This window comes from Cutaneotrichosporon oleaginosum, assembly GCF_008065305.1.
Source record: "Cutaneotrichosporon oleaginosum strain ATCC 20508 chromosome Unknown ATCC20508_contig04, whole genome shotgun sequence".
In the NCBI taxonomy this organism is placed as follows: domain Eukaryota; kingdom Fungi; phylum Basidiomycota; class Tremellomycetes; order Trichosporonales; family Trichosporonaceae; genus Cutaneotrichosporon; species Cutaneotrichosporon oleaginosum.
In genome coordinates this window covers 493339-624053 of record NW_027072173.1, presented here as the reverse complement: position 1 = coordinate 624053, position 130715 = coordinate 493339, and the positions used below count along the sequence as shown (strand labels likewise).

General features: G+C 60.2%; 42 protein-coding genes across 42 annotated transcripts in view; 20 read left to right on the top strand and 22 right to left on the bottom strand.

Annotated features, from left to right (window-relative positions):
- COLE_04693 (uncharacterized protein) overlaps positions 1-1617 on the top strand; it is a gene marked incomplete at both ends in the record, with an annotated part of 1797 nt that extends 180 nt beyond the window's left edge. Inside the window, 4 exons of the mRNA XM_018423102.2 lie at positions 1-14; positions 89-677; positions 713-1059; positions 1096-1617. The exon at positions 1-14 is cut by the window's left edge and continues 79 nt beyond it. Of these exons, the coding sequence (XP_018278987.1) occupies positions 1-14; positions 89-677; positions 713-1059; positions 1096-1617 (1472 nt within the window). The remainder of the gene's footprint in view (positions 15-88; positions 678-712; positions 1060-1095) is intronic.
- A 245-nt stretch (positions 1618-1862) lies between these two features.
- On the top strand, positions 1863-3557 carry COLE_04692 (uncharacterized protein; the record flags this gene model as incomplete). The annotated part of the gene is made up of 2 exons (XM_018420821.2): positions 1863-2646; positions 2680-3557. The coding sequence occupies 2 exons, from the start codon at positions 1863-1865 to the stop codon at positions 3555-3557; spliced, it is 1662 nt and encodes a 553-aa protein (XP_018278986.1).
- Positions 3558-3743: 186 nt separating this feature from the next.
- On the bottom strand, positions 3744-5810 carry COLE_04691 (uncharacterized protein; the record flags this gene model as incomplete). Its single annotated transcript, XM_018421356.2, has 5 exons — positions 3744-3784; positions 3818-4485; positions 4523-4685; positions 4784-5027; positions 5064-5810. 5 exons carry the CDS (start codon positions 5808-5810, stop codon positions 3744-3746), a joined length of 1863 nt encoding a protein of 620 aa, XP_018278985.1.
- A 922-nt stretch (positions 5811-6732) lies between these two features.
- COLE_04690 (uncharacterized protein) lies at positions 6733-7077 on the bottom strand (the record flags this gene model as incomplete). The annotated part of the gene is made up of 1 exon (XM_018427444.2): positions 6733-7077. The coding sequence occupies one exon, from the start codon at positions 7075-7077 to the stop codon at positions 6733-6735; it is 345 nt and encodes a 114-aa protein (XP_018278984.1).
- Positions 7078-8452: 1375 nt separating this feature from the next.
- On the top strand, positions 8453-9247 carry COLE_04689 (uncharacterized protein; the record flags this gene model as incomplete). The annotated part of the gene is made up of 1 exon (XM_018421355.2): positions 8453-9247. The coding sequence occupies one exon, from the start codon at positions 8453-8455 to the stop codon at positions 9245-9247; it is 795 nt and encodes a 264-aa protein (XP_018278983.1).
- Positions 9248-9951: 704 nt separating this feature from the next.
- COLE_04688 (uncharacterized protein) lies at positions 9952-10980 on the bottom strand (the record flags this gene model as incomplete). The annotated part of the gene is made up of 2 exons (XM_018420820.2): positions 9952-10723; positions 10847-10980. 2 exons carry the CDS (start codon positions 10978-10980, stop codon positions 9952-9954), a joined length of 906 nt encoding a protein of 301 aa, XP_018278982.1.
- A 632-nt stretch (positions 10981-11612) lies between these two features.
- Positions 11613-14478, top strand: COLE_04687 (uncharacterized protein; the record flags this gene model as incomplete). Its single annotated transcript, XM_018424794.2, has 4 exons — positions 11613-12102; positions 12138-12250; positions 12291-12420; positions 12461-14478. 4 exons carry the CDS (start codon positions 11613-11615, stop codon positions 14476-14478), a joined length of 2751 nt encoding a protein of 916 aa, XP_018278981.2.
- A 186-nt stretch (positions 14479-14664) lies between these two features.
- On the bottom strand, positions 14665-17170 carry COLE_04686 (uncharacterized protein; the record flags this gene model as incomplete). The annotated part of the gene is made up of 4 exons (XM_018421205.2): positions 14665-15345; positions 15377-16051; positions 16085-16655; positions 16689-17170. 4 exons carry the CDS (start codon positions 17168-17170, stop codon positions 14665-14667), a joined length of 2409 nt encoding a protein of 802 aa, XP_018281268.1.
- A 1440-nt stretch (positions 17171-18610) lies between these two features.
- COLE_04685 (uncharacterized protein) lies at positions 18611-23798 on the bottom strand (the record flags this gene model as incomplete). The annotated part of the gene is made up of 6 exons (XM_018420236.1): positions 18611-19659; positions 19696-19822; positions 19859-20373; positions 20415-20538; positions 20573-22467; positions 22502-23798. The coding sequence occupies 6 exons, from the start codon at positions 23796-23798 to the stop codon at positions 18611-18613; spliced, it is 5007 nt and encodes a 1668-aa protein (XP_018281267.1).
- Positions 23799-26632: 2834 nt separating this feature from the next.
- Positions 26633-29493, top strand: COLE_04684 (uncharacterized protein; the record flags this gene model as incomplete). The annotated part of the gene is made up of 3 exons (XM_018419916.2): positions 26633-26724; positions 26758-27823; positions 27856-29493. The coding sequence occupies 3 exons, from the start codon at positions 26633-26635 to the stop codon at positions 29491-29493; spliced, it is 2796 nt and encodes a 931-aa protein (XP_018281266.1).
- A 125-nt stretch (positions 29494-29618) lies between these two features.
- COLE_04683 (uncharacterized protein) lies at positions 29619-31269 on the bottom strand (the record flags this gene model as incomplete). The annotated part of the gene is made up of 3 exons (XM_018421204.2): positions 29619-29658; positions 29694-31138; positions 31177-31269. 3 exons carry the CDS (start codon positions 31267-31269, stop codon positions 29619-29621), a joined length of 1578 nt encoding a protein of 525 aa, XP_018281265.1.
- A 713-nt stretch (positions 31270-31982) lies between these two features.
- Positions 31983-33451, bottom strand: COLE_04682 (uncharacterized protein; the record flags this gene model as incomplete). The annotated part of the gene is made up of 5 exons (XM_018425190.1): positions 31983-32028; positions 32062-32159; positions 32201-32793; positions 32830-32971; positions 33008-33451. The coding sequence occupies 5 exons, from the start codon at positions 33449-33451 to the stop codon at positions 31983-31985; spliced, it is 1323 nt and encodes a 440-aa protein (XP_018281264.1).
- A 558-nt stretch (positions 33452-34009) lies between these two features.
- Positions 34010-35111, bottom strand: COLE_04681 (uncharacterized protein; the record flags this gene model as incomplete). Its single annotated transcript, XM_018425189.1, has 4 exons — positions 34010-34365; positions 34406-34435; positions 34490-34670; positions 34713-35111. 4 exons carry the CDS (start codon positions 35109-35111, stop codon positions 34010-34012), a joined length of 966 nt encoding a protein of 321 aa, XP_018281263.1.
- A 3234-nt stretch (positions 35112-38345) lies between these two features.
- On the top strand, positions 38346-40303 carry COLE_04680 (uncharacterized protein; the record flags this gene model as incomplete). Its single annotated transcript, XM_018424939.1, has 6 exons — positions 38346-38545; positions 38581-38868; positions 38900-39016; positions 39068-39332; positions 39368-39999; positions 40078-40303. The coding sequence occupies 6 exons, from the start codon at positions 38346-38348 to the stop codon at positions 40301-40303; spliced, it is 1728 nt and encodes a 575-aa protein (XP_018281262.1).
- A 182-nt stretch (positions 40304-40485) lies between these two features.
- On the top strand, positions 40486-41552 carry COLE_04679 (uncharacterized protein; the record flags this gene model as incomplete). The annotated part of the gene is made up of 4 exons (XM_065626366.1): positions 40486-40600; positions 40631-40782; positions 40828-41173; positions 41215-41552. The coding sequence occupies 4 exons, from the start codon at positions 40486-40488 to the stop codon at positions 41550-41552; spliced, it is 951 nt and encodes a 316-aa protein (XP_065482307.1).
- Positions 41553-45125: 3573 nt separating this feature from the next.
- COLE_04678 (uncharacterized protein) lies at positions 45126-46676 on the top strand (the record flags this gene model as incomplete). Its single annotated transcript, XM_065626365.1, has 7 exons — positions 45126-45293; positions 45329-45649; positions 45684-45821; positions 45854-45988; positions 46023-46124; positions 46159-46428; positions 46533-46676. 7 exons carry the CDS (start codon positions 45126-45128, stop codon positions 46674-46676), a joined length of 1278 nt encoding a protein of 425 aa, XP_065482306.1.
- Positions 46677-46975: 299 nt separating this feature from the next.
- On the bottom strand, positions 46976-50830 carry COLE_04677 (uncharacterized protein; the record flags this gene model as incomplete). The annotated part of the gene is made up of 5 exons (XM_018425187.2): positions 46976-49084; positions 49160-49410; positions 49754-49893; positions 50116-50249; positions 50378-50830. The coding sequence occupies 5 exons, from the start codon at positions 50828-50830 to the stop codon at positions 46976-46978; spliced, it is 3087 nt and encodes a 1028-aa protein (XP_018281258.2).
- Positions 50831-53860: 3030 nt separating this feature from the next.
- On the top strand, positions 53861-55495 carry COLE_04676 (uncharacterized protein; the record flags this gene model as incomplete). Its single annotated transcript, XM_018420716.2, has 2 exons — positions 53861-54772; positions 54812-55495. 2 exons carry the CDS (start codon positions 53861-53863, stop codon positions 55493-55495), a joined length of 1596 nt encoding a protein of 531 aa, XP_018281257.1.
- A 21-nt stretch (positions 55496-55516) lies between these two features.
- On the bottom strand, positions 55517-56631 carry COLE_04675 (uncharacterized protein; the record flags this gene model as incomplete). The annotated part of the gene is made up of 2 exons (XM_018421203.2): positions 55517-56187; positions 56226-56631. 2 exons carry the CDS (start codon positions 56629-56631, stop codon positions 55517-55519), a joined length of 1077 nt encoding a protein of 358 aa, XP_018281256.1.
- Positions 56632-57294: 663 nt separating this feature from the next.
- On the top strand, positions 57295-58024 carry COLE_04674 (60S ribosomal protein uL16; the record flags this gene model as incomplete). The annotated part of the gene is made up of 2 exons (XM_018425186.1): positions 57295-57686; positions 57766-58024. The coding sequence occupies 2 exons, from the start codon at positions 57295-57297 to the stop codon at positions 58022-58024; spliced, it is 651 nt and encodes a 216-aa protein (XP_018281255.1).
- A 708-nt stretch (positions 58025-58732) lies between these two features.
- On the top strand, positions 58733-60308 carry COLE_04673 (uncharacterized protein; the record flags this gene model as incomplete). Its single annotated transcript, XM_018422337.2, has 6 exons — positions 58733-58890; positions 59113-59246; positions 59606-59779; positions 59868-59981; positions 60165-60229; positions 60264-60308. The coding sequence occupies 6 exons, from the start codon at positions 58733-58735 to the stop codon at positions 60306-60308; spliced, it is 690 nt and encodes a 229-aa protein (XP_018281254.1).
- A 1146-nt stretch (positions 60309-61454) lies between these two features.
- On the bottom strand, positions 61455-63878 carry COLE_04672 (uncharacterized protein; the record flags this gene model as incomplete). Its single annotated transcript, XM_018419915.2, has 2 exons — positions 61455-62635; positions 62669-63878. 2 exons carry the CDS (start codon positions 63876-63878, stop codon positions 61455-61457), a joined length of 2391 nt encoding a protein of 796 aa, XP_018281253.1.
- Positions 63879-65065: 1187 nt separating this feature from the next.
- Positions 65066-66261, top strand: COLE_04671 (uncharacterized protein; the record flags this gene model as incomplete). The annotated part of the gene is made up of 4 exons (XM_018421202.2): positions 65066-65121; positions 65155-65383; positions 65491-65722; positions 65777-66261. The coding sequence occupies 4 exons, from the start codon at positions 65066-65068 to the stop codon at positions 66259-66261; spliced, it is 1002 nt and encodes a 333-aa protein (XP_018281252.1).
- Positions 66262-66295: 34 nt separating this feature from the next.
- On the bottom strand, positions 66296-68155 carry COLE_04670 (uncharacterized protein; the record flags this gene model as incomplete). Its single annotated transcript, XM_018422336.2, has 1 exon — positions 66296-68155. One exon carries the CDS (start codon positions 68153-68155, stop codon positions 66296-66298), a length of 1860 nt encoding a protein of 619 aa, XP_018281251.1.
- A 417-nt stretch (positions 68156-68572) lies between these two features.
- COLE_04669 (uncharacterized protein) lies at positions 68573-69782 on the top strand (the record flags this gene model as incomplete). Its single annotated transcript, XM_018426443.2, has 2 exons — positions 68573-69072; positions 69131-69782. 2 exons carry the CDS (start codon positions 68573-68575, stop codon positions 69780-69782), a joined length of 1152 nt encoding a protein of 383 aa, XP_018281250.1.
- A 724-nt stretch (positions 69783-70506) lies between these two features.
- COLE_04668 (60S ribosomal protein uL15) lies at positions 70507-71183 on the bottom strand (the record flags this gene model as incomplete). Its single annotated transcript, XM_018420238.1, has 4 exons — positions 70507-70742; positions 70922-70997; positions 71032-71123; positions 71159-71183. The coding sequence occupies 4 exons, from the start codon at positions 71181-71183 to the stop codon at positions 70507-70509; spliced, it is 429 nt and encodes a 142-aa protein (XP_018281249.1).
- Positions 71184-71606: 423 nt separating this feature from the next.
- Positions 71607-79633, top strand: COLE_04667 (uncharacterized protein; the record flags this gene model as incomplete). The annotated part of the gene is made up of 6 exons (XM_018426442.2): positions 71607-71949; positions 71982-72192; positions 72227-72614; positions 72653-72721; positions 72757-72868; positions 72909-79633. 6 exons carry the CDS (start codon positions 71607-71609, stop codon positions 79631-79633), a joined length of 7848 nt encoding a protein of 2615 aa, XP_018281248.1.
- Positions 79634-80566: 933 nt separating this feature from the next.
- COLE_04666 (uncharacterized protein) lies at positions 80567-82399 on the bottom strand (the record flags this gene model as incomplete). The annotated part of the gene is made up of 5 exons (XM_018424938.1): positions 80567-80834; positions 80929-81615; positions 81647-81966; positions 82000-82276; positions 82308-82399. 5 exons carry the CDS (start codon positions 82397-82399, stop codon positions 80567-80569), a joined length of 1644 nt encoding a protein of 547 aa, XP_018281247.1.
- Positions 82400-84944: 2545 nt separating this feature from the next.
- COLE_04665 (uncharacterized protein) lies at positions 84945-86224 on the top strand (the record flags this gene model as incomplete). The annotated part of the gene is made up of 2 exons (XM_018419914.2): positions 84945-85364; positions 85397-86224. The coding sequence occupies 2 exons, from the start codon at positions 84945-84947 to the stop codon at positions 86222-86224; spliced, it is 1248 nt and encodes a 415-aa protein (XP_018281246.1).
- Positions 86225-88802: 2578 nt separating this feature from the next.
- On the bottom strand, positions 88803-90590 carry COLE_04664 (uncharacterized protein; the record flags this gene model as incomplete). Its single annotated transcript, XM_018422335.2, has 4 exons — positions 88803-88892; positions 88926-89203; positions 89236-89425; positions 89457-90590. The coding sequence occupies 4 exons, from the start codon at positions 90588-90590 to the stop codon at positions 88803-88805; spliced, it is 1692 nt and encodes a 563-aa protein (XP_018281245.1).
- A 574-nt stretch (positions 90591-91164) lies between these two features.
- Positions 91165-92646, top strand: COLE_04663 (uncharacterized protein; the record flags this gene model as incomplete). Its single annotated transcript, XM_018420715.2, has 2 exons — positions 91165-91194; positions 91231-92646. 2 exons carry the CDS (start codon positions 91165-91167, stop codon positions 92644-92646), a joined length of 1446 nt encoding a protein of 481 aa, XP_018281244.1.
- Positions 92647-97499: 4853 nt separating this feature from the next.
- On the bottom strand, positions 97500-98591 carry COLE_04662 (uncharacterized protein; the record flags this gene model as incomplete). Its single annotated transcript, XM_018425185.1, has 1 exon — positions 97500-98591. The coding sequence occupies one exon, from the start codon at positions 98589-98591 to the stop codon at positions 97500-97502; it is 1092 nt and encodes a 363-aa protein (XP_018281243.1).
- Positions 98592-100345: 1754 nt separating this feature from the next.
- COLE_04661 (uncharacterized protein) lies at positions 100346-101232 on the top strand (the record flags this gene model as incomplete). Its single annotated transcript, XM_018425184.1, has 2 exons — positions 100346-101099; positions 101198-101232. The coding sequence occupies 2 exons, from the start codon at positions 100346-100348 to the stop codon at positions 101230-101232; spliced, it is 789 nt and encodes a 262-aa protein (XP_018281242.1).
- A 575-nt stretch (positions 101233-101807) lies between these two features.
- On the bottom strand, positions 101808-103623 carry COLE_04660 (uncharacterized protein; the record flags this gene model as incomplete). The annotated part of the gene is made up of 4 exons (XM_018424760.1): positions 101808-102038; positions 102079-103090; positions 103182-103414; positions 103513-103623. 4 exons carry the CDS (start codon positions 103621-103623, stop codon positions 101808-101810), a joined length of 1587 nt encoding a protein of 528 aa, XP_018281241.1.
- Positions 103624-106792: 3169 nt separating this feature from the next.
- On the bottom strand, positions 106793-108467 carry COLE_04659 (uncharacterized protein; the record flags this gene model as incomplete). The annotated part of the gene is made up of 3 exons (XM_018426241.2): positions 106793-107858; positions 107904-107977; positions 108126-108467. 3 exons carry the CDS (start codon positions 108465-108467, stop codon positions 106793-106795), a joined length of 1482 nt encoding a protein of 493 aa, XP_018281240.1.
- Positions 108468-112428: 3961 nt separating this feature from the next.
- On the top strand, positions 112429-114202 carry COLE_04658 (uncharacterized protein; the record flags this gene model as incomplete). The annotated part of the gene is made up of 2 exons (XM_018420714.2): positions 112429-112745; positions 112786-114202. 2 exons carry the CDS (start codon positions 112429-112431, stop codon positions 114200-114202), a joined length of 1734 nt encoding a protein of 577 aa, XP_018281239.1.
- Positions 114203-115288: 1086 nt separating this feature from the next.
- On the top strand, positions 115289-116193 carry COLE_04657 (uncharacterized protein; the record flags this gene model as incomplete). The annotated part of the gene is made up of 4 exons (XM_018425183.1): positions 115289-115511; positions 115544-115614; positions 115651-115705; positions 115901-116193. 4 exons carry the CDS (start codon positions 115289-115291, stop codon positions 116191-116193), a joined length of 642 nt encoding a protein of 213 aa, XP_018281238.1.
- Positions 116194-116455: 262 nt separating this feature from the next.
- COLE_04656 (uncharacterized protein) lies at positions 116456-118143 on the bottom strand (the record flags this gene model as incomplete). Its single annotated transcript, XM_018424759.1, has 4 exons — positions 116456-116765; positions 116807-117128; positions 117163-117470; positions 117506-118143. 4 exons carry the CDS (start codon positions 118141-118143, stop codon positions 116456-116458), a joined length of 1578 nt encoding a protein of 525 aa, XP_018281237.1.
- Positions 118144-120437: 2294 nt separating this feature from the next.
- COLE_04655 (uncharacterized protein) lies at positions 120438-121086 on the top strand (the record flags this gene model as incomplete). Its single annotated transcript, XM_018424758.1, has 2 exons — positions 120438-120495; positions 120527-121086. The coding sequence occupies 2 exons, from the start codon at positions 120438-120440 to the stop codon at positions 121084-121086; spliced, it is 618 nt and encodes a 205-aa protein (XP_018281236.1).
- Positions 121087-121719: 633 nt separating this feature from the next.
- Positions 121720-121926, bottom strand: COLE_04654 (uncharacterized protein; the record flags this gene model as incomplete). Its single annotated transcript, XM_018419912.2, has 1 exon — positions 121720-121926. One exon carries the CDS (start codon positions 121924-121926, stop codon positions 121720-121722), a length of 207 nt encoding a protein of 68 aa, XP_018281235.1.
- A 1499-nt stretch (positions 121927-123425) lies between these two features.
- On the bottom strand, positions 123426-125035 carry COLE_04653 (uncharacterized protein; the record flags this gene model as incomplete). Its single annotated transcript, XM_018419911.2, has 4 exons — positions 123426-123812; positions 123847-123898; positions 123930-124421; positions 124455-125035. The coding sequence occupies 4 exons, from the start codon at positions 125033-125035 to the stop codon at positions 123426-123428; spliced, it is 1512 nt and encodes a 503-aa protein (XP_018281234.1).
- A 2896-nt stretch (positions 125036-127931) lies between these two features.
- On the bottom strand, positions 127932-129249 carry COLE_04652 (uncharacterized protein; the record flags this gene model as incomplete). The annotated part of the gene is made up of 5 exons (XM_065626364.1): positions 127932-128129; positions 128178-128450; positions 128491-128855; positions 128944-129102; positions 129135-129249. The coding sequence occupies 5 exons, from the start codon at positions 129247-129249 to the stop codon at positions 127932-127934; spliced, it is 1110 nt and encodes a 369-aa protein (XP_065482305.1).
- Positions 129250-130715: the final 1466 nt, after the last annotated feature.

Here is a 130715-nt window from a genome sequence, read left to right as displayed (position 1 = left end):
CGCTTGGGCCCAAGGTGCGCTTCCTCTCCAGCGCCGTATACGCCGCCCTGCAGGACGACGCGCGCGCGCGAGCTAGACTGACTTCCAGGGCATGAACAAGATTCTCCAGTCGACGCACGACGGGAGCATCACGGTGACGAACGACGGTGCGACCATTCTCAAGGCGATCACGCTCGACAACCCCGCCGCCAAGATCCTCGTCAACATCTCCAAGGTGCAGGATGACGAGGTCGGCGACGGAACGACCAGCGTGTGTGTCCTCGCGTCCGAGCTGCTGCGCGAGGCTGAGAAGCTCGTTACGGTCTCCAAGATCCACCCCCAGACCGTGGTTGAGGGATACCGTATTGCCTCGCGCGCCGCGCTCGACGCGCTCGCCAAGAGCGCCGTCGACAACAAGGACGATGCGATGCAGTTCCGCGAGGACCTGTTCAACATTGCCCGCACTACGCTCTCGTCCAAGGTTCTCAGCCAGGACAAGGACTACTTTGCCAACCTGGCCGTCGACGCCGTGCTCCGCCTCAAGGGCAGCATTGACCTTGAGCACATCCAGATCATCAAGAAGGTTGGCGGCAAGCTCACTGACTCGTACCTCGACGAGGGCTTCATCCTCGACAAGCAGATCGCTGTCAACTCGCCAAAGCGGATAGAGAACGCTAAGATTCTGATCGCCAACACTTGTAAGCTACCAGTAGGCCTTCCTTGCTCACACCAGCCATGGACACGGACAAGATCAAGATCTTCGGCGCACGTGTGCGCGTCGATGGTACCGGCAAGCTCGCCGAGCTCGAGCGTGCCGAGCGCGACAAGATGAAGGCCAAGGTGCAGTCCATTGCGGCACACGGCATTACTTGCTTCGTCAACCGCCAGCTCATCTACAACTACCCCGAGTCGCTGCTTGCCGAGCAGGGGATTATGTCGATTGAGCACGCCGACTTTGAGGGCGTTGAGCGCCTCGCACTCGTCACTGGCGGTGAGATTGCGTCCACGTTTGACGCCCCGGACAAGGTCAAGATTGGCCGCTGCGACGTCATCGAGGAGATTATGATTGGCGAGGACAAGGTAGGGGAGATTGGAGAAAGCTGAGCTGACGGTCAGCTTATCAAGTTCTCGGGCGTGGCGGCCGGCGAGGCGTGCACGGTTGTGCTGCGCGGCGCAACGAGTCAGATGGTGGACGAGGCTGAGCGGTCGCTGCACGATGCGCTTTCGGTGCTCTCGCAGACGGTCAAGGAGACGCGTGTGACTCTCGGCGGCGGATGCGCCGAGATGCTGATGTCGTGCGCGGTTGACGAGGCGGCACGCACGGTCAGCGGCAAGCGTGCGCTCGCTGTGGAGGGCTTTGCGCGCGCTCTGCGCCAGATGCCGACCATCCTCGCGGACAACGGCGGGTATGACTCGTCGGACCTTGTCGCCAAGCTGCGTGCGGCGCACTACGAGGGCCGCAGCGACGCGGGTCTCGACATGGACAAGGGCGCGATTGCAAGCATGAAGGAGCTTGGCGTTACCGAGAGCTACAAGCTCAAGCGCCAGGTCGTTGTCAGCGCGAGCGAGGCGAGCGAGATGATCCTGCGTGTCGACAACATCTTGAGGGCGGCCCCTCGGCGGCGCGAGGCGCACTAGTCGCGCGTAGTCTCGGTTTGCGTAGTGGTAGATTGCATGCATGTAGATCTGGCTGAGCGCGATGCTGCCTGTTCTCGATGACCGCTCAGAAGGCGGAGTTATGTAACAACTCGCACGCGCGTGGATTTTCAGGGACGGGATCGACGTTTCGTGGGCACCGAATTCTGGGGGCGGCACAAATGATCCGGGCCAGCTTCAGGCAACAATCGTGTTCCGCGCTCTCTCTTGTTCCATCGCTCATCACAATGGCGAACGGTACAGCTCCGGCACTGGCGACACCCAAGGCCAACGGCGTCCCGAAGGGAGCGGCATCAGCAACGAAGCGCGTCCTCCCGACGTGGACGCGCGCCGACATCGCCCAGCGCATCTGCGCAGGCGCACAGCTCGTGCTGCGCGGCGACACGGTGCTGAACGTATCCTCGTGGGCGGCGTACCACCCCGGCGGGGCGCTGGCGCTCGCGCACTTCGTGGGCCGCGACGCGGTAGACGAGATCGCGGCCTACCACTCGCACGGCACGCTGGCGGGTATGGGACGGTACGCGGTTGCGCGCGTCCATGCCGCCGACTACACGGCGGAGGCGGGGTGGGCGCCGCTCACGCCGCCGATTGCGCTCGGCCTCGTCCCGCACCCCGACGGGACGCGCGGCCACTGGGCGCGCGAAGGCCAGATCCGGCTCGCGATGGAGGTGCTGGACGGCGTGGGCGCGGAGGGCATTCGCGAAGTCAATGCGCGCCCGATGGGCCTCGAGGTCGTCCGGCTTACGCCGCAGATGATGGAGCCGGTGCCGGTGCCGCAGGTCGACCGCGTGCGGGAGCACGCGCGCTCGAAGGCGTACCAGCGCCTCAAGGCGCGGTTGGAGGACGCGGGATACTTTAAGCGTCCTGGCGCGCTCAGCGGGTACAGCAGCGACATTGCGCGCTACCTCCTCCTTGCGGCTGCGTCGGCGTATCTCTTCATGCATGCTGGAGGGTGGGCGGCGATGATGGGGAGTGCGGCGCTCCTCGGCTTCTTCTGGCAGCAGTTGACTTGTGAGTTGTCTGGAGGAAGGGAGCTGACAACAGTCTTGGCTCACGACGCCGGCCACTCGGGCATCACGGGCGACTGGTGGTGGGACCGCGTGACGTGCATGCTTGTTGCGGACTGGATTGGCGGGCTGAGCGCCGGGTGGTGGTGCAACAACCACGACATCCACCACCTCGTGACCAACCATCCCGAGCACGACCCGGATATCCAGCACATGCCCTTCTTCGCGATCACTCCCCAGTTCTTCCGCAATCTCTGGAGCACATACTACAAGCGTGTGGTGGCGTTCGACGCGCCCGCCCGCTTCCTCCTCGCCTTCCAACACCGGGTGTACTACCTCGTGCTCTCGCTCGCGCGCTTCAACCTGTACGCGCTGAGCTACGGCTTCCTCGCGACCAAGGCGCCGCGCGACGCCTTCTTCGCGTTCGAGGTCGCCGGCCTCGTCTTCTACTGGACATGGTACGGCGCGCTGCTGCGCGCCGTCGCGGCCTTCGGCGGCGCCCGCATGGCCCTCGCCTACGTCGCCGTGTCGCACATCTGCGCGTCGCCCGTACACGTCCAGATCGTGCTGAGCCACTTCGCGTGTAGCACCGAAGACTTGGGGCCAAGCGAGTCGTTCGTGTCCCGCCAGCTCCGGACGACCATGGACGTCGTGTGCGGCGAAAACATCGAGTGGATCCACGGCGGCCTGCACCAGCAGGTCACGCACCACCTCTTCCCCCGCCTCCCGCGGCACCACCAGCGCAAGGCGAGTCTGGTGGTCAAGGAGTTTTGCGAGGAGCAGGGGCTTACGTTTATCGAGTACGGCTGGATCCGCGGGAACGCCATGGTCCTCGATACGCTGCGCGACGTCGCGAACCAGCTGGCCATCCTCAAGCGCGTCGCGGATAAGGAGGTCGCGGAGAAGATGCAGTAGTCGGAGACGGGAGAGGCCAGAGGGGGAGGAATCTCGTGGCCATCTTGCAGCAGCACTGATAGACCACTTAGATATGTGTAGACGGAATGTATTCTTGTTTGTGTTCCCTGCAGCTCGAATCAAGTCTATGTCTCACCAGATTAGGATGCATACATTATTGACTGTCCGTCCGATGCGCTGATGCAGTTAGATTTTGGCCAAGAGCTTGGGACATGTGCGGAAGCGTGCTGCTGTCAGTCGTGAGCACAAGCACAACCCACCCCAGCAACAGATGAGCCCGCCGAGGATCTGGATCGAGCCCATACAGATGATCATCCACTTCCACGTCGTGCGTCCCGAGACGTCGAAGAGCGCGCCACCGAGCGGCCCAGCAATGAGGTTTCCGGGGCCGTTGAACAGCAGCAATATACCCGTGTTGGACGCGAGCGAGTTCGGGCCGAAGATGGTGACGACGATCTGGGGCATGAGGCCGAGATACCCCGGCGCAATGAGGCCGTAGAGGCACGCAAAGACGCACGCGAGCGCAAAGCTCGAGACGTTGAGCCAGAGCGCGAACTGGATGATGCCCGAGACGACGAAGACGCCGATGTACGTGTTCATGGCGCCGATGGCGTCGCTGCAGAAGCCGACGAGGCCGCGGCCGACGGCGACGGAGAACGCGAGGATCGTCAGCGGCACCGTGAGCTTCATCGGGTCGGTGATGGACGGGAACGTCGTGGCCATGTACTGGTTCATGAAGAAGTAGGGGGCGGGGTAGCCGATGACGCCGATGAGGAGGGAGATGGCGACGCTCCAGAACTCGGAGTGCGCGAAGATCGCCGTGTTGATCAGCTTGCCCCGCTGCCGCTGTGCTTCGGGCGAGCCGGGGCGCGTACGGATCAGGGAGACGGCAATGACCATGGCTGCGAGGTTGACGAAGGACATGATGCTGGTGTTAGAGCGCCAGGCCTCTGGGAGATACGTACAGGAGCGTTTTGCTTGCGCCGACCTGCGTGATGAGGCGCCGTACAATGATGACGGACAAGCCGCCGCCGATGCCGGCGCCGCCCATCGTGATGCCCGACGCAAGGCCACGATACTTGTAGAACCACTGGGACGGGAGGGAGAGGAAGAGGGGGACGGCGAGGCCTGTGTGTAAGCGATCCGCGGTCGTGGCAGTGCCACTTAATCAATGGTAGGAAACCTCGCTGGGCTCGCCTGCAGCTCGCTGAGCTCGGCGCACTCACCCTGCCCAATCCCCGTAATCACGCCCTGGCACAATATCGTGCTCCACAACGAAGTGCTCCAGCTCGCGCCGAACAGCCCGATCCAGCACACGACACAGCTGGCAATCAGCATGGGCCGGAAGCCAAACTTGTCGCCGAGGACGCCGCTGAAAAACGCGCAGACGGAATACATGAATCCCTGCGTGGTGCCCGCGAGCGAGAGCACGGCCGTGGGCGCGCCCGGAAACGTGTTCTTTGCATAGTACTGCATCAGCGCGGCCACGGCTCACGGCGCACGCACCTCCTGGAATACGCCGTAGCTCATGCCCCACCCGTTCGTGAGCGCGCACAGCGTCATGCAGCAGCCCACGACGACCCAGCCGTACCCGCCGTCGGGGTAGATGTATGGCTCTGTGGGCTCGGGGGTGTCTTTTTCGGGGTCGCGCGCGCTGGCGTCGCCGACGGAGGCGCTGCGCCTGCGCGCCACGCTGTGCTCGTCGTCGTCGAAGACCGGCTCGATGGCGGGGCGGGAGAGCGCGAAGGGTGTCGGCTTATGGCCTGTGGCGCTGCGCGAGCGCTCGCGCGCCAGCTCGCGCTGCGAATGGGCCGTCGCGATGCGCACGAGCGGCCCGCCGCCGCCCACGGCTGCTGGGTCGAAGACGGAGACGACGTCGGCGGTGGACGGCGGCGCGGGGGAGGGTGTGCGCTGTGCGGGGACCGGGGCGGGGGCGAGCGTGGGGCGGGTGTAGAGCGTTGTTGTTGATGAGAGGTCGGTGGGGGTGCGTGTTAAAGCGGGGGTGGGGGCTGGGGGAGGGGCTGGGGAGGGAGAGATGATGGAAGGGGCTGGGCCGTCTTCCGGGATGGAAGGGGGGAGGGAGGTGGCTGAGGGGAAAAGTTGGGGTTGGGATGGAGGCGAAGAGACGTCTGCGTCGGTTGCAGGTGGTTCTGGCGCTGGCGTAGGCGAGGCTATCCTCTGCGGCGAAGGGGGAGTCGTTGGTGCGTCGGACATGGTGTCGGCGGTGGGGGATGTCGGTTGAGGAGCGGCCATATTAGCTCAACACCTTTGATCAAATGCTCGCCACAGCGCAAACGTCAGATACAGGATGAGTAAGTGCACAAGATGCAGATGCAAACCTGCTCAACTGGCTACAGCGTTGGGAGTGTGAAACGCGAGATTACAGCTCTGACTCGTCTCTCGCATATGCCCGAAGCGCACATTGCCAGGGACGGGCCGCGGTTTGCCGGCAACATTTTGGGCTGTTACACCGCTCGTGTGAGTCGGCGTGAGGCGCGTCAATGCTTCAGATAGACTGCTGGGTGGCAGGTTTATGCCTGGCCTGCAGCCGCCCACTGTGACACTCCGCCGCCCGACCGCTTGAACGCAATCGCACCGCGCGGAGTCGCCGTCTCGCACCGTTGCAGACGCGGCTTTTTCCACGGCATCGCAGCTCGCAGATGGGCACTCGTCCGGAAATGTGGCCCGATCGGTCAATTCCGGCTGGGTGAGCTGCGTCAGGTTGTCAGGTTGAGTGTGGGCTCGGGAGAGTTCTAGGCGTCATGGGAGTATGACGGCGAGGCTGGGCAGAGCTAAACTCGAGGCAGAAAATCAAGGCGAGTCAGAATACCGATGGCTACGCCCAGATTCCGCGCGACATCCGCGCGACATCCACGGCTGGTCTTATCTTGCGCTGCACGCTGATGAGCGTTGTTGCGTCTGGCAGCGTCCTATTTGATAGCACACAAAGCGCGAGATATTTGTCGGCATTCCTCGACGGAAGGTGATAGGAGGGTACAGGCGGTGTTGAGGAGCGAGAGGGACTACTGTAGACTTTCGTAGCGCCAGGACGTTTCGCGCACGCAGCACCCAGGTTCCAGCGGCTCAAAGAGACCTATGCTGAGCAGATTGCGCAGAGCATCGAGGTCTGGGCGGCGGGAGTGAGATTCCCGGATCCGATCACGCATGGGCTAGTTCAAGGAGAGCTGCTTGATCGTTTCGTGAGATCCGACGGATTGCACGGATAGCTCGGGTTCATCTGCAAGACGTGGCTTGTGCTCTGACGAGCAGACGAGCACGAGAGTGATTCAAGCAAGGCGGTTGTCTGCATCCTGTGAGAGCGAGCGCGGAGCGAGAGCTTATGCGCTCTCAGAGAGAGTACTCGAGTGCACTCATACTGAGGTAATGGCGACTCTCCTACCAGCACCAGCAGGCTCTGCCAGTAACTCTCACACGGTGAAGCCCACGTCGTGCCGTCTTGCAGTGTGCACAATTGAAGGGCAGCGACAACGGCTAACTCGGGAGCAATGACGGGTGCCATTTATTAGCTCGCGTGCTCGCCATGTTCGTGTTCGCATTCCTCTGCCTTCTGGTCCACTCGTTGCAACATTTGCATTCCACCAGCTCCAGCTGGCAGCGGCATTCCGAAGCCGCCGAACATTGCTCGCACGAAACGCCGCTTGTTGCGTCCACGCGCCACGCGTCTGCGACTGCTCGGCGCTGCTCAGCTTGTTCAGGTGCCTTGAATTGAATTCATGCCGCCCACTCGACGAAACTGCCGGATGTAGAGCACCCCAAAAAACTCTCCGCGAATGGGACTAGCCCTGTGGCTGGGGCCAGAATCTTCTGCATCCCGGACATGCGGCATGTTGAGGAGGAGCTCGTCTGAGTAAGTAGCGACACGCGAGAGAGTGAGGAGAGGCGAGTTTTTGAGAGTTTTTGAGAATAATGTCGAGTTTTGATGGATTTGGAGGGAGGATCGACGAGGCACAAAGGTGTCCGCCAAGAACATTCTCTGACGGCACAAACACGTCCATTGGATTGCTATCACTACTCTGCCCGACGCACGCTGTCTCAGTCTCAGTGCAGTCGACATCGACAATCTCACCGCATGCTGTACTCAATTGCATTGCATGCAAAGATGTTTTCGGGGCAAAGTGGGGTCGGACCCCGTTCTGATGGATGTGCCTGGACCGCCGCCCCCGGCCCATTGTACTCCTGATACACCCTGGAAAGGCCTGAGCCGACCGACCGGATCCCCCGGATCAGCGCGACGCTCCCTGGCCAGGCACCCGCGCTGTGCAGCAGACGATCCAAGGATTGACGCGCAACAAGGTTAAGGATAACAGGGACTCCCTTCTTACCCTGATGCCTACCGCGCGCAAACACGCAAAGGCACAGACGACCCTCCAAAGGACCCCCCTCCTCCTCTTTCTCCTCTCTCTCTCTCCTCATCATCATCATCATCATCATCGACACCCCCAAACTCTTCATCCCAGCAGCCATCAGCCACTCGAGGCTCCTCGGCTACTTCCTCTCTCTCTCTTTGACATCCTCGTCATTCTTTATCTCCCACTCTCTCTCTCTCTCTCTCTTTACCTAGTCACCTCGACGCTCGCCCCTCCTCCCATCCTCTCGCACGCTCTCTCGCACGCTCTCTCGAGACCCGTCACTGCGACTAGCACAGACCTTGCTCTTTCTCTCTCCCTGCTCTTCTCTCCTTGCTCTCGCTACCTCGTCGTCCTCTGTAACTACAGGGGCTCATCTATCACCTTGTAAGTCCCACTCCTCTCTCTCTCTCTCTCTCTCTCTCTCTCTATCGCTCTCCTCATCCCTCCTTACCTCCAACTCCCGCTCACTCCTTAGCTCTCCCTCTCCCTCTCTCTCTCTTTCTTTACTCGAAAAACAACAACAGCATGCTCGCCCTCCTCGTTCTCCTCGTCTCGCTCTTCGCCCTCGTTGCCGCCGCCCCGATCCCTCACGCCAAGCGCTTTGAGGGCAAGGCCACGTACTACGTCGCCGGTCTCGGCGCTTGCGGCAACTACAACACTGGCGCCGACATGATCGTTGCCCTCAACCAAGCCCAGTGGGACGGCGGTGCCCACTGTGGCAAGAGCATTACCATCACCGAGGGCGGCAAGACGGCGCAAGCGACTATCGTCGACCTCTGCCCCGGATGCCCCTACGGCGCCCTCGACCTTTCCGAGAGCCTCTTCTCCGTCTTCCACGACCATGGCAAGGGTGTGTTCCAGCTGAGCTGGAACTTTAACGACGGTTCGGGCGGCGGTGGCGGTGGCAACGGTGGCCAGCAGCAGCAGCAGCCCTCTGAGACGCCTGCTCCCGCTCCCAACTCGCCCTCGCCGCAGCCTCAGCCCCAGCCGACCCCAACCCCGACCCCGACGCCTTCGCCCGAAGCCCAGACGCCGTCGAGCTCGCAAAGCACCCCCTCGTCATCGAGCATTTCTTCGGGCTCGTCCTCGTCCTCGGCTCCCGTCAGCTCGAGCTCGGTCCTCTCCCTTTCCAACTCGACGATTACGTCGTCCACCCTTTCGTCCAACTCGACTTGGAGCACTTCTTCTCTCCCCGCATCCGCCAGCGCGACCAACGACGCCATCCTCGCCGACTCGCCGAGCCCAGACGGCGCCCTCGCCGACCTCGGCGAGCTTGTCGCCTCCCTCGGCCGCATCGTCGTCGTCGGCGCCACGGCGTAACCGTCTCTCATCTACGTCCTGGGCGCAGGACGGCGTTGTACTACCACTCCACTCCCGGACACTGGCGCATGGGTCCCGGCACAGGTGCCGGTTCATACCTGTATCGACTATGGGTTTATAATGCCGCAGCGCGGCGTACATCTGGTCAGCGGCTAGTCCGCGACCGTGCCCTGTGGGCGATGTTACCTTTTTTTTCTTTTATGGGGCGTGGGTGTGGGTGTGGGTGTGGGTGCATGCTGGGTCGAGGTGGGTCGTGGAGGCTGATTCTGAGGGTAGCCGAGTTCCCGGAGGGGCGCGAGCGGCGGCGGAGCGCGAGCGGAGAGAAGCGGAGGATCGGCATCGAGCAGCAATCAGTGAAGTGGGTGAGCGGCAAATTGTGATGGTCCGATATGCCTGTTTGATCGTGAATGGAGCGAGGCCGAGGGGAGCGTGTCAGTGGCACTCTGCTGGAGGCAGCGGGCCGTCAACTTGGGATGTGATGCCCTGCTGCCGCATTGGCATGTTAGAGGCCCCGCTGATCCGCCGAGTCCAGCTTGAGATGTGTGGGACTTGTGTTGAAAGCTCACGTCCCACTCTTCATCCGAGAAGCATGCTACTGTGTACCGATGGCTCTTACACCTTTCTGTCACCCCCAAATTCCAAGATGATATAGTGATACATGTAAGCGATGCGAACCCAAGATGCCATGTCGATATGTCTAAAAGCTATGTGTCTGTCGCAGAGACGGCGCGATCCCCCCGCCCCCCATTCCCACCATACTCGACCCGCTCCTCGCGCTCCAAGAGCGACTCGTCGTCCGACTTGCCGTCGTGCGGCTGCGCCGTGAGCGTGACCGTGCGTGGATACGAGTCGGATCGGTCCAGCGCGCGCGCCATCGACTCGACCTCCGGGCTCCCACTATCCTCTACGCCTGCCGAGTTCTCCGCGTCCGCGAGCGCCGCCTCTCTCGCGCGCCGCCTCTTCGCGAGCGGATTCAACACGCACGCAAGCAGCACCACCACGCCGTCGAGCACAACCACAAGAAAGTACTGCACGAACGCGGTGCTGTCAAAGTGCGCCCGGAAGAAGAGGGACACGCCCGAAAACACGCCCCCGCCAATATCCACGAGCATGAACGCGATCGAGATGCCCAACACCTCGCGGTGGCGCCAGATCTCCCAGTACTGCGGGAGCAGGCCGAGCACGAGCAGCGCGCTCGTGATCCACCCATACATCTGCATGGGCCAGGTGATGCCGCGGCGCTCGCCGGCCCAGAGCGCGTACACGGAGCCGACTTCGAAGCCGACGAAGACGGCGTAAAATGTGCCGACGCACGCGAGCGTGCGGCGCAGAGTGTACTTTTTGCCGTAGTACAAGCACTGGCCCCAGGAGACCACGCCGAGGCCGCCGAACGCTTGCGGCTGGATCTGCAGCGGGATCGAGGAGCGCATCGAGACGAGGTACGAGCCTTGGAAGATGGTTGCGCATGCCCAGATGCTGGCGTGAGCGGCTGAGCGGGGCTTGGGCGAGGGCCACGGGCTATGAGCAAGAGGGCGAGAGCGCAAGGCTTGGCACGCGAGCGCTCATCTCACCACCAGTGACTACCCCCCGTCCACTCACAACATGAGCGCGGGGCTCAGCCCCTCGGTGCTCTTCGTGCGGTAGCTCTTGACGATCTGCGGGATGACCTGGATCGACCAGAGCACTGCGCCGATCGTGGCGAGCGTCTTGTCGGCAGCCGGGATCTCTTTCATGCGTCGGCGGTGGTTGGGAGGTGGGGTGGGGCGGGGCCGAGTGATGATGCGAAGAGGAGTGACGGAGATGGCCAGCTCCTGTACTTGGCAGACGGTTTTAGCGATTAGCGGAATTTGCCATGTGCCCGTGGTGGATACGCGCTTGATATCGGGCTCATCCCTCCTTCTCCGCTCCAAAAGGGCTTATCTTTAGCACGCCGAGTGGCAACTGTTCATTGGATGCGGCGGAGTTCAGACAGCTCTCCGACCCTAACGGTTGCAACGTGGTCTTCACGCGACCTCTCCAAATTACGTGGCTATCTGCCTGATACCGCAGACATGACGCTCCTCAGGAGGAGAGGGCCGCAGTGCACCACCAAACAATTATCATCTCCATATCACCTCCATATCCATTGTTCCGTTCCACATCTCAGCCCTGCTGATGGATAGCCTGTGCATAAGCCTGACAGACACCAGCTGCACACCCACTCTCCCCCTCCTTTACTCGACACACGCTGCACCCACCACCTGCTATGACTGAGCCAGAGCCGGCGCCAGCCGCTGATCTGACGCCCACAGGTGCGGGCTATGACCCCTCGCTGCCCGCCGACGCCGCCGAGGCTGCCGAAGCGGCCGAGACGTATGACCCCTCGATGCCCGCCGATGGCGAGTACGTGCCCGCCGATGACGCAGAGACACACGACGCGCCCGGCCCCGAGAGCTACGACCCTTCCGTCCCCGCTCCCGGTGACTATGATGGGGAAGGGGACTACGACCCATCGCGTCCCGCCGAAGGAGACTACGCGCCAGAAGACCCGGCGTACGACCCCTCCCGGCCTGCGGACGGAGAGTACGAGCAGCCTGAAGAAGGGCCGTACGACCCCTCGGGCCCCGCTGGCGGGGACTATGCTTCAGCGCCTGCCGAGGAGGAAGGCGTGGTCGAGGGAGGGTACGATGCGACCGCGCCAGAGGAGGGATACGACGCGCCGCGCGAAGATTCCGCACCGGCCAACGGCACGCCTGCGCCCGACGAGATTCCCGCCGACACGGGCGCCGAGCCCAAAGTCCCCCTGCCCGAGGGCCTCACGGACGACTCGCCCAGTGTGGCACACAACTACGACCTTGTGCGGCAGTGGCGCCACGGTGAGACAATGACGCTGTCCACAAACTTACATCAGACCCCTCTGATCAGGCACTCTTGTTGTGGCTGTTCAACTGGGCCGTCGACAGATCAGAGGCTGCGGATGCGCGTGCATGGTACGCCGCGCTCGCTGTTGACAATCCCACGGCCGTATGTCCATACTCTGGGTCGCATGTATCGCTGACCTCAGTCTGGGCCCATGCTTGCGCTCATAAATCTCGAGCTGTCCTTGTCCAACTTCAAGGAAGTCGAGGATCTCTTTTCAAAGGCCCTGAGCAGTGCAGACACACTCAAGGCTGCAGCTGACATCAACATATGGAGTGCGTCCTTCCTACTTCTGGGACTTGCGCTGACATCCAGAGGCTTACCTCCACTACATCCGGCGGCAGAACCCGACCGACGGGGCCGACGCCGAGGCTGCACGCACGACTGTTACGCAGGCGTACGAGTATGCGCTCAAAGAGTGTGGGGTGGACCGCGAGAGCGGCGAGATTTGGCAGGAGTACATCACGTATTTGGGCGAGAATAAGACGCGCAATCCCTGGGAGCAGCAGCAGATTTCAGACAACATCCGCAAGATCTACCAGCGCGCGGTCGCGATCCCGCTCAACAACGTCGAGGCATTGTGGAAGAACTATGACGCGTTCGAGAGCGCGCAGAGCAAGGTCGCTGCCAAGAAGTACCTTGCCGACCGCTCGCCCGCATACATGACGGCACGTACCGCGCTGCGCGAGTGCCGGCAGCACACCGACTCGCTGCCGCGGCCTGAGCTCCCCCCGTTCCCCAACTTTAGTGACGGCGAGCGCCGCGTCGTCGGTGCCTGGCGTAACTACATCAAGTGGGAGGAGGGCAACCCGCTGCAGAGCGACGACGCGAGCCTCGTCGTGCAGCGCACCGATTATGCGCTGCACAAGTGCATGGCACAGATGCGCCACTTCCCCGAGCTGTGGCACTATGCCGCGACATACCACCTGAACGCCGGGCGGGCGGACGAGGGTGCGGCGTACCTCCGGGCCGGCGTCGCCGCGTGCCCCAAGAGCTTCCTCCTCTCCTTTGCCCTCGCTGAGCTTGAGGAAGACCGCAAGAACCATGCCGAGTGCCACAAGATCTTCGAGGCGCTCATCTCGAGCGTCAACGCCGAGGTTGATGAGCTGCAGGCGAGCGTTGCGGCCGAGGTGGAGCGCGCGCGTGGACCCGAGATTCCAGCGCAGCCAGGGGAGATGGACGGCGAGGAGAGCGACATTGCGCGTATGGTGCGCGAGCGCGACGAGCGCGGCAAGCGTGTCCAGGAACGGCGTGGGCGCGACATTGACGCGGCCCGGACCGCCGCGGGCACCGCATGGGTCATGTACATGCGTTTCGCGCGGCGCTCCGAGGGCCTCAAGGCTGCGCGTCTAGTCTTCGGCAAGGCGCGCAAGTCGCCCCACATCACGTGGCACGTGTTCCAGGCTAGCGCACTCATGGAGTACTACAGCAACAAGGACTCGTCTGTCGCCGTGCGCATCTTCGAGCTCGGCGTGCGCCAGTTCTCCGACGAAGTCCCCTTCGTCATCGGCTACCTCGAGTTCCTGCTGAGCATCAACGATGACACGAACGCGCGCGCGCTCTTCGAGCGCTCCGCACTCAAAATCCCGCCCGCGCAAGCCCGCCCGCTCTGGGAGACCTGGGCCCGCTTCGAATACATGCACGGCGACCTGGCGGCCGTGCACAAGCTCGAGGCGCGCTGGGCGACCGCCTTCCCCTCCGACTCGCCGCTCAAGCGCTTCGCGCAGCGCCACACCTATGCGGGCGTCGACGAGATCGCGCTGCGCGACCTGGGCCTGCGCGCGCGCCAAGCCGGAGCGCCCGCCCTGGCTGCGCCAGCACGCACCGCCGCCCCCGTCCCGCCCGCTGCGCCCCGCCGCCCCCTGCCCCCACACATGGCCCGCCCCCCCGTCCCCCCCTTCCCGCCACGCACCGCCTCCCCCCTCCCCTCGTCGCCGGCGAAGCGCGACCGCTCCCCGCCCCGCTCGCCGCGCGCAGACGCCAAGCGCGCCCGCCCCGCCTCCCCGCCCCGTCGTTTCGGCCCGCCCGCCCCCGTCGCGGGCGGCCGCTCGCCCGTGCCCCCGCCGCGCGGCCGCGGCCCCCATCCCCCACCAGGCAGCGAGCGCGACCGCTCCGGCCTCCCCAAGGCTGTGTCGTGGTTCGTCGGGACGCTGCCGCCCGCCCGGTCGTTTGACGGGCCCGTCTTCCGCCCCGACGACATCATGGGCCTCTTCAGCAACATATCTCCCGCTGGCCTCGGCGTCGGCATCGGTGTCGGTGGCCCCGTGCCGCCGCGTCCGCCCATGCCGCCTGCGCGTCCGCCCGCGCGTTTCGCCCCGGGGCGTCGGTACTAGGCGATCATCTGTATTGCTGCATGCATCTGACTGGTATTGAGTGAGAGACATTGTAAGGTGACGAGTGTCGGCATCAAGACGCACGACCTCTGACCCAACACCATAGATCTAGGTGCCATGGAATGCTCGTGTTTGAGACCTAGACGTGTCCTGCTGCACCTGCATCATGCAATACATCACCTACTACTATCGCCAGCACTCGACGCGCCGCTGCAGCAGCCCTTGCATTTCCTCGGCGCCCATCTCGACGCCGATGCGCCGTGTGAGATTCTCCAGGGCGGCCGGCGCGCCCCACGCCGCCGCCATAGCCTGTGCGAAGCTCGCGCTCTCTCCGCCCCCGCCAGATGGGAGGGAGAGCACCGCCGCCATCTCCGCAAGCTTGGACCACGCCGCATCCGTCTTCGTGCCCGGAAGCGCGAGGCGCGCCGCCGCGCGCCAATCGCCCACCTCGGACGCGAGCGCGCGCCCGCCCGCCGCGGTAAACTTCGACCAGCCGGCATACACTGCGCGCTGGGCGATGTGGTTGACGAGATGCGACGTGATGCGGCGGTACACGCGCGCGAGCGCAGGGCGGGGCAGCGCGCCCGCGCACAGACGCAGCAGCGAGGTGTAGCTCGTCAGCGCGGAGACGAGGGAGCTCGAGGACTCGGTGTCGGGGTCGGGAGCGTCCGGCCCGTCTTCGAGCCCCACGTCCCACCGCCGCGTGAGGTGGTCGCGCAGGTCCGTCTCGACTTCGCTGCTGGCGAGCCGCACGACCATGTCTTCGGCGCGCGCGCGCAGCGCCGTGTATTTCTGCACGGTGCCTTCCCAGACGCTGGGCGGGGCGGGGTTGTCGGGCGCGAGGTCGGCGGACATTGCGACAAAGAGCTGGTGTAAGTAGCATCCGGGATGGACTCACGATGTCGTCGCTCCACGCTCGCAAGGCGGCCAGGACGTAGTCCGCGCTCACGTAGGCTTTGAGCAGGCGCTCAAGGCCCGCGGTGCCGGTCAAGCGCGAGTCGGGGGCTCTTTGTCCCAAGGCGCCTGGTACGGCGCGGACGAATGCGCTGGAGAGCGTCTCGAACGCCTCGAGAGAGCCCGCTACACGCGCGTGGTATGCTGCCAGGAGTGGGAGCTGGACGATTCTGACAAACGCGACGCGGCTCTCAAGGGATGGCAGCGGCGAGTAGCGATCTGTAATGCTTTCGAGCAGGGCGCGGACTTGTCGTGCCGACTCTGTGGCGGGGACAGTGAGGTCGTCTTCGTCGTCTCGTGTGTCGCTGATGATCCAGGCGGTGGGCGACGAGATGATCTCGTGGAGCTGTGTCTCGGCGAAGCGCTTTTCGCCAGCGAGCCACTGGTTGAACCAGTCGCCCTCGCCCAGGATCACGCTCGCGAGCCCGTCCCACTCCGCCTCGAGACCGCAGTATATTGAGGTGCGGGACAGGTCGAAGCCACCCTCTCGGACAGCGTCATCGAAGAGTACCGTTTGGTACACTGTGTGTGCGAGGAGTGCGGGATGGGAGACTAGGTGGGGCATGCGAGTGCGCAGGAACGTGAGGAGTATAGGGAAGAGTAGCATCGTGAGCTCAGCCTGGCGTCAGGTTTTGCTCCAGGCTTGGCTTACCGTGACGTCGACGCTGCCATACCCGCCCCGGGCTGTGAGGGGCTGGAGGTAGTCGGCAATGAAGCCTGCGTGCTCAAACACCATATCGGTAATGCTCGCAAACGCCCACTCAGGCTTATCGACACGGTTCGTGTTCCGTTTTCCCATGAAGTGGTACCGGAAGCGCAACTCTATGGGGCGTACCAGCGCCTGGATGGGGTACAGGCCGGCACCGCTGGCCCAAGCCGGCTCGCTCTGTGGTGTTGTGAGGCCGAGACGCTCGCCCTCGGCTTGCAGCGCCAAGAGGTCAGCGTAGGCGCGCTCAAACGCGCGCCTCTCGGCTGCTGGAACGGACGCGTATTCAACACGGAGCGGCCATTTGAGCGGCTCAGACGCGGATACGAGCGTGGCCGACATGAGATCCTTGAGCTGCGCCCAAGTATCGTCACGCACGGTGCGGAGCACGCGCCCGAGCGCCATGCCGCTGGGGAGTGTAGATTCGAGCTCGGCAACGCTCGAGTTAAGCCGGCGGAAGAGCGGGATGGCAGCGAGAGCAGAAGGCTTGTGGCCCGCCGGATCGAGGACTGTGTCGCTGTCATTAGTGGGTTGAGAGGCAGGAGCTCACCGCTGCACCAAGACACGCTCCAGCACGCTCGCCCAAGCGAGCGCGGCGCGGCTGCGCGCTATCACAGCGTGTATAGCCTCTACGCGTTCAAGAAGCGTGGGACCCCGCCGTTCCGTCTCCTCGTCATCGATGATCACCGAGCTGTCGAGCTCGGACATGAGCCGCCCCACCTCGTCCGAGAGGCTGTAGCGCTCGAGCGTGAGCGCCTGTGCGCGCTCAAGGACGCGGTTGAGTGCATCTTTTGCAGCGTCAATGGCGCCGGGCAGCGCGGCCTCGGCGGCCTCGAGTTTCGCTGTCGCATCGGCCTCCTGCGCGCGCCAATACTCCACGTCCTGGCTGAGTGTGCGACCGAGCTTGCTCGGCCCGGCGAGAGAGGAAAGGTTAGAATAGGTGCGGTCGAGGTAGGCGCGGACCTCGGTGTCGACCGCAGCTTTGGAGGGGCGGGTGGCCGCGCCACGGATCGCGGCGGCGAGGTCTGCCATGGTGTGTGGATGTGCTCGGTGCAGAGGCAGCCAGGAGCGTCATGACATCGATCGGGTGGAGGAAGGCCACGTGGTGTCCACCCTCCACTTGATTTTGAACCAGCCACGTCATTGTTGCCCAGCGTATCAATGTGTTGATCCCGCGCGACTGACTTGTAAACAACCCTCCACTCTCGGTGTCAACACTACCACATCCGCCCCAACAATCCCCCCAACAATCCCAAACAACCATGTCGCGCCTATCCGGGGGCGTCACGCCCGCCCATGCAGAGCTGTACGAGTCCACAGCGGAGTAAGTCACCCCTGCGCCTCATCTTATCCAGATTCCTGAAAGCCGCCGCGATCCCCACCTCGCTCTCGCTGCACGCCGTTGCGTTCCGCAAGCGCGCGATCGACGGCGCCGGCAAGACGGTCGACCTCGAGACACTCCTCGACCCGACACTTGTACAGAAGCGGCATGCAGAGCAGAAGGTGCGCCCTCCCGCGTCGGCGCTGACTGCAGCGCATCTTCCGCGACGTCAAGCACAAGTACATTGAGCAGGAGGCGAAGCGGGCGTTCCTGCACGCGATCACGGGCGACTCGCCCGAAGTCGTGCGCGACGGCGAGCAGGAGGAGCTGGGTGCGTTTCCGGTGGGCCCGCTGACGCCAGCGACACAGAACAAGGTCAAGAAGGCCAAGCTAAAGGCGACGAAGGAGGAAATCGCCGCGATGCGCGCCGAGGCGCTCACGCTGAGCCGCGCGAATGCTACTGGTGCGTCCATCCCATCTTCTGGCGGATTGCTATAAGCAATGCTAATCATAGAACACGCCCGCCTTACAGAAGAGACGGCTGAAATAGAGGCCTTGCACAAGAGCATCACGGACATGGAGCTCGAGCTCGCGCGGCTCAAGAGCACGTATCCGCCGGAGAAGGTATGTGCCCCTCTGAATTCGCTGACTCCAGCGCTTGACGACGGCCGAGGCGGACGCGCGCCTCGAGGCGCAGCAGGAGGAGCTGGAGAAGCTCACGGCGGACATTGCGGGCGCGGACGCGCGCGGCGCCGAGCTCCGCTCGGACCTCGGCCGGCGGAGCAAGGAGGTCGCGCGGCTGCAGCGCGAGCGTGAACGCGAGGAGGCGCGCGCGGCCGAGGTCCGCCGTCAGAGAGAGGCGGGCGGGGCGGGCGTGCGTGCCCACGAACTGGGGCGGTGGTACTCTGCCCGGCTGGCGGCCTATCGCAGCCTTATGGGGATCAAAGGAGCACGCGCCGTGTCCAAGACCGAGCTCGAGATCGAGTACGACGACGGCGCCACGCTGCAGCTCTACTTCGATGTCTTGGGGCGATTCGAGGATGCCGCTCTCAAGGGGCACGCCATGGAGCTTGCGGACCTTGTCGACGACGCCCGTGAACGCAACGACCCCGCGCGTCTCGTGTCCGCCGTCCTCGCCAACCTCCGGCCGCTCAAGGCCTGACCGGCCGACCTAATACTACCTGTAATCCCCTGTTGTTTTGATATCGGTGCATGCAAGAGTACAGTAACAGCCTCGATACTAATACAATCATAATCTGGTCATCTAGGAGGCGTAGAACTCTGCTCATTAGCTGGATTCTTTGCGATTGCAGCAACTCACTCTTGTTAATTTGGTGGATTAGTGTGGTAAGGTTAAATGCGGCCATGCCGTCAAACAGGTCGAGGCGGACGTTGTTGTCGAACTGCGCCTGTAGGAGATCCTCCATGCGCAGCTCCTCTCGTGGCAGGTCTTCTCCACCCGTGGGCAAGCGCATCTCGAGGCTGAACACGCCAACAGCGTTGGACGAGATGACAATGTCGATCTGGTCGAACTGGCGCGGGCTGAATTGGTTGACACTCAGCAGAATGCCGCGCTCGTATAGCACCTTGGCTGTGTACGCGTATGAGCCAAACTTCTCCTTCTTGTGCTTCCGCTGGTGCCAGTACTGCCGTGACATGAACGGCGTCTTCTTCTTCTGCTGTAGGTTGGCCATCGAGGTGTCGATGTAGTCGTGGTAGCTCTGGATCTGTTCCTCGAACTTTTGCCGCTTGTCTGAGAGGTTGGCGTGCGCGTCTGACATGGCACGTAGATCGACCTTGCGTTTCTGACGCAAGCGGTGCTTTTCGCGGATGTCACCGGCGATCGACACCAGCAGGCCCTGGAAATGGTCATCACGCGACAACCTGCCAGCGTCCGCGAGCGCCATACAGAACTCGACCGCGCGCGCCTTGACCTCATGGAATGGGAGCGAGCGGATGCTCTCGAGCTGGTACTCTGCCTCCACTGGGGTGGGCGGGAGGTCATGACGAGCAAGACGCGCCTTCTCCAGTGCAATGTCGCGATGGACCTCTTCAATCCACCGCTGCTCGTCCGCGGCATTGGGGTGTGTGATGAGCACCTCGAAGAGGTTCTTGCCCGTTTGGATGCGAAGGACGGCGAGAACATGCCGCTTAGCCTGGACCTCGAGCTCGCGTAACCGCGCAGCCTCGGGGTCTGTTGCTGGGCGTCAGTTCGACGAAATTCATCTGAACTCACGTTGCAACTGCGCAAGACGGTTGGTAAGGTGCACGCGCACCGTCTTGTTACTCTTATCATAGTCCAAGGGAGGTCCCTCAAGCTCGTCAAGAACACTCCGAATTGGGTCGTTCTTGTTGTTGGCCGTCTGCCATCAGAACATTGTCATATCGGAGTGACTTACCAGACTGGCAGAGTTGCGGATCAGAATACCCAGAAGACCATAGATGTCGTTGCGTGTGATGGAGATCGGCGTTGCCTCGGTCGTCGACTCGAGCAAGTCCTGCACCTGGAAGTCGACCTCGGCGACATCGAGTATCCAATCGCCCATGTTGTAGCCCTCAGCTCGGATGTACTCGTTGAGCGGGACCTGCACGAGGCGATCGCGCTTGGCATAGTCTTGGCCGGCCACATAGCCAAGTAGCGTCGCGATGTGCGACAGGTTGCGTCGCTGCACTGGGTTGACGCTTTCTACAATGTCGTACGTCTCCGGTGCCACGAGGGCAGGAAGGACGAACGGCATGATGACGGCCTTCGCGACGATGGGCCACAGCTCCGAGTCGTTGTGGTCGCTGTAACGCACACGGAGCGCGAAGAGTGCCTCGCGAGCGAGCAAGCGGATGGTGTACGGCATGGCAGCGGTCGACGCCATGATCTCCTTCGCAATGAAGTCGGTGAGCGCACGAAGCTCCTGGAGGTCTATTCGTTAGCGGCGCATTTGATATCCATCAATTACTCACGGTGAATGTAGATGGTGCGCGTCTCCGCATGGGTCTGGAGAATCTGGTCCGCCGTGAGGTCGCGAGGAAGTGGGCTCCGTATGCCCGTCAACGCCTCGTCGGCATTGATGAGCCGGTTGTACAGCTGCTGTCAGCTCCTTCGTCCCCGACCAACTTACATCAACAGGGTCCGTGGACAGATCAAGCTCATCTGACGAAATAATGCGGTTGATGTGCGCAGCCAGGGCGTTGTGCAGGAACGGCTTGAGAGCGGGCTTGGTATACTGCATCACGACCGGTGTGATCGTGAAGCGCGTGTTGGCGAGATCCTCAAGCGAGCGCGAGCGGAGGACCTGCTCGTGCATGCTGATCTGGCACAGCTTGTGGAAGAGGTACTCCTCGCGCCTGTCGTGCCCGAACCCAAAGAGAATGAGCGTGACGGCCTCGACGAGTCGGCAGTCCTTCTCGAGTGACTCGTCTCCCCCAAGCGTCCAGAGCAACCGGGAGATGTACTGTGGCTGGGTCTGGAGCGTAAAGAAAAGGTGCTCATACAGCTCGAGCTTGCGCTGACTCGCGCGGTCGAGGTGCACGCTGACAAAGGGGTCGCCGCCGCTGGGGTTGTGGAATACCTCCTCTTCGCCGCCACGCCTGCGTTTCGCGCGGGCCAAATCCTCAAACGACATCTTGTTCTTGAGAATAAGCGCAATCTTCGTGTCCAGCTCCTTGACTTCGGTGTCGAGCGTCTGGTTTGTGCGGACGAGCTCAATGACCTCCTTGCGCAAGGTGTCGATGCGGAGCTGGTCGCGGAAGTCGTTCTCAGTGTCGTCGAGCAGGTGCATGTAGTGCTGGATCGTAGGGACGTCCACGCCACCGCCGGTAATAAGGCGCTGGTACATCTGCCGCTGCGTGCGGCCGCGCCACATGGCCTGTACCTTGGTGATCTTGTCCTGGTTTTGGTAAAGATACAGGTGGCGCATCCAGAACCTGCGACGGCAGAGGTAGCCGCGGATGAGCGACTGCAGGAAGACTAGGGCTCCTTGCGTGTAGGGCTCGACCAGGTAGTCGCGCCACTCGCGGTACTCGCGGCGGGCGAGGAACCCGCGAGCGACAGCCTGGAAGCCAATGACGTCGGGCTGCACAAACTCGAGCTTCTTCTTCTGCTCCACCGTCTTGTGCTTTGCGAGCTTGGTGCGGAGGAAGGCCTGGAGGCCACCGACCGAGCCCGCCACCTCCACCTTCGCAAGCGCCTTCTGCATATTGTCATGCTGGCGCTTGGCAAGGCGGCCGCGTGCGAGGGCCTGCAAAGACGAGATGGAAGTGGTGAGCTTGACCGCCTCCTTGGTGAACACCTGCTTGCGCCGACGGGCGATCACGCCACGGGCAGTGGCCTGAATGGCGACGATGTAGTCGGTGGCGTCGTCCATCTTCTTCTCGCGAGCGCGCTGCTGTCGGCGAACGAGGGCACCGCGCAGGTGGCTCTGTAGCGATACGAAGGTGGAAGTGTGAGCCAGCACCACCTTCTGCTCTTTGGCAATCTTCGCGCGGGAAAGACGTCCACGCAGTAGAGCCTGAATGGCAGTGGCCATCTTGACGGTGCTTGGATGATGGACAGCCGCCTTGTTCTGTTTGAACCCGCGGCGGACAAGCTGGCCACGACCGTGGGACTGCAACGCTTCAAAGGCGTGGCGTCGGCGCGCGAGCTCCTTTTTGAAGTTGGCGCGACGCATGCGTGCGAGCTTTCCCCGTGCAGCCGCCTGCACGCGGATTATCGGGAGCTCGCAGCGCTTCACTTGCGCCACATAGGCAGTCCAGCTCCGCTGCGCCATGTGAGCCCGAGCGACAGCCTGCAGCTTTGTAGCCCAGACGCCGAGCTGGCGGTGAGTCCGATTCTGCGAGGCAGCAGCCTTGCGGGACATCTGACCACGAGCTTGCGCCTGAATACGAGCAATGATCGGGGCGGCGAGCTTGAGCTGAGCCTTCTTACGCGAGTCACGCTGACGCGCGAGGACACCGCGGAGGTGGCACTGCAGCTTGCGAATCGAGCCTTCACACTCGAGCAGCTCACGGTCGCGTTCTATCTTCAGCACAGACCAGACGAAACAACTCACTCTCATCCTCAGTCTCCTCCTCCTCCTCTGGTTCAGGCTCCTCCCAGCTCGCCTCTTGAGCGAGACTCTGGCCGACCTGTCCGAAATTTGGCATGGCGATGCCCTTGATACCCTTCTCGGTAGCCGCCAGCTGCTCGTCGGTAAACTGGAACTGGCCCACGAGGTTATTCATGCGCTCGGCTCGACCCAGGCGCGCGAGCAGGTGGCTGAGCACGTGAATGCTGAAGATGACCTTGGGGATGTTCTTGGCATTGTATAGGTCAGTAAGCTCGAACACGAACGTGTCCGGCATGCCGACAGTGCGCAGGAAGTTGATGAAGTAGTTGATGTTGTCGCTCTGGCGGAAGCGATGCTTGGCCTCCGTCCAAATACGCTTCACAATCTCCTCGCCCTGGAACACGCGCGCGAGCTTGGCCAGCACGACGCCGTCGCGTAGGCCTTGCTCCATTTCGGTGACGCCGAAGCCAAGCTCCTCGTCGAGGCAGCCTTCAATCCACTGCTGTGCCTCACCGACGTGGCAGAGATACTCGTATGCGGCGAGCTCGTGGCGTGTTCTATCCATCCAGTTGTTGTTCTGGAGAGCCAGGCGGCGCGAAGGCAGCGGAGCAGGCGCCATGGCCGCAGACGAGGCGGCGAGCGGCAGACGAGAAGACAGGCGCAGGCGGTTCGGCATTCCAGTTGCAGCGTCCTTGGAGGATGTGTCGGCGGCGCGAGCAGATGCCGCCCCGACGGCGCTCATGAGGCCCTTCATCTCCACACCTTGAACCTCAGCGCGCGGCGTAATGAAATTGAGCCCGGTCTTCGATGACTGCTTTCGTGGCGTCGTTGGGGGCCGCCCAGCGCGCTCCTGGTTCTGCAAGGCAGGCGACAGAGGTTGGCGCTCCTCGGACGTGGCGTAGCTGATAGCACGTTCAGAAGGCGCGTACGTGCTCGGTGCACGCTCTGAGGGAGCGTACGAGGAGGGCGGCGATGGGTACTCGACCACGGTGGAAGTGGAGAGCGTCCTGCTCCGAGGCGGCGTGTTCTCCTCGACCGACTCGGTGGTGGGTGCCATTGAGTTCATCGAGGTTCTTCGACTGCGAGATGATGAAGGAACGCGAGACATGCTCGGTCTGCGGTCGTCGCCATCCCAGCCCTGGTCTCCCGATACGATGCGGGGCAGGTGCTTGCCGAGCCGTCGCCTGTCACTTCCGAGTGATGGGATGCGGTTGCTCCGAGAAGGAACGATTCCCGCGGCAGCTCCCGCCGTCCAGCGGTTGGCTGTAGACGACACGGAGCCAGGCTTGGGAGGCCCCATCGGGGCACGGAAACCCAAGCCCAAAACCTTGGGCTTGCCGCCGGCAGGCGAGTCGGCCGCGCTGCGTTTAGACGGCGAATCTAGCGCTGCTGCCTTTGCGACGGAGAAGACATCGCCGCCCGTCGGGACGGGGCGTGGGTTCGACGGCGTCATGGCAGATTTGGGGAACGCGGTCCGCGCCGGCTCGGACCGCGGCGGATCCCTCAGACCTTGGTCCAGGCTGCGCACCTTGTGCAACACGGCGCTGCTGCGAGCGGGGGCTGGTGCCGGCTCAGGCCTGTTGAGTTGAGGCGCCGGCTGATCGATGCTCTGGACTCGCTTGAGTATGCTCCTGGCCTCGGAGCCTGGGATGACAACGGGTTTGGAGGTTTGCGGGGCGCTTGGTAGCTCGTTGATGCTCTTGACTTTGCGCAGGACCGCCGATTCCTTCTCAGATGATGAAACGCGGAAGGTGTCCTTCAGCTTGGGCTCCGTAGGCGTCTGGTCGATGCTCTGGATGCGCTTGTGTATGTGGCCCGTTTCCCGACCGGGGATGACGACCGGCTTGGAGGTCTGAACCGTTGCGGGCAGCTGATCGATGCTCTGGATCCTCTTGTGTATGTGGCCAGATTCTCGGCCCGGGATGACGACAGGCTTGGACGTTTGCACGACCTTGGGAGCGGTGTCGATGCTCTGCACGCGTCGGTGAATGTCGCCGGCATCGCGGCCTGGGATGACCACCGCCTTCGATGTCTGCGCGGACGTTTTGTGCAGGGAGTCCAGCCGGCGCAAGACTAACTTGTCATCCTTCGAGGGGATACGCGGGGTCTCTGCGACGGTTGAGGTCGCCGGCTGGTTGAGGGCCTGGATGCGGCTGAGCACGGAACCCTTCCGTCGCAAGGTAGGCTCCGTTGCGGCGGCTGGTGCAGAGCCCGGCTCAGCAGCAACCAGAGCGATGGGCGGCTCGTCTCGTGCAGGCCTGCTTTGTAGCGGTACCGGAGCGGCCTTGGGTGACGACTTCGGCGAGGACGACTCGATCATGGACACTGGTCGCAGGCGCCTCTCCGCGAACGACGGCGTCTTCGAGCTAGGAGACGATGTAGTCTCTACCGGAGCGCGAGGTGTTGACCTCAGTCGGTCGCGATGAGACAGCGTCGAGGTCGCTGGGGCCTCGGAAAGCTTCGATGGCAAAGTCCGTTCTGCAGTTGAAGTCTCGATCATCGACACCGGGCGCAGCTTGCGCTCGGCGAACGACGGAGGCCGAGCCTCAATCTGCGCAGGAGCGTCGACGGGAGGACGGGGGACAGACTTGAGCCGCTGGCGAGAGAAGGCGTCGGCGGGTGCACTTGTCGTTACGGGCTCTTCGGCGGGCTGGACGCGCTCGCGCGAGGGTGTGGTGGTCTCGGGGGCAAGGGTGGTCTCGGCTGTCGGCGTCTTGGGTGCCTGAGCGCGCTTGATGGATCGGAGCCGCTGGCGGGGAGGTGTCGCGACAGTCTGTTCCTCTTTGTCCTTGATCTCGAGCTTTGGCGTCGAGACATTGTTGGGAGGGGGCACGAGCTCGGGCTCGGACTTCTTGGGCAGGAGCCTGGACAGGCGCGGCGTCGACTTCATCATGCCCGACGAGTCGAGAATAGGCAGGGGCGGAAGGTCCAGCTCCTGTGCGACCGGAAGAGGCGGCAGCTCGATGTGTGGCTCGGGCACGGGAATGCCGGCTGCCAACTTGGCTTCGCGGCGGCGGAGGGCGTTGGCACGCGCCTCGGCGAGCGTCTCGGCCTGCGAGCGGTTGCTGCGCATCGTGGACGTACCGGTGTAGTCGTACGACAAGCCAGAGAATGAGGAGAGAGGCAGACGTGGCGGCAGGCCAAACTCGTCCAGCTCGGGCTTGGTCGCGGGCTCATCTGCGCCGGGGAAGTCGGTCGCGGCCGCCGGTGCGGCTGGAGCGGGCTCGTTGGTCGGGAGGGGCTTGAGCGGCGACGGCGCGGGCTTGAGAGGAGACGCAGGCGCCAGGCGCACTGGTGCTTCTCCGCCGCGGGAGAGCGGCGATGACGCGTGTGGCGCGTTCGGCGCGGCCTTGGGCTCGAGGAAGCTCCGCGGGCGGCGGGATACGGTCGGCGCATCCTCCGGCGCAGCGGCAGCCTCTATCTTGGCCTCCCACCGGCCGCGGACGTCGTTTATGGAGCTGCCGCGCGTGTTGTGGCTGAATCGGGCTCCGGACCCGGAGCGCCGCAAGCCTGTGACGCTGGGGTCTTCGCGGACGTTGTTGATGCGGGACATGGCGGAGGCGGGTGAGGAGTCGTTTGAGCTGCGCGGGAGGCGCGTATTATATGAGTAGATGGAGCTCGAGCCCTCTGGCGGAGGAGAGGGCGTGTTGTGTCGCTCCATGGTGGGTGCGATGTGATGGGGCGGGTGCGATGGAGGATGTGACGGCGCGTGTGTCGGATGTCGAGGAGTTGTCGAGAAGCTATGCTCTGATCATCTGAGACAGATGACTGGATGGGGACGGCGAGCGAGAGGCGATGTCGAGGTGTTGACGCCGGAGAGAGAGAGAGAGTCGAGTCGAGTTGGCGATATGAGACAACAAGGAAAAGAGGAGCGGGAAGGAAGGTGTCGACGGCGTGGGAGACAAACCGTGGCTTGTTTGTTGACGCTGTCCAAATGACAGTCGCGTTCTTCCCCTTGGACACGTGACAGACCCTGAATACCCGGCTTATTCTCTCCTCCCGTTTTACACTCCACGTGGGAATAATTTGCCACCCAGCGGAACTGAATTTCCAGAGGAGATTTTGAGCGGCGGCGTCCTGCCAGGCAGAGGCATCGCACGACCTTGTTGTTGCTCCTCATCCACCCCACTCAAGATGGGAAAACACGACAAGAAGTCAGGCAAGGGCCGTCTGGACAAGTTCTACCGGCTCGCGAAGGAGCAGGGCTACCGTGCGCGTTCGGCCTTGTGAGTCCTCCCGGTGGGCGCGCTGACAGATAGCAAGCTCATCCACTTGAACCGCAAGTATGACCTGCTGTCCAAGTCGCGGTGTGTGATCGACTTGTGTGCGGCGCCCGGCGGATGGCTGCAAGTGGCGGAGAAGTACATGCCGAAGGGGAGCTTGATTATCGGTGTCGACCTCGTGCCCATCAAGCCGCTGCCGCACACGATCACGTTCACGGCGGACATCACGACGCCGGCGTGCCGCAACGAGCTGCGCACGCACATGCACGACTGGAAGGCGGATTTGGTGCTGCACGACGGCGCGCCCAACGTCGGTGCTGCGTGGGTGCAGGACGCGTTCACGCAGAACGAGCTCGTGCTGCAGTCGCTCAAGCTGGCGTGCGAGTTCCTCAAGAAGGGCGGCAACTTTGTCACCAAAGTGTTCCGCTCGCAGGACTACAACTCGCTCCTGTGGGTCTTCTCCCAGCTCTTCCGGCACGTCGAGGCCACCAAGCCACCGTCGTCGCGTAATGTCTCGGCGGAGATTTTCGTCGTGTGCCGCGACTTCATTGCGCCCAAGCACATCGACCCCAAGTTCCTCGATCCGAAGCACGTGTTCAAGGACGTTGCGCCGCTCCCTGCGTCCATCACGGAGCCGGAGCAGGCGGGCGCGGCGACGGGCCAGTCGACTACACAGGCTGTCAACGCCGTCACCCGCCTCGTGAACAACCCGCACGCCGAGGCCAACGTCTACAACCCCGAGAAGAAGCGGCGCCAGCGCCAAGGATACGCCGACGGCGACTACACACTGTTCCACAAGGCGTCGGCGCACGACTACGTCTACGGAACGGATCCCATCCAGATCCTCGGCACGATGAACCAGATCGAGTTCTCGACGGACGAGGAGAAGGCGTGGCTCAAGAGCCGCCACACGACATCGGACGTGGTCGCCAACTGCGCCGACCTCAAGGTGCTCGGCAAGCGCGACTTTAAGGAGCTTATGAAGTGGCGTCTGGCGATCCGTCTCGAGATCGGCTTGGACGTCAAAGCCAAGGCGGCGGACGAGGCGACCGAGGAGGTCGACGTGCAGCCGATAGACGAGGAAGAGCAGATCACCGAGGAGGTGGGTTGTGGACCGAGCCCGCTGACATCCAGATCAAGCGCCTGCACGAGGAGAGGCTGTCGAAGCAGAAGCGCGACAAGCGGCGCAAGAACGAGATCAAGGCCAAGACGATGCAGAAGCTCAAGCTGGGCATGACGGCGCCCACCGATTTGGACATGGACGACCGCGAGCTGGCCGGTGAAGAGATGTTCGACTTGGGCGAGGGCGAGCGCGAGCTTGCGCGCGCCGGCGGGCGCAACCTGCGCGAGGTAGTGCAGGACGCGGACGGCATGTCCGAGTCGGAGGAGGAGGCTGCGGTCGAGGACGACGCGGACGACGAGGTGCTCTCGTCCGACGAGGAGCGGGAGCGGCGCACGGCCGCGCTCGAGGCCGGCCTCGACAGCATGTACGACGACTACCGCGAGCGCATGGCGGAGCGGGACGCAAAGTACAAGGTGAAGCAGCAGCGGCTGAAGGACCGGAACTTTGACGCGTGGCACGGCATCCGTGACGGGAGCGACAGCGAGGACGACGGCGTCGACAAGGGATACCGCGACCAGATGGTGCGCGTGCCCCGGCGCGGCGACAACGAGGAGGACGAGGAGTACGTGAGCGAGGACGGGGGGTGGGATGTAGTTGCGGCGCAGAAGGCGACGCTGGGCGAGGCGGACAGCGACGAGTCGAGCGACGATGACGACGACGACGCCAAGCCAAAGCGCAAGGTCAAGGCCAAGGTGACGATTCCCGCCGATGCGCGCCCCCTCGCCCCACGGCCGAAGGGGTTGATGACGACGTTGGCACCGGACGAGTCGCGCGCCAAGATGAGCCGCCAGGCGCAGGTGTGGTTCGACCAGGGCGTGTTCAAGGACGTGGGGGATCTGGCGGCGCTGGACGGCGACGACGAAGACTCTGACGAGGACGACGGCGACGGCGAAGACTCTGATGTGGAGATGGAGTCCGAGTCCGGGTCTGAAGCGGACTCCGAGTCCGAGACCGAGAGTCTCGAGTCGACGCTCGACGACGTCGACGCCGATGACGACGAGTTCGAAATCGTGCCGCAGGAAGTGGACGACGCGCCCGAATGGGACGTGGACGACGAAGACCAAGACGCGACGCTGCAAGCGCAGATCCAGCGCAAGGGCCTGCTGACGGCGGAGGCGCAGACGCTCGCCTCCAAGCTCGTGAACCGGGAGATCACGGCGTCGCAGCTCGTCGACCAAGGCTTCAACCGCCTGTCGACGTACAACAAAGACGGGCTGCCGGCGTGGTTCTTGGACGACGAGGCGAAGCACTACCGCCCCAACATCCCCGTGACGAAGGAGGCGATCGCGGCGCTGCGGGAGCGGCAGCGGGCGCTGGACGCGCGGCCGATCAAGAAGGTCGCCGAGGCCAAGATGCGCAAGAAGCGTGTGGCCGCGACGAGGATGGAGCGCGCGAAGAAGAAGGCTGCGGGCGTCATGGAGACCGAGGATCTCAACGACGGCGAAAAGGCGCGCGCCGTGTCCCGCCTCCTCCGCCGCGCGGCGAATACCAAGCGGCCGGAGAAGAAGGTTGTCGTGGCCCGCGGGTCGAATCGCGGCATCAAGGGCAGGCCGAAGGGCGTCAAGGGGAAATACAAGATTGTGGACGCGCGCATGCGCAAGGAGACGCGCGCACTCAAGCGCATCGCAAAGGAAAAGAAGAGGAGGTAGCGGTAGATGTAGAGATAGAGATTGCATGGATACCACTGGAGATGGCGAGCAAGACTACAACATGGGATATGATACAATGCTGGAGAGAGCTGGGAGACCGAGAGCCCGAGGCCGAGATGAACAGTCTAGAAACCAAAGGTGAGCTGGGAACGCGTAAAGACAGGCCTGAGGTCAGCTGTGTTCACACACGTCGCACTCACGGCTTCCACTTCAACGCCTCCGGGTCGATCGTGTACTTTGTCTTGGCGCGCGTCTTCTGGTACTGCTCGAGCACGGCGTCGGTGAGATGGATGATGTGCTGCCCCTTGTAGTACTTTATCATCTGGAGCGCCTGGCACGTGTGCATGATGTCGCCGTGCGTGATGGCTGTGCGGTGTGCGATTTCGTCGAGGCTGATCTCGTCCTCGCTCTCAAGGAGCAGCTCGACAATCTTCTCCTGCCAGTACGCGCGATAACTGAGCAATCCCAAATCTGAGAGCGGCTTCTCGGGCGAGCCGAGCTTGCCCTCGACCTTGGAGAGCTCGTACGAAAACTCGATGAGCACTTTGCCGTATCCCTTGCGCTGGTGCTGCGGCAGCGTGAGGATACACGCGACGTTGTAGCCCTCGGCGCTCTCCTTCTCTTTCGAAAAGTAGCCGATCAGGTGGTCGCCATACTCGTCTTTCACTGTCATGCAGTAGTAGAGGAAGGGGTCGACGTCGTAGTACAACGTCTTGTGGTCCAAGAAGCACTTGCTGAGCAAACACAGGTTGCGGCACCATGTGCGCTGCCGGCGTCCGTCGATCTCGAAGAATGATATGTTGCCGCTGCGGTAAATCTCGTTGCCCGGGGGGTGCTGCAGCGTGCACTTTGTGCGGTGACGCGTGAGCTGCGTGAGGCTCGGATAGAACTGGAGGCAGAACTCGCAAATGAACAGCTTGGGCAGGTGGGCGTACTCGGCTGGATAAGGCGAGAAATACCACGCCTCGACCTCGTTCTTGCCAATCTGGAGCTTGTTGAGGTTCTTGACGCGCGAGATTTCGCTGTGGCTCTGCGTCATTGAGCCCGACGTGCGCAGCTTCTCAATCTCCTGCTTCTTGGAGAAGACGGCCGGTCCCGCGGTCGGATCGGATGCTGCTACCGCCTCGCCGTCTTCCATAATCACGTCGCCGTCAGCGTCCTCGTCCTCGCCGTCCGCGTCCGCGTCGTCCGTGTCCGTCCCCGGCTCCTCGACCTTGCTCTTGCGCCCCTTGGTCGGCGCCTTGCCGACCTGGCTCGCGGCCTTGGTCGCAGCCTTCTTCAGCAGGCTCTTGGGCGTCGCTCCTCCCATCTTTGTGCCCCGCGGGCTCGCTGCGCCGCTCTTGCTCGGCGTCTTGCCCGTCTTCTGCTTCTTCGGCTCCTCCTTTGGCCGTGGCCACTCCATCTCCTTGTCCGTGATCAGGCGCGACCCGCCCACCCACTCGTCGAGACGCTTGTTGAACTCGACATAGTGGATGTAGTACTCTGTGTCGTCGCGCGGATCGGCTTGGGGGTCGTTCGGACCCGGCTTGGGCGCAAACGCCGACACGGGCTTGGGCCGCGTAGACAGCACCTCGGCCTTGCGGTGCTCCATGCCACCTCCGGGGAGGGGCTTGGCGACAAAGATCTTGACGCCGGGTATGACATCCTGGTGGTTAGCACGGCCGGAGGGAGCAAAGAACGCACAGCAAGGGAGTAGGATCCAGGAGGAGCGACCTGTGGTGCGGGGGACTCGCTCCCGGACCGCGCCGTCTTGGAGGGAGCCGGCGAGGCGCCCATGTTGTCTCGATTGGCCTCGAGTGTAGTGTGGGCGAAACGCGAGATCGGCACGGAATGGAACCAAATCGGGGGGGGGGGGGGGGGGGGGGCAGGGGCCGTATGGTGGGGCCTAAATTGCCACCCAGCGTCACTCGGCGTAGAGACCTCGATTCGGCGTCGTTCGACCTGCGGGATGTAGAGCTGAGCCGTGGGTATTCAATGCGCGCAATGTGAAAGCGGATTGATGCTGTGCGTTGACGTGAGAAAAGGTGTGAATGGGGAAGATGAGTGATGTTTGGGAGGTGAAAAGCTGCCTGCAGGAACGGACATCTGGCACATTCTCCGGTTGTTAGGGCGGAGGCATTTCTGAATGTGGCACGCCGCCCCATGAACTGGCTCGACTTGTCATGCTTTGATCTTTGATGCGGGGGCGCGGGGTGAGCAATTGCTCAAGGCCACGCGAGTACACAGTGCTAAGAGACCGGGACAAGGACTGTCGGGGAACGAGTGATGGAACAACTCTTTGTAATGGACTGCGAGTCACGGCAATGCTTCATGTCATGTGCACCACCACACCCGTTCATGGTAAACCTTGCGCGCGCCATCGTACTTTTGCATCCTCAACTCGGCTACTCCAACAAATCACTCGCTTCCCACTGTTACAATCTCTCTATAAAATCTCTCCAAGGGCAAAAACAAAAATAAAGGTTCGTGTGAAAGGCAGTGTACCCGCTCTAGTCCTTGAGGGCCATCGCAATGATGAGCTTGTGATAAGGAAGGCTAAAGTCAGTGTTAATGGATGCGATCGCTCACAGCTTGACAAAGTCCCACTCTTCTGTTTCACTCAGACTGTTGACAAAGGCTCGAATGCTCATGGTAATATCGCTGCGCTTCTTGCCGTGATACCGTGGCTACCGTCAGCGTGATTGTCCCTTTCCGCAAAACAACTCACGGGTGCGACCTTGTTAACGTATCGAATCACGTCCAGTCGCTGTGGATTCTTGTCACCCCAGAATGAGGGCAGAAGCTGGGGCTCACACTTTGCCAGGTCGAGGCGGTGGATGAGCGCACCATCATCAGAGGTCAGGATCTGCAAGACGCGAGAGGGTGCCATCCCGGACAGCCTCTCGAAGGTGAGCTCGCCAAGGTTAACACTGGCAAGAAGATCCGAAACCTCCTCAATCTTGTTCGAGGTTGTCGCCTTTGTGTTTTTGCCCTTGTCGGGCTTGCTCGACGACTTGGTCGGGCCCACCTTGACATGCGCCTGCTTAGACTCAACCTTGGTAGTCAAAGTACTTGGTCCAGCGTCTGCAGTCTCTGCGATGGCAGGGACAATCGACTTGTTGGTCGTAACAGCGAGCTTCAGTGGCTTGCTCTCGCCAGTAGCGCTGGCACCGGTGTTTTCACGAGTAAGATTAGAGGCTTGAGCAGCTGGCGAAAGGCCCGTCCCCTGCTCGCGACGTGGGTTGAGAGGCCGGTGGTGGGAAACCTTGATCCACTTGTCTCCAAGCTTGGTTCCGTCCATCGTTCTCTGGGCGTTATTGGCTGTAAGTTAGTTTACTGTCTTCAGCTGCAACCCACCGTCCTCAATGCAAGTGAAGTTGACGAAACCGAATCCGCGCGAGCGACCAGCAGCGTCACGCATGACCCTTGTTGACTTGATAGGACCGAAAAGTTCAAACACATGAACCAGGTAGGCCGAGTTGATATCCGAATCAAGGCCCTGCTGTTGAGCCACAACCAAAAAACATCAACTCACCCGAACAATGAGGTTGCACCGATCAATAAAGCCGGAAGTCGACGACGGGTCCTGGTGCGTTTCTTGGCGGGCTTTGTCACGAACATGTTGGACTACCTGGCCATCGTTGGTGATGAGACCTCCATCAACCTTGAACCACTGGGACTTTGAAGTGTTTCCATTGTTGTTCTTGAAGCCGCGCCCGTTGTTGCGGCGTAGGGGAACCGTCTCCCATGGAGGGGAGGGCAAGGGAAAACCACGGCTGAACGCACGATGCTGTGACCAAGGGGCGGGCTCAAACTCAGTAGGAGAGGTGTGGTCGTTGAGGTTGTTGTATGAGGGCACACAAATGTCCAGACAAGGGCGGCCAGCGTTTGCGCGATGCCACACACCGTCGTTCTGGGGAGGGGACTGTCCGTTCGGGAAATTGTTTATCTGTGGGCGCCCAAGGTTGAAGGGCGGCATATCGGGTTGGAAAAGCAAAGGCCGCTTGCCGGGAGACGGGGGCGTGAGAGGCAAAGCTTTTCCAATTGGTTGGCGAACCATACGAGGCATGGAGCTCGACGGGTGGCCTGCAAAAGACCAGCTCAACGGCGGCAAGTGGTGCAATGGACCGTCCTCCATGCGCTGCGGCGGAACATTGATTTGGGCAAGGTGGGGGGGAGTAATCGGAGGATGGGGAGGTGGGGCCATGTTTCCTTCAGGACCAGGTCCGGGTGGCCCAGTAATGTGGGTCTGTATATGAGCAGAAACTCCCTCGGGAACAGGCAAGAGGTGCGGAGGCGGAAGTCCAGTTGGCGCGGGGGTCGGGGGATGCCAGCCATCTCCCGGAATCTCCATCGGCGGCGGTGACCAGGGGGGATGGCCATGGGAAATAGGCTGCTGCCAAGAAGGTGGAGGGAGGTCCCATGGCCTTGGTGGCCAGACTGTTCCCTGTGGAATAAACGTTGGGTCTTTGACGACAGAGCTGGAGCAAGTCAGTTATTTTGTTCTTTTTACTCGTCATGGCACGCGGTGTCCTACTCACACATTAATTCCACACAAGAGGCCAGTAGCGTTCGTGTCACTTTCAAACTTGGCCGCCTCGTCCTCGTGCCAAAAGTGGATGACGGCCTTCCAGGGTATCACGGGCTTGATAGGGCCGTCCTTGTCGTAGCTGACTACGATCTTCTTGATGGAGCCCCAGGAACGCGCACTGTCCCAGACCTGGCCTTCAGTGAGGAGTTTGAGGACGGCGGTGTCGTCTACAGGGCGGATGATGCGGGGTGCCACATTAGTGCACGGCATGGGTGCACGGGGGTCCGTAAAGGGCGACATCTTCATGTGGAGCTGGCCTAGAAGATAAGGATGAACTTGGAGGATGGATAGAGCCTTCTCGGCTGAAAGGTTGTTAGCATGTGTCAACGAGCCTAAACCCACCCTGCATGCGCCCTTCAAAGGTGATGTGACCTTTCAAGTCAGTTTTATGCCAAGCAAGACGGGCGGCATCAAGTTGGCACTCACCATGTTTGGGCATCCAAGAGTAGTGGTCGTCTGGATAAATGCGGTCCAGTGGGTGAACTGCCGGCATGAGCGTAATCGAAAGGGGCCTGATGTTCTGCCGCTCGAGAATTTCGGCAATCTTGTTCTCGGTTTCGTTTTGTCCGTCATCATCGATGCAATGGATAAACAGAGTCGTCTGAGACTGAGGGTGAGTGAGGAGCGAGAGATATGGCTGCAGACTTACGACGAAGGGGTGAGGGCGAGGTGATGCTGAGGAGGAGCAAAGCTCATCAAGGGGTGGGGGTGGAACGCATGAAAGGTGAACAGGGGGCGGACCCATGGGAGAAGAGGGGGGCATCTCAATGCTGGAGGTGGTCATGGGCAGAGGGGCCATGGGCTCGAAACCGAGGGCCGAAGGCGGGGGGCCAGCTGGACTGTAGGAACCGCCACCAAGGGGGTGGTATGGCTTGAAGGGAGGTCCATGAATGCCGGGGGGGTACATGTGGCCGTCCCAGGGGGGAAAGGAGAGGGGGACAGTACCGGGCATAGACGAGGAAGCAGCATGGGGCATAGGAAGGGGAGGAGAGATGGGGTCCATAAATCCAGGCGGAGGTGGCGGTGGAAGAGGGTAGCGCAAGCGCATGGCTGGGTGGTGATCGTGGAACATGGGGGGGAGAAGATGAGGAGGAGGAGGAGGAGGAGGCGGAGGATTGTCAATGTGCATAAGATGGGGGGGCGGGGGGTGCATCATGTTGTGGTCGTTGAGGCCGCTGGGTTGGTTCATGGGGGTAAAGTTGTGGTTGAGGGGAGTCTGAGGGGGAGCAACAGACTCGATGCTAGCTAAAGAGTCTCTACGGTCACTGCCACTTCCACCACCACCACCGCCAAGGCCAAGGCCAGTCTGAATTTCGTGAGGGGGAGGGGGAGGGGGAGGAGGAGGAGGGGGTGGGAAGAAGGAATTGAATTGAGTGTAGAACATGTTGATGATTGATGAATTGATGTGTTGGGCGTCAAAGGGGGAGGGGAGGGGCGGGGAGGGGTATCGCAGTGATGGGTTGATGTCGTATGTGGCTGAGGATGAGCGATGGGGAGGGAGATGGGGAGGAGCGTACCGTTAGAGTGGATAGAGGGAACGATTGATAGCGAGGAGAGTGTGCAAGGGAGAGAGAGAGAGAGAGGGGTGGATTTGAATACAAGTGCGATGTGAGAGAGGAGTGTCACGGTGCAATCGTCTTTGGGGGGGAAAGTGAAGGAAAGAAGAGAGGAGAGCGAGGAGGAGAGAGAGAGAAAGAGAGAGTATATATAAGAGGAGGAGGAGGAGGCTAAGAGAGGAGGAGAGTGGACGATGTTGATCTTTGAATGTTTGTCGAGGGAGGGATTGAATCAACTGAATTGAGTGTTGCAAGCTGTGGGGCGATAGAGTGGTCAACCTTCCAATCCCCTTCCCCCTCCTCCTCGTGGCCTCGTGCTCCTTATACGCGAGGGAGCGAGTGGGTGGGACAGGTGTGTGGTGGCTGGAGGCAGGCCTGGAGAGAGGAGGAGGGAGAGAGGCCAGAGGTGAATGAGGAGAGGACGAGGATGAAGAAGAAGACGAGTAGTTCGAGTTCAAGATGGAGGTGCGATGTGGAGGCATCGATGTGGCTTCCCTCCTCTTCCCCGTCTGTATCAAGTTGCGCACAGACCTTTTCCCCTCGACCCCCTCGCCCCTCCCCCCCTCGTGCTCTCTGCTTCGAGCAGTGGCGCAGTGAGCAAAGGGCGTTGTTTTGATCGCGTGGCCGCACGAGCCTTGTTTCCCCTCGATCCCCTCGTCATTCCTCCTCCTCCTCCTCCTCCTCCTCCTCCATCCCGCCTTCACCCCCACCACCCCTTTTCTCATTCATGTCGGTCCCACCATCCACCATCCACCACCACCGTCGTCGTGCACGTCGTGTTGACTCACCCATCTCAATCTAGCTTCCCTCGACAAACCCACATGGTCAGACATGCCCGCCCCCCCCGCCCCCCCCGCCCATGCCGCCGCGGCCGCTGGTAATCTACAGTGCGCCTCCGCTGATCAGCTGGTCCAGTTGATTTGTAGACAGGCGCTAGCCGTGAGCCATGTCAGATGTCAGCTGTCAGCTGTCAGCTGTTAGCCCCTTCACACTAGTCCATGGCAATGCCGTCAAGCGTACTGTCAGCGTCTCACCACGAAACCAACATCAGCGCGCCCAGAGCAATACCACCTCTCCACCATCGGCTCCTTCTTGGCCATCAACTTCTTGCTATGGGTCACGATGCAGAAACGAGGGAGGGTCCTCCCTAAGCATCCGCATCGACTCTTCAGTACTTATATCCCCACAGCGCTGCAACGCGGCTCAAGATGAGCCAGCTGACGCAGTCATCTGACGCAGAGTCATCTGACAGCTGACATTGCTCTCCGCCTGGATCGCCGCACGACACCGTCATATGCCGCCCGCTGCCGCCGCCGCCGCCGCCGCCAGGCCGCCACTTGCCACCTGCCGCCATCGACCACGTGATCCGGGATCCCACGTGTCCGGGAATGACGGAATATCCGCGCTCCCGTATATCCAGCCATATCCATATCCATGACAAGGCATAGAGTTTCCAGCTGCTTGCACAAATGTCCATTAAAGTTTCCAGCTTTCCAGCGCCGCTGCTCGCGCAAACTGTTTGGGCGGCGGTTCTATGGAGGCTCAAAGCTAGCGCTTCACGGGTCACGACAGTAGTCCGCAATACGCGGCATGGCAGCCCGCCTCGCCCGGCTGATGGCTGATGGCATCATCGCTTGTCTCAGCTCTCCTCGAATACTGCCGTACAACAGGACGGCTTTCCGCTCATGCATGTCGGTATGGTTACCCCGTCGTTCCTGTCCTCCCGTCGCTGCCCCGCCGCCTCGCCGCCCCGCCGCCCCGCCCCGCCCGCCGCACAGCATCCACTTGCGCGTCGCTTCCTATCGCCGCTGCACGAACACTCGGTTAAGCTCGATCTCGCGATCGCGGTGGATTCCCCCCAACCCAAAGCCCTGTGGCTTCCATTGTGCCTTTCGTGGAGGCACAAGCCGTAGGTGGTCGATGGCGGCTGGCAGCTGGCAGCTGGCAATGCAGTCGCGGGATAGACGGGCGTTGTGGGACTAGGACGAGACCCATCCCGCATGCCCGGGCCCTTAGAGTTGATGTCGGCGCTGGATGCTGCGGCCCGGGTTGGGCGGCTGCTCGACGTACAGTAGGGCTCGACGTAGAGGACGCGAACAGGCAGGCAAGTACAGTGCAGTAGGAGCAGAGGAGGCGACACCAAAGTTGCAGAGGATGCCAACTCTACGCTAGCTCGAGGTGGCCGAAGAGTGAATGCAAAACGCGCAGGACGTCTGTGCGCCACCCAACTCTGCCGAATACACAGATCGACACTTTCCCCATTTGTACCCTATCCTCCCCTGAACCATCCCTGAGATTTACAGTGGCTCGGCCGGGGACCTAATTGACATAACAATTTCTATTCCAGGGAAGGTCAGTCAGACTCGTCTCTCCTCGTCACCACCATCCTCGGCGCCATCATCCTCTTCACATCCACTACTTTTTCTCCATCGGATCTCTCATCCCAACCACGGCCGCGGCCGACTCCCACCATGCCCCCACTGAACCGCTACCTCGGCCTCGTCCTCATCATCGCCATCGTCCTCGCCCTCCACTTCCTCTTCTTCAGCCCCTCCGCCCCCGACCTCAGCGTCATCATCCCCGCCACCACACGCCGGCCAGCGAGCTATGAACCAGGCTTCCCCCCCGGCGGCGGCCCGCCACAAGCCGTCAGCCTAGGTCCCCCCGTGCCCCCCGCCACGCACCACCCCATGGCGACGTTGAACGATGCCTCCCTCGCCCCCGACATGGACTATGACGAGCGCGGCTTCCTGAGCTACGATGCGGCAAAGCACACAAAACACCCCGTCGAGCTCCTCATCGAGCGCGGCAAGCGCACAGTCGCCGCCATCGAGGCCCGCCTCGCCGCCGTCAACTCCCTCCAAGCCGCTGTGGCCGACTACAAGGCCGCATACGGCATGGCGCCCCCGCGCGGCTTCGACGCATGGTGCGCGCTGTTTCGTATCGCCACGCTCACTCCAGGTTCAAGTACACGCAAAGCGCCAAAACAGTCGGCGCCGCGTCCATGCTTTCCATGGCCCAGAAGCCGTTTGTGCAATACCTCTCTATCCCGGCGCCCGAGCTGCGCCGGCGCATCGAAAACGAGCGCGACAAGGAGCCCATGTTCGCCCTCGAGTTTGTGCCAAACGGCGAGGGCGACTACGGCACCGAGTGCGATGGCGAGCCAGACTGGTTCCCAGAGGATTATCATAAACGCGGCCGCGGCCGCGTCAAGGTCCGCGGGCCGTTGGCGTGGAAGTTCCGCTGCAAGTGAGCTCTCCGCAGGCATCGCTGACGACAGCAACACGCTCTCCCTTTTGCTTCCTGTACTCAAGCACCTCCCAGACGAGTTCTTTACCATGTCGCCGCCCGTCACGATCGTGTTCAACACGGACGACGGGCCACGAGGGCAAGTCCAGTGAGTGACCCAAAGGAACGAGGGATGCCACAGCCAGCACTAACGCTTCAGCCACGACTTCCAGACCCGCGCGGAAAGTATGGGCAAAGTACTCAAGACGTGGTCGCCGCAACAGCTCGAGGCGGCGGAGAACGCTATGCGCTGGACAACCGGGTGGCAGTGGGCATGTCCGGAAGACAGCCCGCTGAAGCGCGCCGAAGTGGACATTGTGCTCAACGACGCGCCGCTGCACCAGACCTCGGTCAATCGCAAAGACTTTGTCGCCGACTACAACATGGCCATGGACGTGTGCTACAACCCGGAGCTGCGGGAACTTGTGCGTGTCCCAACCCACGCCGTCGCTGACATCAGCAATCCGCCGCGCTTCTGGACATCCGCTTCGCAAACGTCCCGCTCACGCCGTACGTCTCGCAGTGCCGCACACTACGCAACTCGGACATTGTCGGCGTGCCGCTCGACGGCGCATGGGACGAAACGCAGTTCATCCCATGGACGGAGAAGAAGCCGATGGTGTTCTGGCGCGGCACGGCAACGGGGGTGTTCCACGACCTGCGGCACCCGTGGCACAAGTCGCAGCGCGAGCGGCTGCACGTGTTCGCGAACAACATGTCGGACGCGCAAGTGCCTGTGCTCGTGGACGCGGGCACGGGGGTGAAGACGGCGCACTTTCGCGTCAAGGACATGACCGCGCGCTGGTTCGACATCGGGCTCGCGGGCGGGCCGGTGCAGTGCGACGAAGCGGACGGGTCGTGTGCGCGTCTCGCGCAGGCGTTCAAGTGGCGCGAGTATGTCAACAAGGAGGAAAGCGTCGCGAACAAGTTTGTCATCGACGTAGATGGGAACGCGTGGAGCTCGCGCTTCCGCCGCCTCCTCAGCTCGAACAACGTGGTCCTCAAGGCGTCAATGTATCCCGAGTGGCTCAGCCACCTCCTTGTGCCGTGGTACCACTACGTGCCGATCCGTGCGGACTATGCGGATATCTAGTGAGTGCGGGGCCGTGGGTTTTTGCGTCACGTCACAGCCCAGGCCTCGGCCTGCGGTCTCGGCCTTGCTGACCCCAGCGACATTATGGCCTTTTTCGAAGGCGCGCCCGACGGATCTAGCAAAGGCCGCGACGACCTCGCACAAGACATCGCCGCACAAGCGCTGCACCTCACGAAAACGCGCTGGCGCGACGAAGACATGGCGTCGTTCATGCTCCTCATGATGCTCGAGTACTGGCGCATGGTGCACGACGACCGCGAGGCCGGCTCGTTCCGCCTCGGCCGCATGCCCGCGGACGTGTAGACTGATTTGGGCTCGTTGTTCTATTATTGTATGCATTATTGTTGGCCACGCGCCAGATCGCCAAGCGGCGACGGCGGTGGGGGTGGGGGTGGTGAGTGGCCGGTGCCTGATCGCCCGGCCACCCAGCGGCCACCAGAGGGAAGTGGTACACGACCAGCTCGACACTGCCCATCCCATCACTCATGGCCGTCCGCATCTCGTACAACGCCCTCCGCGCGGACCCCGCGTCGCTCAAAGACGCGCTCCAAGCCGGCCTCGGCAGCCAGCCCGGCGCCCTCGGCATCGTGCTCATCGAGGGTGCGTCCTCGTCTTCCCCGCTGACACCAGACCTCCCGGACTCGTACCCGGCGCTGCGCACCCGCCTGCTGCGGCACGCGGCGGCGCTCGCGGCGCTCCCCGAGCCCGCGAAACGACGCCTCGAGTCGCCCGAGACGACCTACTCGTTCGGCTGGAGCCACGGGAAAGAGGTGATGAACGGGGTGGGTCTCCTGTCTCCTCCCCACTTCCTCCCCGACTGACACCAGCGCCCCGACACGGCCAAAGGCAGCTTCTACGCCAACCCCCTCACGGACCGCGCGTGCGTGAGCGCGCCCAAGCGCGCGCGCTACCCCGAGTACTTTGCGGACAACATCTGGCCGGACGCGGCCTTCGCCGCGGCGTTCAAAGCGCTGGGCGCGCTCGTCGCGCACGTCGGCATCGCGCTCGCGGACGCGTGCGACGCCACGGGCTTGGCCCCCCGCCCCATCGCGCCGCTGATCAAGGCGAGCCAGTGCCACAAAGCCCGGCTGCTGCACTACTTCCCCGCGCCGGCGCGCGGGGGCGACGACGCGTGCGGCACGCACATCGACCATTCGCTCCTCACCGCGCTGTGTATGTCGCGTGCCGCGCCGCGCCGCCGCAGCTGACCCCAGGCTCCGCGCTGTACCTCCAGCCCCGGGGGGGAGAACTCGTCCCTGTCCCCCCGCCGTCGGCGGACGCCGGGCTGTGGATATATCCCCGCGGCAGCGCGCACGCCGTCAAGGTCCAGATCCCCGCGGACTGTCTTGGTGAGTTTGCGCGAGCCGCACTGACCCAGCCTTCCAGACGGGCGAGGCGTTACAGGTCCTCTCGGAAGGCAGGCTCGCGGCTACCCCGCACTACGTGTCGGGCGGGACGGGGAGCACCGACGTCAGCCGCGAGACGTTCGCCTTCTTCCTCCAGTACGTCGCCTGTCTGCTCCGCTGACCCAGACCCGACGTCGACGACGTGATCAGCGCGCAGGGCGAGACATTTGGCCAGTTCACCAAACGCGTCCTCGCGCGCCACTACAGCGCACCTGCGTAATACGTAGCGTGACTGATGCATATGGGTTGTATTTTGTGTCCTTGATCTTCGCTCGTCCCACCTCCTCTGTCCCTCTCGTCTCCTCCGCTCCCTAGTCTCACTCAGTCCTCGCTCACGTCGCCCAGCTCAAACATGCCCAACCGGTCCACCTTGGCGCCCTCGCTCGCCTGCTGGATCTTCTTCACCACCTGGGGATACGCGCCGAGGTATCTAAGCCCCTTGTCGAGCGTCGCGAGCCCCTCGCGCACCATATCCGCGTTGAGGCACGCGAGCGGGTCCTCGGCCGCATGCGGGTCCGCGGGATCGATGAGGCGGAGGTGCGCGAGATTGCCCTCGCGCTGGTCGACGTTGGCGACGAGCTTGCGCCCGATCGTGAGGTCGCCGAAGCGGCGCCACGCTTCGGCGCCGTACTCGCTCTCCCGCGGCGGGAGCTTGACGAACGACAGGCGCGCCTCCTTCGCCTGTCCCGGCAGCGCCTTGAACTTTGGGTCGAGCGGGCGGATGCGCGCGAACGGCATCGTCTCCTCGTTCCCGTAGTCGATGAAGTGGACATGCGCGTCCTTCTTGATCCCCGACGCGCGCTTCACGCGCGCGCGGTACCATGTGTTGTCTTCCGAGAACTTGGCGGATACGAGCTCGCCCGTCTTCGGCGTCCAGCCGGCCGGCGCAGCGTTCGCCTGGTTCCGGTGGAACAGACTAAAGTCGGACATGAGGCGCTCGAGCGCGGCAGAGTTCGCCTCGTCCAGCTCCTGGTACGAGAACGCGAAGGGGTCCGACTCGCGCACGCTCGACACGCACACGTCGAGGTACTGCGGCGGGAGGGCGGCGTCGTTGGCCGCAGGCGCGACCTCCTCTTCGCCGTCAAAGTCGGCCCAGAGCTGGCGTCAGAGGAGCACACTCAGCCACTCACGTTCTTGCGCTCCTTCTTCGCCGCCTCTTCCGCCGCGAGCAGGTCGGCGCCGTACGGCAGGTTGCGCGCGCTCGGCTCGTGCACGCTCGCGAGGCCGTTGCGCACCAGGTCCACCGCGACGTTGTTGTTCCCGATAAACATGCCGCCGATGAACCCGCCCTGCTTGTCCGTGCTGTCAAACGTCACCTCGACGTCGCGCTGCATCGTGCGCGACACAAACCGGTGCGCCTCGTTGCCGTACGGCTCGCTCTTCTCGTTCGGGTTGCGCGCCGTCCGCGGCGCCCGGATTCCAGCAAGCACAAACGTGATCTTGGCGTTCTCCTTGGGGAGGAGCAGCTTGAAGCGCGAGCCCGCAGAGACAAAGTCAACCACGGCCGCGTGCTTCCCGTGCCGCTTCCACGAGGGGAGGTACTGCGAGGCGCGGGAGTGGTTCTCGCTCGCATCCACAATGCGTGGGAGCGACACCTCCTTCGGCGAGTGCAGCCCCTTGGTCTCGCCGGCCGCGGTCTGCTCAGCCAGCACGAGCTTGTCAAACTCCATGCTGCGGTCCTCGTCGTCGCGGCGGTGGCGCAGCACAGTCGCAAGGCCCTTCTCTATGAGCTGCTCCGCGACGTTGTTCTGGTTCCCGCCGTACTTGATCGTGACGCACTCGCGCTCGTCGTACTCGCCGTCTTTGGGCTTGACGTAGTCGACGTGCACGTTCACGACCTTGCCGACGAGGCGCTTGCGAAGGAACTCCTTGGCTTCGGCCGCATAGTAAGCGTTCTTGGCGTCGGCGCCACGAGGTCCGCGCACCGAGGCGAGCTGCACGCGCCGGTCTTTGGTCGGCGAGTCACCCTTTGCGACAATCGACAGCTGGTCAGGACCCCAGATCCGGACGACGGTGGCCTCAAACGACTGGCCCTTTGTCGTGCTGGCCGGAGCGGCGGCACCACCAGCACCGTTCGCTGCCTTGGTGGCACCATAGCCTTCCCACAACCCCACGCGGCGCTCCTTGGCAGACTTCTCAGCCGCGCGGAGCTTTTCAAGGCCGCCGTGTGCGGCGAGGATTCCAGCGTGCCACTTTTGTTAGCTACGAAGAGCGCCTTCTGACTCACGTCAATGACCTTGGCAAGGCCAGCAGAGGTAAGGAACTCGGCAATGTTGCCGTTGGGGTGGATTCTGCTGTCAGTCTGCGTTTGACCGACATACTCACGCCTGGCCGATTATGAAGCTCGCGCCCTGGGAGAGAGAAGGGAGCCCGCTGCTCTCGGTCTGGAAGGGAGCCGAGTTGAGCGACACGGGCGCGGACAGCAGGCGGACCTTGATGCGGCGCTGGAGCAGGCGTGCCTCGGTGAAGAACTTGGCCTCCTCGCCCCACGGCTCAGCGGCCTGCGTCTCACCGTCGCGCGTGACGCTAGCGCGCGGGCTCTTGGCGCCGGCAGTAACGAGGTTGATGAGCTGGTGGTTGTTGTCGTCAAGGAGCAAACGCACACGCAGCTGCGTGCCGTCGCGGACCTGCTCAACAATAGCGTCGATCTCGCCAGAGTGCTCGGCAATGAAGGCGTGCGGGTCGGCCGGCATGGCGAACGCGACAGTGAGCTGGTCGGGCTGAGCACCCCACAGACCGCGCGTCTCAGCCTGCGCGCGCCCTTCTGCCTCCTTCAGTGCCTCGGGCGCGTTGTCGCGCGCCTTTGCCCAACCATTCTCGACGACAAGTGTCGCGACATCCTGGGGCCGCTTGCCCGGTCCGGGCGGGGCTGAGAGGACAGTTGCGAACTCGCCCCCGTTAGGGAGCGTGTGCGTCACAGTGTACGCAACCTCCTTGCCGACGAGGTGGGAGCGGAGGAACTCGCGCGCCTGAAAGGCGAAGGGCTCATCGTCGCGGGACGCAGTGCCGATGCGCGGGGCCGATGTGCCAGCGAGGTGGAGAACGCTGGCTTCAGCTCATGCCAAATGGGCTGCTTACCGCTCCTTGGCGGGCTGACCACGAGCGGGCGCCTCTTTGGGACGCACGATCACCGTGTCGCCAGAGAGCACGGCTGGAGGTTAGCATGGTACGAGGGGAAGACAGTTAGGGCCGGGGTTGGACGTGGAGGCTGGAGGCAGGCCACCCCCGCTCAGCACTCACACTTAACGATCTGTCTGTCAGCTCGGTCGCTGCGCTCTAGCTAGCCACTAGACTCACCGCGCGGGTAGACATGATGATGAGAATGGAGTGGGAGGGAGTGAAGAGAGACGAGTTGGAAGGTGCTGGCAGATGGTCGAGTGACACGCGTGCTGCCCTCATTCTCAGGCACCCGTCGATGCCGGCGGGTGGTGTCGATGGAGTATTAGCATTGAGTATTAGAACAGATTAAACAAATAGGATGAGCCAAATAGTCCTGATCGCCCAAAAGTGGAGGTGGAGGTGGAGGCGATCGAGTCGTGTGCAGCACGCCATTGACGCTCCGTCCATCATCTTTGTCGTCTCCATCATCTCTTTCATCTCCTTCGATATCGCCACTTCTCTTTGTATCTCATCAAGCCTCATCCGTGTCTTAAAATCAACTCCTGGTTCTCTCTAAATCTCATCATTGAGCCTTGAATCGCTTTCGCCACCACGCCGACATGTGCCGCTTCGTAAGTTGCGCCCAACGGTCGCCCCAACTCATACAGATCGTGTACAAGGGCGCCGAGCCGATCCAAGTCTCGCATCTGGTTACGCGCCCCCGGCACAGCATCACCAACCAGGCATTTGAGAGCAAGCTGCGCTTCCCTTCTTCCCGGCCCATGAACGTAAGCTAATCACACTACTCTCACACTGACCGAAGGCGGATGGCTTTGGGATCGGGTGGTACGACCCCATCCTTGCGGAGGTGCCCGTGCACAGCGATAGCGCGCCTGCAGTAACGCCGGCGTCAGTGTCACCGCCCCCGGCTGTTCCGGGCCCTTCTCTCCCTTCCATGCTGCGGACTGGTACGCCTGCTCCCGCCTCCCCGCTTGTCCCGATAGACGGTGCCGTAATTCCGCCAGAAAGCGAAACGGAGGAGATTGCAGAGGAGTCTACACGGGCGCGTGAAGTTGCAAAGCTGCGCGAGGAGGAGCGGGAGCACGAAATCGAGAAGCCGTGCATATTCAAGAGTATCTCTCCGGTGAGCTTTGACGGATTGAGAGAGCTGACGACAGGCGTGGAGTAATGCCAACCTCACTCGTCTAGCGGAGAAGCTGCGGAGCCATCTCGTGTTCGCCCACGTACGCGCGTCCACTATGGCTGGCGCGCCAAGTGAGGACAACTGCCACCCGTGGATTTTTGACAGGTTGATGGTGCGTTTTTCTGCCGAGCCCGCTGACATCAGTGGATGCACAACGGCGAGATTAGCGATTTCCCAAAGATTAAGCGCGCACTGCAGGCCAGTCTGCCTGAGGAGCTCTTCCTCTATCCCTCAGGCTACACCGACTCGGAGTGGGCCTTCATGGTGTTCCTTTCAATGGTGAGCTACCCCATTGCTTGTGGTCTGACGCCAGCTCAAGGACCCGCACGCGCGCAGTTTTACGCATGTGGAGCTCCGCGAGGCAATGATGAAGACGATTCAGTTTATCAACAAGCTCTGCAAGGACGCAGGTGTCGTGAGTGTCTAGTTGGTCCTGGGGTTGACAGCAGTCGGGGCCAAGCCTTATGAACTACGTCGTAACGGACGGACACACGGTCGTGGCGACGCGTTACATCAGCAGCCGGACGCAGGAGGCATCGTCCCTCTTCTTCTCGAGCGGAACCAGCTTTGACGAGTACGAGCCCAACGCGGGCTTGTATCGCATGACCAAGGCGGACAAGCGCGAGCGCATCATCATGATCGCGAGCGAGCCGCTCACGTTCGAGCGAGCCGACTGGGTCGAGGTCAAGACCAACATGATGATTGTCATCACGCCAAAGGTAGGATTGAGCGGGAGTTGGGAGTGGTGAGGTGGTTGCTCAGCAGGCTTTGGCTTACCCACCGCATCCACAAACAACTCGTGACTGTTCAGCACTGACCGCAGATGAACCTCCTCCAGATCCCCATCATTGACGAATACTGGGTCGCACCGCAGGACCCGGCGAGCCACGCTCGCTCACCCGATCTCGCAATCCAGCTCGGCTTCGGGCACGGCTTCGCATACCACAACGTGGCAGCGACAGCCTAGTTATCACACCTATCATCTTTCTCTGTACCACTTGTCCATCTGTATGCATGTTCCTACTACCCCAGCTGAAATCACGCTACATCCTAGCGGGGGGAATCAACTTTGCCAGCTCGGCGGGAATCAGGGCCGGCGCGCGGAACGACTAACGTTACTGTCGATCACCCACCCTGCAGAAAGCATGTTCCGGTGTTCCAGTGAAGCCCTGCAACATTGAGAACTCGCCGCTCGTGACGTGGTCATACCAAGTACCTAGACAGCCGTACGGCATGCATAATACACTCTACTCTGACACTACACGCCTACGCGGCCATCAAGACGCGCGTAGCGGCCGGCTTCCACTCCTCCTCGACGCGCTCCTCGTCGGGCACCGTGCCGTGCCCATTCGCGTCCCCATTAGGCCTCACCTTGCCGTCCTCGCTCGTGAGATCCCACACCTCGCCGTCTCCCTTCTCCCCATCCTTTCCCTTCTCCGCCTTCGCCTTCTCCCTCCGAGGCTCCGGCAGCGCCGGCAGGCTCTTGTTCGTCGCCTCGGCGCTGAGCTTCTTGCGCCGGCTGGAGCGCGACGCGCTCGACCCCTCGCTCGGCGGCGGCGGGGCGCGGCGCGCAACCTTGTCGCTCCACCGGCCCATCGGCGCGCCGCCGAGGAGCCACGCGGCGACGCGGTCCGTGTCCTCTGACCGGGGGACGCCGAGCTGGCTCAGAATCGCGTCGAGGAGGAGCTGGCACTCGCGCGCCGTCGTCGCGTGGTCGAGCAGGTGGCGCAGCGGCGTGAGGTCCGCGAGCGCGACGTAGCCCTCGGGCAGGCGTTGGTCGGCCTGGTCCGAGTCGAGGGAGCGCACGGAAGCCTTGGGCGAGTTCGAGGGCAGCGGGAGGGGGAGGGCGCGCGGCGAGCCGCGAGGGGAGGAGGCGGGCGAGCGCGGGGGCAGGGAGCGGCGCTCAAGTACCGGCGAGGCGGAGTGGCGCGTGCCGAGCGAGTGCACGGAGGGCGCACCGTTCGATACCGCGTCCCCCTGGAGTTCCGCGACGCGCTCGTGACGCAGCTGCCGCGCGGGCGCGGTCACGCTGCGAGGCTTCTCGGGGCGCAGAGGCTGCGCCGAAGCTTGCGAGTAGATCGTCGAGGGCCGGGAGCGGATTGAGCCATTCAGCGTCGCAAGGGCCGCCTCAGGCGTGCCCTCTCGTGCGGATGTGAACTCGTCCTCTGTCATCAAGCCGTCGCTGTGCGCTATGCTCGGCAGGGCGCCCATTCCAAGACCTAGGCCGACACCGGGTGAGCGCAAGCTGTCCGCGTCCGACTGCTTCTCGCTTCCCTCGTCGTTCTCCGGCAGCGGCGAGCTCACGCTCAAAGGCGTGCTCTTGCGTCTCGTCAACTTCTGTTCGCCGTGCCCGACCTGCGCCGCCCACTTGCGCACGATCGACGCCCTCCGCAGCATTTCGCGCGGCGTGGCGGTCGGGGCTAGCGGGGGCTCGACGTTGCGCGCGCTCTGCGCCCGAGGCTGGCCGCCCGGTGTTTGCCCGTGCAGGGTTGACACTGATCCAACCGACGAGTGGCTCTTCTGTGATCGCAGCCCCGTGGAGCCGTCGCGCGTGTGCGATGGCGGAAGGAGTGTGGGCGACTGCAACGAGCTGTTGTCTGGGTAAGACCGGAGGGTCTGGACAGACGGCGACGGCAGCAGGGTGCGCTCTGCCCACGACTTGAAAGAGGTATCCTCATCCTTTGGCTCCTTGCGTCGTGTCGAGCTCATCCGCGACATGATGTTCTTGAAGCGGCCCGAGCGCGACGACGGTTGCGGTGGAGAGATGGGCCTCGTAAAGTCGGGCGCAGTGGTGATTGGGGGCGGTGCTGTTGTGGAAAGAAAGTGGGCGAGTTCACGCGTCTCCGGTCGCATCGTCAGGCGATCAGACTTGGACCGCTGACCGCTGAACATCTCGCCGTTGACGTTGACCTCGGTCTCGACGATACCACCCTCGCTGGCACTACGCTGTGTCCGCTGCGATGGCGCCGACTCGGACACTAGAGTGGGCGAGGCGTCAGTTTCTGAATCAACATGTTCAGCCTGTGGGATGGGCGAGCCAAGAATAACTGCGGGCACGGTGCGCGCCTGAGTCCGTGGGGACAGAACGCGCGGTTCTGACTTGAGGAGCTCGACGACGGACGGCCGATGGAAATCGAGGGCATCGTCCTCGTCCTTCTCCTCTATTGTCGGCCCTCTCGGCATGAGCTTGGTCTGCTGTGAAGACCAGCTACGGCCCGCTGCTGCTCGGTAGCCGCTGACGCGCGAGTCGGTAGTGCTGGCCTGGGTGGACATGGAAAGCAGCGACGACTCGCTCGACGACATGGGAGCCACAGACAAGTGATCACTTGCCCTTCCGCTGTCCTTCCGTTGCGGCGACGTGTTGGGCGACGTCTTCTGGCGTAAGCGGTGCGAAAGACAAATCCTTGTATGCAGGTGCAGGTCCTTTTGCACCTCGCCTCTGCTACGTACCTCGAAAGTACTGAAGCGGCTTGGCGTGAGGCTCACGCGCATTGTTTCTCCAGAGCGCAGGATGGCGTCAAAGTCGTCTTCAGCGGATTTTTCCGCTGCTGTTGATGCTGCTGGTGAATGCTTGACGGTGTGTTCGTCTTCTGTTGAAGGTTGCCAAGCGCTGAGGATGGACGAGGCTCTCTTGTGGTGGTTGGCAGCCGCGGGAACAGCTTTGGCGGCGTTGATGACGCTCTTGTAGAACTGCTCACTTGCTGGCCGTTGAGAGTGGTTACTGGGGAGTCGTGGGTGGTGTAGAGAGGGAGGTTGTTCAACGTTGGAGGAGACAAGAGACGACTGAGAGACGTATGGTGACTCGTGGGGTGACGAACGCGTGACACCCATACTGGATGCAGAGCGCGGGCCGCCACGCTTGGGCCTCGTAGAACTTCGTGCGTCGTTTTCAATCTGCGCTCTCGCTGCACCATGTCAGCACCACCACTCTTCAGCACTTTGGTCCGAGCGCAGAGGGAGGTGGGCGAGGTGGGCGCGAATAGCCTCCTCGCACCTCTGCACTCGCACTCCTTACTCGACTGATCGATTGCTAACACCACTCACCGTCCATGCGCTTGAAGAAGCCATACACGGCGTCGTCCTCGCACAGCGCCGTGTACAGATCTTGGACAGCCGCCGTTACAATCGACGAGTCTCGCGCCACAACCTGTGACAACTTTGACAAGATGTGCTCGCAGATATGTCTGTCGTCAGCGCAAGGCTACGGCTATGCCGGCCTAGCCGGCAGCACCGAGTCTCTGGGCCGCCGCATCGACCCCAACATGCCATTGGAGCCATGAAAGCCTGACATCCGAGCAATCGAAGGAATTGCAGGGGTGTTCTCGACGCCAACTTTGCCCTCGCGTTCACGCACCGCGCAAGTTGGGCAATGTCGGGTGGCATTCCCGCGCTCAGACCGCACTCACTCCAGGACAGCCGTAAGCCACAATCCGGCGGGCGCCACAGTCTCCTCCGACCCGTCGCCGCCTGCGCTTTCCCATGCCGCGATCGCTGCGTCGCTCCTCGACAGTGGTATTGAGTCCTGTGCGTCGGCAAACGTCTGGTAGGTCAGCTCGGATATTTCGTCGGATCAATCTCATCGCGCGCCAGGTCCAGTGCCTCAGTGGCAAGTGTGAGCTTGTGGAAGGGAGAGGTTTGGCTGCGCGCGACGGGTGGAGTAATACGCACGCTCAGACTGGCAACCTTGACGCGCATGAGCTCCACGGCTTCGCTCGTGGGGAAGCGCTCGCGCGCTTCCTCAGCATTCGCGACGAGCCCGCGCCCCTTGCCTGATGGTGGGAAGCCCGACACATCCTTCTGCGCAGTGGGGTGACCGTCGTACCAGGATCGTATTTCGACCTCAGCCTCGCCGACAGCTGCGCGGCCAAGAGCGCCGAGCGCAGCGGGGTTGCGAAAGCCACGCTCACCCTCGCTCAGCGCGGATGGCACTCCGCGAGTACGCAAGTCGGTGAGATTCAGGCTCTCGGCGGCCGTGACGATCCCGACGAGCAGCTCATCGAGCATCAAGTTGATGTACTCGAGAGCCTGTGGAGCTAGTGTTGTTGGCCGCAAGTCTGAGAGGAGGGCATTTGCGCTCGTCGCGGACACAATCGGCAGCGCGCCGCGCGCTGAAGTCAGCATTCACCCGGGGTAGGCAACATCAGGCGAGGGCGCCGAGGGAGGGAAGTCGCCATGCATGGTGACAACACCGAAGGCGATGGCGATGCAAGAACGCACCTGGCATGGCTGCGCGCCGCTCCAGCGGACTGTTTCAGGGGATGGATAGCCGGGGGACGCGCCCCGAGGACGTGTGGACGGCGGGCGGCTGGCGGGCAACAAGGTGAAGCGCAGAAGTCGAGTATTGTTCCGGGTGGATTGGAACGAAGGACGAAGGAGGGGGGTGGTCGTCAAGAACAATGGGAATGGAATGAATGGGTGTGGTGAGCAGGTCGCTGCGGAAAAGATGAGGTGACGATCTGTCCACAGCAGGACACTGTTCGGGCCGTTTGCGGGGGAGCTTTGGCCAGACCACAGCGGGTCAGATCGAGGCAAGGCGTGGCGAGGGCGGTGAGAGGGATGGGTTGTCGTCGACGTTCGGGAGGGAACTGGTGGCTGCGAGTAGCCAGGTGGCCCGGATGAGAGGAGGATAAAGGCGGACGGAGGGGAGGCGGAAAGAAGAATCGGGGGAGGGGGGCAAGGAAAGGGAGGGAAGCAAACGAGCGTGCGAGGGTCGTAGTGGTTGAACTGGTTCTTGTTTCGCGTATGAAGCAGGCAAAGCTCCATTCAACGTCCCTGGGCGAAACAGTGCCGTGGCGCTCTACCTGAGACGAGGATGGAATGCAACCCGCGTGCGGGCGGGTGGCTGTTGGCAGGTGGTCGGTTCGGTCCTCGGACGAGGTTGTTGATAGATGATGACAGACGGAGGATGTTGTGGATTCAGTGGGGTTGGGATGTTGCACGAGGATGCCGTGGCGATGAGGACGACTAGTCTTACGGCGGCAAAGGCCAAGCATAGACTCTTGGCTGCCTTTGGCTGAAAGACCCAGAGAATTAGAGGACTCACTGGGCCTCGTTACGGCTGGTTACGTTGCTGCGACCAAGTTAGTCAGGCCCCTGGGCACCGGGCGCGGCACGCTCTGTGCGGGGCGGGAGGGTCGAAGCGACAGCGACCTGCTCCAGTTACTCGGCACTACGGCACAAGGGCACGGGGGTGAGCGTTTGGCTTGGGCTTGGTTGCCAGTTCCAGTTCGCCAACTCCAGTCATACAGACATCAAGCCATGCAAGCCAAACGCCAGAACGCAGCAGGCACCTCAAGTCGCGCGGATACTACTGAGCGCCACACGCGCCAGACCCGGTTGCTGCCACCACAGACGACGCTGTGCGTTGGCACACCCCACGCCCGTGCATGTTCGCTCTGATAATGGGCCTCTGTCAATCGGCTCAAGCCAGCCAGACCTTGCACAACATCCAGCAGCAAGCGGCGGCCGTTGCAGGGATTTAATAGGATACCGGCTACAACCTGTGGCTGCAGATCCTTGCTGACGACACCCTGGAGGAATTCCCCCTCCCTCTCACCTCATCCCTTTCTGTCCCCCTCGGCGTTCACCGCTTGTACTGCTGATGCCGCCAGACCAAGTCGTACTCCGCGCACGCCGCTAGGCCCAGGGAATATTCTGCCAATGCTTTGCCCCAGGTGGAATTGCCCGAGCACCGCGTGGCTCCGCTACTCGTAGAGTAGCCGACGCCGAGACACCACTCAACCCAGGTCAACGGACCAAACTCACCCGGCTCAACTTTCCAACTATCCACTCCCCTCTCATGCCGCAGTCAACTACCCCTGGACTCTGAGCCACAGCCAGACTTGACGGTGCCTGGGGAACATGCCCCCCTTACACTCTGGGTCGTTTGCCTCGACCCGCCTCGAAACAAATCAGCACCCGCAGAAAGCGGCGCAGTAATCTGAGCTTGATTCCACTTGGAACACTTACCATCAGGCATTCGCACGTCCAGACTCAATTCATTCTCCGCCCAATTCTCGCCCCCGGTGAGTACCCCAGCCGGCTTCCGCGACGCCTTCAAAAATCGGGCGAACGGCGTCTGCACAGGTCGTTCGTTGTTCCTGGTTGTTACATCCTCCCCGTTCTGCGCACTCTGATACACCTCTTGCACGTCCGCATGTTCATAGGCACAAATCACCTACACGTGTTGCAATACCCAGCATTCCTGCGACACGCGGGGCCGGGTATGGTATGGCGTACAACTTCTTACGCGAGACAACAATAGCTGCTGATCACCCCTCCCCCAAGCGGGAGGCCCCGCGGGAGATCGGCAAGATGGATACGTCAGGAGGCGCGGGACCGCGTGGCGGTTGTGTAACTTCTGCTACTCGACGTCCATACCTCGCGGACGGCACTACGACGTGTTTTCCGAACGCGAACGCGTACACAAATATTCACAGTCACGCTCTTCGATCCCCTTCTCCTTCCCATGTACAGTAGAGCGGCGTATGCGTTGAGAGGTGCCGGTGCCTCGCTGCAAGTCCCGCATGCTGGCGTCGTTGCCCAATGCTGGGTGGGGCATCCCTGACACACGGGGAAGTTACTCACGCTTCATCTCGAACCTTATATCGGCAAGCGACACGGGGCAGACCGCACCTCATCCGTGCAGTCCGATGTTGTGGTGGTGCCGATGAGGACCGTGCCCCCGCCGCAGTGGAGTTCTTTAACCTCCGAGCGAGGTTGGTCTGGACAGTCCAGCAGTACCAGCACCCCTGCGGGAGTGGCGCACGGGATGCACACTGGCGCAGTGTGATGCGTTCTTGACAAGCTTGACAGAGTGTGGTGACATATCGCACTGGCAGTGGAAAGATGTACCATACTGATGACACTGGATGAGTCCCAAGGGAACAAGCTCAAAGAGACACTCAGTCCCGCGCAGCGTCGACTGTCTTGCTGTGATCAGCACGCCTGGATAGGTAGCTAGCATCTTGGCATCTGGGAGGCGCGTTGCTCCATATTGAATCTCAGGTTGCAGCAAGTTCGTTAGGTGAATGAAAATCACGTGGCTGACGGCCAATTTGATTCCGTCGACCTCCACCTCGAGACCTCCACTCGGTCCAGAAACTTCGGACCTGGGTGTGGCCGACATCCATCTCCTTTCCACCACGTCGAATGCCTCGTCTTCGCCTGCCTCCATTACCTAGCCCATCACAATGGAGCAAATATATTCCACGCACAGGGCGCTATTCCAACGAGGGAGCGGGAGCTCGTGAGCTTCTCCGGCGCACGGTTGTCGCCAGCAAGAAGCTCACGGACTCTTACGTCCGCGCCCTCGGCATCAGGAAAGACGAGGTCATTCTCGAGGCCTACCCGTCGCTTGGGCAGTTGACGCGGTCCCTCCTTGCTGGAGGAGTCGACACAACATCTGCCGCCGACTGGGAGCAGGTCACACGTGAACAGGAGATCGTAGGGCCACGCGCGGGCAAAGTCAAGCGGCGCAACATCGACCAGTTCGACTACCCGGAGTGGGACGTGAGCAGTGTACCAGCCAACCCTGTTCCGAAGGGCGTGAATGAGAAACACGCTGTCGTTCCGAAAGCAGTGGTTGCTATCGAGCCACTCATCACGCAGCTCAGCCGCGGGCTCGGATTCGACCCAGACCTCGCGCCGTCGTCGTACTGGGACTACAATGATGCTAAGACGGAGGAGGAGCTCAAGAAGATTGCGGAGATGCGGGGGACTACGCCTGTTTACCCTTCTATCCTGCAGAAGAACCTCTTGCTTTGTCCCGACTCTGTGTTCGAGTGGCACACCATTCCGCGCGTCTTGGACAACCCGCTAGTCTGGGAGAAGCTTCCTGTGTACGACGAGAGCAAGGAGGGTGTCGAGTCGAGGATGCGGCCGTGGGACGCCCCTCCCCCGCCGTTGTCGGTTGTTGCCACCATGCCTGAGACTGTATTGGGCGACCAGCTTATCGCGCAGTGGGTGTCAAGCGCGATCGGGGAACCAGGCAAGGAGAGGGGCTGGTTGTGGGCATTCGGGCGAGTCCGCCTCGCCATGTTCGTCCCAAAGACGCAGTACGACGTGAGTAGTGCCGCATCCTGCGTCCAGCGCTGACAATAGCGCCTGATGGCATCCCCTGGCGAGACGATCCACTGCAAGCTCAGCGTCATGGCGAACGCCCTCTTCCAAGTCCGCCCGCTCCCCCCGTACCACCATGTGCCCGACGTCGACAAGCAATCGACGAGGACGAACACTGACTATGAAACGGCTCTGCGGGAAAGCGCGGGTGCCCGAGTCGGAAAGGGCGGCGTGAGGATACGACATGCGACACCCGCGCCTCCGCCCATCGACGAGGTGACGGAGACACATGTGGGCGACTTTTGGCCGCAGAACGGCCGACTCGTTGGCAGGTCGGCGAACGTCAAGGTGCCCGAGGACACGAAGCTGCCGCGCCCGCCCATGCTCGGAGTCGAGCTTATCCCACGCCTCGACTCGCCCATCCGCCTCGACCAGCGCGAGGAGTGGGAATTTGTCCTGCGGCACTGCTTCGTGCAGGAGGCCAGGCCGCTCTCGTTGGCCATGCCCAAGCTCGGGTTCGGGGCAGAGAACCTCATCCCCAAGATCCGCGAAAGCGAGACAACCAGCAAATATGCTGGCCTGCCGTGCAACCCCGAGACGACGGTGCGGCACCTCACCATCGAGCAGTGGCAGCGCATCGTCGACGTCTTCGCCAAGTGGCCGTTCAAGCCCGAACTGCTGATGCTCGACTCCCTCGACGACAACCGCCAAATCGGCACCACTTAGCATACTGTACATGTAACCACTCTATTGTTGGCTCTGCTGCTGCCGCGCGATGAAGTCGCGGATGCCTGTGCTGCCCATTTTGGCGTCCTTGAGGAGCGCTTCCTCGACCGCACTGAGGTCGCGCGTGCTTCTCTTGTCGTGCGCAAACTCCGAGCTGATCACATCGATCGCGAGCATGTCGAGCACGCTCAGCCCCTTCTCCCCGCGCACGCGGTTGACCATGTTGCCTCCGCTGAGCGTCTCCTTGCTGACGACGAGGAGGGAGATTTCCGGGTCCCACGCAGTCGGGCCGAGGGCGTCCTGGATTTCAACGACGTCGAGAACAATGCCACGCGCTTCACCGCCACAGCGGCGCAGGAACGCTGTCGCAGCTCCGAGACGCGTGTCGAGGTTGTCAAGTACTGCAGCGTGGCTCTTGGTCGCGAGCAATCGGTGGGCCATGACGCCGACGATGAGGCGCTGCTCCGTCGCGAACAGCGCCATGTGCAAGAGCAGCTTGTGCGCCGCATGCAGGTGGTCGAATGTCCCGCCCATCGCAGAGACCTTGTATCCTAGTTCCGAGGCGGTGGGAAGTTCTCCAGCATTCTGGACGAGCTGGTCGAGCTCGGGCTCGATCTGAACGAGGCGGCGCTCATTGCTTGTCAGATCCGGAGCGGCTTGGGCAAGGATGTCCGCCGCCAATCCCTCGAAGCCTGGCGTCAGCATTCTCTCGGTCTCGGGACAAACCCACCCTCGAAGCCGATAACGAAGCTGAGCGAGCCAAGCTTGAGTGCCCAGTCGCCCTCCTCGCCGTCGAAGCGCACCTCGACGTCAGTGAGCGGCCGCCCGGCCTCCCATTGGCCTGCGGCGAGGACCGAGTACACCTGCGCGAGGAAGCGGCTGAGCGCAGCGAAGTGCTGCTTCGGCGCCGCCCGGAGAGCAGGATACAGCTGCGGCCCTGTCGGCGTCGAGAACAGCACGATGCATCTTTCCGTCGCCTGGCTCGCGGCGTACCCCAGCGCGTGCAGGAGCGGGGAGGGGTTGGCGAGGATGGCGGGCGTGAAGGGGCATACGAAGAGTGCGCGCTTGTGGTGGTTGGCGTCCTCCGCCGTCACGGGGTAGACCTTTGGCGGCCAGTAGAGCTCTGCGGCAGACATGGCGGGCGCAGGCAGTGTGTAGAGCGTGGGGGAGATGGATGAGGTTGTGGGCAGCATCAACCCGGATCGACCGGATCCCGGGTATCGGACAACGGCGATCTCCGTGCCTGGCGTGGAGACCCCACGCCGCCAAAGTGCCACACTCCAACTCGGTGGAGCGCCGAAACGCCGGTCGACCAAATTGATTTGTAAGCAGGTGGCGAAAATAAGAAACCGGCGGATGCTCGCCAGAGGTGGTCACTCTGTCGGCACTGCTCGTGCTCTCTCTAACCCTCAACCACTCGAAAAAAGGTGAGCATTTTATCGACATTGAGGCTCGCGCGGACTCGTCGACGACGCGCACCGGCGCCCGCGGTATCGGCAGTACGCGCGGCGAGCGCGGAGACGCTCTCCGAGACGATTTATGGGCGCGGAGGGATGATTGCTCAGCAGGTGGTGGTGGGGACGAGGTTCCCAGCAGGGGCCGGGATGTGTAAGCACTTGGCCCCCCGCCGCCTGCGCGCGAGTATAAGAGCCTGGCGGCGTCGTTCTTGCCTCTCTTCTTCCCCCCATTGCCCAGCAATCCGCGTTTCGTGTGATTGCTAAGCCAACCTCTGTTTCCGCCGACTCCGCGCGCTCCTCTCCCCCCCTCTTCCTTCCACACTCGCTTACCCTCCAGTCAAGATGGGTCGCCGTCCCGCTCGCTGCTACCGCTACTGCAAGAACAAGCCGTTCCCCAAGTCGCGCTACAACCGTGGTGTGCCCGACCCGAAGATCCGCATCTTCGACCTCGGCCGCAAGAGGGCGTCGGTTGACGACTTCCCCTTCTGCTGCCACCTCGTTTCCGACGAGTACGAGCAGCTCTCGTCCGAGGCTCTCGAGGCCGCCCGTATTTGCGCCAACAAGTACATTGTGAAGAACGCCGGTAAGGAGGCCTTCCACCTCCGTGTCCGCGCCCACCCCTTCCACGTTATCCGTATCAACAAGATGCTTTCGTGCGCCGGTGCCGATCGTCTGCAGCAGGGTATGCGTGGCGCTTGGGGCAAGCCTTACGGCAAGGTCGCCCGTGTCAACATGTGAGTGGCGGAACCGTACTGTGGAGTCGCGCGCAGGCGGACTCGACAGGAAGCTCAAGTGACAACTGCTGACATCCAGTGGCCAGGTTATCATGTCGATCCGTTGCCGTGACCAGAACAAGGCCATCATCATCGAGGCCCTCCGTCGCGCTCGTTACAAGTTCCCCGGTCGCCAGAAGATCATCATCTCGAAGAAGTGGGGCTTCACCTCGCTTGACCGCCCCGACTACGAGGCCCTCAAGGCCAAGAAGCTCGTCGTCAACGACGGTGCCTACGTCCAGTTCCTCAAGCCCAAGGGCAACCTCGAGGCCAACCTCCGCATGGCCCAGCGCGCTTAAGCGCTCCTCGGGATTTGGGGATTGTAGGATACGTGGTCGCATAGCATGCATGGCTAGCGGTTGAGGAGCGCGTCACGGGAAATCTGAGTGGCGTGTGTGATGGCGAGTTCGCGCGAGCTACGCGGCATGCGGAGACGGCGTGGAATCTGGAGCGATGCGTAGAGGAGGTGACTGTTGGAGGCGGCCTTGTGGGATAAGCCAGAGCTGGCGGCATGAGCTAGGCGAGTCCAGTCTGCATGCTCGACGCCACGAGTGACAGCGAATGCGATCGATTTGGGCGTCATGAACAGGATGCACATGAAGCCATGTTCTTTTGATCTCGCTTTTGCCGCGTCGCGCGTGCGTGCGCCCGCGAGAGCATTGTCGCACCGTCATGCTCAACGCCATGACTCAGAGTATCACAACCGCACCATCCGAGCGCCTGAACGCGCTAACGCGCCTGTACGCGCCCCCCGCTTCCGAGATGTGCAACGGCGCGCGCTAAGACCAGGCCCGAGGTCCAGCGATCCAGCACTTGTGGATGGGTGAGAGTGGCATGCGTGGTGGGTGGCGAGGTATTTGACGTCACGTAACATTCCTCAACTGGCCACCACTTCAGCCTATATACAACTCGGTCTCACGGGGTCGCACGCCAGCAACACTCGGCATCCCACTTCTCATCCCCCCGCCACCACGCCGTTCAGAACCCTCTTCCGCGCTGGCCCGGCCATGGCCTGGCTATCTAGTGGACGCACAAACACCGAGCTCGTCGACCGCATGGTGGCCAACGGGCTCATTGGTTCCGACCGCGTCGCCGAGGCCATGAAGGCTGTCGACCGCGGCCATTATGTCAACTCTGCTGCAGGCGCGTACGACGACTCGCCCCAGTGAGTGTTTTCTGGGCAGGGAGGCGGCTATATGGGACGAGGAGATCCCAAGGTGGCCAGGCCGCAAGACAGGAGGCAGATAGTGAGGCATGCTGGTAGGGTGGAAGGCAAGTAATGCTTCGCGTCCACCTCCTGCCCTCGATGATGCCCAGTCCGCTCGTGAAAGGAGATCATGGGTGGTGCCGTGCAGCCGCCATGCTCGCTCGGATTAGCTTACACCAGGCGCATCGGCTTTAACGCCACCATCTCCGCCCCCCACATGCACGCGCACGCTTGCGAGATGCTCCTCCCTTTCCTCGACGAGGCGGACGCCAAGCACGGCGCCATCCTCGACGTCGGCAGCGGGAGCGGATATCGTAAGTCCACCGTCTATGCAGTGAGAAGGGTGCTGATGCTTCGCGACGCTCCGCGATCCGTACCGCCTTGCCTGCGCCTTGCACTTGTGCGATCCCCGTTCCCACGTCGTCCTGCCACTGCCCCCCCGCCCGTTTCCGCCGCGCCCGCCGCCCTCACCTCCGCCCTACTCCGCCCTCACCGCCCTCACCGCGCCCGCCCCTCGTCGCCCTTTGTCCCTCCCTGCGCTCCACCCCCCCCGCCCCTCACTCTCCTGCCTTCTCCCGCTTTCGCACACGGGCCCAACGCTTCTTGATCCGGCTTGGTTCACCCTGCCGTTGCTCACTGCGGTCCGGCTCGCCGCAATCCCCTTACTCCGCAGTGACTGCCGTGTTCCACCGCCTCGCCCCAGGTGCCACGGTCATCGGGATCGACCACCTCGACGGCCTGGCGCAGCTTGCCCGCGACAATCTCGCCAAGGACGGGATCCAGACTGGTACCTCTCCTGGCATCGACATTGTCTGCGGCGACGGGCGGGCTGGTTGGCCTGCGAACGGTGTGTGCTAACACCCCACCTTCGAGTCTGCGCTCCAGTCTAGCGGAGGTGGTACACTCTGGCTTGGGGAAGACAAAGCTGACGACAGCGCCGTACCAAGTTATCCACGTTGGCGCGGCGGCGCCCACTGTCCCCACTGCGCTTGTGGAGCAGCTCGCATCGCCGGGTCGCATGTTCATCCCCGTTGGCACCGATAGACAGGGTGAGTCAACAGAGGGCGCGACGCGGGGGAGCAAATGGCGCCCTCAGCGTGATTGAGGCGGTGTGAGGGGCGCCAAGTTGGTTGGTCCGAGCGTAGCAACTGTGTTGGGGCCAGCAGATGCTCCAGCTTTGCGTCCGTGTTTCGATCAAATGGGCGCATTGGACATGTTGGGGCTAACTTCAGCTATCTGGCAAATCGACAAGGACGCCGATGGCAACGTCACCCAGAAGCACCTTTTCGGCGTCATGGTGAGTTTTCGGTTAGACATTGAGCTCACGTCAGTATGTGCCCCTTACGGACCGCGCCAAGCAGTGGTCCGGCAACTAAATTGTGTATAGCCTGTCCCTAGGTGGGCGGCTGAGAGGAATCGAGGAGATCTGGGTGGGTGAGGAGGCGTCAAGAAGATGGCCGGCTTAGGAGTGGGAACGATGCCAGTGCGGGGGGTCCAAGCAAGACTGCGGAAGCTGCATGTTGGAGGCAGTGCCCCGAGAAAGTAGTGTGTATCTCCATTCTCCCCTCATCCCATTAGTGCAAACTGCCGTGTACAAAACACCTGTATGCATACGAAGGTCGTGGACTGTTGTTCGTGCCAGCTTCAGCGGGGCAAGAACGTGAGATTGCAATTGCGCACAGCACGAATCCAGCCTCACGCTTCGCGCTTCGCGCTTCGCATGTCTCCCTCCAGCATGCCCAAACAACCACGTCTGCGCCGCGCGCCGTCTGCGCCGCAGCCCATCTCCTCCTCTCCTCGGTGCAACGCGTCCTCGCCACGTGCAACAGCAAGACAAAATCCATAATGTCCACCCGTCATGAAACTCTATCACTCGGATTCGAGAGCGTAAAGCGATTATCGGGCGGTAGTAAGGCTCGCTCTCCACCAAGCCCAGCGCCAATGGTAGCGGGTGCCGCACCTCTGATGGTGCGGCCGGCGCGTGGGCAGGTGTTGGTGAAGAGACCAAGACCGCCGCCCAACTTTTATGCCTGGGGGAGGGGGGGGGGGCGAGGCGGGAATACGGCAGAGGGCCGGAGTTTGACGGGTGGCGGCCAAAAGTTGGCCTTCGCACCAGTTCAGCGAACAACTTGTCTTTGTCTCTTTCTCTGTCGATCTCTCGCTCCAAAGTGACGGCTCGATAGCTTGGTGCACTGGTAAGTCTTCTCCCAAGCCCGCCACCATGGCTTCATGGCGGCGTGCTCAACATGACGAAACCATCTGTGTAAAATAGGAAGTGCCATCTGTATTAGCCCACAGGCTATGCTGTTTCCAGGTTCTCTGATATCCCTCCCACCAACCGTTGGGCAGTCGCTGACCCCAGATATCCCCTGTCTGTATGCTCTCACATGCATACACTGTGTTGCCGTGTCCGTGTCCGTGTCCGTGTCCGTGTCCGTGTCCGTTAATACATAGTGTACAGCTCTACGTCTTCTACTCAAAGTATCCTTCCTTCGCTTACAGTCTGTTCATCTGCCATACCGTCACACCGTAAACACGCTCGGGCGGACCACGAACGCCGTGTTCCCCGCCAACACTTGCACAGGTACCTCGCACTCGACCGTCTCGGCGCGGGCCTCGGCCCACCCCTCGCGCGTTGATATGAAGGGCACCAGCCCCGGCGAGGCGTTGTGCGGCGCGTTGTCGGCGTCAGCCTCGACCGGCACGAGATGGAGGCATTCAGCTGCCTTGGCTTTCTCCTCGCTCTGGCGCTCCCCGCTCCTCCGCCGCGGCGGCGAGGCGACGAGGAACGCCAATCGCACGCGCCATTGCAGGCCGCCGCGCGCGCCCTCGCCCGCAGCGAGGGAGAACGCCGGCGTCGCGTCGCTAGGTATGTCCAGGCTGAACGCTGTGCGTGCCGTGAACTGCGCGTAGGATGAGCGTTGCTCGGCATGCAGCCGCCGCAGCTCGGGGTGGCGTTTCCCGCCCGGCGGGAGGAGGGGCTCGGGAATCACCTCGTGCGTTTCGAGGTACGCCGAGAGCTTGAGGACGCGCCTGTCGGGACGCGTGTTGAACGTCACCACGCCTGTGACCGTCTCGCCGAGGCGGTACGTCGTCTTCACCAGCGTCAGGACGGCCACGACCTCCCCATCCTGTCGGATGTCGTAGGACGCCTTGGGGCTGTGGCGGGAGAGGATCTCGACCGCCTCGCCGCATCGCTGCTCCTCTTCAACTAGCTCATCGTCTCCTGGCGCCGTGGTTGCACTCATTGACCTGGGACGGGGCTCGAGCAAAAAGCTGCTACGGCGGGGTGGCTTGGCCGGACTCAATGGGCGCAAGCTCTTGGACGGCGATGGCGGGGCGCGGTGCGAGTCCACGCTGTCGACCAGCTTGCGCGCATACGCCGCAAGACTGTCGATGCTCTGCGGCGGCTCGATCATGTGTTGTGGTCGCCTGGGTGACGTCCCCGTCGCACTTCGCTCCTCCACCGACCCTGTCTCAGCCGTCTGGATCACGGGCTGCAGCACGTCGTAGGTACGCAGCATGTGATGCAATGAGACATTGGGCCACACGCGGACGGGGAGGACAATCTCCTTGGCGCGTTGCCGCTTCCCACCGCCGGGCAGAGCGACGCTCAGACTCAATACGAGCTCGTATGAGAATCGCAGCGCGCGGCCCTTGAACGCCGGTGGCAAGGTCGCAGGCAACTGCAGCGTGTACACGACTGCTGTCAGCTCCATCAGCGTTCTCAACTCACACTCTCGTGTCTCGCCCTCCTGTAGCTTGATGTCCACGCCCATGAGGCTGCGAGTCGTCTCAAGCACGGGCAAGTCCTGCGTCGTCCACACGCGTTTACGCTCCTCCTCCAGACTGCCCCCTGTGCCACCATACACGAGGCCCTTGGCAAGGCCAAACAAGCTGCCCGTGAGGCTGGGCTGCGTGGACTCGCCTAATGTGCCGGTACCAAAAGAAATGGCCCAGCGGCTCGGCTTGTCCGGCCCCTGTGTGCCCAGACTTCCGCTCCCGATCGGCTGGTGCAGCAATTTCGCACGGAGAGGCAACAAGGGATCTGGCGGTATGTACGCGTGACTTGGGGCAAACTTGGCCACAAGCCGCGTATGTCCCCATAGCACGGTCGTAACGCCGGTCTGGATCGCGGGGCGACGGAGCGGGTGTGATGGCGGAGGGGTGAGGAGGGAGGCGCCGTAGCTGTTCTGGTAAGAAGGTGCTCGGCGATGCCCGGGGCGCACGGGGGACCGCCGCGGTGAGTCGGGTGACGCGGATAGAGGGGAGGAAATGGGTGGGGAGATGGGGGATGGTGTCCGCAGGGAACCAGAGGATCGGCGCGAGTCGAACGGCATCTGCTCCTCGGTCACGTCGGCGAGAGAAGGCGACGCGCGGGGCGTCGCTCGGCTCGAGGGGCGCGAGTCGAACTGCCCGTCATCGGTTATGGGTGATTCTTCGGGGAGGGAGATTGGTGGGACGGGGGGAGGGGTGAACGCCGCTGTGCTCGCGATGGAGATCTTGCGGGCGTGCGGATGTGCGGAGGGGATGTGAGGAGCGCGCCGCGCCGGCAGCGGAGGTGGTCCGATCTGGGGCGTCTCAGAGCGCTCCTCGCCTAGCGCCCACACAATCTCCTGGGGACTTATTCCCTTCCCAAGCGCGAGTGACTGACTCCGCCGTCCACCAGAAGGCCTACGCACATGTCCGCGCCAGTCGTCATACTTTGTAGGCGTGGCAGGACTCTGCGCCGGACTGGACGGCGCCCCTTCACGCCCCAGCAGAAAGTGTTGTGGATTTGGACTGGACGGCTGCGAGTGCGACGCGCGTACTGGCGTGCGCGTGTTGCGGAGTGTGATGACGGCGGAGAAGAGCTCCCCGGCGTAGAATGCGCTCTGGGCCGGCGTGACCGTCACCTCGAGGTGGGGGTCGTCGACGTCGAGCGCCGGCGACGTGCGGCCGAACATACGTGTGAGTGTGAGGTATGCACAAGTGACTTGATGCGATGTAGGAAGTTGAGATGTCTGTAGAGTTCAACGTCATGCGATCATCGTCCAAGATGCTCACAGGCGGGCCAGCGACGCGTGAGGAAATGGTTACGTAAATGAACGTGCAGTGGCGACAGGTGAGTGGCAGTTCGTGCATGGTACTTTCGTCTCTCGACAAGTCCGTGGGTTCCAATGCTTTGCGTCTTGGGCAGTGCTAGGAGTGTCAATCATGTACGCCTTGCAAACGCTGTCCGGCAGATGGATTGAGAGTCGCTCAAACTACTGCACTTGTGGTCAAGCCACAGCAAGTTCACTATGTGCGAGCGTTCCCCCTCGCCGCTTGATGACAATCATCCTAACAAGGCTCAGATATTCACTCTGTTAGATGCTTTGACCACGAATATCTCAGTCTTTGGAGCTCAAAAGAATGGACACACCCAAAGAAACAATCATATCGCTGAGGGCACACTTCAATGAGGTAGGCTCGTTCTTAAAGACACCTTAGCCCCCCTCACTTGCCCCCCTCCTCTGACCAAACTCAGCTCCCAGTGAGTTACTAAATTGATCAGTGCATAGCGAACCACGATCACCAGCTGGGACCACCTAGGGGCTCCACTTTGCGCACTGCCTTGTTTATCAATGAGGTGTTGCTTATTAGCGTTCGGTGTAGTAAACACGCAGGTAGAAGCCCCTCTTTCATCCAGCAATAAACGGCACAGCAACTGGGCACCTCTATATCCGCAGCGTAAGTACCAAGATTGATTGCCCTTCATATACAATGCCACTCTCTCCTCCACTGTCGTCCACCATCTACACCCCAGGTGCCCTGCGCCTCCCTTCTTTCTCGGCAGACCACCACATACTCGACATGACTCCCCTCTGATCACTCGATGAAGAGCAGTGCGAGTGATGGTTCCGGCTTTCAGCGTGACACCATCGCAGGCTCACCCTCGGACCAGTCCCTTTCCTCGCACTTTGAGCGTGGATGAAGAGGTGCACGTGACCCTGCCCGTCGGCCTCATCGGCGTCTTCTATCTCGGCCATCTCGCGGTCAGACGTCATAGCCGGCCGTCGGGCTTGCGGTTATCAGATGGCCGAGCTGACCATGATTCTTAAGCTCCCACGCCGACGTTCAACCGCTCACCACATCACACACCCTCATCGAAATGGGCAAGACGATCACCTTTGCGCCTGGCCTCGACGTGCCCACACCTGGGCTTGGGTGAGTCTCTCTCTCGCCGCCCGCTGAGACCAGCACCATGTCCCTCTCTCCCGGCGTATACGGGAGCGTGGATGACAATGAGTCGCTTCGCGCCCTCAAGACAGCTCTTGATATCGGTTGCACGTTCTGGGACAGTGCTGTTCTGTACGGTGCAGGGCAGAACGAGACTCTCCTCGGCCGCTTCTTCAAGGAGAACCCGGGCTCTCGGGAGCGCGTCACGCTCGCGAGCAAGTGCGCCTTCGACATCCACGCGCCTCCCGACGTGAGTCTTCCATTCTCCCCCCTCATTTACCCCTCTTCGTCTCACGGGAGCATTCTGGGGTTCTGGCTACTGCGCATCACTCAGGTCGCTCACAGAACTGACCCCAGCCCGTGTCCCGCTTCAAGATCACCAACGCCCCAGCCCATATCGCGCAGTTCATCGAGGAGAGCAAGGAACGCCTCGGCTCGTACCCCGACATCTACTATCTCCACCGCATCGACCCGGACACGCCTCTCGAGCAGAGCATTCCCGCGCTACAGAAACTCAAGAACGACGGCAAGGTCAAGTATATCGGCTTGAGCGAGTGCAGTGCGGACACGCTGCGCAAGGCGTGCAAGAGTGAGTAGGCGAGGTTAGACGGACACAGGGAGGTAAGCACTCCACTGACTTCAGTCGCGCACATCGACGTCTTGCAGATCGAGTACGGGCCGTTCGACCAGAGCTCCGAAAACAACGGCCTGATGGCTGCGGCGCGTGAGCTCGGTGTCGCGGTCGTCGGCTACTCCCCGCTTGGACGCGGCATGTTGGCGGGTAACATCCGCAGCCGTGACGACCTTGAGGAGGGCGACTTCCGCCGTTTCATGCCCCAGTACTCGGAGGAGAACATTGCGCACAACGTCGCGCTGGCTGACCGCTTCAACGAGATCGCCAAGAAGAAGGGTGTCACCGCCTCTCAACTCGTGCTGGCTTGGGTGGCCGAGAAGGGCGTTATCCCCATCTTCGGCACGCGCCAGGCTGCACGCGTCAAGGACAACTTCGCCGCCAACAGCATCACGTTTACGCCCGAGGAAAAGAAGGAAATCGACGACCTTGTCGCGCAGAACACACCCAAGGGTGAGCGCTACCCCACCCAAATGATGAGCACCGTAGGCCGCTAGAAGTATGATACATGCTATACTACAAAGTCTATGTCTAAAGGCCGTTGCACCACCTATTACCATACACATCAGTCGCGGCCCAGCCGGTGTGGGCCGACCCGTCGCCGCGGTTGTTACTGTCAGACACGTAAGCGTAGCTCTCATTGGCGTTGAAATGTCGTCGGGGGCAGTTCCACTGCAGCGAGGACGGGCAGCGTTGGTCCACGCGCGTGCACGTGTTGATGCACGGCATGAGCTCGACGTAGTCGATTGGGTAGGTTGGTGGACCCGTCTCACTCGAGAGGTTGCTGTTGCGCGGCGTCTCAAGTGTGCGATCGAGGCGGAACGGCGCTTGCGGGCCGCGCGGGTCGACGTCCACAAATGGCACTTCGTCTCCCGCGCACTGCGGGAGCACGAGGCGGCACAACCATTCGCGGTACGCGGCGTAACAGTCTGCGCAGCTCGAGATGAACGAGTACCGATCCCGCCCACAGGCGCCGGAGAGCACAGACACTTCAAATGCTCGGAGGCTCGCAGCGATGAAGTCTGCGTACGGCTGCGGAACGGAAGTCAGAGTGGCGGGGTTGTCGGAGAGAGGCGACGCGTACGCAACGCCGGGACACATTGAGGTAGGGAGGAGGAGAGGGCAGTTGAAGCTCGCCTGTTTTGTTGTGAACCATGCCGGCTGGGACATTGTGATCCCGTCCGCGCCAACAGCCCACACTGTGTAGTTGGTGCTGGGCTTGAGGTTGCCAAAGACGGCGTAGTCACGGAAACCTGCCGTGCCGCCCACCGTCGTCCAGGCGCTGCCATTCACATTCAAAGTGGGCATGTCCTCCGAAGGCAGTCTTTCAACCTGCTCTTGAATCGCGGCCGCACTATTACTCAGCGCCGACGGTGTCGACGATGTGGGGAGCACGACGAATGTCACCGCTTGGGCGCGCCCGCCAAACAGGAACGTGTTATTTCGTGTCGACTCGCTGCCATTCAAGATTGCTTGGAAGTCGGGGAGCGGGAGCTCGGCGCCGGGAAGTGTGTAGTTCGGGTATGTGGGTTCTGGTGGTTTGTCCACCAGGCGAAGAGGCGAAAAGACGAGCGCTTCCGTGGCGCTCGAGTCACCGAAGTACGGGTGGGTGGCATCGATGCCCCCGACCTTGGTGTAGTCGAAGTGCTCACCGGGCGGCGTGTCCAGCACAGTGTACCCGAGGTAGACGGTGACGTTGCCTGCACCGACGAGGGTGGGATCGAGGACAATGTCGTCGTTGATCCCGCGCCCGATGAGGATAGCAGGCGCGACAGCGCTGTACCTTGCGACGTTCCACGAGCGATCAACGCCGTACGTCCAGTTCCCGAAGCCGTTATCCCACACGATCTGCCATGAATTGTCCTGGCCAATGTTGTAGCCCGTGCGTGCGCTGCCGCCGGACGTGCGCGATCGCCGCCCGTCGCGAGGCAGGTAGTTCTCCTCGGTGGTGACGATGACCTTGGGAAGTGGCTCGGAGTCGTTCGCTCCCAGTTGCCCGATATTGAGAATGACTCCAAGCGCACGATCTGTTATGTTGTTCGCAAAGCGTGCAAGGAAAGCCGGTGCAGTTCTGTTCAGCGTGAAGTTGTACGTCAGACCTGGGTCGGTAAGCAGCACCGTTGGCGCCACCTCATGTGCTGATCGGGTGGTTGTGGAGGAGGTGGATGTAGCACGATACGAAGAGGAGGAGGAGGATCGTGGGAGGGAGGTCGCAGATGAGCGAAGGGAGGTAGCAGATGCGGACGAGGCGGCGGACGTTGGCACAGTCCAGGTGTTGGTGTTGATGTCGGTCTCAACTCGGTCCTGTGCCAGAACGAGGGGCGCGAGGAGGACGAGCACCAGGACAGCAGAGAGCAGAAATCGCAGTCGCAATCGCCCCCTGCGAGGCATAGCCGCCTCAGAACGCCATCGGAGCATGCGTAGTCGAGTAGAGGTAGAGTAGTGATGGACAAGCGTCGACGAAGTTGACGACAGAGTGGGAAGTGGGACATGGACCAGATGCACGTGGTGTCAACGTGACACAGCCTCGACGTCGTGTCAGGGTGATGCCTCAACCAGGTCCGGACCGACCACCTTGACAACTAACTACTCACCCAACATCAATCAACAACAATCCATCCGCAATCCCCCTTCATCACTTCTCGCCCAGCTCCCCAGCGCTCCATCCCACGCCGCCTCTCGCACCGTGCGAGTCATCTCCTGCCTCTCCCGTTCTCGCGTGCCGCGATCCCGCGCCCCGCGGCCCGTGCGGAGCATCACACGCGCCTCTCTTCCCTCCCTTCCGTGCCCCTCACCCTCTCCCTGCTCATGCCGCGCAAACACCGTCCACGAACGACCACTCTCTACCTCCCACCTCCGGAGCAGGTCGAGCCTGCCGCCCCGCCGAGCCTCGAGGTGTTATTGGCGGCGCAGCAAATTGCGCACGACCGAGGGCACGCCTTCGACATCGAGAGCTTCCTACTCCCTGCGCAGCGGGAAGAGTACCTCGCCTACCTGGAAAGCGAGAGTGAGCGGAGTAGTGAGAAGCGTGGCACGGGGGAAGCGGAGACACCCACCGAGGATGAGCCAGCGCCCAAGCGTCCGCGCCCTTTGAGCGCTGGGCCAGCGGCGTCACATTGGCGGAGTCGGCTACTCACCGGGCGACGGACGCGATCCGCCACGCCGCGCATCAAGTCCGACCCAGATGCCAACCTCGGGAGCATGCCCGGCACACCGACAAATCACAGCTTGCGCGACCGCGAAAAGTCCAAACAGGAGATCGTGTTGCCCGCCGATCGGCCTGAGATTCAGGCGTCGGCGTCATACTGGTAAGTGCGCTCTCAGCTCATCTGCACATCTGCACTCCATTATTCTGGCTAACATCAGGAACCACCTTCTTGTGCAGGCACGAGAAGCGCGCGGCCCGCAGTGGGACTACAACACGCAGATGCTCATGTTCGACCAGCACTCGGACAAGTACTACTCGCAAGGGCTGCCGGCGCCGCCAACTCCCCCGCGACCACCACCTAAGAAACTGGAGGAAGTGCCGAACGGAGAACCCAACGGCGAGGGGAAGGGCAAGGCGCCAGAGATTGCGCCAGCTCGCCAACAACCACCACCACCACCACCAAGCGGCATGCTTCCCCGCTTCTCCAACGCTGCGGGCGGGTCAGGCGGTAGCGCGAGTGGGAGCGTCAGCGGGAGCGTAAGTGGGCCCTCGCCGTCAGCCGGGCCCGCCCAGAGTCCGCAGAACCCGAGCCAAAGCCCGAGCCAGAATCAGCTTCCACCCCACCTTCGCATGCAGGCCGCCGCGCAGGCGAATGTGCAGGCGCAGGCGCTCGCGCTGGGCCAAAGCGGCGGATTCAACCTCAACCCCATGGTCATGCAGGGCCGGCCGGGGATCAATCCCATGAGCTTGATGGGGGGCATGGGGGGAATGCAGATGGGGCAGATGGGGCAGTTCCAAGGCGGCCCGCAGGGGCAGGGGCCTATGGTGGGCGGTGGGTGGGGAGGGGAGCAGTTCCAGCAGAACGGGTAGATGCTTCATATGCAGAGATGGTGCTGTAGCAATGCATGGTATTACTACTTCCTCAGCTACGCGGAAATCGTGATGGCATGCAGCGGCGCCAGGCATGGTCTTTGGCACAAGTCTGATCGACCGATGTGCTCCTTGAGATTTCAATACATGTGGATCGTGGAATGTCTCGAGTGGGATGGAGAACGAGTAGAACTCCGCTGCAATCGGGGAGTCTGAAGGATCAGCGGTCATCTCCAACAATCGCAGTTCCATTTGCATGGTCTACGCGAGGCGTGTCTACCGCTTGCGGCCGACTTCTCGAGTCGGAGAACAAGGGCCAGCATCCTGACACACATGCGCTGAGGAAAAGCATCCGAGCAACAAAGGATGCAAGGGCGTGAAAAACATTGTCGTCCTCGTATGCTCGTCTGACCACGTTCGGCTTGTGAGTCCCAGCGACATCACAGAACAGGTATACAGGAATCGAAGGAGAGCAGGCTCCCCGACCCAGAGATCGATAACACCTCCTTTCAGATCTCGACAACACCCGCTGCAGATTCAATCTCCTGTAGCCTGCTTGCGCCTCTCTCTCCTGTCTCACCCCGCCCTCAGATCCCGCTCCATCATTCTCCCGACACCCCACCTGAACCCAACGCCGCCTCCTGAAACCAACGCCGGATTGTACACGGTTGCATATCCGATGCAGCCGAACCCCTCATGCCGAAGTCTACTCGTCGTCATGCGCTTAGGCAACGAGCTTGACGACACCACCGGCCTCCTTGATCTTCTGCTCGGCCTGCTTCGAGACGAAGCGGGTCTTGACGATGAAGGGGCGGTCGAGCTTGCCCTTGCCGAGAAGCTTGAACTTGCCGAGGTTGACAAGGTCAATCACGGGAACCGACCCGGAGGGAACCTCAGCCTGGGCCTCGGGAAGCGAGATAAGCTTGTCGATGTTGATGGTGGGGCAGTGGTAGTGGTTCTCTGCGTCGTCAGCCGCTGTTCCCCCAATACTGCGCGCGCAACGCCGAACGAAGCTGTCCCAGCCCCGTGCTGTCCGCATCCCTCCTCATCCCCCGAAGATTCCTCTCCTCCTTCCTCGAACCTCCAAACTGCCCGTTCCTATGCGATGCGCGCGCAGCTCCTTCCAGCTCGATACTCACTCAGGAGGTGGTAGTGGCGCATACCAACCTTGCCGAAGTAACCAGGGTGGTACTTGTCGAAGTTGGTGCGGTGGTGCTGTTGTCAGTGCAACTTTGGCGCACAAACTCACGTGCTGACCACCGGCGAGACCACGACCACCCGGGTGCTTGCGGTGCTTGCCAACACGGCCGTGACCGGCACTGACGTGGCCTCGGTGCGCGCCTGAACATCAGCACAATCGGCGGCACGGCGCTCACGAGTCTTCGAGAAACGGGTAGGCATGGCTTTTGGGTGTTGAGGGATGGAGAACAGACGTTGGCGGCGACAACCAAATTCAGTGGCCCGGCGCTGCGCCATGGATTTGATTCCGCTCAGGTGTGGTTTTTGACGCCAATCCCGGAGTTTTCACAAAATCCCGGGGCACGTGGATGTGATAAGGAGATTAGCGATATCCACTTCATTGTTGGGTGCCTGACGCAACGACTGGGACGTTTCGATCTCGTCGTCGGCGTCTCTGGAAATCGATCAGCGACAGTTCCAAGACAATCCGTCTTGCGCTACTCCCTCCCCAACCTCTTACTCTCTCTTCTAAAAGAGGGGTGAACACACCCACCACCCCTCCATCCCCCCTCCGCCCATTCTTCTTTCGCTTCCCTGCCCACCATTCCGCCCAAACCTCTCAAGAAGCTTCAAGCCGAGCCCCAGATGGCCCCGAAGGACAAGGTTGGCTCGTGGCTCGGCAAGGGCAAGGAGCCCTCCAGCAAAGAGGCATATGATTCGGACTCAGCAGAGTCGGATATCACAGAGCCCGATGTTCCGACCAAGAAGGCCGCCTCGTCCTCGTCCTCTTCCAGCAGCTCGGACAGTGACAGTGACAGTGACAGTGACAGCTCGAGCAACTCGGATAGCGAGGACGAGGCAAAGGAGGGCCGCGAGCGCAATGTCGACTGGGTGACTGTGATGCCCAAGGTTCGACCGGCACTCCTTGACCGCAGCGCGAAGCGCCGCGCCGCGTTCATCGCGCGCTTCCTTTACGTCACTGACGAATGTAGGTTGGTGCGATGGCGACGCTGACACCAGTGCCCGCGCCGACACAGGTGCCTGCGCTGCTGCAAGCGCTCCTCTCGTCTCTGGTCCTTCTCCAGGATCTGCGCGCCGTGGAGGACGTTGTACGAGTGCTCGCCGAGCTCGTAGAGCGCGACGAGAGGCAACAACAGCCTCAGAAGCTTGGTGATAAGCTTGTCAAGTGGTCGCGTGCGGAGGTCGACAAGGCTGTCGCCTCACCCTCGTCGTAGGCATCCCATTAGGTATCAAACTAATGCCAGCTCGACGCCCACTTCGCTCCAGCCGCAACTGATGTTGCTCCTTACGCTGATCGCGACGCTGCGCAAGTCTAGAGGAGACGCTTTTGCGACTTCGGCGCAGTGCGCGGACCTCTTCATCGCCCTCGCGACCGTGCTTGACGCGATCAGCGAGCGCGCCGCCCTCATGAAGCGCCGCCCAGATCGCCTCCTGCGGAAGCTCAATGTGCGCGTGTGGCGCGTACTTCGGCCGATGCGCGCAGCCTTCCCCGCCCTCATTTCGCTCCTCACCACGAAGGTGCCCGTTCCAACGCGCGCTGCCGTGCTGCTCGGTCACATCGTAAGCGTCGCGCTCCGAGCAAAGCCTGTCAAGGGGCAGCCCGAGGGCCGCACGGTCATCGAAGGCCAAAAGGTGAGTCGCATTACCACCCGGATCCGTGCTGACGTCAGGATCCCTTGCTCAACTACTACTCGACTAACATCCTCAGCACTAAGACCGCGTTGCCTCAGCATGTTCCTGTGAGTGGCAAGACGAGAACGGTGCTGACATGCAGCTGGCACTGCGCGAGTTCCTCGCCAACTTTGTTACTGAGTCCGATCTGTCGGGCAAGCTTATTCCCACTGCGGAGCGCATGATGCTGCGGTCCCCAGAGATTGCATTGACGCGTGAGTGGAGGCAGCTCTGAAGAGGCTGTGCTAACCGTAGTTGTTGCCGACCTCCTTAACTGCTGCGAGATTGACATCTCAACTATCATCCCGGCCAAGCTTGTCCCTTCCATCATTTCCGCGTCCAAGTCGTCGAACGCCGAGACGCGTGCTAAGTCAATTCTGCTGCTCAAGGCGGTCGTGAAGCGCACCTCGAACCCTGACTCGCTGCTGAAACTCGCGACGGAGCTCCTTGCCCTCCCCAAGGCAGGCAAGTCGGCGAGCGCCGAGCAGCGTGTTGCGCTCTACCAGATGGTTGCTGCCATTCCCTCGTCCGCGTCGTCCGTCGTCGTGGACACCATCCCATTGCTTGTGGCCAAGGAGGCTAACGAACACGCTCTGAACGCGATGGCTGTCGCGCTTGGCGCCCATCTCTCCACAGCGCTTACTTCCGACAAGGCTGTCGCCCCAGCAGCCGCGACCGCGTTGGCTAAGGAGCTCGCTTCGCCTAAGCTGCCAGCAAGAAGATCCCTTTCCAGTGCCGTCGGCACGGCGGCATGGTCTGTCCATGCTGGCGACAAGTTTTCTGCGGAGGGTGAGCGGATACTTGGCTCTCTGGTGCCTGCTCTAGAGGGCAACCTCAAGACGGCAAGCGCGTGTGCGCCTGCCAACGCTGCTGGCTTCCTCGAGGGGTATGTCGCTGTTGCACTTGCTCTTGGTCCCCTCAAAACGCTTCCTGCTGCGGCCAAACTTGCCACTGGCGCGCCCATGCAGGGTGTCCTCACCCTCACCCCCAAGCCTTCGTTCATCCTCAACGATAAGGCGTACACCAAACTGTCAACCCTGGAGGACGACACATGGTTCCTGCGAGCGCTTAAGGTCCTTATCATTCGCGGCGAGGGTCTCGCAGATGAGGCAGTGCGTATTGCATTGGGTTTGGGTCTCATCCACCTCGCTTTCGACTCGAAGCACCCGACGGTCCGCCGCGACACCCTCGCCACCGTCACGGAGCTGGCCAAAGAGCAGCCGCAGGTTACGGCGCAGGTGGTGCGTGAGTCGCTCACCGTTTGGCTCCGCATGCATGACGAGGCACGCGCCGCTGCGCTCAAGAAGCGCGAGCCAGGCCAGGACGCCGAGGTAATCCCCTCTCGCTCTCGACAGATTGGCGCTCTCCTCGCCGCATCGGTTGCCAAGTCGGACAAGGCCGACCAGGGCATACTAGAGGAGATTACGGCCAACCTTGTCGTGCTCGCTCACCACCCCGAAATCGGTGAGGGGTCGACTGTGTCGTGGATCTCGCTTGTGCAATCGTTGGGCCTGGACCCGGCGACCCTCGTGCAGCTGAAGCACGCAAACATCCTCACTCAACTCTGGGAGGCCGCCTCTGCGCCCCCGAAGGACAGTCGCTTCGCTGAGGCCGCGTACCGCGCCATTGCGACGCTGGCGTTCATCGACCCAGTTGAGTTTGTCGCTGACGTACTCGAGAAAGCAAGAGAGGACCTCGACCCCCACAACCTGGACTTCATCGGGCTCGAGGAGCGTGGTATCTGGGCCACGCCCTCAGATAAGCTATTCGTGGACGTTCTTTCGCCCAAGAAGGAACAAGTGGAAAACAAGAACCGCAAGAATTACGACATTGAGAAGTGGGAGCAAGAGGTCCGCGAACAGCTCGCCAAGAAGAAGGCGACCAAGATTGCCACCAATCTGTCGAAGCAGGACAAGGCGCTCGTCGCGCAGCAGCATAGCAAGGAGAACGCCGTGCGCCAGCAGATTGCGAGCACCCAAGCCCGTCTCCGTCGCGGCCTTGAGCTCGTCGCGGCCCTTACCGACTCGCCTGTATCGGCGGTCGAGGCCAAGGTGGGGACCATTGCCGATCTTCTTCTCAGCAGCGTGTTTGGCCCTGGCGCGTTCCTTGTCGACCGCCGCGCATTTGACGTCTTCATCAAACTGTCCACCCTCTCGGCTCCCCGCCTAGGCGAATATCGCCGCATGGTCGCCGCTGTCCTACTACGCGCTTTCGGCGCACCCTTCATTCCCGAGGACTACCAGGAGAAGAGTGTGGGGGAGCAGGTTACGCGCGTGCTGCATCAGATTCACTTCGCAGCGTCACAAAGCCCTATCGATAGCACAACGTACGCGCTCGTGAGTATGCTGATGTCGCGCGTTGTCGCCCTCGGTGGCGTTGGCTGCGACTCTCCCCAGAGTGAGCAGGCACAGGAGCAGCTCACGCTTGTCGTGGGTATCATCGGCTCATGTGTTGGCGAGTTCCACGACTCTCGGTACCCTCGCCTGCACACCATCAAGGACCTCATTCAGATCATCGGCACCTATACTCGTCTGGCCAAGGATGCGTCGGCTGTCCTTGCTGATCTTGGCGCTGCCATCCAGGACGTCGCCACGCCCGAGGAGATTACAGCGCTCATCGGCGGCACCCTTTCGCCTGACTCGGGTGTACGTAACTCGGTGCTTCAAGCGCTCCACCCCGTTGACCTCACCGACCTCAACTACTCTGAGGAGCTTTTCATCGCAACGCACGATACGGATGAAACGAACGCTGGTCTTGCTGAGAACATCTGGGAGGAAAACGGACTGGACGTTCCCGAGACGTACCTCGACTCTCTCCTCAAGTACCTCGCGCACTCCAGCGGTGCGGTTCGCACTGGTGCCTCGGCCGCCCTCGCCGATGCTGTGCAACAGTACCCCACGCAAATTGATGCGACGGTCGCTGGCCTCCAGAACCTCTACGCAGAGAAGGCTAAGCTTCTCGAGCCAGAGTACGACCGGTTCGGTATGGTCATCCCCGAGACTGTCAACCGCCCCGATCCATGGGAGGCGCGCGTTGCTATTGCCTCGACACTCGAGAAGGTGGCTGCAATGGTGCCTGACTCACAGGTCACGTCTCTCCTGGATTTCCTCATCCAGAAAGAGGCCCTCGGTGACCGCCATGAGGAGGTGCGCAGGACTATGCTGAGCGCTGCGACTGCCCTCGTCGATATCCACGGCGGAAAGGACGTTGCCGGTCTTATGGCCATGTTCGAGAAGGAGCTCGCCAAGAGCTCAAAGTCGCAGGCGTCGGACTATATCAAGGAGGCAGTGGTCATTCTCTTCGGTCGACTCGCTGGCCACCTCGACCCCTCCGACGAGCGCATTCCCAAGGTTGTTGAGCGTCTAGTTGAGGCGCTCAACACGCCGTCGGAGCTCGTTCAGTCTGCCGTCGCCGACTGTCTCCCCGCCCTTGTGCAAGGCATGTCGTCCGAGGAGACGGAGTATCTCGTCGACCGCCTGTTCTCGACGCTCACTACCGGTTCCAAGTACGCGGCCCGACGTGGTGCCGCTTATGGCGTCGCTGGTGTTGTCAAGGGTCGCGGTCTGCGCTCTCTTAAGGAGTACGACCTCATGGACAAGCTCAAGGAAGCTGCCGAGGACAAGGACGCCTTTGAGTCCCGCGAGGGTGCACTTCTGGCCTTTGAGACGCTCTCGGCCACACTCGGCCGCATCTTCGAGCCCTACATCGTTCAGATCATCCCTCTTATGCTCACGCTGTTCGGAGACACCAACAAGTATGTGCGAGAGGCGACGCAGTACGCCGCCAAGGTAATCATGTCCCGCATCTCAGGCCACTGTGTCAAGCTCATCCTTCCCACTCTGCTTGAGGGTCTCGAGGAGAAGCAGTGGCGTACCAAGAAGGGCTCGATCGAATTGCTCGGCTCCATGGCCTTCTGTGCTCCCCGCCAGCTTTCGCTGTCGCTCCCTACCATCATCCCCCACCTCACCGGTGTCATCAATGACTCGCACGCGCAGGTCAAGTCGGCTGCCAACGCGGCACTCAACGGCTTCGGTGAGGTTCTTCAGAACCCCGAAATCAAGGGCATTCAGAAGAAGCTCATGAACGCCCTTGCCGACCCCACGGCCAAGACGAACAGCGCGCTCGGCTACCTACTCAAGACGACGTTTGAGCATTACCTCGATGCACCGTCTCTTGCTCTTGTGATGCCCATCATCGACCGTGGTCTCAAGCAGCGCAGCTCGGAGACCAAGCGCAAGTCGGTCCAAATTGTCGGCAACATGGCCTCCCTCACCGAGGTGCGCGATCTCGTTCCATACTTGGCCGAGCTCATGCCTCTGGTTCACGATGTTCTGGTTGACCCCGTCCCCGAGGCGCGTGCCACGGCCGCCAAGTCGCTCGGCACCCTCGTCGAGCGTCTCGGTGAGGCCAACTTCCCCGATCTCGTCGATCGCCTCCTAGGCATGCTCCGCACAGATTCAAGCGGTGTCGACCGCCAGGGTGCTGCGCAGGGCCTCTCCGAGGTTCTGTCCGGTCTCGGCATGGACCGCCTTGAAGCTCTCCTCCCAGAGATCATAGCGAGCACTGCCAGCCCGCGCGCATATGTGCGTGAAGGTTTCATCTCGCTGCTCATTTACCTCCCAGCGACATTCGGCCACCGCTTCTCGCCCCACCTTGGACGCGTCATCCAGCCAATCCTTAACGGTCTCGCAGATGACTCCGAGTATGTGCGCGAGGCTTCGATGCGCGCTGGTAAGATGATCATCTCAAACTACTCCAACAAGGCCGTCGAGCTCCTGCTCCCCGAGCTCGAGAAGGGTATGCTCGACAGCTCATGGCGCATCCGCCAGTCATCTATCTCGCTCACCGGCGAGCTGCTCTACCGCGTCACCGGTATCAGCGGCAAGGTCGAGCTGGAGGAGGACGAGACTGCTGCGCGTGCCGCCGACCAAACCCGCACCGCACTCACCGAGGCTCTCGGCCAAGAGCGCCGTGACCGGGTCCTCGCTACCCTTTACATTGTGCGCCAAGACAACGTCAGCAGCGTCCGTCAGTCATCGATCCACATCTGGAAGGCGCTTGTTCACAACACCCCTCGCACTACGCGCGAGATTTTGCCCGTCCTCATGCAGCTTCTCGTATCGCTCCTCGGTTCCGAGACCGTCGAGCAGCAGGAGACCGCGTCGCGCACCATCGGCGAGCTGTGCCGCAAGAACGGCGAGCGCATTGTCGGTGAGATCGTGCCGATTCTCAAGAAGGCCATCACCTCGACTGACCCGCGCACCAAGGAGGGCGCGTGTCTCGCGTTCTCAGACGTCATGGTGTCAGCCTCCAAGGATGCCATCGAGACTCACGAGGAGGTCATTATCGCCTCCGTCCGCGACGCCCTTGTGGATCCCTCGCCTGACGTCCGAGCCGCCGCTGCCCGCACTTTCGACACTATGCAGCACTTCATGGGCGCTAAGGCCGTCGACCAGACCATTCCTACGCTTCTCGAGGCCATGCGCAACCCGGGCGAGAGCTCCGAGACTGCGCTTCAGGCGCTCCAGGAGGTCATGAGCGTGCGCGCCAACAGCGTGTTCCCTGTGCTCCTGCCCACCCTTACGGCCCAGCCCATCTCTGCTTTCAACGCTCGCGCCATCAGTGCGCTTGTGCGTGTTGCCGGCACCGCTCTCAACCGCCGCATCGACTCGCTCCTGGGTTCGTTGGTCAAGTCGCTCGAAGCCAACCCTGAGGAGGATGTGCGCGAAGAACTTAACGAGGCCGTTGAGTCACTCGTTTCCTCGGTCACCGATGCGGACGGCGTGCACCTCCTCGAGATGCTACTCATCGGCTGGGCCAAGGACGCCAACGCTGTTCGCCGCGCCACAGCCTGCAACATCTTTGGCACCATGTGTCAGGTCAGCGACGCCGACACCGAGGAATACCGCGTCGACTGGGTGCGCATCCTCGTGTCATTGTTCGATGATCCTGTGGAGGAGGTCGTTACCGCGGCATGGGAGGCGCTCGAGCACTTCGTTAAGACAATTGACAAGAGCGAGCTCGAGGACCTCGTGGTCCCTCTTCGGCGCGCCATCGAGGGCACTGGCGCGCCTGGACGCACCGTTCCCGGCTTCTCGCGTCCCAAGGGTGCGCAGTCGATCGTGCCTATCCTCCTGGCAGGTGTGCTCAGTGGCACGCAGGAGCAGCGCGAGCAGGCCGCATTTGGTATTGGAGACCTTGTGCAGCGTACGACCGAGGCGGCTATCAAGCCCTATATCATTCAGCTCACTGGTCCCCTTATTCGTGTCATCTCCGGGCAGTCGATTGCACCACAGATCAAGGGGGCCATCCTGCAAACTCTTACTGTTCTGCTCGAGGAGGTGCCGCAGCTTGTGCGCCCCTTCCATCCGCAGCTCACGCGCACGTTCGTCAAATCCGCATCCGACCCCGTCTCATTGGCGGTGCGCAACCGCGCGGCGACGGGTCTCGGCGAGCTGATGAAGCACCAGCCGCGCGTGGACCCCTTGATCACCGAGCTTATTGGCGGTGTTCGCGGGGCGGAGAAGGAGATCGCGCCATCTGTGATGCTGGCGCTCGGTGCTGTGTGTGCTAGTGCTGGCAAAAACATCAGCGCCCCTGCTAAGAGCTCGATTATCGAGCTCGTGGAGGAGGCATTTGCCGACTCCCGCGGCGAGTCGTTCAACAAGGCGGTCGGGTCGGTCATCGCTGGTCTGGCGGTGCACGATGTTGAGTCGATTCGACCGTTGGTGGACGCTTTCCTCGCCGCACCCACGCCACCAACGCCGCTGATGAGCGTCGCGATTCTCGCTGTCCTCGAGCGCGCGCCTGAAGCCTTCCTCGAGCTCGGTGGCGAGGTTCCCGAGGACATTGTGCGCAAGATCAATGCTAGTATTGGTGGCGACGGCGCGATTGCACGACCAGCGCGCGAGGCGCGCGAGATCATCCGAGGCAACGAGGGGTGGATGAGCGAGCCAGAGGTTGCTGCGCTGCTCAAGTAGGCATAGTGTTGTAGATTGCATGCATGGGATCTAATTTGTGGGGCGCGAGGCGTGGGTGCGAAGCAGCAAAGGCAAACCCGAAAATCACTCGAAGCACCAACGGATCAGGCCAGTGGTGTGCGACCCCCGGCATGCAATCAAACGTAGTGCTTTCAAAGCAATGCCCCAAGGCCTCGCACCATCCGGCGAAGAATGCCAATAGACATGCACCCATCAGGAAGACGCACTAGAGGTGGATATAACGACCTACTATCAACCGCCCTGCAACCGATGACCCAGCACCATAACCTATTTCAGTGACCTACCTCAGTGAGTGATCACTGCCACCTCAGTGAGTGATCACTGCCACCCCTCGTCTTATAAAGCCGTCCAGCACTACTCCAATGGACCACGCAGCTCTCCCCTCCAACCGCGACCACCTCGGTCAGCAGGCGGGACCCGGCCCCCCGCTGACGGAGGAGAACGTCCTGGCCTCGCTTGAGGCAGCCCGCGCCGCGCGCCGCTCTGCCGTTGAGACCGGCCGACGCGCCAGCGAGATTCAGGAGCACGAGCACGCTGCTTTCAACCCTACCACGCTCGCGGCCAGAGCCGAAGCCGCCGTTGATTTAATGGTGGAGAGTTTTAAGGCGCGCACGGCCGCCATGCTCGCCGAGTGTGGCGCCCTCAGCACGGAGCTCTGGGCGTTGAGTGGGGTCATCGAGCTCATCCTTGTGCAGGAGGTGAGCGAGGAGACCAAAGAGGCGCTCTGGGCCTACCTCGCCCCGGGTGGGCGTATGTGATTTGTACAATATGGCTAGGGTTCATGTGATTCTAATTGCTTTAGCGGTCATGGCCTGGTTTCAGCGTATGGTGCTCATGTCATGAAAGACACGTCGGGCATATTTCTCATCTTCTAGTACTTGTGCACAGTTCCTTCTCGCTCTCAATTATGGATTAGCAGATATACGCCGCCTTCTTCCCCTTATCGCCCTGTCCAGTCTGCTCCTTCATCGCGTGGCGCGCGCGACCGGGGCGGGCTCTGATTGCCTTGTCGATACAGTCCATAGTGCTCATGCTCGGGCTCGGGCCCGCATCGGCCAGCAGCATCTCGGTGACGGCAACGATGTCATGAATGAGCTTGTGGAGCAGATCACCGGAGAGTGACTCGCGTACGACGACGCGCAGAATCTCGGTCTTGTCTTCGGCCGGAGGCAAGGCATAGCTGAGGTCAGTATGACGGCTTACTCCGCACGGCACGCGCATCCCAGACAACAAAGCTGTCGTCGCACACGTCGCCACCCCACCGAGGCACTCACTTAGGCACAATCCAGCCGATGCCGCGCAGCTGCGACTGGACCCACGCCTGCTTGAGGTTGGGATACTTCTTCTTGATCTCATCGGTGAAGCGGAACGAGACGACAGGCAGGCCGGGAACGTAATACTCAGGCTGGTCGTCCTCAATCTTGAGATTTTGTGCCGCCTTGCCGAGAAGCGTCTCCGGCTTCACCGGCTTGTGGATATTGGACAGACACACAAAGTATCCGGAGCGCTCCAGGGCACGGCTTAGTACGCGTGCCTTGACGAGGTCAGCCGCGATGACGCGCTGGTATCCCTCCATTCCCAGGTTGATGAAGTTGAACATCTGTCCCAGAATGGGGTGGGTGGGGCGCGAGAAGTTGAGGTTGAAGCTGAAGTCGGTCTCGCCCAGATAGTGGAGCTCGAACACCATATCCTTGGGGAGGTAGTTTGGGGAGCGCCACACAATCCAGCCGACGCCGACGAGGGAGGCCCCATACTTGTGTCCACTGGCGTTGATGCTGCACACACGCGGGAGGCGGAAGTCCCACTCGAGCTTCGGGTAAGCGAAAGGCGCGACAAAGCCGCCCGACGCCGCATCGACGTGGATGGGCACATGGTTGCCTGTCTTCTCCTCGTACGCGTCCAGCAGGTCCGACATCTCCTTCACGTTCTCGAAGGCGCCGGTGTACGTCGACCCAAGAATCCTAAAGTCAGCGCTGACGTCAGGGGACTAACACAAAAACGCCAATCGTGTTCTCATCGACATGCTTCATCGCTTCCTTGGGGTCCATGACGAAGTCGCTCTCACGTGTGACCGGCACTAGACGGGTCTCCACCTCAAAGTACGATGCGAACTTTTCGAGCGCGACCTGCGCCTCGGCACCCATGACAATGTTAGGGCCCGGTCTGTAGATGTCCTTTCCGGCCGCCTTCATCTTGGCCTGCCAGCGACGCTTCATCGCTAGGCCGCCGAGCATGATGGCCTCAGAGGAGCCGGTGCACGCTGTGCCCTTGACATCACCTGGGGGCGCGTTCCACAGGCCGGCAATCATGGCCTACAGTCAGCGGAGCCGCAGGTGCCCTCTCACAATGCAACGGTTGTGAATCTCAGTCGCGGCGGGGTACTCGTCCTGGTCAGCCAGGTTCTTGGAGAGGTTCTCGTTCATGAGCTTCCTGCACTCGTCTGGGACCCAGGTGTGGACAAACGATGCGAGGTTCATGTTCGGATTGCCGTCGAGCTCAAGCTCGTCGTGGAGCAGCTGGTACGCAACCTTGGCTTCAATGCCTATCTCAGGAAGGTTGTGCTGCGGCATAGTCATGTCTATGTCGTAGCGCGACGCGTAGGGGATGTCATACTTGCCCCAGCTGCTGTCAGGACAGCCGTCATACTACCCACCAGTCGGACAGACGGTCGAGGTTGGTGTTGTCACGAGAGTCATTGATGATCTGATCAACGTCGACCTTGGTGAATCCACGAGTTTCGGACATGATGAAGGAGGCGGGATAGACTTCTGGAAGTGCGAGAGCCGCGGTATAGCGGCTATGAAGAGGCTAAGTGGGAACGGTGATGGCTTTGGTGATGGCTTGGGGTATTTATGATGGGAGCCCACTCACGCAGGCCTGTGACGCCGCCCAGGGGAGCTTTGAGAGTGGGCTAAATGCATCGACGAGGGCTGTGGCATGGCGGAAACCATCATGGAAACGTGGGTGGGCTACGACGTTTTGGCAGGTGTGGTGACTGCATTGACTGCGAAGTTCCCAGATTATCTCTGTTGGTGATCAGCCAGTGACATCATCCCCGCGTCACAGGGTACAACGTCGCCTCCGCATTGATGTAGATTCAGCAGAACGGCAGTACAATAGAGAGGCAGCGCCGTGTCAGGGAGAGGCTTAGAAAGACTACACGGGTGTGATCGTTGTACATAGCTTGGCTTGATGATAAGTCGGAGAGCTGCGAGAGAAGGGGATCGTATGCTTGGCTCCTGTCCTACTTACCTATGTAGTCGTGAATTTCACCAAGAGGGATGATAAGGGTGTAGCGATGCAGTTTTCAGGGCACATTCCTCCAGCCTAATTACCACCCGTGGCTGCTCATCTCCGATCTCAGAGTTATGTCTCGCCCTCCCAACAATAGTAAGCCCGGCACCGTTGCAAGCCATGGTAGTCTCATAGGATGATTTGAAGCATCCGTCTCCCTCAAGGATGTGCGTGCCTCGCCCCACAAAGCGTCGGAGACAGGCCTGCTCAACATATAGGCGGCTCAACAGCCTTTGCCTGCTCAGATGCAAAATGGGGGCTGGGGAATTGAATCCCCTGTTGACGAGAGTGGGATTCGAACCCACGTCCGAAGACTGCGGAATTACTATTCAAGTAACCTTAACACAGCGCCTTAGACCGCTCGGCCATCTCGCCGATCAGAAACGGATAATCCTCGGCTGAATGTGAATATGATCGCCTCATATCTTGGCAGTTGTGGGCTCTAGAGGATGGTGTGGAGGGATGCGGATAGCGTACTCCAGCCGGTAAGCCGCGAAGGGCTCAGTCGCGGGCGCTTTCCCTTGGTCAATGTGTGAGGACGTCGATTGATGGACAGTCCCAGCCCCAGCTCCTATTCCGGTAATATATAGAGTTGAATTGTCAACGACGTGGATACTCTTGGCGCTCCAGTCCGTCGTCCATTCAGATGGGGGTCATGGCCGTCTGTCCTAAGAGCTTTCAGACAAGAGTGCGAGGTTGGTCCGACAGCGAGCGGCGCTGGCAGCTTCACCCCCAGATTCTTAACCTGCTGTATCGTGCTCAGGACAGTCATCCTTCCGGCCTCTCTGAAGGCAAACCCCGCCGCGCTGCACCAAAGTCGCCCTCATGCCCCTGGCTTAACTCCTGAAGGTACAACCCACACCCTATAGAACGAACGAGAGCTGCGCTGCCGTTCGGGCTATTGCCGACTTTCTGAACGGTGCATGCAGAGTGTGAACAGCACCAATGCTAGGAGTGCGTGAAGGCCGCTTGAGAAGAAGAGCGCTGACACGAAAGGCTCGCCCTCTTACCCGTCCCAGGGCTTTGAGTCCAGCATTTCCCCTCGTTTTTTCCCTTCTCCAACGGTTCCCGTGCCCAAACCCGTGAGCGTCACCGTGCCAGCTCTAACAACCTTCGACAGATCTGGGTTTGGTTCCGTGGGAGTCTTCTCTGCCCCCGATTCCGCGACGAACAAGACGGGTCCGACAAACCAGGAATATCACAGGCTGAGAGGCGCTCACAAGCCCGTCCTTTGGCAAGTGAGGTGAAGCGAACAGCAATGGCTCCCAGGCAGTCTGTGCCCCTCGGAAAGGCGGTGCAGCATTCTCATCGTGGGCGGGTGCTGTATTGGATGCGCGGAGTTGCACACCTCATCCATTCGAATGCCTTGTATGCTTAAAGGCAGTAGATCTCCGGATCAATCGGAAGGCTCATATGCCTGTAGTTGCCATGGTGTTTCAGCCTCACTCCCTTGAGAAGTGCAAGTTCCGACAACTCTCATGCCGTAGCAATTATGCGGGTGCGAATGGAGGTTCGGAGCGCATGGGATAGTCTTCTTCTCACGCCACGGCGTAGGTGTGTGTTTCCACCATCGAGGCCCTCCCTGTCGCTTGCAGAAGTAAAGCAGTCCCTAACTGCACCGACGTCCAGCGTTTGATTAGTGTGGCCGCAGCTTCAAACCTGGCGATATCGTTGTGGTATCATTACCAGAATGTTTATAGTTGCTATGCTCACCTAACGGACATGTCACAGGCCTATGTCAATCAGCTCTCCTGTAACTGGACGTGACGGGCTTTTCCGTTGCCTCTAACCGCTGTTTCCTGTGAAACATGCCTCCACGTCAGGCTTTCGCCTCCTTTCGCCGTGTTTGTCTCGCCCCGGACGTGGCTGGTGCGAGGTATCGGTAAGCAGTCGCTCTCTGAGCGGCTGGCATAGCGACTGTTCGCACATAGATAAGTTGACACCATCAGAGAGACATGGTCTTGCAACTGCAAGATCGTGAAATCGTTGTAAGAGCATGACCGAGCCTGTTAGCAAGTCACCCCGCCAAGGACCAGTGCGACCCCCGCCTTCTGGGCCGTTACCGCTTCTCCCATCGCAGAAACACAGGACCAAAACGCTACGCCGAGCCCCTCCCGCCCCCATCGTCCCTCCACCTCGTGAACCCTATCTGGGAAGAATTCAGCTGTCACCCAACCCCCTGTCTTCAATCATACAAGGGGACATCTACGTCAACTTGCTAGGACACGAGGCTATTCTCGTGCTTGGCGACGGCCATGGCTTTCCCGGTGCTCCCGAGAGCTACTTTCCCACTCGCCAGTGCCGTATCACATTATACGGGGCGCGATTGATTCCGCTTGAGCACGAAAGCTTTCGCAAACCAGAGGGCCACCTGATCACCACAGGTGTGGGGGCAGGAGGAGGGGTTCAGACCTCTGTGCGTGCTTGGCTCTCTATTGCTCACAACAGAAGTCAGTCGCAATTCCGCCACGCGCAGATCAGGGGAAGGAGACTCGCTCCCCCGTCGCGTCACTGCAATCGAATTCTGGAAGCTGGGACTGGTTACAAGTTGACCCTGGCGCGAACACATACCGGCGCAAGACTCGCACACCGCGTACCCCGATGCGCAGCACGCCCAACTCCCCCGCTACTCGTTCATGTCATGCTGTGAGGGCCAGCGAGATAGGGCCGCCTGACACCCACTCGGTATTTGTCACTCCGGAGATGTTCATACCCTCTCGACCTCCGCCTCTGCCGCCACAGTGGAGTCAGTACTCGTCTGCAATCCCTGTTCTCGATTCCACCTCGCCTCCCATGGCCCCCAACCCCGACCTATTGCCGACACTATCCTCTCCGACAACCTTTACCCTCCCACTCAGAGCGCTTTGCAAGCCTCCCGACGCGTCGCCTGGGTATGTCGCAACTCCTGGCCGCGCGACAGGTCTGCGCACCTCCAAGTCGCTTCACAACCTCACTCAAACACTTGCTACAGGCATGTCTCCCGCGGCGAGGGCCTACCTCGCCACTCCTGTCGGTCCGCTCGCCTCATCGGAGTCAATTTCGCGACAGATCCCTCTTACCGGCTATGATCATGAAGCTGACACCTTCCGTCTTCACCCTTGGTCACAGGAGGCCTTACCGCTAGGTGGTCCATCGCAATCGAGATATCGCACCCCCTCCGACTCATCGCAATCGTCCTACTCTCCGAGCCCTGAAATCGAGCAGAGATCAGTTGCAGCATATGAAGAGCTGACCGCACCGTCAATCCTCAGACAACCAGGAGCCGCCAGCCACTGAGACCGCAGTGACCGCCATCATCCGTAATTGTAAACAAGGGAGTGGCACGGCGTATGCAGGATGGCCTCTGAAATTGTTTCCGGCAATACCCCGTTACAATATGACCGGGGCGTCCTCCAGAACGTGCTACTAGGTACAGTCCAAAAACGTAGAAGTTTGTGGACGAGTTAGGAATCGAACCAAAGACCTTGTCAAGATCATTGTGGTGTGCTGCTCGCACACCGACTGCTAATGACACGCTCTACCAACTGAGCTACACGCCCGACGCTTTCCACGAATGGCATTCCTCGCACTGCTCTTGTGGCCTCGATCCAAGCTTCACTCGAGGATTTAGCACCACTGGACTTGCGGACAAACCATACTGATACTCCAACCCCCTAAACCGGTCTTCCGACTGGAGCACTAAAAGTTTGGAATTACATCGCACCACCGTGGCTCTGAGATTCGTGATCGTTCGGTGCTCAGTGGCGATGTTGTTAATCGGCAATATTCAGTAAATTCTGGAGTGTGGTCCAAGCGGGTACCTCTCAGCTGACTGTCTTGGCATTCCAAGTGCTAGCATTCCTCCCGTCCCCGGATGGAGATCATCCATTCCTGCAGTCCTCAAAAGATCATGATGGTTGGCACAGGACGTTTCGCGCACTCCGGAATATCGGCTGCTAACAAGCTCAAGTGACGAGTGAGGTCGCATATCACCAATCAGGGCCACTCGCAGCCAACTGCCGATGGGCGACGTGACACTGCACAGGCCGCATAGGTTTCTGCGTGACGGGTCGCGACAGACCAGACGGATGGCCACCGGGCGCCGACAGGGCGAGTCTGTGCTGCTGGTCACCCGAACATGATGGCGTCGACGGTGACTCTTCTTGCACACGCCACCGTGATCGAAGCGTGAGCTGGTCTGTGCAGTGGCGCCGTAACTTTGTCGGAGGAAACCGATGTGCAGGAGAAAATGAGTGTTGGCGGAGAGGTCTCGCACTGACCTCAACACCGAGCATGTGGTGCCCAAGAGCCTATGGATGGAATTCCCTTGGGTCGCCCTTGGACTGCCCTTGTCGCCCTCCTCGCATATGGTATTTCGGCAATGTCGTTGCGTGGACGAAGATCTAACCGAATGGGCCTGTGAGCAAGATGTTTTCCACGGCGGCGGTGTGTGGCTAATACAGTGCCGCGCGGCGTGAGGTCGTCAGCAAACGATCGCTCGCTTCAAATCTTGCGACAGCAGACACGACCACTGGGATCTGCCTCTACCGGACCCCCATGCCTCCGCGACCATCACACCTCCACGCCGAAGAGAGGCTGTGATGCAGGAGGATTCGACGAGGCGCTCAACCCAGCGGCTTAGTGGTGTTGCTTCTGACCCAACCTTGATCATGACCTCCGATATGTCACCGTCACACCCTCCCGACTGGTCGCCCCCTCACCAGAGGTCATAACGCCACACCACGGACTTGGGATGTGGCGCCGTGCCTCTTGAGGTACGAAACCAAACTGTGTCCGCGGCATACTTTGGGGGAGGAACAAAGAGAACAGCCAGGCTTCGATGAGATGAGTTTTTGCGGAGCGCCATGGCTGAACGCCAGGATCTGCCATTCTGAAGAGGCCACCGCCGGCCTTGGTATGCCGATTTGGCCGACGAGGCCGCACAGTAGAAGGTTATTGGCTGATGTGTGCAGCCAAGTGAGGATAAACTCGGTTTTACTGGGTCTGACGTTTGCTTAAGATGCCGATGATCATCCACTCATTCATCGTCACTGCCACACTCGTAAGTCTGTGTGGCAAGGCTGCTCCCAACACCATAAGATCTGAGGACGACCTGCCTGTCCCCTTGTATCAGCACCATTCACCCAGTCTACTTCGCCGCCCGCCAGGCCTCCAAACAAGCCGACTATGCCATTGCGTTCCGCCCCCACCCTTCCAGAGCTCCGCGCCCACGTCTTTCGCCTGAATCAGCAGATATGCAAGAATGAGGAGAAGATGGACGACCTCGAGCGCTCCACCGCTTGCCCAATGGCGCGCGAGTACACGCGAGAAGCCATTGCGCACGCCAACAGCGTCAACCGCCTTCTCATCACGGAACTTCAGGCTGCCATGTGGCAGATCACCGAGTCATGGCGTACGCACTCCAGCAGCTCGGACTCCGGAAGCTCCGACAGCGGCTCGGATTGCGACGACACCCGCCCGAAAGTCAGCAAACATGTACGCTGGGCTGACACTGACGAGAGCCAATTATAGTGAGTTCACCGCAGAGGCAACACTTACTAAAGGTGGTACGAAGGAGGATGGAAGAGGTCGGAGAGATGCATGGCCCACGGAAGGACCAGACCGGACGACCAAGCTGGACCTCCGCGGTGATTTGTGACGGTTAGTGTTGTACATGGGTTGTAGACGACAGGAAGCTCCGGTTCATCTGTATGAGTAACCACCTGTCCACAACCTTCACATGCGACAGGTAGGGATGGAGCGCAAACTGTCCCAGTGGAACAGACAACGAGTGTGCGGAAGTGGGGTGGAACCACGGGTTGCGATCTTGTGAGGGTGCCATCGCCGCCTGCACTACAGTTACATGGGCTTCACTCTAGGTGTGGTCTGGGCCCTCCTCGCGCCGCATGTCATCGCCGCCTAACATACGTGCCTTCTTCTCAAGGAGAGTGAAATGCTCGAATGCCTTTCGTCAGTAGAGTTCCAGACACAAACTCACCTTGTTCTGATACTCGCGCGTCTCCATCCACTCAAGAACGGCGTTGACATCATTCTCGTCGGGAAGCTGCGTGCCACGGAGTTCGGCGAGACGTTCCTCCGCAGACATGATCTCGTCCTCATCCACGAAGTCTTCATTTCCGCTGTCGTCCGATTCTTCGACCTCGACGTCCTTGGCTCGTAGGAGTTCACGATACAGGCCGCGAATGTGACGGAAGAGACGATGCTCCCAGTGCGAGAGGGAGTGGTACAGACGCGCTGTGTAAAGACAGTGGGGGCCTGGCGTCAGCGTGCTACGTATGTTGGCTAACCCATGTCGAGAGAGCTTGGTAGCGGCTCATATTGGTCGTCCTCGTCGTCCTCATCATCTTCTCCATCCTCGATATCCTCATGCGACTGTGGGTTATAGCGTTTTCCTGAGAGATAAACCGTCCGCCAACAGTGCTGGTTGCGGCGATTGCATGCGTGGCAATAGTGGGACATCTCGGGGAGGCCCATATCCTGGTGTTAGCGTTCCTCTGCTGAAGCTCACTGAGAAGTAAGGGTACGTGTCGAGGGCGTGCACGAGGTTAGCGCGCCAGATCTGCGAGCGAACGCGCAAATCCCGAATGCTGCGAGCGTATGCGCGCAGCTCCCCCACAGGTGCCATGTATTCCTTCTGCGGGCCGCGGAGAGGCAACACTTCCGGCCCATGAATGACAAGCAGCAAGAGGTATTGAAACATGATCTTGAACTTGTACTCCTGGCTCTGGGCGTACCCCAGCGAAAACTCGGAGGGCATTAATCGCTCGTCGAACCCATCGTCCTCGGAAATGAAGCCGTCGTCGTCATCCTGCACGTACTTCCAAGCCCCTTCCTCGCTCTCGCCCCCGGTCCCCTCGCCCTCATCTACCTCATCTTCAGACGAGGGAAGGTTGAGGCGTCGATTCTTGAGCTTGCGCAACATGCGTTGCTGCTGCGTCTCAGCGCGCGCCCGTAGGCGTGTGGTCGTGACAAAGCGCTCAGGCTCATCAAGCTCGATTTCATTTGGATCCTCGTCTTCGGTCGCCGCTTCCTGACTCTCGTCGTCTGGATCAAGGTGCGCACGCTTGGAACTTCTCCGTCCGCCCAAATTCACGGGGCGCTCGCTTGCAGAGTCACTATTCGGATCTTTTAGTGGGCGCTGGGCTCGCAAACGGCGCCTCGGTGGCGCGGGCGAGTCCTGGCTCGACCCTCCAGAGTCTGGGTGGCGAGCTCGTGCGCGCGAGCGTGTCTTGATGCCGGGGCGCACACTTGACTCGCCATCCGAGCTGCTTGCGGCCTTACGCTTGAGGCGCACCGGCGGGCCCTCATCGTCATCGCTTATGACTCTCCGCGAGGTGGGATGCCATGCTTTTCGCTCCGGACTGAGCTGGATACCTCGAATGTCTGAATCACTGCCGCCGCCGCTCGCTTCAGCAAAGTTGAGTCTCGTGTGCTTCCGCGAGGATGAGGCGCGCGCTGGACGTGGAGCTGTACGCGGGGGGCTGGTCAACGCGACGATGTCGTCATCGGAGTCGTCGATGAGCTTGGAGACAGGTGGCGGGGATGAGCGAGAGGGACGCGCTGATGGCCGTAGCTTCTGTCTTGAGCGTGACGGGTCTGCGCCGAAGAAGTTGTCGATATCCGCCTGACTCAGCGGACTCATCTGGATGGGCGCGTCACTATCTCGAAGGAGAAAGAGAGAGGTGTGGTGAGTGAGAGGGGCAGAGGTGAAATGTGAGAGTTGAGTGGACCTCCACCGCACGGCCTGTCCGGATATTACTGCTTATTTAGGATCAACGGGTATGAGCGACCACGTTGTTGAACGCCGATCCACCGAGGACCGAGTGACCGAACTACAACAGGCACCAGATAAGGCAGCACGCGCAACTACGTCGAGTTCGATGACAACACGTGCTCACCAACACGGAATGGGTGTTGCGAAGGCTATATCGGTTTCTTCGGCGAGGACGAGTAAGCGGCTTATCCTGTGAGGAGGTAGTCAGCATGTCTATTTGGGTGGTTGCCCCTCCGGCTTTCATTTGACCGATCTCCGGCATGTACAGCCTAAATCACCTGACTTGTGCAGCACAGCGCCACGGATACAGGTGGGCAGTCGAAGTAACCGGGTGAAGCGGCCGAACTCTTGTCGCGAGATCGCTAGCGATATTCCCAGGTACAAGAAGCGATTGCCTCTTCCACGTCTGCACATTTCTTCTCCTACATCACATCTCACCAATATGACTGCTTCTGGCACTCTCGACTGGACTGTGAGTGCCCTTGCTGCTGATTGAGTGCTCATCAAGTCCTACCACAACACCGTCAACGGCCAGGCGGCCAAGACGGCCAAGACCCGCCATGGCATCAACCCCGCTACCGAAGAGGCGCTCCCTGAGGTGCCCGTCGCAACGCAGGAGGACGTCGATGCCGCTGTTGACGCGGCCCGTGCTGCGTTCCCAGCGTGGAGCAAGACGTCGTGGGACGAGCGCCAGGCGCTGGTCAACAAGCTCGTCGATGCGGTCGAGGCCAACCAGGCCGGCTTCGTTGACATGCTCGTCAAGGAGACTGGCAAGGCCGTCTCGACATCGGGCATGGAATTCGGCAGCACTCTGAAGTTTGGCCGCGCGCTCGCTGCCCTCCGCGTTGAGGACAAAATACTCGTCGACAGCGCTGAGATGACCGGCACTCTGCGCTACACACCCCTTGGAATCGGTGCTGCCATCGTGCCATGGAACTGGCCCCTCCTCCTAGCGACCATCAAACTTGTGAGCGGCCTCATCACTGGCAACTGTGTCATTGTCAAGCCCTCGCCCTTCACCCCTTACACGAACCTGAAGCTCGTTGAGCTCGCTTCCGGCATCTTCCCACCTGGCGTCGCTCAGGCCCTCAGCGGTGGTGACGACCTCGGCCCAATGCTCACTGAGCACCCCGGCATTGACAAGGTGTCGTTTACCGGCTCCTCGTTCACGGGCAAGAAGGTCATGGCCTCATGCGCCCGCACGCTCAAGCGCGTGACCCTTGAGCTTGGCGGCAACGACGTTGCGATTATTTGCGACGATGCGGATCTCGCCAAGGCCGTCCCTACTGTGGCGACGATGGCGTTCCTCGGCTCTGGCCAGATCTGCATGGATGTCAAGCGCATCTACGTCCACGAGAAGGTGTACGAGCCCTTCAAGACTGCCCTTATCGACTTCGCCAAGGCGATCAAGATGGGCAATCCAGAAGACCCTACCACGCTCGTGGGTCCTATCCAGAACGCCATGCAATACGGCAAGGTACAGGAGATGTTCAGCCAGATCAAGAAGGAGGGCTGGAACGCCATCGTCGGCGGCGCCCCCGACGCCCGCGACGTCCAGCCCAAGGGGTACTTCATGCACCCCACCATCATCGACAACCCACCTGAGGACTCGCGCATTGTGCAGGAGGAGCCCTTCGGCCCCATCGTCCCCCTCCTCAAGTGGAGCGATGAGGAGGACGTGCTTGCCCGTGCTAACTCGTCGAAGATGGGCCTCGGCGGCTCCGTCTGGAGCAAGGACACGGAGCGCGGCACTCGCCTGGCCAAGCGTCTTGAGTGCGGTTCATCTTGGGTCAACACCCACTTCCACCTTGACCCCAACGTCCCCTTCGGCGGCGCCAAGTGGAGTGGTCTTGGCCGCGAGCTCGGTGTCACTGGTCTTGAGGGCTGGATGGAGCCCCAGAGCCTCTGGGTTAGCAAGGCGTGAGATAGAGACATCGCCCCTGTTTCATAGGTGTAGGTCAGAAGCTGAGAGATGCAGAGTCTGGATGTGTTTCGAGAGCCGCCGGCCGGCGTGGCGAGCCAGTCAGCGTTGTACAGAGTATGGCATCACCCTCACTCGGACACCAAGCGCGGACGATCAGGCGGTTGGTGTGCTGCATGTGTCCCAATCTAGGTCAATCATGTTCTCCGTCCAAGACTGCACAGACTCTCTCTCGCGCAGACAAAAATTACATCGTGAGGGAGTCGAACCCCCGCCGCGTCGAATCCGTGAATGTACATGGCAACGACGCATGATACCGTTTCACCAACGATGTTTCCGTTGAGGCGGCAGTTGCCGATTCTGCCGACGAATGGCACCTCACTTGCGGCGCCAACCATACGAGGAGTGTTGTTCAGCGCTTATGCTGAAGAAACATGTGTCACGAAAGGACGAAACAGAGTAGCTTCGTCTCAGATTTGCCATGGACCAAACGCTTACGCCCCATTTCAGCATGACGTTATCGAGCTTGGGTAGGATTGGCGTTCAACGAACACGTAATTCACTCTGACCGTCGAGGTCGACACTCCCAACTGGACGACACAGACGAACCTTTTGTTTCGCAGGGGTCACTCAAGCCAACTTCATCTCACGTGAACAACATGCATACAAATATCTGGAGCGGCTAATACACAAGGGTGAAGTCATTGTAAACAAGATCAAACGTATCCCGATCGACAGTCGGAAGCTCCACGGAGCTCCCCTGACTGTTAGTAACGTCTACTTACCATGCTTACTATGGTGGAGTGAGGAGTCACAGCGCGGCTCCTTGGCAGGTACTGAAGTGGAGCACACCTATAGCCCCTTTCGTTGAGTCATCTTGGACGGCCACGGTAGACTGGACCCCGGACCTCAATGCTGAGGTCAGCTTAGCCTGGAGAGTGACTTACTATGGCGTAAAATGGAGTCGGTCAGCAGCTCGCACGTTATGGAGGACCCCTTTCAATCTGTTGCGCGGGGGGAGGGGGCAATGGCAGTGAATTTCGCAGCCCCCACAGTTGGAGCAGCAGCTGCAGTATCCAGGTAGATGACTCATGTGGCAGATAGATTGGAAAGGGAGAGAGGGAATAGAGCGGTTACGTGGGTAAATTGAGGCCGGGGCGCTGTCTCGGTGTGTCGATGAGTGACTGTCGGAACACGATGTCAGATGAACGTTTGGGGGGACGGCGTTGGTAGATGAGGTATATGAGTCATGGCATGCAAAAGTTTGGCTTGAACGCGTCGGCCATTTAGCTCCAACCACGACGCGTCTGGTAATCACCAACAAGGAATGTTCACGGACCTCCCGAGCCTGTTCCCTCGCTCTCGGCCCAACAGGCATGCGGGGGCCAAAACACATGACGCCGGTATGGATCTGAGCGACGACTGGGCCGCGATCAGCTCAGGAGTGTTTCCTGCTACTCACTGCCAACGTACCCTTGGGATGGGCGGAATGTGCCGCAGAAGAATGTCTGGACCTGCGCTCGGACCGCACTCATGGGGTGTCGGCGCTCGGTCCCATTGCTCTTGGCAAGGTAGTGCTGCATCAATTGACTGGGATGCGAAAGTGTCATACCCACTGTAGTCGGGAAGGCGCTGCCTCTTGAACGGACATCCGTTGGGCTGTGCCGTCGCGAGGGCGCTTGTGGCGTCTTTCGCAGCCTCAGCCGTGAACCTAAGTTGAGGAATGAAGCGTGTCTGTAATGCTGCATGGCGTTCACCGCAAGTCGAATCGGAATTCTCTCCCGAGGAAGGAGAGCGGTGAAGGAGGAGTAATGCATACGTCAGCGCGTGAGGCCCACGTCAAAAACGCGTGTTGTCAAGAGGATTCCCCAGCGCTTCCAGTCACCGCACCGCAATATCCCCGACAGCGGCAAGATTCAGAGCCGCTTAACTGGGAAGGGCCTGTGAAAGCTCTTCATAGGCAGTCGATTAGCTCGTCAGACGATCCATATGAGAGTCGGGCCCCAGTCAGACGAGGACTATACAGTCAGAGGAGGACGATGGACACAAGTGCCGGAAGAAACACTGCCCTGGCTCACTCCGGAAGAGTCAGTGCAGGGCCCAGGCTTCGTCTGGAACCCCACGGTGACGCACCAATTGTCAAAATACGGAGGCTTGCAGGCATGTATGGCTAGGTTAACCTGAGATGTCATGGCTCTCAATGGCTAGCCGTCTGGAACTAGCAGCTGCCATAAAGTACACATCGTTCACCTTCTATACGGGCTTCTTGCGACGGCCCACAGCCGACACGACAACGACACCTCGTTTCGCCAAGAATTCACGAAAATGCCTGTTCAGAGCTATGAAAGCGTATGCTGGGTACCAGACACGGGGAAATGAGCGTAGCAATGAAGCTCAGCGTCGTCCTTGGAAGCAGCCCTTGTGGCAGTTCAAATGTCGTCGGAAATGTCCGTTGCGCATGCAATAGGTACATATACATGTGCATGATTGGAGCAAACAAAATCATCTCTGTTCGTATAGTGGCTAGTATGCTCGCTTGTCATCATTTGTGACCGCGGGAGACCGGAGTTCAATTCTCCGACAGAGAGCATTCTGATTGAATTACCTTTTGCTGCGCGGGTCGGCTGATGTCGAGAACCGGCAACTCTCAACGCTGGGCGATGTCGTGCAGAACTGATCGCACCGGGAGGCCTAGCTATTTGGAGGGCCATCTGCCTGCAAAGCTGGGTGCGTCACTGCATTCGAAGCAACATAAGTGAAGGAGATGAGGTCTCCGTGCTGTCATCTCTCTCTGGGCCCGAAGTCATCCCGTATGGGGCCACGCAAAACTAGTGGTTAATCTCCCTTGACGGACCGTGCCCTTTATCCCCACCTCCGTCTCCTGAGGCCTGTCCAGTGCCGGCTCTCAAGGGCCCCTCGGTATTAGATTGATGCGGGTCCCCTATAGTCGACAGCCGAGATCCCTCTCGTGATCAATCCCTCGATCTCATTTATCAGGCCTTTGTTGGTTGTTGCTGAAGATTTCGCCCCCACATCGGCCGCCAGGAATGCCGCGACAATTCAAGCACTCAGAGAATAATCAGAGCGCCGGTCCTGCTCCCCGCTGTCGATCCCGTACTCCGGGAGATTGCGGGGGTGCGTTTTGAAGCAGCCTAACGGCACCAAGAGCAATAGGGCATGTCGATGGTTTCCAGCTGAGCGGATATCAATGAGATTTCGATCAGTCGGCTTATCTTGCAACGCAAGAAACGCCACCTAGGAGGCTGACAGTTAGGCTCAGCCCCGCGCTCTGACTCCCGAGATCGCCCCAGGCATCAAGAGACTGCGGAATCGTCAGAAGGAGATCATTGCATTGTACTGGGCGCTCTGCATGCATCCCTAAGCCAAACTACTCTCAGGAACTGCCTGCCACAGCTTCAATCTGCGCCAAGCTGCCCAGACGAGCGGCAATGAATTTTCGGGGTGCCCGCGACTGACTTTCTCGTGATGAAGTGCAGGTGGCTGGGGTGCATAAAACTGACCGGCTATCGATGCTTCCACCCCTCAGCCTCCGCTGTGCTAGAGTTCTACCCCACCTTCACTTCTACCTCTGCTTCAATCCCATCTGTCCACCCTTCGGGCGCTGCTTACCCCGCAATATGACCCACCTTAGCCCCGACCTCCATCCTCGTGAGATGTGCGTCGGTCGCGCTCATACCAGACTCACGACCACGCACGACCTCGTCGAAGTCGCGCCGTTCGCTTCAGACCCTTCGGCATCAACACCCAGTGCCCGTGATCCGGGTAGAGTATGAGCGCCCGCGTTCAGAGCCCGTGCCAAGGGTGCGTCCCGCGTCCCTAGGGGTAGCCGCAGGTCGACAGCGCCGCAAGACCGAGCCTTCCACCACTCCGCACCCCTTCAGCGCTGCGGCATGTGCCCAGCGCACAGAAGCAATGCGCGCTATGGACGAGTCACGGCGTCACGTGAATTCCAACCGCACCGTCTCTGCCCCGGGGTTTTTGCGCACCAGGGCTCCAGTACGAGAGAGCGGGTCTGTCTTCATGACCGCTAATGTAACTCCTCCTGCCAACCCCACTCATCAAGCTCCTACTGGTGCTCCCGCTATCTGGTCGCCTCCTCCCATCGGCACCACCGAGCGCGCAATAATCTGCCCTTTCGAGCCACAGTGGCTCATCCCACCCCTGCCCATCAATCCCTCCTTTTTGGCCACCCCTAGCGCTCCGGAGGTTTATTCACAGAGCAGGCGAGGTGAGCGCTCGAAGTCCGCTACATACGCTACTCAGAAGCGAGGTTGGTTCCGTCGGCGCATGTAAGGAGTATCAAATCTCCACGAGATTTCCCCAGCTTAGACATAATACTCTTATGTTCTGCCGCTGTGTATGTAAATGTGCATATTCTGCAAAGGAAGCATAGCTAATCAATGCTACCGATGTAACTGGAGCGTCGGCTCGGAGAGGTGGCCGAAGGTTGGCTTACTCGTCTTTCGCGCATCAGAGCTACCGGGATGCGAGATGTGATATCTCTCCTTAGATGTGGTGGTGACGCTGGGGGATGCTCGAAAGGCCGCGGCGTTGACGGGCGATGGCGCCGCTTTGGCCTAGGGGGTGGTGGGGTGGCAGGGTTATTGTTCGCTGTTGAGCATGTTGGAGTTGGTGTTGGGCACCGTCCGTCGGAGTCAGACGTTGATTCCAAGCCTTGCGCCTGGTTGCGACGCAGCCAGGTTGGAGCGGCAAAAACGATTGGTTTCGGAGCAAAGTCCATTGAGTGCTGGGGCGCCGAGCTCTTTAAACCCATCGACCACGTTTCGGAATGTGCTCCAGCGGTCCTGACAGTTGTGAGACAACCCATATTTCTGTCAACATTTGCCAGGTTCAAACCCAGGGACGGCGGGTCGGCTAACTGCCCTCTTGGACCGGAGTTTGGCTCGCGCGTTGACGACATCGAAGGCCGAGTCATTTGAGTACCCCGAGGCCTGTCCCCTCTGCAGTGACGCATGCTGAGGCGACACCGCAAGCGTGTGGCGCCACTCCAGAGTAGGATCATCGTCGAACACGTCGATGACATCTGACGGAGCGGGACGCGTACGGCGCAGCGACTTGCGGAGGGAAGAAAGATCGAGAACATCCTTGTCCTGGGGCTTGCTGAACAGTTTGCGTACAGCAGACTCGTCCCCTTCATTCGATTGTGGCTGCTGGCCTCGACTCGAGACCGCGAAGGTTGCGGGCGTGTTCCGTGCCTCTTCTAGTTTGCGTGCCAGTGCGCGCTGCCGAGGGCTATGGTACTCTTTGACCTTCACCGGTGTCTGGGCGTCCTGCGAACTGTCCTCAAAGACTGGCATCGCTGGTCGCGCGCGCCGCTTCAGTGTCGGCACAACCATCGGCGTCTGAGGTGGGGGTGGGCGGCGCGCAAGACTAGCTCTTCGAGGGGTAAGGACATTCCCGTCCTTGTCCTTTACGGGGTCGCTGGCTTTGAGGCTTGCCTCAGTGATGCCGCGTACAATGGCTTTAATTCCGCGGCGAAACCGCTTGACCTGGCGCGCCTGATCGGTATCCTCGGGGGCGGAGGCATCGGAGTCAACGATCTCAGCGGCTTCGGTGCGCGAGCGGAGAGAGTGGTTTCCCCTGGCAATGTCTGCTAGAAATGCAAAGTGCGCGGGCGGAGGGGCAATAATGCGCAGTCGAGTCAAGGAAGGGGGGATGGCAGAGAGGGGAAGAATGATATGCTGGTCTCGAACATGGTGAGGAGGTGGTGTTCCAAACGTGAGAGACAGCCAAGTCACGATGTCTGATGTGGTGGGCAGGGCGGCTGGCTGCGACCGAAGAGGTGGAGGAGGGGGCGGTGGGGGAGGCAGTGGGGGAGGCGGTGGAGCGGAGATGGTCGTCGAGAACGAGACTTCTGCAGTACCGCCCACCTGCGCCGGCAACGATAACTCGCCTTGCCTCGACATGGATTTAGAGGATGGTACAATGGTAGGCAGTCGGCACAGCAGATTACTGCTGATGAGCTGCTGCGCAGTTAAGTTGGGTGCTTGTGAGTCTATGTAGCTAGAGTGGCGAAAGGGCATAACTGTGACACAAGAGGAGTTATATAAGCCAACTGGCAAGCGGGGACGCGTAACAGCGAGCGAAATCATTTAGTACTCAACAAGAATGTTTCGCGCTGTGATTCCAAGGGAGCGGGAAGTGAGGAAGCCAGACAACATCACACAAAAACCTACGCCAAGTGATGATTCCCATCATTTTGTGGACACGGCTGTGCGGGCCTAGAGGTAGCAAGGGGAAAGAGCGTCTCCTATCCGACATGCAGTTCGAGCACCTCATGGGACACGGAGTGATTGTTGAGGGGCCTAGGACCACGATCTTCCTCTGATTACCGTCGCCTGTTCGATTATCATACAAATGCGGCGGGATCGCTAAGAGGCGAAAAAATTATTTCTCCACCAGGGAGTTGAACCCTGCTCTTTCGCGGTCAAGCCATCTCTGGCAACTCTCTAATGAGAGGCGAATATACTAACCGATATACTAGTGAAGAGTGGATGTTTGCCCTAAGACTGCTTAGTCAGATCCAAATCGCTCAACAACAATCGGGACAAGCACTATTTTCGCCGTGAGTTGCTTTGAATGCTGCTGTCGCCTCCCTTGCCGAGACACCATCGCCTGATCGCGCCTGACCTTCTTCCCGCCCACCGGCATTCCTGCACGAGCTTCCTGTGAACATCTTCCCCGCGAGGCACAACACGTCCGTTCAGACAGGCATGGCGTGGCTGAAACGTCGGTTTATTTGCTCGCTCGCCCAGGCCACTTTCTTTGGGCTTTTTTGACGCTCGCACCCAAATCGGAGCAAGTGACTGTATGCTTCAAGCTCGCTCATCCTCGAGATGTGAAGAGTGAAGTTGCGGTTATGACAGGTCAGAAGAGGCAAAGTGATTGGGACTGACGAGTCTGAGGAATGTGCGGCACGCGAAGCACTCTTCAGATCTGTCGATGTCCTGGCGCAGCCCTGATGAGGATCTGAAACGCGTTTCACCCACTCACACATGTGCATAACATGGTGCGGTGACCACTTGCGGACATTGCACCGTGCGCAGCAGTTCGCGACTGGCTTGCACGACTTGGGCCGTGCGACGCTGCGAGAAGAGGGCGAGACCAAAGTTCCGCGGGATCGAGCGTGGGCGAATGTGACTGAACGCACTCGAGCTCCGGCACGTGTCGTTGGACCGTGCATGAGCTCGTCTAAAAACAATGTCGCGACCTTCAAATCGGTCAATGGGTCACCGCTCCTCGACTGACTCTGCGAGTGTGCGAGTGTGCAGTGACTCCCTCTACGCTCCAAACGCCAAGCTCCAGGCTGCTCATGTTGTGACGCGCGATACCGCTTCCCACGCCACCACTGACATAGCCTCATGACTCTTTCGGCGGCGAACATCATGCCCTTCCGACAGCCACCCCACAAGTCCGACATATTCGGCAGTCACCAACCTGCACTGCGTCTTGCCTCGAGGCGGCTTCCCCCCGCCAGCCTTCCTGACACAACCCCATTCCGGAAGCATCAAGCTTCTCCTCATAATTGGGAGCTCGCCATGAAGCAGAATACAGACAGTCGAGCCATCATTGTTCCCCATCACCGCCGCCTTGCCACCACGGACACCCACACACACAGACACACAGCAGCAGCAAACGTTTGCTCTGACAACTCCAGTTCATGGCCCGACACCTCGACCTCTCTAAAGCGCGCGCAATGGTGCGCTCCTTCGACGACCCGTGGGCGTACCGTCTCGGTCCGGCTCTGCTATCGCCCCTCAGATATCCCATCGACCTCTGGCCGCCTCCGCCTTCGCCACAAGCTGATGTGACGGGACGTTTTCCTCTGACAGCGCTGGCAGCCGATGCACTCACAATCAGAGCGAGCGTCATGAGTCTCACACCAGATGACACTGTGTCGCCGCCCAGCGCCGGATTGGAGAGCGACTGGAGAGTTCAGACGGCGATGCGAATGGAGCTCCACACGGCGCGCAGTGTGCGCATGTCCAGCCTCTCAAACACACCTACCAAGCTCCAGTCGTGCGAGTCGACTCAAATGGAGGACAGTGAAATCCTAGTGACGCCTCTCCCCCGCATCTCGACTCCCACTGACCTCGACACGAACCTCGACACCTCAGCCCTGCACACAGTCAGCCAGCGCTCGTCGCCTCCCTCAAGTCCCAGCCTCGCAGGATCGGTACATACCTCGCTCGACCTCACCGTGGATGGAATTGAGACGCCAACATTCTACACCCTCCCGCCTGACCCCCTCGATGCTCTGGAAGCGCTCGAAGCACTTGCGGCTCTGCAGCCCCTCTGTCCCGACACAATCGGGGAGGAACACTTGGACCCCATTGAAGCACTGCTCTGGTCGCCTCGACACGATGAAGTCCATCCCTTTAGGGCCCTACCCCGCGCGGCGCAGTACACGTCAAGTGAGTGGTGCGACCGGCCGCCACCGGTGCCACCCAAAAGCCCACATGATAGACTCCTGCCGTCTTCGCCCCAGCGCCGTAGCCTCGACATCGTTAAGAGCGCGGGGACAGCGGCCGCCCACCGCCGGGCTGAGTCGACACCCACATGGCCACAGGCTGTTGAGGCGACGACCATGCATGCTTGGAACATCGCCCAGGTACAACCAGCCCCTAAAGCAGCTGGGTGGGCACAGCGAGCACGACCTCCTGGTCCTGGGGCTGAAGGTACACATGTCCAGCACTTCCATCACCACCACTACCATCACCACCACAAGTGCCGTGGGTGACCAGCTCCGACCTGGGCGGCGAAGGAATCACGGCTGCAAAGAAATTACGGCGGCGACGTATGACAAAGCTAGTGCGGCCTGAAGTGAAGGCGATGGCTAGACTGAATATTCTGGGGACACTACCCGAGTGGGAGCAAGTTTGATGTAAGGTCCAGTCCTGCGCGCCCCGAGCTTCGAGCGATATCATTCCCGGTCCTTGTAGACCACTGAGGTACAAATTCTTGTGAAGAGAGCTTGCAAGAAAAGGTATGCGACAAACTGATTGCGGATCCATTATCCTCTAACCCAGCCTTCTCGAAGTGCTACATACAACTTCATACGTGCAGATATGTGGGTTCTACCACCACTATGTGCTAACAAATTGTTACGGGATCAACCTCCTTCACCACTCTCCGCACAGGAGCTTGGCACGGTCGTTCTCGTTCACCTCATAAGGAGCAGGATCAATGAGTTTGGCCGCGGCCATAGAGTTGGTGACCCAGCGCGCGTGGATGAGACGAGCACACGCACTTCTCCTTGTCCCGAAGACCCTCATACTTGCGGCTCTGGTTCCAGGAGCGACAATAATGTACGTGGCCCAGCTCAGCTCCGTTGTGATGCTACCACCGCCGGCCTTTTATCAGAAGCTGCACGTCTCGAGCACACGGACGTACCAGAATGGTGGCCTGCAGAAAGGGGCACCCTGGAGCCTCAATGACGTAAAACTGAATGCGATTGGGTCCGAGCTTGAAGATCTGAGGCAATCCGATGTGTATCAGGGGCATCAGAATGGGGGTTGAGTGAGGTTCGGTTAAATTGGCGGGTATGGACTCTTGAAGGGCTACTCTCGCGGCGTCCACATCCGAGATAGGAGTCTCGGACTTGACAAACTGGGCTTCAGACTGTCCATTAGGGGAGTCGGCGTATCTTTTGGTGTCTTCGAAGCCCAAGGAAGCTACAATGTCTTCGGGGATCTCGACCTTGATGGCAAATTCGGAGGAGGGGACAGAGGCGAGTGAGTCGTCAGATGTGGCATCCGTAGAGACCCTCGGCTGCACACGAAGCTCGGCTTTCGTACTCGGAGGTTGATAAGCGCAGCCATAAGGCGAAACTCCGCTGCTGGCCTTGACGCCGATTTTGCGCTCAGGCCGTGCCCATGAAGGAGGGGAGTTGGGAGGCAATTCGGTTGATGGCGTATTGGCGGGGGGTGATTCAGCAGGCGAAATTGGAAGAGGCTTGGTGCTGTTGGGCAAAGTTATGGGCCCATGACGATTCGAGGAGGCACCAAAAGTCAACCGCTTGTTATACGAGTAACGAGACCTCTCCATGGGCTCGAATGTTGTCGCAACAGCGGGGGTGGCAGGAGGAGTATGGCCTTGAGTTGGGAAGTTGCTCGGCGAGGGAAGCAGTGTCGTAAGTCTGCGAAGTGACACCGAAGCCGTGAAGCCATTGGCTCCCGAGGAGGGAGCTGGCTTGTTCGCCTGGCGGTCTGCCACACTGCCACGGGCAGGAGAAGAGAGACGCCGGAACAAGCATGGGGGTGAGCCACTGCGGGGGCGCTTTAGGTAACGTTGATCGGGGGTCGAACTTCTGAACTCGGTTTTCGCGCGCCGCGTGGCATAAGCGTTTCGAACGTTCGTTTCACAGGCGGCCAAGGAGCTAGCAAGACGAGGATCGCGGGTAGTTCTAATGTTAGCTAACGGAAACGGGATCGGGCTCCCAGGAAGGGAAAGAACGGCAGTGCATTGGACACAATTCTGGGCGTCGGGTGACTCACACAATTCGCCACCCACCCCAGTCATCTTCCTCGTCCAGGATGCGCCCCTCACGGAGGCAGTGGTGGATCCAGTGGTGTTGGAGTACGGGAACTGGGGAGGGCCCTTGCGTGACGTAACGCACAGTCTGCATGACGTCCCACTCGTAGCCAGAGTCACGCTGCGACAACGGGGTTGGCGAGGACGCAGAGCTGATTTTGTAGCAAAAGTTCCTGACGGGGGTGGGAGATGGAACCTGAATAATCACAAGGTCGAACTGATCGTGCACGGCAGACCTGCGGAGTATGGCTCCATGATCCTCTTTGTTAATGGCGGTCTAATGAGGCGACTTACGCGTAGGAGGTCGCAGTCGCGATGCAAGCTGTCAGCGGATCGCCCTCGCCAAGGAAGGTGGACACTGAGCCCGTTGAAAATGCCAGGACGGTCGCGATTGGAGTTGGCCATTATATAAGGGCCCGGAGAGGGGGGAGAGGAGGGGGAGGGAGAGTTGGGAATGTAAGAGTGGCCCGTGTTGTGGTGATTTTCAAGAAGTGAAGTCAAGAAGAGTTGATTGTTGAAAGATGAGATGAAAGAGAAGAGGAGGAAGGGAGTTGGTGGATATTTAAGTGAGCGTGGGCGAGTAGCGGATGCACAGGGTGTCCAGTGAGAGTCAGTCACTGGGACTGGGCCACTGGGGGGTGGAGGAACGTGAGGGGGGTGAGGAGGGGCCAGCAGATGTCGCGTCGTAGATCGTACAAGGAAGGTCAGTGATCAGCTTGATCAGTGATTAGTGACCATTGCCACGCGCCCTCGCGCGCCCATGCAACCGCGCAACCAGCGGGCAGAGAGTATAGGGGTTCCAATATGTATTGCGTATTTGGTTGCTTGAGCGCTCCATTTTGCCTTTGCCCCTGTCAATCTACTCTCTGATCTCTGTACGATCTGTACCATCTCTGTACTGTACCTCTGTGCTTCTCGCCGTGGTGTTTTTTTGGGCTATTTGCTCTCCCGTTGACTTGTTTTGCTCATCTCTAGGACGACGCGCATCGCTGACACTAACCTTGCATCACATCTTGTTCCCAGACCCGATAACGCTACTTCCCTACCGGTCCGTGCTCGTTGCTGCTGCAGGAGGTTGCAGGCTGTACCTGGTACTCGGTCATTCGGTCAAGCTGTGCAAGGAGGCGCACCGAATTGCAGCTCAGACGACACACACGACTGTACCATGTATACTGTATACCATGTACCATGTACAATGGTCGCGCCGCGACATATGGCTGTCACCACGTACTCATCGCCCATTCCGCAGTAAGTACCGCGAATCTGCTGATCCGAGAAGTCGAGGATCAAACCAAGCCCCAGAAGTGGCACGGCTGGTCCGTGTTCTGTGCGCTGATCGCTGATCGCTTGGATGTAAAGTCGCAGTTTATGCAAATCATACGATCATACATGCACATTCGCAGCTCCGCAGCTCCGCAGATCCACAGATATACAGATACAGAAGGAGACTTGCGGAGGCTGGAATGATGCTGCAGATCGTTGTGGCTGGGAAGGGGGAAGCAGTTCGGAAGCTCCGTCGCGCGGCGACATTTTAACGCGGTCAACACACGAGTTCTAGAGAGCTAGAGAGGGCTGTCTGGAACTATAACCGGAAGCTTGCCTGTATTGTTGCCCGATCACTTATCCTCATCTTCATGCACAACTCTCCCAAGATCATGAGTGCCACGGGTGAGCTCGTGCGTGAACGGCATGGGCGGCTCCTTAGACTCTCAACCTCGCGATTTCGGGGGGGGGGGGGGGGGTGCAAAGGAAGATTATCGAAACAAGTTTCTGAAATACTGAAATAGATGCCAAAACTTGGCCCATTCATCGCTGGCATTCCTGTCGTGTAATAATATTATAGCAGTGCCCCAGCCACTTCGACCCCAGCTTCCTGGCGTATGTATGCAAAAGGATTGGCTGAGGAATCAAATCCTCCTTTGACGAGAGTGGGATTCGAACCCACGTCCGAAGACTGCGGATGCTCAATAGAACACCTTAACACAGCGCCTTAGACCGCTCGGCCATCTCGCCGATGAGTTCTACTATTTCAGGCACGGATTCGCCCTCCCGCGCCTGGCGGGTGGACGAAGACGCCCATCAGTCTGCGCAGCAAACACGACAACGATGGTGTGTGAAGCGCAGCCAAATTGCGAGAATAGCTCACTGATGGCATAAATTGTGGCCGACAATGACCGTCCGTCGGCAGTGAAGAGCAATAGGGCAAGAGCTATAACGTTCAGCAATTCGGTTGCGTCTCTATCCGGACGAAGTTCTGAGTTTCGACTGAATCATGACAATTGGGGGGATTTTATGGATATGAGCGGCATCCAAAAGGGATGTGGGAAATATCAAGGGATGCTTGAGCTGCGGGTGCTGCTCACAAGCGAGAACAAAGGAAATTGAACCAAGATCTCAATGCAATTTCGAGAGCAGTGTGATTCGAGTTGGACTTACAATAGTGGTAAAGAAGTCTCAAATCGCGTCACAACTGAGAGTACGCAATGGAGAGCTAACAAGAATACACAGTCATTGGCCGCTGGGACGCATACGTATGCGTATACCTTCTGAGAGAAGGCGCGATCTGCGACACTCTCGTGCCACTGCAGACTGCTCTGCCCCCCCCCCAACAACATTTCGTCCACCACTCTCGACATACAACTGAGGCTCAGTCGGAGACGTCTGCTGTGAGGTGGAGGTGCCACCTCGCCACTGGACAGCTGACAGCGGAAACCACCTGCGCCTGACATGAGCATGTGCAATATTGTTGCCAATGAGTCCATATTTCATCTCCAACGCAGCCCTGAGGATCTTGAGGAAGAGCTAGTCCGTCCCGCCGAGATCGGCGGGACGAGCCCCCCAGGCATGTGGGGGAGCAGAACACATGAGAGGGCGGCACGATCGCGCCAGCCCTCCACTGATGCAATGAACAGTGTTACCCCGACCACAAGCCCGACAAGCCACAAGATCACAGAGGGAGAACATGTCAGAGCTTTGGAAGGCGTGTGGGCGCATTTTGGGTTTGACCGCGTGCGGCTGCCCACATGCACCCACTTGAGTCCGCCGGCGTGATCGGGGTTGGGTTACTGTAGTTCCGCAAACTCACCTGCAATACCCGCATAGAATTCAGGTTGTAATCCTTTTGTGGAATGGACGCCCTACATGCAGGGTGCAGCTACTGGTCTCGAGAGAGCAGTTTCTATCCGAACGAGTTGACGAAGTGGGTTGAGGCCACGTGCTCTGAAGAGTGGGGCAGGCTGAGGACTGCAAAGTACTTACCCAAGATGCACATGTTAAACGTGTGTTTCACAGTTAACCGAGGCAAGATGTCAACCTCTTTCCATCCTCAGACGGCCAGAGTGAGAGCACATCGCGACATGTCATGTGCGATGCCTTAGTTTGTCCACCTGACCCGCGGCTCCAGAGCATGGGGTTAATCGTCTTGCGGACTAACCAAGTGGTGATCTTATCATTCGCGTATCTTATCTGTCCATTGTTTTGCTGGCCGGCTCCGCTTCATTGATTACCGTGATACATCCAGAAACTGCTTTGATCTCTTTCTCTCAACCCGGACATGCCAAGAAAAACTACGTGCTCAAGTCTGGTAGCGGAAATCGGGGTGCTCCTCGAGAACCTTGCCCGCGCGGTCGGCCCTGCGGTTCTCAAGCTTGAACCAGACCCAGAGGCCGAAGCAGCAGAGGATGGAGCCGCCGGTCATTCCCAATGTGATGTTAATACCGGTCGGGTATCCGCTGGCGGCCTCCTTCTCGATGAACGAGGTACCTGCAATGATACCTGAGATGCCGCCGAAAGCGACGACGATGGCGGAGGTGTATCCACGCTTGCTCTGGCGACGAATGGCAGTCTGAGCCCACGAGATGGCGAGGGGCATGTTGGCGTTAGAGCCACCAACAGCAATGAAGACACCCGCGTAGCGTGCAGCGATGTGGTTTGCGCCCAGCTTCGAGTACATGCACGTGCCGATGATGACCTGGAGCGAGTTGAGAGAGATGGCGAGGGCACGCTGGTGGTACTTGTCGGCGAGGATGGCGGTGGCCATGGCCGGAATCGGGACCCAGGCGTAGGGAGGCGCCACAAGAATCTGGCTCTTGAAGCCCTTGAACCCCATCTGCAGAAGAATACGAGGGAGAAAGTAGCTGAGGGCATAGGTCGAGGTGCCCGACGTGCAGAAAATGTAGGCGAACACCCAGAGCTTAGGGTCGCAAACGTAAGACCAGAACTTGCGCAGCGTCATGGGATCGTATTCAGCGTCGCCGCGGTCGCGCTCAATGCGCGTCTCGATGAGCTCCTTCTCCTCAGGCTTGAGGAACTTGGCCCTGTCGGGGAAGTCGACGATGAAGATCATACCGATGACGGCAATAACCATGGTCATGATGCCGTTGATGATAAAGATCCAGCGCCAACCGCTGTATCCGCCGCGACCGTGAAGCTTTGAGAGGCCGTACGCGAGCGTCGCGCTCAGACCACACACAACAACGGAAAGAACGTAGAAGAATGTCGTGCGCGTTGCCATCTGCCGACGTGGGTACCAGCATGAAATGAGGTAAGTGGCACCAGGGAACAGCGCACATTCAAACAGGCCCAAGACGGCACGCAGACCAACCAGGCCCTGCCAGTTGGTGACGAAACCGAAGCACATCCTTAGTGTGAGCACACGAAGTTGAAGTCATCTTCGGTAGACGCACATGACGACGCCCCACAGGAAACAAGCCGTGCCCAGCCACCAGCGGGCGCCGAACGCGCGAAGGCCAAGTTGAGACTGCAGTCAGCGGCATGTTCTGGTGGAAGGAACGGAAATGTAGGCGGGATATGTGGAGAGAGATGCCGGCGGCCGGGTCGAAGCGCGGTGGAATGCAGTAGTCGCACGCCCCCACGTTCATTCCGAGCTCTGGGGTTGTCATACTCACTGGAATCTCGAAGATGATGTAGGGGACGAAGAAAATGAGAGTGGCGAGGCCGTAGCGGTTGTTGCCGCCGAGGAGGTCGAGCTCCTTGTTCATGACCTGGTTGTTGGCGGCGCGTGCGAGAGAGAGGTTGGTTCGGTCGATGAACGAGATGCAGTAGAGTAGGGAGAGGACAGGAATGAGGCGCCGATCAACTTTACGTGTGGTACTGCGGATTTCAGCTTGCGTGTAGCCATCGTCGATGTCGACGGGGCCATGCGTGCCACCGCTGAGGCCTTTCTCGTGCTCGACTTCAGCGATCTCGACATCGCCCTTGCTGTCGCCCTTGTACTGTACGTCGGTCATATTGGGGTGGGAACGGAGGAGCTGACGAGAGACCAAAGTTGCCAGGCCCAGTGGAGCTTATGTACGGCCGCGATGAGGTGAGCGGGTTGAGCGGATAAAGCTGTAGGGAGGCTGGTGCTAGCGTGGATACCAGTGCCAATGTGCATTCCTCTTTTTCGTCCACAAGAGCTGGGTCCCCGTGGGCGGCTAATCCCCCGCCCCATTTGGAGTGCACGCACCACCGTCTGGGACACCGTTTACCCGCGGGGTCCCCCATTCTGAATCGCATCTCCAGCGGGAGTTGCTACAGTCGCGGCGCCGGGGTGTGATGGTGACCTCGGCGTGTGTCGAAGTGGCGCTTGACCCTGGTGACAACCGCCCCATCTAATCAGTTTGATTGGGTTGGGCTGTGTTCGTCGGGGTGAGTCGCTTACGCCTTGCTTGTACCGCACATCCCCAGATGCGTCTCGCAGTTGTCATTCAATGCAGACAGGGAGAAGGAGAGCTGGAGGGCAAGCGCGCTACGGTGAGCAGAGGGAGCGGTGAAAGCGGAACTGAGGCCGACGCTAAGCGGAAGAACCAAGATCATGCCCGACCCAAGTCGTAAATAAGCACTCGGCAGGCACGGCATCTGCGGCATGTGCGCGCTCTGGGCCCTCATGCGATCATGCACCACGCGGGACCAAGCACATGATCGGCCTTCCACCCGATCGATCCATCAGCTGCATGATCAGCTGCCATTGGCCACATACATGCATGCAGCATGCAGACATCGGGACAGCGCGACAGCGGGAGCGAAAGTGCTGATCGAAGCGCGAAACGAGATCCGGAGATGTGATGAACGTGATCAGCCAGCAACTCCAGGCCTATACACCGAACTCTGACGCAAGACCTCGCTGGCTCGCTTACGTTCTGCTGTGTGACAGTCATGGATACTTCGACATCGTACCGCCCAATCCCTCACAGGATTCCAGGGGAAAGACGCATGTCCTAAGTTCAGCAGTGGAAGCGCCAAACGCTAGCCCGCGCCGCACTCGCCAAGACGTGCCACGGACCTGTAGATGCCGGCGCTTGGACATTTCGATGGCGGAAGATGTCAAAGTTGAGGACATAAGGCGGTGCGAGGAGTGCCGTTGGGGTCAGAGCAGGGCCTTAAAAGCCTCTTCCCGCGATCTCGCTATCTCGCGGGCTTGGGATGATGAGGTGCATGAGGTGGACGGGATTGCAGTGGATCGCGCAGCGGACATGTGTATGCCGTGCACATGCCGCGCACGTCCATATCTGAGGCTTGGCGTCATAGGGTCGAAGGCACGTGCAGCTGGGTAAACCAAGATGGATATCAAGTGACTAATGCCTCGCTTGCTTGTGCGGGATCGTTCAGGTTTCTTTCTGCTCGACATATGTGACGCGTCTCATATTAGATCCCTAGAAATCCGCGCACGCGATCAAGAGGTCTCGACCAGAATAGCGACTGCGACTTTCGGAGGCGAAAACGCGCAGGAGAGCAGGAGATGGAGCCGCCAAAGTATATCGGCACATGCCGAAGATCTGACTTCTTCGTGGCATGCCACTCCTGCAAGTACATATGCGTAAACGACCGTCCATGAAGCAGAATTTATGTAGAGCATTAGGGCGACTGCGAGGGTTTGATATTCAGATTGGAAGGAAGTAGTGCGTGTAGGTACTCGGTGGTCTCAGTGTCGACACGAGCACTGTGCAAGGGGGTCAGTGTATTCGCAAAAGGATACGGCGAACGGGGTTCGAACCCGTGTCACACCCTAACCGGTTTACTGGAGTCGTTAAACCAATGGGAAGGGTGAATCCTAAATCACTAGACGATCACCGTTTCCACGAAGACCACCTCCGATGCGCTATGTTTGTGGCCCTCTTGCTGGTTACCTGTGATCTGCCGTTTCTGTAACGCCTCTTGTTCCGTACGGCCCGCACTTTCAGCTCACCCGGAAAACCAGATAATGCAGAAAACAGCTGGGTTGGGTGGCGTTGTCCAATTCAAAGCAGCTGGCAGTTCATGACCGTCACTTCGCGATCGGTCGCTTCTAGCGTTAACCTGCAGTACAATGCGCTATTCACCGACCGACCGACGACCTATCGCACTGCAACACCAACTCCTTTAGCATTCACTGGCGCGACTGAGTTCCGGGACCCTCCTGGTCCTGGGTGAGCGTGCGGATCGCAGTGGGGAAATCAAGTGGAATGCGGAGCACCGGCATCCCCGTAACTGCAATTTAAGCGGGGTGGGCTTGGAAGACATGGAAAGGGATTCTGCGTTTTCTCTGACGCCTTCTCAGCGTTATTACCCTATACGCACATCTGACTGAATCGGTTGATTAGGTAGCGTCAGCGTCAACTCCCATCCTCTCCGGCTTCGTCGGGTGTTTTATTTTTAACTGGGACGGGTGGAGCCCTCTGGCCCCGATTGCGGAGGCACGCGAGGCGTCGCAAGGACTCTTGATGATGCCCACTGCCGCCGGCATGGAGTTAGGCATGTGCTTGCTGACGTCTGCCTTTGGTGACGCACAACAGCTTTGCCAATGCATGGCGCCCGGCCAGCTCATACACGGGGCATGGGGGACCCCGCTTGCACATGCTGGAGCTCCAGCATCACCCCCCTGCACCAGAGAGGGGTGGCCCAATCGGCGCCGACATCGAGTCCGACCACATCGGTAGTAATGCAGCAGCCCGACCAGGTCGGACCTTGCGATCGGGTGGCCCCGCACGTCTCTCCTCGAACCCGGATGTCTGAGCGGGTTGACGCCGAAACACCACATCGCGGCGGCGGGGAAAGTGAACTCCGAGGCTGGCAGCCGCGGTTTTGTCGCCGAAAGTACCAGCACGCCGTGTCCGACGCCGCGAGGGAGGCAACCACGCCCTTTTGATAGCGAAGACACTCAGGGCGTGTCTATCGTCAGCCATCCAGGGTCAGTACCGTATCGAGGATCGGCCAGCGCCGCCAGGATAAGGTCTATGTTAGTGGCGCTAGGAGGCACGCCGAGAGTCTGGGACAGCAGCCATGGGCTGACGAAGATCGCAATGAGGCAGAGGAGGAGAGACCTCACATCATACGAGAAACAGCCTTTGCATCCGTCTATTACTCAATATCCTCTTCTTTCCAGGAAAAACTCCCATGAGCAGTTGGTCCCCATGCTGCTCGTATCGCATTGAGCGCATAGCCGACCATCCGCTTTGCGCACTTCTCAACATACGGGGCAGGCAATCACAGGTTGAAGGCTCAGAGGGACCGTGGCTGACATCAACCCCACCCCGCTGCTGTCGGGGTGATTGGATGACCCCACGCCTGTCTTTGCATTCCTTCATACCATACATCGCTATCAGCAGTCCGGCTCTATGATCTTTGCTTAGATGATGAGTGCCGGGATGTGGTCAGCTGCTTCAAGAGATGGCTGCGAAGGGACGTCCGGCCTCATCGGGGCTCAAGGTACGATCAGGGGTAGGGGTTGAGTTATATGGCCCAGGAACTGCGCCTTGCCCGCACGGCCAGAGGTCCTCTCATCACCTGAACCCGTGATCCGAGGTAAAACGCACTGCCTGCTTAGCTACTCTGCTGCCCATGCTGCTTACGGCTCGGGGCGCCGCAGAGCGACACGCCGAATGCCCGTCTTCTCCGCCCTGAACGGAGCGCTCTGCCTGATCTCAGAGGCGCTTAATCGGGGACCGTCACTGACACTGGGTGGGGGAGAGGAGCAAGAGTGGGTAATCAATTTCCAACAGGTCTGGACCCCGCGGCTGTGGGCGTTCCTCCACACTCCCACACTCAGCCAAGGCGGAGTGATGGGTGGGCTGCATGTACTCGGCTACTCCCGACACCTTGGCATCTAACTATCACCCAACGGCTCAAAGTACTTATCACCTGATGGCTCAAGCCCAGTCGACGGAACCCATGGCCTTTTGAGCTCGCTGAGCTTCCCACCCCCACTCTGAACACCTTCGATCCCACGACACCATGGCGGCTCCCAGCACAGTCCCCGGCGCGGCATACGAGGAGGACCAGAAAGTTGCGACCTCTGTCGACGTTCTTGATGTCGACGACTCGGCGCATGGCGACCTCGGTCACACGCCGCGGACCAAGCGCCCACTCGGCACGCGCATCAAGGACTTTGGCAAGTCGCTGGGCTCCAAAGACGCCTGGTTCGCCGACTACGACTACGGGGCGCTGTTTATTCCAAACATCCCTGGCGTTTTTAAGAAGCGCGAGCTTCCATTCTACGGGCCTAACGACAAGCTGCCATACCTTCTCATCATCATTTTGGGTCTGCAACAGTGAGTCACCTCCACCGGTTAAACTGTTGCTTACAACCAGTGCTCTCGCGATGGTTGGTGGGCTCGTCGTCCCACCTTTACTTCTAGGCGGTGTCACTGGCGCCAACCTCCCTACCGAGATCCAGCAGTACCTGATCTCGGCCTCCCTCATTTGGTGTTCGGTTGGAACTGTCATCCAAATTCAGCGCACTCGTCTTTTCGGCACTAGGTATTACATTGGCACCGGAATCGTCTCCGTCACCGGCACTTCATTTGCCTTTGCCAACGTTGCCCTCAAGTACCTCCAGCAGTCCTACGAGAATGGCACCTGCCAGACTCTGCCTGACGGCACCAAGCTGCCTTGTGAGGCCGAGTTTGGCGCTATCCTCGGCACGACGGTCGCCACCGGCGCGTTTGCTATCGCTCTCGCCTTCGTGCCTCCCCGCATCATTCGCAAACTTTTCCCACCCCTCATCTGTGGTCTCATGCTTACCCTCATTGGTGGCGTCCTCATCACTTCGGGTGTGCAGAACTGGGCTGGTGGCGCTGGCCCCTGCCGCAACAACCACGAGATTGACTGCATCGCTGGAGACCGCCGTCACAAGTGGGGCTCGGCACAGTTCCTCGGTCTCGGTCTCTCATGTTTCGTGGTCATCATCATCTGCGAGGTCTTCGGGTCCGCCTTCATGAAGTCCGCCGCCGTCTTCCTGGGTCTGCTTGTCGGTCTCGCCATCGCGGCCGGTACTGGGTACTTCAACAAGAAGGCTATGAGCGACGCCCCTGGAGCTACTTTCCTTTTTGTCCACCGCTTCCCCCTCGCGGTCCGTGCCCAGCTGGTCTTGCCGATGATTGCGGCTTGGTGCATCATCATTGTCGAGTGCATTGGCAACATCACCGCCTCGTGCGATGTCTCCGGTCTCGAGATCGAGGGCGAGCGGTTCATGTCGCGAATCCAGGGCGGTATCCTCTCTGACTCAATCACCGCTACCATCGCTGGTCTTATGACCGTCCCCGCCCTCACCACCTTCGCCCAGAACGCCGGCGTTATCGCCCTTACCCGCAATGCCTCGCGCTCATCCGGTTACGCCTGCGCCTTCTTCCTGCTGCTCATGGGTCTCATCGGCAAGTTCGGTGCCATCTTCGTCGCGGCGCCTCCCGCGGTCATTGGTGGCTTCACCACCTTCCTCTTTGGTGCTGTCACCACCTCGGGTCTTCGTGTTATGGCCTACGCCAAGTGGTCTCGCCGCGATCGTTTCGTCGTGTCCGTCTCGGCAGCCATGGGTTTCTCGTCCCTCTGCGTCCACGATTGGTTCTCCTACATCTTCACTTACGAGGGCGACAACACCGGTCTTAAAGGTTTTATCCAGGCCATCACTCTCATCGTCCAGGAGCCCTACCTGATCGCGGCCGTCCTCGGAGTATTCCTCAACCTCGTGCTCCCAAGCGAAGACGACGAGGAGGTGGACAACACGCACTAAAGGTTGCGAGAGGGAGAAGGGACTTCAGAAGTGACGACAAGCGTTTAGGTTGACACAGCGCATAAGCGACACTTGTGGCTGGCCGGCTGGGTTTGCAAGGTCGATTTTTAGGTCGACGAGGGCACGAAGGTCGGGGTCGGTCGGACAGGTAGACGCGCGGGCGGCTTCGCCATAGTGCAGCGAGCTGCACCGACGAAAACTACTGCGCACCAGTATGGGCTGCGCCATGCATCAGCTGTTTCCATGATTCACTTCAGTGGGGCGAAGGGGCAACGGGCCAAGGGCGGTGGCGAGAAGCTGTGACGAGTGACCAGGCCCCGCGGATGAGCGGTGAGTGCGGTACTTCTGGGTACATTGAACCAGCGACAGCATGATGGTCACGCATGCACATAAACACGCGGCAAGACAGGACCTTGCCTGATCGCGCGTGCAAAGATGGTGAAGGCGGGCACAGGAGCAGAGGAGAAAGGAGTGTGGGGAGGAGAGTGCAATGAAGTGACAACGTGGTGTCTGGAGTTGCGAGATGATGAGTGGAGGTCGAGTGATAGCGAGGGCGCACTGTCCTTCCTTGCACCTGCCCACAACTCGCCACCTCATCAAACATCTAATTCACTCATTCTCCCGCTTCCCATTGCCATCAGCTATCGTCGTCCACATTGCTTCCACCATTCCATCGCATCTCTCGACGCGTTCACCAACCCGCCTGGCCATCCACTCCTCTGGTAGTTTGCAATCTCACGTTCTCCGCTATTCAGGCTCTACAAGCTATCAGGTCGTATTGAGCGCCTGTCATCTTACGCACCTCCAGTCACGGTAATCGCTCTCCTTGTTGGCAGCAAGCATTCGAAGCCGCGATCTGTCCTCTGACCTGCAACTGGTCCGTCCTCAAGCGCTCCGCAAGCACACCCCTTAGCCGCAGCCTAAGGCCCCGAGGTTAACCCGAACGCGGCAAGCCTGCTGCTCGCTTCGACGTCCGACCTGATCGGACTTCTCACGCGCCACCGCTCAAGCTGGTCACCCGCTCCGACGCTCATTACATAGCCGGACACATCAAGCTATATCCGTACTTCCGATTCACTCATCACCATGCCTATCCGCGTGGATACGCGCGACAACCTCCGTCCCAAGCGGCCAGCTGCGAACAAGCTCCCCCTCCGTAGGCATGAGGTGACGCCCGAAGATAGAGCGAGCAACGTTGAGGCATCATCTTCAGAGGAGAGCGAGGAGGACATTGACAACGTGCTCGCCCGCCTCGGAAAGAAGTGCGAGATTGCAGACCCGATGGAGCGTTTTGTCAAGTGGTATAATGGTGGGCTGTTGTAAGTAGAGGCCTGACAACAGACGTCAACTACCACCTCAACGCAGGTAGCTTGGACAACATCAGCAGCCTGGACGGTGCTGAATCGCAGGAGGTGAGCAAGCATTGTAGCTCGCATCTGATGCACCAGACCCCGGTCACAGGCGCCTCAGTGGGCGCGCTTGGATCAACGCAAAGGGCGAAGCGTAGGCCAGATGAGGCCTTGGTGGAGCTTTCCGCAAACACGAAGCGGACTCGACCCACCCATGTTGCAGTTGGAAGCCAGGTCATTGCCCGACATCTCTCTGGGGTTGCGAGTACACCAGCTGACCCCAAAAGGCCCACGATCGTAGAAGGGCCACATGCTAGGGGCAAGCGAACCGCACCTCGGCTACCTCCAGCAAAGACCACTACGTCTCCCACTTCTGCCGCTGCTAGACCCACCCTACATGTGAAAACAGCTAGCCCTGCCACCAAACGTCTTGCAGCTGTCAAGCAGGCCGCGTCACGTCCGCCGCCCACCACTGCAAAGTCCACCGAGACAGAGGCGCACCCCAAGAAGAAACCCACCGCCGGCAAGCGCAAGGTGCCTCCGGCTCTAAAACCTGCACCTGCGCGTACTCGTATCTTCTATGCTCGCCGAGCTAAGGAAACTTCCGAGTCTGCGCTAGCACCAGGCCGCCTTCCCTCCTGACTGTCAAACGACCTCGTCCGTCCTCAACATTCGGGCATTGACTCAGCTTGCCATAACCTCGTCGACGACAGGTCACTTCTAGAACCACCTTAAAGCAAGATTGTGTAGAGATATGTTGTACAAATACAAGAACATATATGTTCATGTTGCCGCCTAATACAGGGCAAGCGACGATGGTACGCGCCCAGCGCTTAAATCGTCCACACTGGCCCCCCAACAAATGCCAATGCAGCCTCCTGGCCGCCCTCTACATCCTCAAACATCATGTGGCCATTACGGCGATGATCTGCGTGCGTGCCCCGCCTGGCTTGCCATCCTCGCCTTTGGCCTTCTGACTACGGCAGGTGAGACTGTACGTGCCGGGCTTCAGGTCTTGCTTCACGAGTTGGCGCGCACCAACGGAGACAAATCCCCACAGTCCGGTGAGGAGTGCGGCATCCTTCTCGTCGTCGTTAACCCAGCACAGTAAATCTCCCATGTCGTGACCCCACGAGCGGAGGAAATACAGCGAGATAGTGCCGTCGACCACGGTGATGCCGGGGAACGTGATCTTGGATCCAGCCTTATCGGATCTGGAGTCAACGACGATCCGCCGAGTTGTGAGCCCACTCACTTCCAGAACCACTTGTCATTCCATTCGAATTGCTCGAACCCGTCGTTGAAGCTGGGCAAGAGCTGCGGAGTGCCATGCTTGGTGCCGTCGGCGACGCGCACGCGCACGCTTGAGCAGAACGGCTTGGCATCGGGGAGCGTTTCCTGGGCGTCAATCTTCTGGCGGATACGAAGCAGTGGAAGGCTCCAGGGGTCGTACGCCGAGGGTAGCTGGCTGCCGCGGAAACCCGACAACGGCTCAGAGACGGGTGCGCGGACCAGATCCTCTGCAAAGTCGCCGGCGCCCTGCACGCGGCACGCCTGGTGTAGAATGTAGCGGAACACTGAGTCAGCTTTCGCCTAAGACACGACACGCACTGATGTCGGCCAGGTACTGATGTCCCTTCTGGTTCTGGTGCGAGTAGTTGTCAGTCGGGGTGTAGTGGTCACCGAGCTCGTCGCGGTGCTGCAGCATGTAGCGATACAGGAATGTACGGCTGCTGACGCGTGGGATATCGTAATACTCGCTGACAGTAGCATGCGCGTCCGCGCCCGTCATGTAAAGCTGTGGCTTCTGCCATGCGGAGAGGAAGATAATTGCGGCGTCGGGATGCGTGTGACCCACGGAGCGGACGAGGTGCTCAGCATGCCAGATCGTGTCGAGTACGTGCTCAGCGGCCATTTCACTGGGGATTAGCGCGTTGGTGTCTTCGTGCCTTACATGATCGCGTCGTTGACGGCAAACTCGAAAAGGAAAAGGTCCGTCCCTTCGGCGGTATGGTGTGGGTAGCACGCGTCAAAGTAATCGCTGCCCGTGGCCCCGATAGCATTATTCTCAAGGTAGATGTCGGCGTTGGGGAACGCGCTGCGAAGCTGCTCGGCGAGGAGAAGGGGCCACGGCCGGTCACCCTCGGCCATGCTGTGCCCGAAAGTGATGCTGCCCCCGAGAACGGTGATGGAAACGCGCTGGCCAGCAAGGAGCTTCTGCACCACGCGGCGAACGCGCAATCCGCTTCCCTCGTACCCGACGCTCATGTCGAGCGCGGTACGCCCCCAACGTGCGTCGAGCTCCTCGAGCTGAGCAGAGAGGGACGCGTCGCAGCGCCCATGCGAGACGACGTACGCGCCGGCCTCCACCTCCAGTTGGTCGAGGCGTGCGAGTTTGGCCTTGGTCACCTCATCGATACTGGGGCGCACCGCAGCCGCGACATAGCGCGCCACGCCGGACACGCCGTCGGGGTGTTCCAGAGCGGAGAGGAGGAGCGCGATTATGACCGTCCAGCTTGCGACGAGTGCCGCATACAGGCCCAGCCGCGCGCGCCGGGAGGACGGCAGTTGCAGGGCCAGCTCGATAGTCATCGCAGCAAGTGAGAGTGAGAGGGGAGTCAGAGGAGGGAAGTGAAAGCAAGATGTGCATAGCTGACTACTTGCGCTCTCATCGAGTGTGAGCCAGGAGAAAGAGGGTGCGTTGTGGGGACTATCCAAAACGTATGTGCCTGCTGCGAGTCCTAAGGCCACCGCAGAGAAGGAGCTGAAGGCACATGGTGAGTAGTGGAGGGGTCATGAGGTAAGTTTAAGGGGGTTGTGAAGGATGCCGTAATGACGACCTTCAGTCTCACATGCTGAGGGGACGGCTGTCTCAGACTCTCATGTTTCACTTGGACGCCATATTTATGCTTCAGAGTTCTAAGGGGTATGAATTTGACAGGAATCATGTCACTGATGAGAGTCAAGAGGGGCTGAGTACGGTTATCGAAAAACCATCCTCGGTTGGGTGCTGCATCTCCCAATACCCCGCCACAATCCTTCTGTTGAGTCCTGAGCCGAGTATCGGTGAGTGCGACAGCGATATCTGGGACTTGTTGCCCAGAGGCATACCCAACAAGGCCCAAAGCCAGTGGCTACGCCTGCATCATCTCACCACACTCCTGGTGCTGGCAAGCCACATACCGGTCAAGAATTCTGTCAATGAACCGCCGTTCCGAGCGTACCGACTAATGAACTCGCTCGCTGTTCATGCGTATTTCCACCCCACATCACCACAAGGCCAGCACCGTCCCCATTCCGAACCCAGACGGATCTGCTAGGTTACACTTTCTGCCCTGATGACCTTGACCCAGTTCTCAGGCTCCCGGCCATGTACGATCTACGAGCGGCACGCAATCGGGCTGCGGTTGGAGTTGGGAGATGTACTGCAGTTTGCTCTCTCTACCACCTCAGCCGGGTGATGCCAACTGGGTGATGTCAACTGGGTGATGTCAACTGGGTGATGTTGGGAGAGTAAGCAGGCACCATGGGTCTGCCCAATCGATTCTGGTGCCCTCGGCAAAGGATCAAATGCATCAAACAAGGCGCGACCTGAGGGGCGATGATTTCAGACAGCTCACTTACTGTACATTGATCTGTATTGCAGCAGTTCACCTGTCTCGGCGACTTATCCGTCATGCTTTTAGTGGCTCGTTGTCCCCTGATCCGATCTCGTAGCATTGTCCACCCCATACCACTCTGCCTGATCGAGATCTTACCTCACCCAAGCAGGAAAACCCCTTTGATCGAGCGTGTCGGCTCAACCTCTGAAGTCAGCTACACGTTGCTTATCAGCAGCCACCTTCGATCAGCTCCTCTCGACCGCCATTGTCCAGAATCTAACCAACAGCCCAAGCGTTCTTTTTCGGGTTTTGGGTCGCCAGTTGGCGCCCGTAGCGGCTTTCTATCGGGATCTCTGAAGCAGATGCCAGGGTTCTGGTATCAGAGCCGGCTGTGTCGCTCGGGGCACCTTGACACGAGCCGGCGGTGCGAGCGGGGCAACGCATCCACGTTTCCCCGCCTCGCGCTCGAATGGCAAGTTTAACCCCCTACCTTCTCTTCACAAAGCGTTTGCACCCTGTCGAGACAAAAACAATCGTGCGGAGGAACGGGTTTGTAGGGCGCATACGTGGTCCTGGCTTCAGTGCGAAAACCTGGTGAGCCTTAGCGCGAGAACATGATCGCACAGGTCTCGCTCGCGTATTGAGGTCGGGAGCTCGCCGGTTGAAAAGCTGAAGAGAGAACTCTCGGGAACGTTGGAAGGAAGAGCAGAAAGCCGAAGCTGATGCAAAGCACTCAGAAAACACCCTGACCGACCCTTGGGAGGTGATGCACGGTCAACTGCATCGCGTGCCCGTTCCCGGCCTGTGACGCAGCCTCTTCTGGCGACTATGCTCCACCGCATTTCAAGTTTTCTACACCACAGACCCTCCATTCGGCGCCTCTAGTTTCCTTCTATGTAGCCTGGCAGTCAGCTCGCGCCGAGGGATGCTTTTGCGACCATGCTTCTTCGGCTTTGCAAGGGAGTAAGAGGCGTTGTCTACCGCTGCGGCACTTTTAAGCGGAACAATCTCTGCCCCACAGTCAGGCTGCTGTTGGTTCCAGTTGCGGTTGGTCCGGCAAGCAAGCCACGATGCGATCGCCCCGAATCTGGTGGCGGTGGGCGGACTGTCGTCTTTGCTGCGTGACGGTAAATGTTGCACCCTTTGATGGCGGCGACGAGATGGTAGCCGCAGTTCCTTGCTGATATAAGTCTTGCATTGCCATGGTTGTCGCCTTTATCGTCATTTGGATGCTCTGCTCCTCTTCAGTCAGCGGCCTACATTCAAAATCACTCCAAGTTGAAGATGTGCGAGCACCACCAATCCTCCGGCACCCCGGGCCGCGACGGTCCGCCCATTGAAGGTCAGTGCAACCTCGATGTCGCTAACCTCAGCTTCGTGCCAGTGCAGCTTCTGCTCCTGGCGTGCCTTAAGCATCCGGCGGTCCCCGCTCTCCCTTGCTCGTACCGCCCACCCGGACCCCCTCACCATCTTCCGGCTGTATCTACCCACAAGCCAGACGTGCGCCCACAAAACAGCGGCCGATCACTCGTTCGCCATCACCCGAGGCTCCAGCGAGAAGGGCACGCGGCGCTCCCTCCTCGCTCACCCCTTCGGCCTACCTCGCGCACGAAGTGAGGGCGCCTCATTGCGTCAATACTGGGAGAACTGGGAGCGCAAGACTAATCCCAACTGGGGTGCGACCGACAAGCAGCTGATCGCCTCGGCCGCGCTCGATGCTTTGATGCACACTCCGTTCAAAACGTCGTGCAACCCAACTCTGCGGTCTACACCGGCACCCCCAGTGCTTACCTACACAAAGCCCCCACAATCTCCAGGCTCTCTTCCCTTTATCGTCGAACGCCAGTCAGTGAAGATCGCCTCATCTCCCGTCGGGCAGGAGCAGTTCCAGCGGGCGTCTACCGACGGTTTTAGCACGAGCGCTTCCCCTTAAAAGGAACGCATCCCTAGCTAACTTGCATACGCATGCCATCCATGAGTCATGCACTGGAGTCGATCGAAGTGGTGCTGTTTAGGCCCAGGTGAACGAAATCAGCGTAGCACGAAGACCACGTCTGTACAGCCTGGCGTTTGTACCCTACCCTAAGTAAGCATAATAGACCGCAAATACCCTATGTCAGAGATTTTCCTCGCCACATAATGGCTCTATGCCCTGCCGCCATCAGTGGCAACTTGGCGGAGTGGTTAACGCGATTGACTCGAACCTCCTAGCACAAACATAGGGTGTCTATCAATTTCCTTCGGGAGCGCATGTTCGAATCATGCAGTTGTCGTTTTCTTTTAGCTTGCTCTTCTGCTGCAATCCGGCACAGTTCGACGAAGCTCAGTGGAGAACGGGAGAGGATGATATGAACTGGATCCGTGGCAGATGGAGTGCGGAAGCATTTTACCCCTTCGCCGACGATCCTGTTCCATCTTGACATTCCCAGTTTCGCATCCCCACACACACCACACCAGACAAAAAACACGCACATCACACACATCACCCACACCTAGCACACACCTCCGCCAATTGCGTCCCTTCGGAGGCCTAACTTGTGAACCATGTGCCTCTGTGAAGGCGACGTCAACTTCCTAGCCGCGGTCGAAAATACACCGTATGGAGAGGTCTCGCCCCTATGGAGAATCGCCCACACAAGGTGAGAACAACATGCAAGGGAAACAGATGCATGGTGAATTTACAGAACCTTCTGCTTGTCTTTGAGCGTGCTCGTATGGAAGACAAGAGGGTGCTTGAAGACAGCGGATCGATTTTCCTGATGCGAGCCATCATATACCGGCCAGTGGCACCCCTCCAGCTTCCAGTTCTCGGGTTTCGAGTTTGGGGGAAAGACGGGAGTTTTTACGATGCTTTAACAGCTTAGAAACAAGCAGAATCAGCTCACAGCGCGCGAAATGCCCCTGTTCCCAACTAGCGCTCGCCGGGGTCGCATAGTGGTTATTGCGGTTGGCTACTATCAAGTGGACTAACTACCGAAAGGTTCCAGTGTTCGAATCACTGTCCCGGCTGGCTAGCGCCTCCTTTTGGTCTCTGACGTTATCTGTGTGTTTTTGTGGGTAGAGAGCAGCGATGGCAAGATCGACAGCGACGAAGGGCGTTGTGGTAGCGGAGAAACAACTTTGTGGGGTCTCCACAAACCCTGACTTACGTCCACCTTCAGCGTTCGACCCGTCATAGATCCATGATGGCGAGATCCGCTTGGCTTAGGCGAGACGCTCTACTCGACAGCGGTGGAACACTTTCTGGCTTGAGGTGGGGCCTGTAAGAAAACGCATGTCCATGAGTGAAAGGGCAAACGTACCTGAGACAACTTTATTTGCGGCTCACCGGGTCACCGGTCGTGTCGCCTCAGTGGTAGGCAGCCATTTGAACGCGGAAGACCGAAAGGACACATTATCAATGACCATGGTATCGTCCTACCAAGCTTCGAGAGGCTGCCATGGGCGAATAAGCTCGACCGAAGTCAGTCAGGTGTTGGCTCAAGCAGAAGCGGCCCAACCACCGGGACTGTCTGTTCAGCACAACGATTTGGCTTCTTAAAAAGCTACACTGACGGGGATTCGAACCCCGGTCAAGTGCTATTCCTTTGGAAGGCACTTATGCTAACCACTACACTATCAGTGTGGCTGCGGTTGAGGCTGAAAGGGCGTCACGTGACTCGATGCCTGCACTGCGTGCAGCTTACCCACCCGACAAAGAGCAGCGAGAATCTCCCGGCAACTGGGTAACGTAGAACCATTGCATTTATGATCACAGCTATGAATTGAGATTCTGAAACGCCTTGCTTCGCCAGTTTTTACGAGAACGGGCATAGTCCATATAATATTCAGGATGGGCGGGGAAGGCGATACACGCCTCACTGACATGACCCAGGTGGAAGCGACGGTGAATCACGCTGATTTTAACTCGTGGAATGGCGAGGTGAGTCAGTTGGCGAGGGTCAGTCTCTCTGGGCATCGGTATCAGACGACATCCGGTCGGGAGATTCCGCGCGCGGGCCAAGAGGAGGTCCCTCGATGAAGATACTACCCGGCGTAGAGGGTGGCGTAGGATGGGTGGAAAGAGGGGGCCGCCACCGCGGGTTATAGGAGGGGGGGACCTCGAGGGGCGTAGCAGTGTGGGGCTGGACGGGGCCTGCGTCCAAGCTCTGGAAAGTAGGAGCGTCGTTTTCGATCCGCCCGCTGCCCGCAATTAAGGAACCTTCCATGCCGAAGCCACTGAAATAAGCGGTGCAGTAGGGGTGCACATACATTTGAACCCAAAAGCCTGAGTCAATGGAGTAGCGGCCGTAACTCGATTGGCGTTGTGCCTGCTCGCGGAGCTTCAGAGGGACGACGGAGTTGTCTGCCGATGAGCCGGACATGTGGTGGCTCTCCATGGATGCGTGCTTGTTCCGGACTTGCCCCATCAAGGGCCCCTGTGAGGTCCGTGATGACCGGGACTGGAAGTACGAGGTTCTGCCACTGTCTGATGCAATGGCCATAGTCAGCCGAGACCCATACTGACTTACGTGGGGAGACATATGGCGTTGAGACAGCTACGGGAGATTCATCAATCTCAAAGTTGTCCTCGGGGCTGATAGTTCGGCGGCGTCGACGGCGGCCGCACATGTACCACCAAGCGGTAGCGCCGACGACAACACATAGTATCACACTCCCCTGCTGTGAGCAAGCGGTGAGTATATCCACTGACCAGTGTTCCCCCCACAATCGCAGCGATGGGTGGCTCCTTCGCTGGAGACGGTCTACAGTCAGCGAGCTTCCATGCCAACGCACCCTGCATGCTGATTCCATAGCTCCAACGAGCTCAGCTCAAGCCAATTCATCATCTTGTTCAGCCCCTCATAACCTGTGTCGAAACCATCGTTGAGGAGATTGGTGACCGATAGCGTGTAGCGCACTGCCGGATCGAGCGTGGTCGCGAGAAGCGATACGTTGCGAACTTCCCACGGTGAATAAGCCCTCAAAGTGGTCAACCGTTCGTATAGCATTGGCGGTGCAGGACTAATTTCGTAGCGGAAGAAGCTCGCGAACGTCCCGCGGCTGCCCTTGAGGTCCATCCAGTAGTTGCCAGTGCCGAGATCAATCAGGACAGAATCATTAAGTTTGTCGGTGCCCAAAACGCGGCGGTCGGCATTGACTGTCCAGCCCGCTCCAGTCCAGTTTCCGAAGTCATCGTTGCGAACCAGTTCACCTAAATCAGTTGTCTTGACGGGCGAAACAATGACAGCGTTTCGCCTTGTAACCTCCATCGTTGACTGAGTTGCACTGCCATCAGAGAAAGCTGAAGGTTGCCCTTACCCGAACTCGGCGTCAATCACTGCGTGCGTGAAGGAAACAGTGCCGCCAGTGACACGCAGTCCCACCGAGTAGAAACCTGCGGGAAGGTCTTTGATGATTCCAATCGACACCGGCTGAGCCGAATCCATTGCACGGGACAAGGACATGCCGCTGAATATGATGTCCTGAGGCCCCGAGTATGTCGCGCCGCTGACGAAGATACTGGTGGATCCTGGGCCGCCGCTAACCTTCGTTCCGGAACCGACATAGCCCCAGAATCCGAAGAACTCGATGCCAGTGCCATAGAAGTCGAATTGAACGTAAGGCGGATCGAGAGTTTTGTTGTAGACGGCAAAATGGTATCCTTGCCCCTCGCCATGGGCTCCAAAGAGCTTGGTGGACCAAGGGCTTCCCGTGAAGCTTGCATTCCAAGCTCCAGTGTTCGCCAGCGAGCCATTAACTTGGGGCCTGTACAAGGCGTTAAGGCTGTAGCTGTCGAGGACGACAGAGGTGGCGGCGCCGTGGATGGGGACAGCCAACATCAGAGCGAGCATCAGAGCTCGCAAGGCGCCCAGCATGGTAATAGTGGCGAACGGGTCCATGAGGAACAAGTGAAAGAAGGGATGTCCAAAGTGAAGGGGAGGTCGAAGGCTGCGTGGAAGGATGGGCGATGGAACGAGTGAATTGTCAGAAGATGCAGGATAGGCATCCCTCCTCAAGGTCCCAGAGGTACGGCGGTACGGCGGATGGGAACATGGGAATCTTTCTCAACATCTCGCTCCCTGTCCGTCAGCCGTCAGCGGCTGGAGGCCGAGTTGCTGGGGCACACGGATTTCAGATGGTCACACCCCAGGGGAGGGAGCCACCAGGGGAGGGCGTTGACTCCTTGGCTTCTCGAAGGGCAGTCAAGCGAGAATCTGCAATCCGCGTGCAAGCGTCGAGCTATGCGCTGAAGGCGCGCCATCCGGCGATCGCGATGGTGTGCGTTGTGAGTGAGGAGTAGGGTGTCAGGCCTGGCGCGCTTGGCCGATGAGCGGGGGAGCAGATCAGTGGAAGGGGTGGGCTAGTCGTCTGCTTTACTGAGCGAGTTGGCTCGCAGCAGAACAGCATAGCAAGGTGGTAAGGTTGATTGAGGGCAGTAAAACCAGCTCCTCACGCACACTGCTTCGCACACCCGAAGCACACAACCCATGTCCCATGGCCATACACGCCTTCTTGTACTTCGCCGTCGTGAATGGTGGGGTCACGAGAGACCACGACATCGCCTCCCAAACTCACCTGACACTCCATGCAGAGGGGATTCGCCTTGTCCGCCTTGTCAATGGGCTCCAGAGCTGTGCGGCGGTCACCCGATCTGCAACGGCTGGCCGGAAGATCCGCGTCATCGCTCAGCCTTCCTGGCTAACATGAAAGCACCGCAGAAATGCAGAGGCCAGTTGAAGGTTGAGTGGCCGGCTTGGCCGGGCGCGGAAAGGTAACATGTTGTCGTGAGAGGGGGTGGTTTGTCGTGAGATCGCGCGAGAGGGGGGTGGTTGGCGTATGAGTCCACGGCGGAGGAGTGCGGAAGCATTACGAAATCACGGTCAAGCCGCGACGACGCGCCTGGACCCAGACTTCCGCTCATGGCGCTCATGCGTGCGTCACATCGTACCAAGTGCTATCGGTGATGTCGAAGGCTTGACATAGTCAAGAGCGAGGTGCAGGCCATATGTCTATCGGCTGCCGCCACTGCACTGCACTGCATGGATGAAAGAAAGGGGCTGGGAGAGATACCCACTGTTCTCAGTCTTCCGCTGTCACATTTATGAGCCTCCTGCAGGACACCGCTGGGCCTCTGGGGCATGCGAGAGTTCAATCGGTTTGGAGCGCCGTAGGCAGACTCTCTAGCTTCTCTCCACAGCTCTAGAGCTACTGTGAGGCTTGGCGCTGTGTCGTTGCGGAGCAAGGCTCGAGGGAGTACCATCACACGTCCTCGTGGTGTAGTGGTTATCATACTCTCTTAGGGTCCAGCTATGGGAGTGGCCCCGCGTTCGAATCGCGGCGAGGACCAGCTGTCTTCACTGACAGATACGTGCCCTTTTGCGACGGAGGAGAAGGCCTGCGGTCGACTTTGCACTTCACATGATCGGGTACACGAAAGGTTGCCAGCCCGCCCATAGCAATGCAGGTCATGTCCTGCTGGCTTACTCGTGCTATACACACACAAGGGAGTTGGAGGTGTGCAAGGTGGAGTAGAGAGCTGGCATGACAGGAAGAAGGACGGTATCCGAGCCGCGGGGGAGAATGTCATCACGGAAAGCAGTCGCGTTTGTGGAGGTACAACGCCTCCACAGATATCCTCTCTACCCTTCCAAGGACTCATCCACAGTTTGAATGACTATAGACCATCTCCGCAGCGTCGGGCTCGTTAGACAGTCCTCATCCGCACAACATCTTCAGCGGTGCAATGAGACACCTCCAGTACCCCGGAAGTCGCTGGCATGGAGGATTCTGCGTTTGCGGAAGTGACTTGACAATTGCTCAGCATGCTCTCCGTTGATCCGAAGCCTGCAAAACGGCCCGCAAGGGTCTCCCTCGCATTTCTCCTCCCTGCATTGCAAAGAGGCAAAATCAGCGCCCTGCCGGGATCGAACCGACGATCTTGGCCAGAATCGGTACGTGGTGATAAGACCACAAGACCGGAAGACCACGCCTTACCTCTTGGCCAAAGGCGCTACAGGAAGTGCTTTCCGTCGACGGTATTAGGAGTCTCTGACCTAGCTATCCAAAGTCCAAGTCAGTAGGCAGACCAACGGAACAGTATATCGGCACAGGGCTTCACGACGCAGCCGGGCGAGGGTTGACTTCTGGGGCCGGTGCGAGCGGTAGACAGATATATTTGATACATCAATTGGAGCGCCCCTAAACCAGCGTTATGTAGCGTATACAGAGCGTATGTGCGGGCAGTGCAACTGGTGTCGCGGGCCGCAAGTGACGTCGCGATGACATGGCTCCCCTGTCGCACGGCCTCGCTCGAGCTGGTGAATGCTCCTCGCATCGCCACACTACCTTCCTGCTGAAGTGCGTCACGAATCGCGTTGTCAAGAGGGACTCGGGGCACCAGAGGTCCGTGTCCGCAGCTGCTACGCCGCCTTGGCTGCCGCGAGGCGCACGGCCAGCTCACTCGGCCCCTCGAAGCGTCGCCGACCGTCGACCACCCAAGTCAGACCACAGGCAAGCCACACGACGCCGGTGACGACCACGACCCAGTTCATGCTGTCCCCGCCTTTCACAGGGATCTTGGGCGGGAACATGAATGTGACGGTAGTGACGACGAGGAATATGAGCGCCACGCAGTTAACGGGGCGTCGCCAGCGTCCCATGCTCCAGCACCGCTCAGTGTCGCCAAGAGCTGCACCGCCGCGAACGAACAATAGCGCGATGGGTACAGTGTAGGAAACTTGCAGCAACACGACCGTGGCGCAGAGGACGGCATTGAGGGCGATGCTGGAACCGAGGTTAATCGCCGCGATTGATAAGACCGCGCCGGTCGCGGTGAGGATGGCGGCCACCGGGACCTTTAGGAGTGAGTGGGTGCTGGCGAGGGGCGGGGAGAGTGCTCCGCGCGATGCGTAGGAGGAGGCGGGAAGAGACTGTGATCAGGCCCTGTGAGGCAAACAGCATCGCGCCGAGATTGAAGATCATGAGGACGGTTGACTGGTATGAGCGGGATCTTCGTAAGGAATTAGCGCACGCCAGACTCACTCCAGCTCTTGAATTCGTCGCCTGAAAATACACTTGCAGCAGCGGTCCGCTCGGAGACTCCATGACCAAGCGCAAGTCCTTCAGGCAGAAGAGCAAAGCAACGAGGTAGACCCAGCTTGTGATCGCGCCAAGTCCGACGGCAATCACAATTGTCTTGGGCGCGTTAATGCTAGGCCGCGGCATGTGGTCGACCATGAACGCGACGCTGTCGAAAGCGGTGAGCCCAAAGGTGGACTGCAATAGGCCGAGGATAAACGCCATCCCGTCCGGCCACTGGTGTCAGTCCTCGAAACGTGAAGCAGATTGCACTCACGCCAGTCTCATTCGTCCACCGTGCAAATACATCTTGCGCTGGTTGGTACTCTCCGCTGCACGCCAGGACGGTAACAACGACAACAACGATTCCGAGCATCGACCACACCCCGGACACGCGGTTGATGAGCGGCAGCAAGCGCGCGCCAAAAACATTGAGCACGGCGGCATGCAAAACGAAGGCAAGCGTGATAAGGAAAACATGCCATGCCCGTGGGGGCGTGCCGTTCCATAGCGCGACAATGCCGAGGATGAAGCGTGCGCCCACCGTAGCTGCTGTTGCGCCGAGGGCGACCCAGCCGGCAGTGACGTTCCATGCCGTCACGAAGGAGAGTGGACGGCGGAGGGCGGGCGGAGCGAGGATATCTCTAGTCAGAACCTGCGGTGGATGCGCGCAGACATCAGGATCAGGAGGCCAGCGAATCTATTGTACAAGGGCCATGATGAAACTCACATGCCCAGTCGTATTGCCCGCCACTAGTCGGGAAGACATGACAGATCTCCGCGAGGCTCAGCGCCATGGCCATCGTCCCAAAAGTCGAGACAACGAGGCCCCATACCATCGACACGGAGCCGCCGGAGGGTAGGACGAGCGGGAGCGACGCGGCCACGGCTACAGTAAGCAACGAAAGGCGGTGGACCCACCGCACCACGAGTTGAGAGTCGTGAAGGCCAGCCCGAGGCAGCTGAAAAATGAGAAGCTGCGCTCAGAGGAGTGCGCCGGCACCTCTTGGGCCTCGTGCTCCTCGCGTATGGACATGGCAGATGGGGCAGGCTCAGCGAAGCATGCTGGATGAAGATATGTTGACGGTAGGTCGTCACGCACGACGATTGAGACAGCTCCACCGGATCCAGATGCAGGGTCGCTTACACACGCCTATCTCGCATACCTCGGCAACACCCTGCCGATAAACCGACTCTCGCTTTACCTCGTCCGCCCCCGACACTGACATGTACATCACAACACTAACGCGGCACCCAGTAGTTTCTCTGCTTTCCCCTTCTCTCCTCAGCCATTCCTCTCCCCTGCAGCCGCGCCTCCTCCCTTCTCGGATGGGCGCCGCTGGGGGCCAGTACCAGCGACTGCAACTCAGCCCTGAGTGGTCGTGCGGCATCACCATCACCCTTGAGCTGGGTTCCGCGTTGATTTGGCGCCAGCAGTCTCAGCGTGGTACTTCCGGCAAGTTGTGCGTCGCCACTCCTCGTCGGGGTGCCGCTGGGAGTTGGCACCGAGGGTCTCGTCAAGGGGTTGCCGGCGACTTGGGCCGTCGCAGAGCTCTGCGTTCGCCAGGTACGTCGCAAGACCTCGGCCATCGCCTGAAATGTCCCATCCCCGCTGCCTATCCGTATGCTAGCCTTGAGATGCTCTGCGAGTGTGGCGTCGTTCCTAATTGCCGCCATTGCAGTCTCACGCGCGGCATCACGTGACGCGATCTCCGCCTCCAGCTTAATGATGTGTTGCGCGTCGCGCTCAATTTCCGTCTGCGCCTCCCCCAAGTCTATTTTGAGGGCAGCAAGCTCCGTCTCGAGTAGCTGAATCGTCTTTTCGCGTCGGCTGAGCCGCTGTTCCAGGTGCGCGATCTGTTGCGCGTGGTTGTCTATGGGTCGCCTCTTCTCCTTAGCCGACGTCGCATGCTTGGGAGTGTGGTTGGTGGAGCGGCCCGACACAGCCGGTTGCAGCGTCTCCATTGACGTGCCTTCTGTCCTGCCACCGCTCTCCGGAGTATTTCTTAGACTCTGGATCTCGTCTTGTCGCGCGTGAGAGTCATTTGCTGGTCGCAGGACGCTCGCGATGGTTTGCCGGGACTTCAACGTTTTCTCCCTCTCGTAGACATCGTCCTTGACAGTCCGGAAAGCGGCCGGGAGGCTCCCGATTTTGTCGTCGTTGATGCTTTTGAGGGTGACATTGGGCTGATCTGCGGGGCCGACATTTTCTCGTTGAACAGGCAGCGATGGAACAGTAACTTGGCGAACTGAGTCAGAGCAATGCGAGAGCGTGACGAGCTGCTGATTTAGCAAGCAGCCCTCGATCCACTGCCTAGCAATAGCAGCTAGCTGGCCACCCCCCTGCTCATGGGTTCCCAGCGCCCCTTTAGCCCCAACAGCCGTGACGTTGCGTTGATCGACTAGCACCACCTCCCGCTCCCCCCCATGGCTGATCTCCGCGATGAACCGCTCAGGGGCAGGGCGTTGTCGCTTCTGATAGGCGATGACTAGAAGAAGAAC